Source organism: Nuphar pumila, chromosome 5 (genome assembly GCF_984573655.1).
Source record: "Nuphar pumila chromosome 5, dmNupPumi1.hap1.1, whole genome shotgun sequence".
Taxonomy (NCBI): domain Eukaryota; kingdom Viridiplantae; phylum Streptophyta; class Magnoliopsida; order Nymphaeales; family Nymphaeaceae; genus Nuphar; species Nuphar pumila.
The window spans coordinates 62,315,150-62,459,328 of NC_143253.1; the positions used below are offsets into that span (position 1 = coordinate 62,315,150).

General features: G+C 36.8%; 3 protein-coding genes across 5 annotated transcripts; 1 reads left to right on the forward strand and 2 right to left on the reverse strand.

Moving 5' to 3' along the window:
• The first annotated feature begins 6,133 nt into the window (after nt 1-6,133).
• On the forward strand, nt 6,134-33,289 carry LOC149837700 (PLASMODESMATA CALLOSE-BINDING PROTEIN 2-like). 2 transcript variants are annotated; one of them, XR_016431919.1, is made up of 5 exons: nt 6,134-6,428; nt 7,127-7,378; nt 7,472-7,505; nt 9,915-10,284; nt 33,030-33,289. XR_016431919.1 is itself a non-coding variant. In XM_090006182.1 (4 exons), exons 1-4 carry the CDS (start codon nt 6,383-6,385, stop codon nt 10,108-10,110), a joined length of 528 nt encoding a protein of 175 aa, XP_089862308.1. In that variant the 5' UTR covers nt 6,134-6,382; the 3' UTR covers nt 10,111-10,456. The 2 variants fall into 2 exon arrangements, 1 of the variants encoding a protein (XP_089862308.1); XM_090006182.1 differs by lacking the exon at nt 33,030-33,289 and having other exon boundaries at nt 9,915-10,456.
• Nucleotides 30,732-54,819, reverse strand: LOC149837701 (alpha/beta hydrolase domain-containing protein VTE7-like). 2 transcript variants are annotated; one of them, XM_090006181.1, is made up of 6 exons: nt 54,013-54,819; nt 44,111-44,203; nt 43,764-43,859; nt 32,141-32,206; nt 31,165-31,282; nt 30,732-30,993 (listed from the first exon to the last, which is right to left on the reverse strand). In XM_090006181.1, the coding sequence occupies exons 1-6, from the start codon at nt 54,151-54,153 to the stop codon at nt 30,911-30,913; spliced, it is 597 nt and encodes a 198-aa protein (XP_089862307.1). In that variant the 5' UTR covers nt 54,154-54,819; the 3' UTR covers nt 30,732-30,910. The 2 variants fall into 2 exon arrangements, with proteins under 2 accessions (XP_089862307.1, XP_089862306.1); XM_090006180.1 differs by lacking the exon at nt 30,732-30,993 and having other exon boundaries at nt 31,045-31,282.
• Nucleotides 54,820-55,059: 240 nt separating this feature from the next.
• On the reverse strand, nt 55,060-71,729 carry LOC149837702 (alpha/beta hydrolase domain-containing protein VTE7-like). The gene is made up of 3 exons (XM_090006184.1): nt 71,385-71,729; nt 55,894-55,988; nt 55,060-55,697 (listed from the first exon to the last, which is right to left on the reverse strand). Exons 1-3 carry the CDS (start codon nt 71,562-71,564, stop codon nt 55,517-55,519), a joined length of 456 nt encoding a protein of 151 aa, XP_089862310.1. The 5' UTR covers nt 71,565-71,729; the 3' UTR covers nt 55,060-55,516.
• Nucleotides 71,730-144,179: the final 72,450 nt, after the last annotated feature.

The window sequence follows — 144,179 nt, forward strand, 5'->3', positions numbered from 1 at the left end:
TTATCATAAGTGAGGTAGTTTTTTTATAGGAAAGTTAAATTTAAAAAAAAAATGCTATGAAACTTAACATGTCGATTTGATAGAAATGGATCACAAGATTTTCTAGTTAACCTTGTGTGTGTGCACGCACGTGCATGTACGTTCATGCTTTGCATGGGTGAAAGTATATGCTTCATATGTAGGGATGGCAGTGGACCGGGGCGGGGGGGGGGGTGTCTCATTTGAATAGGGGATGAAGGGCATGAAATGGGGATGGAGGCAGCGATGAAGGTTAAAATCTATCCCTGTGCAGGAATGGACTTACGCTTTCCCTCGTCCTGCCCTGTCCCCGTCTCAATCCATGCCTTACCCCGCCTTGCCCCATCCCGTCTACAATCCTTCAAGTGATGACTATAGACCAAGGGGAAACGGGGCTCACCCCGCCTCACCCTGTTTGGACCGAGAATGGAGAACATGAAATGGTGATGGAGGCGGGGGTAGAGGTTAAAATTCATCCCGGTACAGGGATGAAGGTTCGGATTTTAAAATGGGGGCGGGGGTGGAGACCTTGTCCCCTGCCCCGGTCCACTGCCATCCCTAGTCATATGGAATAAGATGGGGGCGTTATCATATGTCAATCCTGTCCTTTGATATCATATATCACACCCTTGTCCACCTAGCGAGTTGTGCCTTGTTAAAACTTCTGCAAAAGTGAGAGCCACGTGGCACAATCTAAACGTCGATAAGTAACAACAGGGTAATCTTCAATGTTCTACAAATCCTGTGCCTTTTTTGGGATTTGAGTAAAATTAAGGTCCCTAAATGAATGTTTTTCCTCCAAATATTTTTACTGCGGATCAGTGTTTATTTACTGTCGTCCTGCATGGACACATCCATGATGAATCCGAGACACAGATCTTGGATTTATTGAGAAGTACATAGTGGCATTAAAGTTTTTGTTGCGTTCCAAACGGTAACATGTCCCTACTTTGGCTTAACCTTAGCACAGCACAAGCCAACGTTCAACAGGATCTGCCAATCTGGGTCCGAATTAGATATCATTTTGGATCAGGTGCATCTCCTATATTTGAAACCAATGCTCTGGATTTCTGGTTATTGAATTAGTTTTTGAGCTAAATCGTGGGATTATGCATCCTAATATGTATAGAGAGCCCCATATCTGGATACAAGCATGTATTGCATATGATAAACCTGATCTGGTTCTTATGTGATACTTCTGATCCGGTGTCAAACTGTTTTCTTATTGGGCTTTCTTTATCTTAGTCACAATCCTTGAAAACCTGATCCAAAATCAAACTGGATAACAGACAGCCCAAGAACCAGGAACCTGAGAAAGAAATGTTAATGTGGAAACGGATACAAGTTTCTGATCCAACTTATTGGTCCACTTAGAAGGAGGCTGCTGAGTGGTCAGACAGATCATCACGCGTAAGGTCTACTGCAAGTGCAGGACAGGCAAGGTTGGTCCAAACCACGTGTGGCTTGTTCCAACTCTAAGTGAACCCTAGGTGGGTTTGGATCCAGATCCAAATCTAACTAGAACATGGTAAAGGTATGACTAGTGTTAGAAACAGATCAGATAAGGGTCCAAACATGGTTGGTTCAATTCTGAACCAAATTATAAGTAGTTGATTCAAACCTCAATCCAAGACAGATGCTATTGAAGTAGATCTAAATCCAAATCCAAATCTTATGTGACACAATCTGGTGTGATAAAAAAGGGTTAAAACATGTATTTTTACGTGTGACATTAGGGATGACAGTAGACTGGGGCAGGGTGGAGGACAAGGTCTTCACCCAGGCCCCGTCTCAAAATCCTACTCTCCATACTCACCTCCATCCTCGCACGGGTTTTGATTTTAACCTCCATCCCCGGTCCAAATGGGACGAGGTGGGGGCGGGGGCCCCTTTCTCCGCGGTCCACTGCCATTTCTAAAGAAGGATCGAGGATGGAGTGGGCCAGGGCAAGGCAGGGATGGGGCGGGTCGGGGGAAAGTGTAAGTCCATCCTCGCACAGGTTTTGATTTTAACCTCCATCTCAGCCTCCATCCTTGTTTCATGTCCTCCATCCCCGGTCCAAATAGGGTGAGGCGAGGTGGAGCCCCGTTTTCCCCCGGTCCACCACCATCCCTATGTGACAAGTCCAGACAGCCAGGATCTGATCCAGATCTATATAGATCTGACTAAAATGTCAGTGAATCAGAGCCTGAATTCAAAAAGAGACGGACCATACAAGTCCAAAACCCATCCAGAACGAATTCTGTTCTATTTTAACGGACATATCCAAAATAATGTATAGGATTTGGATTGAAGGTCCAAGCCACTCTGAACCATTTAAACCACTAGGTCTGACTCTGCAGGAAAAGTTCCAAATGTTCCAATTGAGACGTAAATTTGGGTCAAATTTATGTTGGTTCTGGACATAAATTGACAAACCCAAACCTGGATATGTTTCAAACAGAACCAGATCCGAAACATTTAATGCTTACTACTACGGCCTTCGCGATTTGGACACAATGGGTGGGTCCATGACTACCTATGTCTGATCAGGATCTGACCTATTGAAGCAAGGCCCGTACATTCACCTCATATTACTATACCGTCTTGTAGGGATGAAATTGAGTGTGGTACAGCTGGATCATGGTACATCCAAATGCAAATCAAAATATTTGGAAGCATGATTTATCCGGGTCTGGATGTTGAATGGTGATACTAAATCTGTTTTAAGAAATGATTGAAACCAATGGGTTTTCATAACAAAATGCAAACGGATTTGATTCAATCTTGATCCAAACGTAAATCCAATGGAAATCAAATCCGAAAGGATCTTATCATGTACATCCAAATCCAATCCTAATACACATTTAAACCATATTTTAAGATCCATATACTGGAATATTGTGTTGGACTTGGATATGATGTCCTGAAAATCCAAACCATTTTCCATTTACCTCACAGTAAAATGGCAAAATTTACCCATTGGATAATCATGCATTGAAGTTTTGGTAGCATGTAGCGTACCACTTGATTCCTCTTCTAGAGTAGTGCCTACATGGAACGCCTATCCATGTTCTTTGTATATGAGTCTTGAAGTTCTACCGCGATCTTGAAAATGGAGAGCTCAGATCCATTGTAGGAGTGAACTTCATGAAAGAAAATATTTCACCAAAACAATCGGATGATTGATGGTTCGCATCAAAAGCATCTTATTTGTGCATTTATAAGAGGCCTTGGATCAAGCACCATCCATTTTGGATTTGGGTTCAACCCAGTTCCCGTTTGATGGATCTGGATCCAAATCAATATAATGAAATACAGGTGTATGTGTTTGTGCAATCGGAGTTGGTGAGTGCCCTGCTCGGGATCTAGTCATCTAACTAGTGATGGTATGATCTATATATGGATTTGGACCTAGATAGGTCCGAGTTGATGACCCAAACATTGTAAAAGATGGACGGATTTATGGATAGTTCTATAAAAGGCTATGACTGGTGGAAGGGTTAGAAGTGGATCAAGTACTATTCACTATTCAGCATACCCATCCAATCCAAGTCTGGCTTAAAATGGTGCAAGACTTGACTGGATCCAATAAGCACACACTCTACCGGTTGTTCAATTGGATCAATTTTGATGTCACATTAATTTAATAGACATCTTATTTTACCTGAATAAAGCTTAAGCATGCAAAAAAACATATGGAACTCACTTTTGAACCTAAATTACTAGAGTTGACCAAATGCAAGAAAGTCGATAAAAAAATGACACAACCGTGTTGAGATGCTACAAAATAAATTTTTATAGGAATCTCCACAAAGTGAAGAGGCTAAAGGCTTAGAGTTCTAACGAAAAACAAACAAAAAAGAAACTGCAATGACTTTATATATGAATAAGAAAACATGCGAAGGTAAGAACATTCACAAAATGACATTGATAATGATTTGTGAAGGTCATACTATATTTACGGCGTATGTCGAAAGTATTTAGTTAAAGGAGATTCATACATTTAATGAACATTCATATGTTGAAAAATATAGTTAAAAGAGGTTCACGCATTTTGCAAAAATGATTTGTGAAGGTTATATCGTATTTACGGACGTACTTCAAGAGTATTTAGTTAAAGAAGGTTCACACATTTTTAGGACATTCCTAAAAATAATTTACAATGGTCATACGAACATACTTCGAGAAATATAGTTAAAGGAGGTTCACACATTTTGAAGACATTTACACATTATTTGTGAAGGTTGTACTATATTTGCAAACGACATTCAGAGAATTTAGTTAAAGGAGGTTCAAACATTTTGAAGACATTCGCAAAAATGATTTGTAAATGACAAAAATATTTTTAAAAAGTTGAGAATCAAACATTTTGAATATTGTGTGTTTTGGGCAAAATTATGATGCATTTAGAATAATGTGCTATTTTGCAAGGATAATACGATCATTTTTAGAAAAAAAAAGAAAGCTCCAAGAGCATATTTGAAAAGCAAACAGTGAAAATGCACAACAGAACCAGCACTTGCTTTCCATAGACAGAGCTCATTAACTTAGTAGTCAGTTTCTATCAATTAAGTTAGCTTCATCGTGCAAGAGTCATTTCTAGTTTGTTTTATACTGAATGTTTTGCATGTTAAGAATGAATATATAATTGCTAATGTATATTGAATGCATAATGCAATTAGAAAGTTTCAAGTGCAAGTTGTATCCCCTCAATCTGACCTCATACATGTTTTCAGTATGGTTTGTTTTCTGGGAATGGGATCACATTTCTTTTGATGTAAAAATAGGATGTTTTGAATCAAGAAGTTTTGGTACATTATTGGCTGTTGATATATTTTTGATAAACAAACTATATAAGTTACATCAGGAAGGTTAGGATAAAAAAAATCAACAAAAACGTGAAAGGAAATAACATTTTATGTAGAGGAATTTTCATTTTATTTAAATTTTAATATAATACAAAAAATGATTCCAATAAACAAAGAAAATATCCGATGAAAATTAACTTTGTTGAAGTTGAAAAATCTAAAGTTTTATAATGAAATTATCATGACACATCAAATTAACGTTGCAAATGGGAAGTCAAATTTGCAAAATTTGGCTGTTCCATATCCGAACCAATCCAACTTCCCCACGTGGTTATTCTCATTTATCAGTAAAAATAAAGATTATATTAATAACTCTTATTAAAAACTAAAAAGTTTACTTTTTATCTCCAGTTATAAACAAATGAAGACAACTATGATTTTATTTCCCCAAACTCAGCTCTACCAACTTAATCAAGTCACAATCATTTTTTCTGGGACGAACAAATATGATATCAATAGAGACAACTGAAAAGAAAGTCTGTGATGCCCTTTTGTTCCCCAGAAAAAAGTTATGCCATTTTTTTCATCCTTATGTGTAAAGTGTGACAATATGCATATGTGGTTGAACCACGCTCCACGAGCAACAAATAATTGGGTTGTTTCTTATCTGTAAATTGAAAAAAAAAAAATTTAATTCGTACGGTACGTTTGGTTATGTTTTTGAAAAAAAAAAAAAATTTATTGTTCAAAAGAGATATACTCTCAAAATCTCATTAGAAATAAAATTCACTTTGCCAATTTATTTTTTTATAAAGCTTGTTTTTGAGATTCTATACCAAAAAAGTTTTATGTTTGATTTTGTTTTTTAGGTAAAAGTTAAGTCATAAAAGTGTATTAGTTTTTTTTAATGAAGAATCTTCATAGGGTGGAAGACCACTGCCACCATACCTTACGGCGACCCACCTCTGAAAGCGATGGACACACCCGTACTCTACCGGGGTTTGATCCGAGTCATGAGCTCAACACCTTCGTAACCTCCCCGCTGGCCACTCGGGCAAACCCCGGGGTAGAAAGTAGCTATTTACGAGTTTTACCAACAAGAGTATACATATTGTGTAGTAGACGTTCAACTTCAGCCTCTAACCCAACTCTTTATGGGTAGCCTTGGAACCATCTAGATGGGTTTATGACCGTTGAGGGTAAAACCATGTCGGCAGAAATGGGTTGGTTCTTCTCCCAAGGAAACCCTAGAAATAAAAGCTTAAAATATTAGAAAAAAGACTATGCACTAACAGGCAATTTCCACATCACCATGCTGACCTTCATTATTTCACAAAGTAGAGAGCCGCACTCAGCTCATTTCACAGCCTCTCTGATCCCCACCCCCAACCCCTTTTAATTTCTCCCCTCTTCTTCTATTCCTTCCTCAAGATTAATTCCCAGCTCCACTACATACAAATATCTTTATCCCACAGTAACTGAGCTTCCCATCTTCTACTTTTTCTCTTTTTTCATCTTTTTTTTTTGCTGTTTGCCATTCCCTTTCTCTTTGCTTTGCTTTGCTTTTAGTGGAGATGGGTGTTGCTGTGCTGCTTGTTTTAGCCATGGCAACTTGTTCAGGTGAGGTTCAGACCCTCTGACTTATCCTGTTTGCAGTTTATTTTATTTTGGTCTTTCACTTTTCTTGGTGATGCTGATTTGCTGATTCATGACATGGGTGTACAATATGATTAGAGCCGAGTTTGCAGGCTGATTTCATGAGTCTTCTTTTCAGGGTTTTCTTTTTTTTTTCATAATTCAACCAGATGTGACTGATCTTCAGGGTTTTCATGTTCTATACGTTATTTTATCTTTTTTTCTTTTTTTCTTTCCCATGGATCTGCAATTCTACACAAGATTGTCAACTGCAGCTGTTTTTTTTTGGGTTTGGTGGCGCCTTTTTCTCCGTTTAATGTCAGAAAAACGGTGGGTTTTCTTGGTTGGTTGGGATTTGAAGGGGTATTGTTTATGTTGTTAAAAACCAAGGTTGTTTTTAGTGGTTTTTAGCTCACTCTGTAGCGTAAACCCACTCGTTTTCCTTCACATTCTTCAGCAAAAATGGGTATCTGGTTCCTTTGTGTGGGATTCTAGGTTCTTTGGTAGATTTTAGCTAAAACTAAATGTTCTCTTGATAACACTGATGAATTTTTTTTTCCAAAACAAAACATATACCAACATTTATTTTTTTCCTTTTTTGGTAATATCCTGCAAGATGGTTTTGATTCTCTCTCTGATGGTTTTGGTGCTGCATTCCTTTGGGGCGGTATTGGTATTGGCAGTGGTGGTGGAAGGTGGGACATGGTGTGTGGGGAAGAGCAACGTGGGTGATCAGGCCTTGCAGAAGTCTCTGGATTATGCATGTGGTGCGGGTGCAGACTGCCTCTCCCTTCAGCAGAATGGGGCGTGCTACAACCCAAACACCGTCCTTTCCCATGCCTCCTACGCCATGAACAGTTATTTCCAGAAGAAGGGCCAGGCCCAGGGTTCTTGTGACTTCTCTGGCACTGCTACGCTTACCACAACGGACCCAAGTAAGAGATAAGAGAACCCCCCCCCCCCCCCCCTCTCTCTCAGAGCTCTTTGAAAATCTGTTCATCACTTTTGGGTGTATGTTCTGATTGCAGGTTATGGCTCCTGTGTGTATCCTTCAACAACCAGGTCTCTCTCTCTCTCTGTCTCATTGTGCATTTTTACAAGCTTATCGTTATTTCTTTTTCTGTTTGCCGTGGGAGAATACGATGCGTGTGTGAGACGAAAAGTTTTGCAAGGAATTTCTGGTCCCGTCTTTTTATTCGTCTGATACAAAAGCTTATTTACATTTTTCTTTTTCTAAACTGGAGTAACGAAGCTTTCCTGCACCTTCCTATTAATGTACTTTCGGCACACACACCCGTCTGTCTCTTCTGCTTGTTTTTATGAACATTTATTTCCATTCTTCTTCTTCATAGTAGAGTTGGTGACTTTATTAAAGTCGCCCTTCTCCTCTTGATTACTGCACTAAAAGAAGAAAAAGGAAGATGCCTATTTGGTTCTTTGTCGATACCACTTCGCTCTCGCCGCTTCTATAAGTAGACAAAGGGAAATTTTAGTAGAATTTCGTTGCGTGTCCAATTTTATTTCGTCTTTCTCCTCCTTTTTCTTTTAAGAGTTTGGTCCCCCAATCCTTTGTACAACCCCCCTCTGTCTCTTCTTGCATATTTCTACTAAAACAATGTTCTCATGTCCCATTTTCTACTCTCTGATATTTAGGTGAGACCTGTGAAGGCATTAATTCCGAACCTCATGTTCATATTAGAAATGGGAAGTTTTATTAGATCTTTTATGGGTTATTATTGGGGTTGTCAATGGGTCTGGTTTCACCCGGACCAACCCCTACCCCAAACCCTATTAGTATATGGAGCCGGGTATGGTTTGTGAAATTTCATACCAGATCCGGCCTGACCAGAGTTTCAATTAAGATCCTTAATTTTTCAATGTAAAAAATGATAAAAAATATTATTTTACTGGGTATTGTTGGGGGCTGGTTTATGTGTAATCCTTATGGGATCTGGGTATTGTTCCTCTTATGGTGGGTCCAATTACACCGGGTCGAACCTGGTACCACATCTCAAGTCAGGTTTGGGTCTGGTTCCACATGAGTCCAAACCAAACCTGACCCGTTGACACCCCTAATTATTGGTGTTCACCCTTGTTTTTTTAACATGTATTTGTGTTGTGGAATATGGTTACATAGTTCGTTCTTCCACTTTTTCCTTCACATTAAAAATTGGAAGTTTCGTTACATCTTTTATGGATTATTATTGGTCTTCACTTGTTCTTTTTTTTACAATGTATTTGTGTTGTGGAATATGGTTTGCCATACAAAGGACATACTCCTTTCTTCCACTTTTTCCTTCATATTAAAAATTGGAAGTTTCATTAGATCCTTTATGGATTATTATTGGCCTTCACCCTTGTTTTTGTAACATGTATTTGTGTTGTTGGATATGGTTTGCCATATAAAGGCCATACTTCTTTCTTCCACTTTTTCCTTCATATTAAAAATTGGAAGTTTCATTAGATCTTTTATGGAATATTATTGGTCATCACTCTTATTTTTTAGTATGTATTTGTGTTGTGGAATATGGTTTGCATATAAAGGACGTTGCTCTTCATTGTTTTCACATGTATTTGTGTGCCAAATGTGGTTTGCTTGCCATATATGGGGCCATATTAAAAAATGGAAGTTTTCTTTTTTCTTTTGAAGGATAGACGAAGCCAGGCATGGTTGATTCACTTTTTCCTCTTTGAACATATTTTTTTATACACGCACATTCGCAATGTGGGCAATATTTTTGAAAATATCATGATTTTATTGTGCTATTTCCTTTTTCTTTTGTATGAAAGCCAAGCTTAGGGGATAGCACCTAGGCATTCTTACCGAGATCTCCTCTGTTATAATAGTGCAACATAATAGTCGAGCCCCTTCTCATTTGCTCCCTATTATTGTGATATTTTCAATAATAATCCCGATAATTTTGGTGATTTTTTTAACCAACAATTATAGTCTCGGATAATATTGGCCTTTTTCCAAGTGTGAAATGTGAATCTTCTTGCAGTAGTCGAAATGTTAACTTTTATATTTTATGCATTTGTTTTTATAATCTTTGAAATTTCAAAATTTTAATCATGTCAAGAAATTTATGGGGTTTTCCCCAAAAAAATTTTATAGTTTATGATAAGATTTTTTGGGAGAAACCCGATACTGTGATTTGTGACATTGTACACACTTTCTCTCTCTCTCTCTCTCATTTATGTTTGTTTGGTATATTTGTCAGTTGATTGCTGAATCTAATAACCATCTAAGTTTAATAAATGTTACCACACACATTTTAATTTAGTTTTAGTGGGTTTAATGTGTATGCCTCTTAGTTGAACACGCTTTTTATTTTTTTTTATTTTTTTTTGAGAGTAACACACACACACACACACATTATCTAGTGTCTGTTTGAAAATGCTACTAAATCTTCCAATGAACATGGTGGTTGCCTTTAATGTGATGTTGGCTCCTTCATTGGCTATATGCAGTGCTGCTGGGACCCCAACAACTACGACTACTACCTCACCAACCACATCAACAACCCCAAACTCCACCACCAGCACCACATTCCCTGGCTTGGGCCCCACCTCTTCTGTCATAAATGACTCCAGCGCCCCCTTCATTCACACCTTAAGCCTTGCTCTTCTCCTGGTCTCTCTCTTAATCTCAGCCTTATTTTTCTAATGGCTCTGTCAATGTAAGCTGAGAGACAGAGAGAGAGGCGGTGTGGGCTGTGGGGATTGTTGGTGGAAGAGGACTGTGGGACCCAACCATGGTGTGCTGCAAGAGGAGGAGAGTGCTGTTGAGCATGCGAGGAGGGGTGCGCGCACAAGGATCCGAAAAATCATTTAATTCAAGGTCTGTCTCTTTTTTTGGCTTTCTCTTCTCCTGCTTTCTCTCTCTTGGGGGGGGGGGAGGGAATGGGAGTGAAAAGGGTTTTGATTCCTTTCCGATGGTAGATGTTGTGGGTTGGGATATGAGATGATGTAGTACCTCTGTCTATCTATTTTTAATTTTTTGTATATTTAGGCAGGGTTAAACTTAGTTATTGTTATTATCATCATCGGTGACGAAAATGAGAATCTGGGTACATTTTCATTAGCTTGTAGATTGGTCTCTCTCTCTCTCTCTCTCTCTCTCTCTCTATATATATATATATATATATATATATATATATATATATATGGCTGGAAACACAGGGTGTTCGACTTGGTTTAGCTCGGATAAATAAAAGAACAGGTGACAACTTAGACCAGTGGCTGACCAAGGCCTTTAATTTTTTGGGCGACAAAAAGTAAACTGTCAAGAAAAAATCAAGTGGCCATGTTTGAAGTTTAATATATAAAAAGAAGAATGCATAAAATATATATATACAAAGAAAAAGATGCATGGAAAATATACATGAAATATGGACTATTAAGTATGAGAACTGAAAATATAAGAACTAATGTGTGAACCATGATTTTCATGAATTGTTTATTTTCTCTTGAATCCGTACAGGTGATCTTCATGCCTGGTTTTATAATAACCCGCACTTGAATCATCCAATTTTATAAATAATACTTTTTTAAGGCTCATAATCTTCATAAATATTCAATCTTTCAAGAATCACAATTTTTTTATCAAAAATACACTATTGAATGGTTGATTCCTAGCAAACTCACAATGCCAATGACATCCACATGGCTGGATTTGCAAAAAAGGTGTTGTAAATACTCATATTTCTAGTTCTCATATTCTAATGACTCGTGTGTATATATATATATATATATATATATATATATATATATATATATATATATATATATATATATATATATATATATATATATATATATATATATATATATATATATATATATATATATATATTTATTTATTTATTTAACATAGAATATTTTTACGTTATCTAGCTTGTGTTAGGTTCGTCTCATTTACGGACGTTCCAAGTTGGAACTCTACTGGACCAAAGACAAACAAATTGGCTGAGCCTGAACATGTTTATTTCTTTTCATTGTCAGTACTTTTTATGTATAATGTATTTTGATTAATATATAAAAAGAAGAACGCATAAAATATATATACAAAAAAAATAAATATACATGAAATATGAACTATTTAAGTGTAATATATAATATATATATATATATATATATATATATTTATTTCATGTATAAATAGCATAGAATATAACTCTACTCGACCAAAGACAAACAAACGAGCTGAGCCTGAACATGTTTAATGCGGTTGATTCGGCTCATTTATGAACCCTATATGTCTAAGAAGGTCGTAGTCCTGAACGTGTTAAGTTATAATTATAGGGCCAAGAAGTAACACAAAAAACAAGAGGGAATGATCAGTTGCAATGTGATTGCACACTTTTAGTGTGCCACTGCACCTGATCACCCTCCATCATTTCTGGGGCCCACAAGATGGAGGGTGATCAGGTGCAGGCACACTCAAAGTGTGCAATCACATTGCACATGTAGGCTATGGTCAAACATAACAACTTTGCTTGATCCAAACTAAGACTGAAGGAAAGAAACCCTTCTGAGGATACTCTTCTCTGCGTTCACAAAAAACCAAACACTAAACATGTTTTGTGTACCATTGGATATGGGTCTTGATCTAAAATGTATATGTAGCCATCCCAGGTAAAACAAGAGGGAAATCAAGGTTTTCACATGCTAAAAGTGCAAATGGACTACATTGGATCCAAAAGAGACTGATTTGAATCTGAAAATAATCCATGTAAATCCAACTCTGATAAAATTTTAGGTCATTTTCTGAGAATCTGTATCCAAAGATAGTGTGTTGGGTTTGGCTTAGATGTCCAACCAAAACCAATCCATTTGGACCCTAGATATGAGTAATCATGGGAATTTATTTTTTTTTTTGAAAGACAAGCTGGGGTTTAGGGATGGCAGTGGACCGGGGAAAGCGGGGCCCCACCCCGCCTCGCCCCGTTTGGATGGGGGATGAAGGGTATGAAACGGGGATGGAGGCGGGGATGGACGTACACTTTTTCCCGTCCCCACCATGATCCCCGCCCCATCTCCACCCCGACCCGTTGTGATCATCGCAAAATTTTTCCTCTCGTAATGTTCTCTCTCTTCCTTCTCTTTTCCTTTCTAACCTCTATTTTCCTCATTTTTGAAGGGAGAAAAATAAAAGAGAGAAAAGAAGATAGAAGAGAAAGGAAAGAAGAGAAAAGAAGAGAAATTCTTTTGCGGGTCTCACTTCACCTTAATTTTGAAAATATTTGAAATAACTCGCCTCCGTTTTTGAAATATTTGCGGGAAAACTGGGAGACGGGATCCGCTCGTCGGTACGAGGTTCGACCGTTCCTGACGCCTTTACTAGGGGTAATCGAATCAAGAGTCGAATCTATGCCTTTTGCTTTGCTAAGAAATTATCTAAGAATTTATTTTAACTCTAAATGCACAAAGAATCATGCTTGTGCGAATGCAAAGATGTATGCTATTTTTTAAAATGATTTGAAATTTTTCAAGTGTTTCTGAGATGAATCTTATGATAAAGTGAAGAAATGGTTTCTAACTTAGAACTTAAGATTTAAAGTTCTAAGTTTTTGGAATAATCAGAATTTGAGAATGAATCTTGACTTTGAAAGGAATGGTTCTGAAGTTGAGATAAAAGGAGAAGAAATGAAATTTCAAAGTCATAAATGGGCTTTGAATCAGAATAGAGATGAAATGGAATTGAATTCTAACTTTGAAATTTGAAATTAGAATGAAATGTGGGAAATTTAAGTAAAATTTTGAGAAATAGAAATGATTTGAAAGTTGGAATTCAAGATGGAATTTGAATCCAAGGTCTGGATTCTAAATAGGGTTGAGATTTCAAAATTGAATTATGGGTTTAGAATCCTAAATGGGAATTGGATTTAAAATCTGAGATGAAAAAAATGGAATTGGATTCAAGATGGAATTTGGATCTGAAATTTTGAATGGAATTGGAGCCAAGATTTGGGATCCAAGATAGAATTTGGATCTGAAGTCTGAGATCCAATGCAGAGTTGGACTCTGGACCCTAAGATGGAATTAGATCTGAAGTCTGAGACCCAAAGTGAAGTTTGGATTCTGGACCCTAAAATGGAATCGGATCTGAAGTCTGAGATCCAAGGTGAAGTTGGATTCTGGATCCTAATCATGGAGTTGGATTTGAAGTCTGAGATCCAATGTAGGATTGGGTTCTAGATCCTAGAATGGATTTGGATCTGAATCTGAGATCCAATGTAGAATGGGGATCTAGATCCTAAATGGAATTTGGATCTGTAATCTGAGATCCAAAGTATAAATGAGGATCTGGATCCTAGAGTGGATTTTGGATATGAAATCTGATATCCAAAAGGTGGATTTGAACTCTAGATCCTAGGATGGATTTTGGATCTGAAATCTGAGATCTGAAGTAGAATTGGGTTCTGGATCCTAGAATGAGTTTGGATCTGAAGTCTGAGATCCAAAGTAGAATGGGATTTTGGATCCTAGAATAGATTTTGGATCTGAATTCAGTCTGATATCCAAAAGGGAAATTGAGTTCTGGATCCTAGAATGAAATCTGAAATCTGAGATCTGGGATGAGATTGGATTCTGGATCCTAGAATAGATTTTGGATCTGAAGTCTGAGATCCAAAGGGGAATTGAGTTCTGGATCCTAGAATAGATTTTGGATCTGAAGTCTGAGATCCAAAGGGGAATTGAGTTCTGGATCCTAGAATGGAATTGAAATTTTGGAGTTTGAATAAAATGGTTTTCAAATTCCAAAGTCAATTGGACTTTTGAAAATGAGATAAAATTGGAATAGAAAGGATATTCAAAATCACTTGGGTTTTCGAAAAGAATTTTTGAAAATATGATGCAATTCTATCCTAAATGATGAAATGAATTTAAAGATTTTGAATTTTGGAATTTTGAAAAGCTATCCCATTCTTTAAATAAATTAAAATGAGGTTGAAGACATAATACATCCCTGACTATGGTCATTGAATGTATTATGTAATAACTACATTTAAATTCAAGTGAAGAATAAAATACATTTTTGGTGCTTTTATAGAATTTAAAATGAAATTAATTCTCAATATACCCTGACTATGGTCATTGGTATATATTTTGAGTTAAATTCTGATAAAAGGAAAAAATATTTAAGGAAAATATGATGAATTTTGAAAATGGATCCAGTGTGGATCCAGTGTTATTTTGTAAAAGATAAAAATGCTAAGTTTTGTCCAAACCCTGACTATGGCCATTGATGTGGATCATCAACTTAGTATCAATTATCTCTTACGAAATGGTGCACGTGCCATTCGTGTTTCACCATTGTGAGAATTTGAGAAATAAAGGCAAAAATGCATGAGAACAAGCAATTTATGATGTTCTACAATGCTCATTCATTCTAATCTAGAACAAGGAATGTAAATTCTTATTTAAAATCTAACTATTACAATACATGAAAATTTCACAACTCTAAGTAGGGATGTTTTTCACATATTGCCTGCAAAAGATGGAGCTAGCCACAAAGCCAAATTGCCTGAATATAAATAATGATGGGAGATACCAAGTAAAAATTCAAAATATCATGGTCATGCTATATGAGAGATGCACACATGAATCTAGCCATCTAAATGTATATGAAGATGTCATGGGAACACATGATGATGTTTAATGATACATAGATAAATGATAGGGTAGGGTTGTTATGATCGGTTAGATAAGCGAATAATGTGAGAGTATGCTATGTGATGTGAATGAAGGGAGGTAAAGGTTATATCACAGGGTGTTGCTGCAATCGACAGGTAGGTATATGCACATGGGAGGTTACGTTACTGTGGTAGGCACAGCAATGGAGGACTTGAATATAGATAATGAGTGAATGTGGTTGAAGAGGAGATTCACCGGAAGATGTGCAGGTGTGCTACTGGTCTATTGCGAACATACTAGCAAGCAAAATGTGATAAGGTCAACATGTTGAGTCAATACCAACTGAAAATCAATACAAATGGATGGAATAAATAAACAGAGTATACAGAGAAGCCTTGATTGGTCCATAGCAGCCTAAGAAATCCTGTCCCTTCAAGGACTTGCATCTGATTGTTGTTGAGTTTCTTCACTCCACTTGATTCGACCTTTGGGGGCTTTTACTGTGCAAAATTGTAGGTAGTTGTATCACTTCCAGATATCGCAGGATGGCCCTTGAATGGATGGAGGTCTTCCTTCCTGTGATTCACACCAACATGCTGCATACTTGGGGGTAAAAAGTATTCTTACCCCTTAACAGTGGTCGAAATCACTTGATATGTGAGCTTGGATGCGCGTAAGCACCAACTTCTTGCCATGCTGGAGTATGCAGATATTGCAAAAAAAAAAAAAAAATTTCCCAGCGGCATTATAAAAAATGGTTCAACTAATCAAGTGTTGCAGAGGTTCTTTCTTTTTTTTTTTATTGTAATGATACTTCTGCTATTGCTGACTCATATCAGCTCCTTCATGATTCATTACGTCTGGCAACTCAAACTATGTAAGACACTGTGGCATCCTCTTGCAAAGGTTTTCAAGTTGAAACACATGCATTCTCTCAGACATGACATGATCAACCTGAATGGAAGCAACAAAGGCACTACCATGATCATCAATGGAGGGTGCTGGAGATAATGCACATGAGGTGGGAGCATAGCAGATAATGGGGTGTGCTAAAAAAATGTACAGGAAACAATAGATGTACACAATGGATGGGTCAAAGGATGAGAGTGATGGGGAGGCATAAAATGCCAAGGTTATTGCCACTTGTGGAGAATATCTCCAAAAATTCAAGCCCCTGTTATCCTCCCTGAGGGTTTCATTATTTTCAAGAGAGGCTCTCACAAAATTGAGAGAGCCATCAAATTCAGGTACTGCTTCTCAACAGTTCTATCGGAATATTGGCAGCAACTGATCCAACAAGAAGCTGATTTCATCAATAGCTGAACTGGTGACGATCTTTTCTGCAGATGGAGATCACATGGCTAAACAGATGGAATCAAGTTATTGACTAGAGGTGAATAAGGGTTAGGGCTAAGTTATACAACTTCTCTGTCTTATTGACCCGTCTTTACCATGGGCTATCGAGGAGCAACCAGTTTGTCAATTGCTTTGTAAGACAAATCCTGTCGTACCTAATGAAGTATTAGACCAAGCTTTTGACATCTTGACTCAAGTAAATCTCCGCGGGATTCACATTTGTTGAATGGCAAAATAATTACTATGCTAACCACCCACGCTCTCAATTATAATAGTGATACAATCTTATTGAATTAAATCACACAGATGACCCCTACTGTGAGTTAACTACACAGGAAATTGACATCTCAAATTTATATTCAAACCATAAATCAATATTGGCAGGTTGATTTAACATTCATTGCTGAGTTTCAACAGGTCAATGCTCATGAGCCATTAGAGCATGAGTTTTTAGCAATTTCTCTGTAACCACGAGATTTTATAGTACACTTCATTGAGAATCTGTGTTGATTCCCAATGGAGCCCATGTAGGTTGATATGGTACACTATGGCTAATGACAACAGGATGTTGGCTGATGATAATGGTGGAGGTAGGATAGGTAGGTTTGATATGTATAGAGGAAGGGTGACGGAGGAGGTGGCAAGTTGCAATAGTGATTTCAGAAGCATCACATGGATGATTCTCCCTGACCGGGCATATGTATGAAAGTCATCAGCAAAACAGAATAATGATGCAAAAGTATCAACTGAAACATAGTAAAAGGATAATGTATGCTGCCAACGATAAAACAAAGTTTCAGTATATTGCTAACAAAATCAACGTAATGTTTATAAATGAAGCAGAAATAGTGAAACACAAAGCACACACAATATAGATAGTGACAATGAACACAAAAGGATGCAAAAAGAAGAGATGCAAAAGAAGATGTTAACGTATGCTGGATGCAAATCTACTGTAATATACAGGAAAATACACAGACGTGCATGATGAAGAGGATAGAAATTGAAAATAAAATAAAAATAAAGTGAGAGAGGCAGATCATATCAGCAAACAGAGAGAAGATGCAAACAGAAAATTAGAGATCAAAGGGGAAATCAAGGTATCTAGAATAAACTAAAATATTTACAGGAAATTCTTGATGAGATATCCAAAAGCATGGGAATTAATGCTACATGATAAGAGCAATGTATTGAAAATAAAACATCTGATGGTAATATCATGCAATATCAAATATACGAACTCCTGTAGATGTAATGGTGAGGGCTAACATTAGAATATAACAATTCTGACTTCATGTTTTAGTCAATTATTGATGCTGAATGAAGGATGAGATTAACAAGAGATGGATGTCGCTACTTAAACAGAAGAACAGAGACATTTTGTAAAATATGACCCCCAACCCTGATGCTACTTACCTTCAGGTCCAGACCACGACCAGTATCATCAGAGAGAATGAGGTATCCTTGAATGGCGTTCGCCTGATCTGCGACCAATATCCATGCCAGTTTTTGTCCCCTCCAGGAAGCCTTAGGACTCTTAGAGATGTCACGACACCGATAGCCTCATCGATCTGGTTATCATGTCGTTCTTAAACTACAACGACAGTCGTATGATTTAAGATGGATAGTTTCAGATCTTTGAGAACCTTCTGAAGGTCCTCAGCTAATAATCACATCTTCTTTTTTTTTTTTTTAGTTCGAATCAATAGAGAATCATAACCACTCGCGTGACCTGATCTCGGATTATCAAATATTGTATCTATTTGTGGAGCTCTCACGCTTTTCAAACAATGATAGATAGAAAACAATCGGGCGAAAGACCCATCGAACTCATCGTTAAAGAGAATATGCATAACAGATGATAGAATGTTGTGAGCAAAATGTGGAGTGAGAAATATCAACAAGAACCAGACACTAAATGCCGATGTAGATAAAAAAAAGAAAAACATGAGAACATCGTCGGATAACATCTAAACCAAAAAGTTAAGCATAAACAGGAAATGAGAATGAACAGGAAATCAAAAAAAAATGAGGAAAGGAAATGGCAAATTGATAATATCAACCGAAAAATCAAGATCACAAGATAACAGAGAAAAAGAAAAATGTCGAATCAATGAATGTTCAAAATCGCTTAATCATAAAAAAAAAAAATTGAAAAGGAAAGAATAAAACAAGTTTTGGAGTCTGATGGCTCCCTTGATGTGGCAGCAAGTGGGCCGATCCTGCTACAGGCAGGTCGATCCCACAATTTTGCTTTACGAAGAGAATGAAAATAAAAAGGAAAAAAAATAAAAGAACTAAAAACAACAGAAGAATAAGGCGATGCTAAGAAAGAGGAAGAAAAAAAATTATTTTAGAATAACCAGAGAAGAAAGAATCACTTACCTTTAGCTTCGTAATCGACCACTGGATTGCTTAGGATTCCTGGAGCAGAGTCGACTCCCTTCAATCAGTGGGGAAGGAAATCAAAGAAAGAAGGAGAAGCAGAGAAGGACTGAAGCAAAGAAAAAAAAAGAGAAGAATGCAGGTGGATGGGTGAAGAGCGGATGGCCGTAGGGTTTGCCTCTACCCATTCTTAAAGAAGAGGAAGAAACCTCTTGAAAGGGGGGTTTGTTGGAGATGGGCGGCCGGAGGTGAATCCGTTGGTGATGGAGGAAGTGCGATGGGTGAGAGAAAGAGAGAGGGGCGAGACTGAAGGTGATCGAGGCGGCTCCCCCTTTTTTTTTTTTTCTTTATGAAGAAAAACCCTAAAAAAGTTTTTTTGCAAAAGACCCCCTCCCTTTGATTTTCAAATTTTTACAAAAAGGGGGTTCCTGAGGTTTTTAGCAAAATTAGTTTTCAAAAATTCTCAAAATCATTTGCTTTTTCTCGTAGTTTTTCCAACTTTTTGGTTTCTTGTGTTATTTCTCAATTTTTTTGTATTTTTAGAATAAAATTCTAAAGTTTGTGAGAAAACAAAGATTAAAACTATTTTTTTTGTATTTTCGCAAAAATATTTACAAAAGGGAATTTTTCTGAGAATTTAAAAGCCATTTTGAGAAAATTTCTTCAGAAATGGGTTTGGATCCGGATTTTGAGAAAATATGGATTTAAAGTACTGGATTCAGATCCGAAATTTAATTTCGAATATAGCTTTATGGAATTTAATTCAGAAAATCTGAAGAAATGACTTGATTTTCTCAGAAAACGGGGTTAGGAGCAAAAGGGTCATTTTTACAAAATTTTGAAAAATTTGGGGTGTTCACACCCGTCCCCGTCACTTTTCCCCGCAATATCCCCACCCTGCCGTGCCTCATCCCCGTTTGAACCAGGGATGGAGGACATGAAACGGGGATGAAGGCGGGGGGTGGAGGTTAAAATCCATCCCCGCCGGGGATGGAGGCGGGGATGGAGGTTCTAATAATCTTGAGGCGGGGCGGGGGTGGAGACCTTGTCCCCCGCCCCGCCCCACTGCCATCCCTACTGCGGTTAGGCAGATCCCTACCATACATTGGGTTTTTAACCGGCAATGCCCAAACAACAAGGTGACGTGCACTAGCTGCTCATACCAGACAAATGAAGCCCCGATGGTGAGTAATCAAGGCCCACAATGAATCCAAACGCTACTTAACCATGGAATTGGACTTCTTTGGTTAATTAAAAAAGCATTATCCAACTTAGGGGTGGACATCAGCTCGGCCGGGAGATGGCCCAGCCCGTTTTCTAACGGGCCAGGCTTTGGCCCGGTTATTAACAGGCTTGGGTTTGAAGACCGGCCCAAAATTTGGCCTATTGTGCCATTGTGAAGCGGGTCAGGCCTGACCCGACCCAAATCCAACTAATTAAGTAAATAATAAATAATTAACTGGTTCTCATGTACCCAACTAATTTATCTTTCTAGTTTTCATAAAATTAATTCAACTAATTAGGTAAATAATAATAGTTACCAAGTTAATATGCAATTAATTAATTTTTAAAATTTTAATTAATAAATAGCGCAGGCTCGGTAGCCCACAGGCCAACCCGGACCTGGCTCACGTATATAACCGGCCGGTTTCGGCCCGGTAGTTTAATGGAGCTCAGGCCTAAAACCTTGTCCCAGGCCAGGCTCATGGCGGGCCGCGTTGGCTTGGCCCATTGGGCCCGGTTCCCACCCCTAATCCAACTAGAATATATGTCAGATTCAATCTGAAAATTTGTGTTTGACCATATGAGTTCAGACTCCTGGGTTAATAAAGTAAACTAGTTCAGGCTTGAATCTTGATGAATCCAACTCATTTTATGAAAATTGATGCTATTTTTTTCCACAGAGAAAGCATAGGGATTCGAACTTGCAACGTCCCAACACAAGGTGACGTGCACTAACTGCTCCTGCCACACAAGCAGAGCCCCGTTGGTGAAAAAAAACTGAACAGGTTTTTGTTGGACCCCTGGCTGGGTGTGATGAAGGCATCTGTAACTTCAATCCCCATGGGTTGGGTATTAGACCTAAATAGGGCTGCCAATGGATTGGGTATCCGACCCATCAGGGTGCACCCAAACGTGCACAAATAACAAGCACTCCGATTTGAATTATGTCAGGTCGAAGATAGAACCATAAACCAAACCAAAATAATTTAGAGGGCATCAGCATTGCCAAAATAGTAGGAACAACTCTGGGATCATAATTTTTTGACGTAAAAATATGTTTTTTTTTTTTGAGGTCTGAAATTTTATTACACTGCAGGCCATTGATTTTTCATCACTTGTATGTATGCATCAGAAAAACATGATGCAAAGGTCAGTTTCTACTAAACTTAATAAGCAGAACACATTTAGAGGGTCAGATGTAAAAAAAAAAAATTTAAAAAAAAACAAAAATATTATATTTTTTACTAGGGGTTCCTTACCCACAATGAGTAGCAAAACATTACCCCTTTAGAATATTTTTTTACATAAAAGATTTGTAACAAAACACTTGACTCGGCTGGTTCAGTTGAAATATTTGGAAAAAAAAAATCATGATCCAAAGTCCAAACCATTCCCACATGTTACTTGGGTCAGGTTCGGGCGAGTAGTAACATTCAGGTCAGTATTTTTTGTGCCCATATTATAAAAGGCTTTGTTCCTTTCCTCCCAACCAATTTGGATATTTTTTTTTAGAATAGGTGAAGGAAAAAACCTTCCATCACCAACCGTGCCCTATTTGGCTGGCCTCCAGTTGGTAAAACCTTGCCCAGTAACCAATTTGGATATATGTTATATTGTGATAGAATGGTAGGGTAATCAATCCACTCACAGGTCATTGCAGATTTTGTAGATGGAAACAATGATAGGATCCTGTCAGCAATCTCACCCAGCTATCATTTGCAACCACAAACCCCAACACAGTACAAGTGTACCCACAGAGGGGTGAGGTTTGTGATTGTAAACTCTCTCTGAGTCCAACCCAGTGTTTGACAGGTTTCGCTCTCTCGGGAAAAATGTTGTCAGTATCAGCCCTGAATCGTTGGGCCACCAATTCAGCTGTATCGGACTGAATCGTTCTGTATCAGCTCAAAAATAATGATAAATTATTATGTGTTAAAACTATTAAAATATATTAAAAAAGTATTTTGGTATCTTTTTACAATTATTAAAAAATAACCGTATCCGAATATCTGCCAATACCAATATGTATCGACCGATACTCACTGGAATTGGATGGAAGAACTAGCAAACCATGGTGCAATATACACCCATGACTTTTCTCAGGGTAAGTCCCCTTATAGCCTTTCAATTTAGGGTATAAAAAGGTCAGCGTTCTTTGGCATCTTTGGGGGAAAAGAAATCCCCCAAAAACGCAGATAAAAGGTCGAACCCCCTTGAGGCATTTGGCTTTTTAGCCACCAACTTTTTTATTCTCCCACAGATATAAAAACTTGGTGCTTTTTTTTTTATTCTCTATGACAGCATGCATGCCTAGCATCTTACTTTTGTGTGATAAGGGAGAGAAAACCACTGGTGTGAAACATGCAAATTAATATAAGATGACGGTGGCCCTAGATGCTGTGCAAAAAAAAGCATGGCTTGACACGTAGTTTAATTAGGTTTTGTAAATGAATCATATTGGTCCAAGGGGTCTATGGGGTATATGTCCTCCCAACAGCTCTGGCTTCACTTTTGTCAGCCTACTTATTGGAGGGCCTACTTTGGAATCGGGCTGGTAAACTATAGCTGCATGAGCAGATTCGTGCTAGTGACGAGCAAAGCAAAATTTCAAGTCGAGCCTAAGCTAAATGATTCAAGCTTGAGCTGCCTCGTTTACAAAAGAAATACATTGTTTCTAAGCTGGAAGCAATAGGATTTGATTCAACTCAATACATATTGAGCAAGCTTGCTCTTTAATTTTTTACAAAGAAAACATATAATATTGTTTCAAAGTCGAAAGCAATGAAATTGCTTGCAAGGCAAACACTTGAACCAACACTACCTGATGAAAATTTTATTTAAATATATGACCAGCCAACGTTACATGAGCCCGACATCTGTTGTCCGTGTTCAGCTTTCCGAGCCAATTGAGCTTAGTTTGGATTCACAAACCAAGCATGATCGAACCCACGAGCAGATCATCTCGTTTCCTAGACCTATTTTGGGATAGATGCTAACCTGGTTAGGCATGTTCTCTATAGGCAAGCTTTCTGATAAAGATCACGTAAACGTGATAGATCTCAAGAGTCCAGACGTGATAGACACAAAACTCAGAGAGTCAGGTTCCACGCCAACACTCTCCAATCATTCAGTTATCATAAAAAGCGATAATAAAAAAGGCAAGAGTGCAGACGTGATTGAGAATCTGGTTCCAGGTCAACACTCTCATACGGTTCATAATGATCAAAAACGTTATCCTCCAGAACCCTCTTTGTGTTACAACTCCTTTGTATCATCGTTTTATGATCATAAAACGGTAACCCACGTATTGTATAGCTGTATGCATTATAGGTTTCTACTTGTACTCTCATTTAGTCTATAAATATGATTGCTCAATCTCTCTGAAAACAGTGTGGAGAGAATATCGAGCTTTTCAATCTTTTGTTACAAAGCTATTCAATATCGTGTGACGCTCTTTCATGGTATCAGAGCAGCCAATCTCCAATGAGTTTTCAATGGCCGCTTCATCGTCCTTCTCGTCCTCCATGACCCAATGGAATGTCATTGCCAGCCTAGTCTCGATAAAATTAAATCGAGACAACTATCTACTGTGGAGATCACAACTCGAATCCGTTATGATAAGCCAAGATCTCCTCAAGTTTGTTGATGGATCTTGCTCTCATCCAGATCCTTTTATTACTGAAGAAGAAGGTAAGACCAAAAATCTGAATTATCCTATTTAGATTCGCTCTGACCAACTGGCCTTCAGTTGGATTAAAGCAACTATTTTTGAAGTTGTTCTCGAGTAAATCATAAGAACTAACTCTTGAAGAAGTCATACGGGTCTCAATCTCCTTTGAGACTCATGCTTCCAAAGAAAGATCTCACCTTCATAAAAAAGAACAATATGGATATGTTATCTTATTTGGATCGTATTAAGTTTTTAGCCAACTCCCTTGTTGTCGCCTGCCATCTTGTAGAGGACGAAGAGCTCATGCAAATAACTCTAAACGGCCTTCCACTCGAATATGAAAGTGATGCGTACTTGATAGGCATCGATCCACAATCCAAGATCCAAATGGATCTCAATACGCGTGGAAGCAGTTACTATGAAGATGAGTCCAAACAAGACTCTGGAAAATAGAATTTTCGGGACCTAAGCGCTCTATTTCGATAGAGGCAGTCCAAAGGAGAAGGTTACGCGACACACACACCTTCCCAACTAATCTGAAACCATAGGAATCAGACCTGAACTGTCTGATCTACGAAAGCATAACTGGACCAGTTAGACTGGTCTGCGACAGACTGTCCGAACGCAATAGGCAGTCAGATCGAGAGGGTTTTTGAACCCTCTAACGATGGAGTTTCAGAAAACTCTGAACAAAAGATTTCAAGGTCAAACTGAGATCTTTCTAACAAATTAAAGTTTGGATTTTTTGGGTATTCATACGAGTCTCTATGAATTTTTGAATTCGTGATACAGTATGTTCTAATTGTTGAAAAATGCAAACGAAGGTTCTAAACATGCAATCCGACTAACATGGATTTAAGGCATTCAGATGATTGAATCAGGTAAAACTCAGAATGGCAATAAGATTTAGCAGAATGTTAGCTAACTAAATCAAGTTTCAGATTTATAACTATCGCATGGAATATTAGGATATTTGAGAAACACAAAAGCCTAGTTTGGATTCTAGAACATGATTTTTGTTTCATGAATTTGTGACAGATACAGAAAGATCACGTTTTTTAAGTAACTTACGAGATGATTCAACAAAAATAGTAAACATAAAAGTTATAGACCCACGTTTTAAATTTTCACAGAAACAAACTTATCAAGATTTCATGTAGGGAATTGAAAAATAACCAAGAAATATGGGACACTGTCAGACGTGTTCTGTACTGGATCCGGTACAGAAGTGTTTTGTCTGTCTGGAACTTCACAATGATTTTTAAGGTCATAGATGACCAAATCATGCAAAGTCGTCAACAACAATATTGTAGGTCTATGTCTTAGCTTTCCAGCAAGCTAAAGAATACCCAAATTCAATTTGTATCCAGGATGATACGGTCAATTTACTGAGGTTGTGTCAAACAATCCGAGTAATGAGAGACGTGATTCGTAACATAAACCGAGCTTAAGCACACAAAGACTTACAGGAATTTAAAACCACTTCGAGATCAACCATTAACATAAAAAACCTCAGAAATTTCATTCATGAACTTTAAACAACAGTTCTTGCATGCAATTTAACCAGAAACGAAATAAAAGAAAGCATCAACACAATAAAGCTCAAGATTGAACGATGTTATCTGATTGCAGTCAAACGATGGGGGTACAACTGTGAAGCAACAACCACCACCACAAGTTCACAAACAACAGGAAGGTGTAGACTTCCCGAACATCCAGCAACTTCGAACAAGAACAAACGCAGCCCCAACCACACGTTCGATCTTCACCACCAAAGAGATGCTCAAATCCAAAATTCGAGTTGTCCTCACCAAAACTTGCAGACAAAAATTTCTTTAGATAGCCAACCTCTCCACCATTTTTCTGTTGGGATTTAAGGGGCTAAAAAAGGAGCAAGGCTCCCTTGAGGCCAATGAAAGAGCATATTACAAACAAATCTTAACTCTCATTACACCTTAAGTTGGCCCAATGAAAATGCATATGGACAAGAGACTCACCTCTCACTGAGCCAATGAGGTGCCACCTCTTCTTGGACCAATGAGTTTGCAACATTTGAAAAAGGTTATTATGACCTTCCAACAACCATTTGACTTTCTGAGTCAAATTGGGATTCAAATGAGGGTCAGGATTGTCCACTTGAAGTAATGCCAAATGGATCCAACGTGGTTTGGATCTTGGGTAAGATCCAAACTTCCTACAATCTGGATCCTGCTAAAAAATGCATTAAAATAAAATGCCGATAAAAAATAAAAACTATTCGAATACCCCATACCCCCTTTAGTGTCGCAAAATAATCCTATAGGGCACTAGAACTATCCAGATCCGTAGAATCTAGCACCTAAAAAAAGAAAAAAATAACAGAAATAAAATACATAAAAAGTCTAAATGATTGCGAATATATAAAATGGAATCAAACATATAAATAAAATTTCTGAGAAACAAATAAAATATCCCAAAAATTGGAACATGATATTCAAAGTGGATCTTGGTACACAGAGATCGAATTGGAACCAAATAGTCCTGTATGATTAGATTTGTCACGGATTGCATCCCGGATCAGATCTGATGAGTTGGAAATAGATCCAACTTGCCTTCAATGCACGGATCTTCAGGATGCTCTGCATTAGAAAGTTTTGTTACTTCAATTACCACCAATTTCACCACATACACATTTACAAATTTGTATGATCTGCTTCTTAATCAAGAACGTCACATTCTCCTCACTCACGCCAAGCCCTCTGAACCTCTAGAACAACAACAAACTGCTTTTACCATGTTCAAAGGCAGAGGATGCGGTCGAGATTCCTATCAAGGTCATGGTAGAGGACAAGGGAGAGGTACATCTCCAAATTTGTCCAACAATAATACCGTGTCCCAATCATAGGGCGATCGTGGAGCAGTTACTTATCAATATTGCAGCAAACATGGACATGTGGCCAAAACTTGCTGAGATATCCCTAAAGCCTTTTCAGCCATGTCTCTTCAGCAAAACACTGATAATTTTTGGTATCCTGACACCGGTGCTACAAATCATCTAACCATGGATGATCACCAATTCTCTCAGAAGTCCCAATATCACGGAGGTGAGAAAATCATGATTGGTAATGGTAAGATGATTCCTATCTTACACACTAGTAATCTTATTCTCAAGGCTCACAACTCTTCTTTTGACTTAAAGAATGTTCTTCATGTTTCTCAGTTTACTGAAGATAATAATTGCATTTTTGAACCCTTCTGAATTCTGTGTTAAGGACCGACAGACAGGCAAGATTCGCCTCAGGGTCCAAAATTAAGCACGAGACTCTACCCAATCAAGGTTGATGGTTAGTTGCAGGTGGCGGCATATGCAGGCAAAGCGGCTCCCTTTGACATATGGCACCACCGTCTTGGTCATGCAAATAAAAAGATTGTCTCTTTTTTAAACTCTAATTACTCTATTTTTGTTACTAAGATCCACAAAATAAAAGATTATGAGAGTTGTCTCATTGGCAAAGCACACAAGCTTCCTTTTAGTAAATCTAGTTCTTCTACAACGTCTCCTTTGGAACTTCTACATGCCGACGTCTAGGGGCCGACCTTAGTGTCTTCACGAGATGGTTTTCGTTTTTATCTTCTTATAGTGGATGACTTTTCTCGATTTACAAGGCTTTTTCCATTACACACTAAGTCTCAAGTATTCGAGTGTTTTTAGTCCTTCAAACATATTATTGAAAAGCAACTTCAGCTCTCCATTCGTACTTTCAATCTGATAATGGAGGAGAGTTTATTGGTCGTGAGTTTGAACAAATTTTTTGAGATAATGGTATTCTCAATCATTTTTTGTGCCCTCACACCCCAAAGAAAAATGATCTTGTTGAACGCAAACATCGACATGTGGTTGAAACCGGCCTCAGCTTGTTACACACCTCTTCTATGTCTGACTTCTTTTGGGTCGATGCATTTTGCACCGCAGTCTACATTATCAATTGTCTTTCGACTCTTGTTCTTCATCACAAGAGCCTGTTTGAAATTTTGTTTTGCAAACCGCCTGAGTATAGCCATCTTCGTGTCTTCGGGGCCCGTTGTTATCCTTTACTTATACCCTACTGCACCAGAAAACTTCAACCAAAGACTCTCCCATGTATTTTGCTTGGATATCCCTCTCGTCACAAAGGCTATCTTTGCTTCGACCCTTCTCACAATCACGTTTATATCTCTCGTCATGTTTAATTTGATAAGTCTCTTCTCAGAACCCCCATCTTCTTCCTCTTCTTCTCCCATCTAGGGTTTTCCCTCTCCTGTTATTTTGCATCCTCCCGACCCTCTTCCACCACCCCTCTCACCTTCGGTTGTCCCCCTTGACTCTTCCTTTCCCCCTCCTTCCGCACCTAATATGCCCCCTGTGAGTGAACCATCCTCCCCCATATCCTCTGCCTCTCCTCCTTCTCAACCTGCAATAACTTGCCCACCTAATCATACTCATCCCATGGTCACCCATTACATGACCAACTCTATTAAGCTTTGTGTCCTGACCGCTACCTGTTACCCTTGTCCCTTACATGTTTTAACTCAGTTCGTCTTACTCCCGAACCTACTACTTTCAAACAGGCCAATTGTGACCCTAAATGGTGTTCGGCTATGGAAGAGGAACTTCAAACCCTTTGTCTCAACCACACTTGACACCTTGTTCCTACTCGTCCCCATTATAATATTGTTGGTTCCAAATGGGTCTTTCGCATCAAATGATATGCTGATGGTTCTGTAGCTCGTTACAAGGCCCGTCTTATTGCTAAGGTTTTCATCAAGAGGAAGGTATTGACTTTTTTGAGATGTTCAGTCTCGTCATCAAGCCTACTATGATTCGTGTTGTTCTTTCTCTTGTGGTTTCGTCCGGGTGGCCCAATCATCAGTTAGACTTCAATAATGCAATTTTAAATGGCATTCTCTATGAAGCAATATATATGACCCAACCTCCTGGTTTTGAAGACCCTGCCTTTCCACAATATGTCTGCAAGCTTGATCATGCTCTGTATGGTCTCAAGCAAGCTCCTCGTGCCTAGTACCAGCGGCTCAGCTATCTTATCTTCAATCTTGTGGGTTTCATATCTCTCTTTCTGATGCCTTGTTGTTTATTCTTCAAGACCATGGTTTGGTTCTATACATCCTGGTATATGTTGATGATATTATAATCACTGGCAGCTCTCCTATTGCTATCCAGCAGCTCATTCAACAACTCAGTCTAGCCTTCTCCATTAAAGGCCTGGACCATCTCAATTACTTTTTTGGCATTGAAGTCCTTTATGGTTCGTCAGGTCTCATTCTCTCACAACGTGCTTATGCACTTACTTTGTCGTGCTGCCATGATAGATTCCAAGCCCATCTCTACTCCTTTAAGTGCCAGTGCTAGGCTAACCAAAGCTGGTGATCACCTTTTCCACGACTTCACTTTATACCGCAGTATTGTGGGTGGACTCCAGTACCTCACCATCAAACGGCTTGATGTTGCCTTCGTAGTTAATAAAGTCTGCCAATTCATGCATCAGCCCATAGTTGCCCATTGGTCTGCGGTCAAACGTATTTTGCGCTACATCAAAGCGACTATTCATCATGGCCTACACCTCTCGCACTCCTCCTCACGTCAGCTAAGTGTCTTCTCTGACGTAGACTGGGCTGACAGTCTAGATGATCGCAAATCCACAAGCGGTTTCGCTCTATTTTTTCGATCCAACCTAATCTCGTGGTCTTCTCGCAAACAACGAACGGTCGCCCGCTCCAACACTGAAGATGAATATAAGTCTCTTGCCTGTGCAGAATCAGAACTTAGAACTTTTATGGCTGAAGTCTCCTCCCATTCTTTGGTGCGACAATCTTGGTGCTTTATATCTCGCTGCAAATCTCATTTTTCATGCTCACACAAAACATGTTGAAATTGATTTTCATTTTGTCCGAAATCATGTACAAAAAAGACATTCAAGTTCAGTTTATCCACTCTTCTGACCAGCTTGCTGAAGGCTTGACTAAAACTCTCACATCCTCATGGTTCGATTTTCTTTGGGACAAGCTCAACATCGTGGACCCCACATTGAGCTTGCAGGGGCATGATAAAGATCACGTAAATTTGATAGATCCCAAGAGTCTAGACGTGATAGACACAAAACTCAGAGAGTCTGGTTCTACGCCAACACTCTCCAATCGTTCAGTTATCATAAAAAGCGATAATAAAAAAAGGCAAGAGTGCAGACATGATTGAGAATCAGTCAACACTCTCATACGGTTCATAATTATCAAAAACGTTATCCTCCAGAACTCTCTTTGTGGTACAACACTCTGGACAAATGTCTCTAGAGTCCTCATTTGTATCATGGTTTTATGATAGACATTATCATAAAACGGTAACCCACGTATTGTATTGTATAACTGTATGCAATATCGGTTACTCTCATTTAGTCTATAAATATGATTGCCCAATCTCTCTGAAAACAGTGTGGAGAGAACATCGAGCCTTTCAATCTTTTGTTACAAAGCTATTCAATATCGTGTGACGCTCTTTCACTTTCTTCCCAAAAAAGTGGGTGCCAGGCACATGCAACTTTTACCTGTTATGGCCCCAAGGCCTAGTCAGAGGGTGGAGATTTTGCACAAGTGGGAAATCAGATGTGAAATCTTGACACATCAAACAAATACCCCACCCCATGTGGATGAAACAAGTGGCAAATCGGCAGCAAATACAACGATCATCAATCTTTCATATACATTGACATGAGTTTCATATAAAAACATGCAGTCTGCATATGGATACGGGGAAGTTACCTATTAGCAACACTTTGATATGTTTATGACTGAGATGTAAACAACCATGTTGGTTCTACTGTTCAAATTCACAAATGATGTATGAAGTTGGAATTGAATGCATTAATCCAATCACTACCTTTCTGCTGTAAGAGTTCTTGTGAGACTCTAGGTTACATATATATATTGTCCTAATTCAAATCTGACAGTTGAGACGAACTTATGCAAGCACATGAGCAAAGTAATACCGAGTGTAAAGTGCATGTGACCTTTATTAATGCTGCATGATTTTGACAGCTAGTATGTCTTGACACATACTAGCAGGTAATATTGAATTGACAGCTATAAGCCTCAGTCATATTTACACACAGCAGGCACACCCTCTTGTGACACGATTCAGACCAAGTTTACCGTGAGGCTTCACTTACAACCTATACAGAGGGCTATCCAGTTCAGCTCTACAAGCTTTCTTGTTCGGTTGCGGTTGCCGTGTCCGCTTGACTGCATCTGTGGACAACATTTTCCCCAGTTAATTTATCATCCAGAGAAGCTCTTTATGAACGACATCACCTGATCATGCATAGTTTGATAAGGCCATTTCAATGCATCCGTCACAATCAATTAAGTACAACAAGGAGAAAGCTTGTGCAGAGAAGAAAAGGATGAATCTCCAGCTACCTTCACGTACAAAGTCCACTATCAACTTGGCCACGGTCTTTGGCTTCTCGACATGGGGAATGTGGCCACAATCTGGAATCATATGAAGAATAGAATTTGGTATGTCTTGACGCAACCTCTGACACACATGGTACAGTCTTAAAAGTCAGAACCGTCTTTCAATCTAGACATCTTAAATCAGCAGAGATAATGTCAACTTAAACCACTGAAGGTGGTCTCTCTCTCTCTCTCTCTCCTATATATTATATATATAGGAGAAATGTTGGCTACCAATGAAGGTAAGGAACTAATGAGTAGAAATTACTCTTTTCTTCAAAATGTTTCAATTTTTTCTAAATCAAATGTAACAGATGTGATCTACATGGTTTGTTTAGTAGGAAAGTTGTTTTGAATCATGTGATGATGACACATAATTAGTTTTTTAAAGGGTTTCAAAAATCAATGGCCTACAATGAGACAAAATTTCATAACTCAAAAGATCACGTTTTTACACCAGAAATGCAAGATCCAAGGCTTGATCCTTAGCAAACAATCCATGCTAAACACATCTATGTTAGATTGAGTTGATACAACTAGCTCATATGATTTCTAGCTCATTAGTTCCTTACCTTCATTAGTACCAAATATTTTCCACATATATATATATATATATATATATATATATATATATATATTACCTGTTATAGACTTTTTTTTCTTACTCAATCCAACAGTTGTAAAAATAACATGCATTCCCATCTCAACAAAACTATAGTTGTAACTATCCAGGACCATCAAAATGCACCCAGAGTTATGAGAGACTTTAAAAACTGTATTATTCAGTAATCTAATAAGTTTATCCTTGGGAAGCTTAGGTAGGATTCCGGTAGGCAACAACGGTGCCTGTGAATCCCTTGTTGAGTTCTCATATCATCAACCAGGCAAATGGACTTAACCTATAACATATCACAAAATAAGAATTCTTCACGTTACTCACATGTGCAAACTTCCTACTGATAATCCGGTCATCCTCTCCCCACATAATAAGTGTTTTCTGCTTTAACTGTGAAATCAGCATCAACAGCATTAGAATTGACAAGTGCAATAAAATTGAGAAACAGTTCTCTATCCAGTTACACAAGTTATTGGAACACAGCTTTCACTTGTTTAGCACAGGATTTTGAATACATGAGATCCTTTTAATTTTAGTATCAAGATTTACAAATATCGCATCGGTTCAAGGGAAGGATAAGATTCACGTGAGCAGATCCTATGTCAACCTAGAAAGCTCGGCCACAGAAGTCTAAAAAGTGTTCGAGAGGTTGTCAGCCCATGACTCAACAAGGACACCCAAACTTTTTAAAGTTTCATGGGTCCTGAATAAATTATTTCTATATCAAACCTTGGTGTTTGGCTTTAATTGTATCGTAAGGCAAAACCTTTTCAGTTCAAGGCACATAACAAGCTTTAAGCCCTAATGAGCAATCCAGGAGACATCAATTGTAACATCATTCAACCCAACTCTCCAGATCTCTGCACTCTACAGATGATACATAAAAAATGACATAAAATGCTTCAGCTCTTTGGATAAGAAACAATAAATTTCACTAATGAAGATGGAATTGGTGAGGTCAGAATTTGCTGCTGGCAGCGGATGCTACAGAAGCTACCAATATGCAATCCCTTCTTTACTTTTCCTGTGAAAATAAGTCAAGGACAAATATTTGGGAAATTCCTAAAAAGGAGAGGTCGATTTGGATTTGCTTAACCAAAGGGGTTGCACATCGTGTTGCCTCATTTTGATACAGTCAGGATACCCTTGATACTGCTGCCAGTCACTCAGCCCGATAAAAAATGTTCATGATTTCCATATGGACTTTATGTAGGTATGTAAAGGGTAGACACAAGGCAGGACCACGGTGAGGTTGATCTGGGAGGCAACCGCTTAAGACTCTCTGGGTTCAAGTTGGTCTGGTTAAGGCTAGTCAGCATTGGCCTGCTCCAGATAGGTATGAAGTTATGAAAGAAATTCAATCAAGTAAAAGCCCTCTTCTGGAAGATTTGTGTAAGTGGGTTGGAGATAATGTCTTCAGATTGAACTCCCTTATAGGTTAAAACAACCACACAAGGTTTGTATCCACCATGTAATGATTGTTAGAAATAAAGCAACAAACTAGAGAAGAAGATTGTTCTCTAGAATGAAAAACACACAGAAATAGTGCAAGAGAAGGAGAAGGCTACAAAAGGCTTCAATACATTCCAATGACTTGTCAAAATGAGGATACATGTCTGCTATATATATAGCATTCAAGCCCAACCAGAATTTAATTACATAATAAATTCCTACCATAGAAAAACTAAAAGACTATTACATTTTCAAGGAAAAGAAATAAATGGGAGAGGAACCCAAAGAGTTGCATAGAAAACTGCAAATAGCCTTAATGTAAAACGAGTTCCCAAAATGAGGGAGGAATACGAAGAGTCTAGCTTATAATTCCAACAAGCCTTAAAGTAAAATGAGTTTCCCAAAAATGAGGGAAGAATACGAAGAGTCTAGCTTATAATTCCAACAGCCCCTCTTAAGCTAGACTATAACGACACCTAATTTCTCTCTCAATTTATTGAAAGTTTCATTCTTCAATGCTTTTGTAAAGATATCAGCCACTTGGTCTTGGGTCTTGCAAAACTTGACATTGACATCTCCATCTTTGACCAAGTCTCTAATGAAATGATACTTGATTCGAATATGCTTGCTTTTGCCATGAAAAACTGGATTTTTGGTGAGTGCTATGGCTAAACTATTGTCACAAAACAAAGGAGTGCTTTCCCATTGAGGATGCTTCAGCTCATGAAGAATCCACCTTAGCCAAAGAGCTTGACAACTAGAAAGAGCCAATGAAATATACTCAGCTTCGGTTGTGGAGAGAGCAACAACAGCTTGCTTCTTCGATGCCCACAAGATTGCACCTGAGCCAATGTGAAAAACGAAACCTGAAGTGCTTTTACTATCATCTCTATTTCCACCCCAATCACTATCACAAAATCCCACCAATTTTGAATCTTTGACACATTTATAATGAATTCCATAATTGATAGTGCCACACACATATCTCAAAATTCTTTTGCCTATGTCCCAATAAGTATTAGAAGGAGATTCCATAAATCTGCTAATCATGCTGACAGCAAACATAAGATCAGGTCTTGTAGCAGTCAAGTACATAAGACTGAAATGAAATGGGGATCTTCGAAACACGAGCTTTGATTAACAAGAGCAAGTGTCAAGAATGACACTAAAGCATAACCCTTAAAAAGGGTATAACTGGAAACAAAATAAAAATAAAAAATGTATTCTTTATTGATATGAAAAACCAATTGCTTAAGAAGCATTGGAGTAAAATACAAGAGGGGCTGCACCCCTTTATATACACAGCTGAAAGAGGACTCAATAGAGCTGTTGGGCACAGTCCAACAGCTCTATTTAGAGCTGTTGGAATGTGTCAGTCCAACAGCTCTATTAAGAGCTGTTGGACTGTGTCAGTCCAACAGCTCTATTGCTAGTCAAGTCTGGACAGGACTTGACTAGCAACAGTCATTCTAGTTCAAACTGAACTAGATGACATAAAAACAAAAAATAAAAATAAAGGAAAAAAATACAGAAAAGAAAGAAATTAAAAATGTATTTATATATATATATATAATAATATAATATTATTATATATACATATATGTACAGTTTTACATTTTAACACTCCCCCTCAAACTTACGGTACAATGAGCGAAAGTTTGTCTAAGAGAAAGTGAAATCGGGGAGCAGCGAGAGGCTTTGTAAAGAAGTCTGCTAACTGATATTCTGAAGTGACATATGGCAGATCAATTATCCCGTGTAGATATTCCTCTCTGACGTAGTGACAATCCATTTCGATGTGTTTGGTGCGTTCGTGGAATGTTCTGTTACTGGCAATGTAGATCGCACTTTTGTTGTCACAACACATTTGTGAAGCCTTTGTTGCTTCAACTCCCATGTCAGCAAGCAGTCGTCGGAGCCAAACTACTTCCATGGTCGTGGTTGCCATGGCTCTGTATTCAGCTTCGGTGGATGAGAGAGATACCTTCTGCTGCTTTTTACACCTCCACGAGATTAATGATTCCCCTAAAAAGACACAAAAGCCAGTGGTTGAGTGTCTGTTATTGGGATCACCTCCCCAATCAGCATCAGTATATGCAATTAAATCAAGAGAAGAGGAGGAAGATAAGAAAAGTCCTCGTGAAAGAGAGGACTTGATGTATCTGATAATACGCATGACTGCTCCCATATGAACAGAAGTAGGAGCATGTTGAAATTGACTTGCTGTATGAACAGCATGTGCTATATCTGGTCTGGTAATGGATAGATAGGAAAGTGCCCCGACAAGCTGTCTGTAAGGAGTAGGGTCTGCAAGAAGTTCTCCATCATCAATCTTCATTTTAACATTAACAACTTCTGGAGTGTCAACTTTCTTATCATCAGTAATACCAGACCTGAAAACAATATCAAAAGCAAATTTAGTCTGAGATAATAAATATCCTCTAGGAGAATAAGCAACTTCAATGCCTAAAAAATATCTCAACAAGCCCAAATCAGTCATTTCAAAATGAGATTTAAGAAGTGTTTTGATTGTTGCAACTCCCTGTTTATCGCTTCCGGTGATGATCATATCATCCACATAGAGAAGAAGCACAATGATCCCTGCATCAGAATTCTTAATAAACAAAGCAGTGTCAGTTAAACAGAATTGAAAACCAATATCAATCATAACACGACTAAACCTATCATACCAAGCTTTTGGTGCTTGTTTAAGTCCATAAAGAGCTTTTTCTAAGCGAAGGACTTTACCCTTAGGAATACTTAGACCAGGAGGGGGTTCCATATATACTTCTTCAACTAGCTTTCCATTTAAAAAAGCATTTTTGACATCCATTTGAAAAATAGACCATTTTTTGATAGAAGCTAAGGCAATTAAGGTTCGGACAGTAGTCATACGAGCCACCGGAGCAAAGGTTTCTTCATAATCAATCCCATATTCTTGGGCATAACCTTTGGCTACTAAACGGGCTTTATATCTTTCAAGAGTACCATCACTCTTGGTTTTAATTTTATAAACCCATCGACATCCTATAGTTTTCTTCCCTGGAGGAAGATCTTGAATATTCCATGTAGAAGCCTTTTCAAGTGCATCTAATTCAGCTTTCATGGCTTCTATCCATTTGATATCATTTTTTGCTTGAAAATATGTGGATGGTTCTTCATATGAGTGAATTAATGCAATAACTGCCCTATATGTGGGTGAGAAAGACTCGTATGATACAAACTTTTCTGGAGGCCTCGAGATTCGGGATGATTGTCTAGTTGGAATGTTAGAATATTTCTCAAGTGCACATGGAGTATTAGACTCTTGTCGCCTGGAATATTGAATACTAGTATCTCTATGAACTTCTTCATTTTCAACATTAAGATCAATAATTCTGTGATCATCATCAAAGTTACAATCAAGGTCATATTCATCAGATGTTGATGTTAGATCTAGCAAAAAGGAGTACTCAGTGACGTCTTTTAATTTTCTAAAATCAAAGAAGCTCTCCTTTTCAAGAAAGGAAACATTTCTAGACACATATAGTTTATTATTTTTGAAGTCAAAACATCTATAACCTTTCTGGTTTTCAGCATATCCTAAAAAGGCACAGGGAATCGCACGAGGGGAAAGTTTATCATTTTTGTCAGTAAATATGAAACATTTGCACCCAAATATTCTTAATCTAGAGTAGTCTGGAGAAATGTTCATAAGTTTTTCAATGGGAGTGATATTTTGTAACGAAGAAGATGGCATCCTATTAATGAGATAGGTGGCAGTTAAGGCAGCTTCTGCCCAAAAGTCTTTAGGGACTTGATTTGCTATTAATAAAGTTCTAGTGGTTTCTATAATATGGCGATGTTTTCGTTCTGCCAGTCCATTTTGTTGAGGTGTATAAGGACAAGATCTTTGATGTGTGATGCCATGCAATTTAAGATAATTTTGAAAATCTGTGGATAAAAACTCTCCCCCTGAATCTGTGCGAAAAATAGTAATATCATTTTGAAACTTGTTTTTAACCATATTATGAAAAGTTTGAAAGTATGAAAATACTTCAGACTTATGTTTGAGAAAGTACATCCACGTATGTCGGGAGAAATCATCGACAAAAATAACATAGTAAACAAATCCTCCTTTAGAAATTACTGGTGCAGGACCCCAAACATCCGAGTGTATTAATTCAAGTGGTCTTGAAGAGAAAAAGGTTCTGTTCTGAAATGGTAATTTTTTCATTTTGCCGAGAATACAATCTTTACAATCAAATGATTCAGAGTTACAAAATTTCCCTAGATTTGGAAAATGTTGGATTTTGGCTATATGTGGGTGACCAAGTCTCTTATGCCACAGTTCCAACTCTATTTTTTGAATATTATAACAAAAAGCTTTCTTCGGCATTTCCAAAAAATCCATGTAATAGAGCCCTCCTTCTCTATGGCCTTCCCCAATCAGCTTGCCTGACTGGCGATCCTGTACCCAACAACCATGAGAAGAAAAAGAAATATTACACCCATAATCAGAAATTTGAGATACAGATAAAAGATTTAAATTTAATTTGGGAACATGTCTAATTTCTGGAATAAAAAATTTTTTTGTTTTATAAATTTTTTCAAAATTTCCTATTCCTTCTATTTCAAGAGAAGTCCCATCAGCAGTAAAGACCTTTGACACACTTGTTTTATTTTTAACACATTTGGATAGACTTTGATTATTTGGGGTCATATGAAAAGATGCACCAGAGTCAAGAAGCCAAGAAATTTTACCTAAATCAGAAAAAGATGAGGCTGCTGCGCCGGTTGAAGCTTCAGATGAGGAAGAGGCACCTTTGATGAGAGGCTGAAGAATCTCCATTAGTTGGGCCAGGGAAACTGGTGCATCCTGATCTTTAGGCTCCGATCCAGCAATTGCAGCTCTTTTTTCTCTCAGTTCCTTAAGTTTGGGACATTGTGGCCTGTAGTGTCCCGGTTCATGACAGTGATGACAAATAACTTTCTTCTTATCATAGTCACCATTTTGTCGGTTAAAGTGAGGAGGCCTATATGATCGAACATGATTCCCTGGTCTAGACACGGCTAAAACGGAATCATCTTCAATTTTTAAAGAACCTTTCCGGAGACGATTTTCTTCCATTGTTAACTCTTCAATAGTTTCAACAATAGAAGGAATTTTTCCCCTGTGAAGTAGGGCCGATTTAGTGGTTTCAAATTCCGGCCTTAATCCAGTGATAAACTGGTAAAAATGTTCAGCATCGAGTTGTTTCTGACGAAGCTCGATGTCTTCGGCACAATGCCACTTTGGTTCTAAAAGGGAAAGTTCTTCCCAAAGTTCGGACAACCCATTGTAATATTCACGAATAGTTTTGTCTCCTTGTGTCATCATTCGAACTTTTTCTTGGAGGTTGCACACGTGTGCAATATCTTTAAGGGAATACATATTCTTAAGGTATTCCCATGCCTTATCGGCATGATCAAATTTGGCAAGACTTGAGCATTTTTTAATGTCAACGCTATTGATAAGCCATGACATTATCTTCGCATGAGATATTCTCCATTCTTTCCATTTCTTCTCGTATGAGGCAATAGCCTTGATTTTCTCTTCTTCCGATAGAGGGACCTCTTTATCTCCCTCCTTTTTAGTAAGAGATAGCTTAGGTTCCGAATCGGAACCATCCACAATCCCCCATAAGCCTTTTCCCCATATATGGTGCTTCATGATTGAAGCCCATGTTACATAGTTCGTATCGCTTAGTTTCATAGGCATGATGGTGACTTTATCATTGTCATCCATCGATTACAAGGAGAGAAAGAATAGGGATAGAAGAGAAACAAGAAGAAAAATGAGAAAGAAAGAAAAAAAAAAAAAAACAATACAACAAGATGTGAAATCTTCTCCAATGAAGTGATAAAACACTTCTCTTCAAGTGGCGAACACTTTTGCAAACGGGCACGGAAACCGAGGCAGCTTTTCCTCAAGATTTAGTACTTCCGCGGCTCTGATACCATGAAATGAAATGGGGATCTTCGAAACACGAGCTTTGATTAACAAGAGCAAGTGTCAAGAATGACACTAAAGCATAACCCTTAAAAAGGGTATAACTGGAAACAAAATAAAAATAAAAAATGTATTCTTTATTGATATGAAAAACCAATTGCTTAAGAAGCATTGGAGTAAAATACAAGAGGGGCTGCACCCCTTTATATACACAGCTGAAAGAGGACTCAATAGAGCTGTTGGGCACAGTCCAACAGCTCTATTTAGAGCTGTTGGAATGTGTCAGTCCAACAGCTCTATTAAGAGCTGTTGGACTGTGTCAGTCCAACAGCTCTATTGCTAGTCAAGTCTGGACAGGACTTGACTAGCAACAGTCATTCTAGTTCAAACTGAACTAGATGACATAAAAACAAAAAATAAAAATAAAGGAAAAAAATACAGAAAAGAAAGAAATTAAAAATGTATTTATATATATATATATAATAATATAATATTATTATATATACATATATGTACAGTTTTACATTTTAACAAAGACTACCAACAAGGCTTCTATAGAGAGTTGCATCGATCTTTCTCTCACCATCATTTTTGCTATGTTTCAAGCCAACTTCCATGGGAGTATTAAGAGGTGTGACACCCTCCATTCTAAATTTCTTCAATATATTTTCAGCATACCTTTTTTGAGATATAAATATTCCATCTTCAGCTTGCTTTACTTCAATGCCCAGAAAAAAATGGAGAAGCCCCATGTCAGTCATTTCGAATTCGTGCATCATATCCTTCTTAAAATTTTCACACATGCTTGCACTAGTGCCGATAATTATTAAATCATCAACATATAAGCATATGACTAAGAACTCCCCTTGATTGCCTTCTTTGATGAACAAAGTATGCTCAAAAGGACACCGTTTGAAACCATTCCTCAAGAAGTATCCATCAATGCGACTATACCAAGCCCTTGGTGCTTGTTTCAGCCCATATAAAGCCTTCTTCAATCGACACACTTTGTTTTCTTCACCCTTCTTTACATAACCCGGAGGTTGATCAATATACACTTCTTCTTCAAGGAGACCATTCAAGAATGTTGATTTTACGTCCATTTGAAAGACCTTCCATTTTCTTTGAGCAGCCAAAGCTAACACCATGCGAATTATTTCAAGGCGAGCCACAGGAGCAAAGACTTCATTAAAATCAACGTCATACCTTTGCTTGTAACCTTTTACCACCAGCCGAGCTTTGCATTTTTCAACTTCTCCATTTGAGTTGAATTTTGTTTTATATACCCACTTGACGCCAATAGATTTGTGTCCATTTGGGAGCTCAGTCAACTCCCAAGTATGATTTCTTTCAATGGAGTCTATTTCTTGATTCATAGCAATTCTCCACTTCTCTTCTTGAGATGCTTCTTCATAAGTAATTGGATCGGCGTCCGCAAATAAAGCAAAATTCACCAAGTCTTCCCCAAGATTTCTTCTTGTTGTTTCATAAATTTCTTGAAGACTTCTTGTCTTCATAGGAGGAGATTCAGAACTCCTTGAAGATGAGGAAGATGGTGATAAATGTGTAGATGGAGAGGAGAGTGAAGTATCTTCATCACCACTTGGTTCATGACTCTCCTCCTTATTAATGAAATGTGAATTTTTATTTTCATTCTCGCCATCCCAATTCCAAGATTCTTCTTCACTGAATTTTACATCTCTGCTTATGATAATTTTCTTGGTGATTGGATTGTAAAGCTTATAAGCCTTTGAGCATTCACTGTACCCAACGAGGATACATTTTTCAGATTTATCTTCAAGCTTGTTCCTTCGTTCATCGGGAATATGAGAATAACATATGCTACCAAATACTTTCAAGTGAGCAACACATGGTTTTTGCCCACTCCAAGCTTCTTGAGGAGTTAGATCTTGAACACTTTTAGTGGGGGCACGATTAAGAAGATAGATAGCACATGTAACTGATTCAGCCCAGAATATGTTAGGCATACCTTTAAATTTCAACATACTTCTTGCCATCTCCATGATCGTGCGATTCTTCCTTTCCGCAACGCCGTTTTGTTGATGTGTGTACCGAGTAGTCAACTGATGACGGATGCCCTTTTTTTTCAAGAATTCCTCGAACTCATTGGACATATATTCAGCCCCACGATCAGTACGCAAGGTTTTAATAGAAAGATCACTTTGCTTTTCAACAAATGTCATAAATTGCTTAAAATATTTGAACACCTCAGATTTTTCTTTTAGAAAATAAACCCATGTCTTTCGACTGAAGTCATCAATGAATGTTAAAAAAAAACGATTACCTCTAATAGATGTGGTGCGCATAGGGCCGCATAGATCAGAATGAACCAACTCAAGTGGTTTTGATGCTCACCAAGATTTGCCACCAGGGAAAGAGTCTCTGTGATGTTTTCCAAGAACACAACCTTCACAAATTTTGTCTTGCTGATGAATGTTAGGCATGCCTCTGACCATATGTTTTTTGCATATAAGAGATAAAGAACTGAAGTTCAAATGTCCATATCGAAGATACCGCAACCATAATGGATCTTTAATAATAGTATTGAAGCAAGGAAGAGCAGCATTTTGAAATATAAATGGAAACATTTTGTTTTGAGTCATTTTCACCTCGGCTATGAGAGCATTCTTCTTGTCCTTAAATTCACATATTTCTCCTTTGAAATGAAGATCATATCCTTTTAGAATAAGTTGCCCAACACTCAAAAGATTGTGTTTGAGGCCTGGAACATAGAAAACATCGGTGACGTGCTTGCTGCCATGGTTAGTTTTAATAAGAATATCACCACGTCCCTTGACAGCAAGCCTATTATCATCACCTGTTATAACTTCAGTTTGAACCATTTCATTTAAGTCCACAAATAATTTTTTGTTTCCAGTCATGTGGTTACTACAACCACTATCAATATACCATACTTCATCATGTGTTTCTTCTTTGGTATCACAAGCAAGAAAGAGAATATCATCATCAAGAATTTTATTTTTCTCATACATGAAAGTTACCTCCTTTTGGTTTTCTTCTGCCAATCGCTTTCTACAAAACTTTATGGTGTGACCATACTTCTGACAATGAAAGCATTGAACTTGTGAGAGAGAGCGACCACGACCTCGACCTCTACCTTGACCTCTTCCTCGCACAGAATAAGATGAATCACAATCATCTTCTTTCGTTTCTTGATTTCTACCACCTCCATATCCTCTTCCTCTTCCTCTTCGTCCTCGAGCACCACCACGAATAGAGAGTTGTGTCTGAAAAGCTTGTTCGATTGGAGGAGAATCAAATTGCTTTATACGAAGTTCATGAGATTGAAGTGATCCCATTAAACTATCAATGGACAAGGTGGATAAGTCTTTCGATTCTTCTATAGCAACAACAATATGTTCAAACTTGCGAGTTAAGCTCCTCAATATTTTTTCAACAACTCTTTGATCTTCAAGTTTTTCACCATTTACTCGCATTTGATTAACAATGGAGAAGACTCGATTGAAAAAAGCTTCAATCGTTTCAGATTCCTTCATTCTTAAAGAATCAAATTCACTTCTTAGAGTTTGTAGTCTCACCATTTTTACCTTGTCTTCTCCTTTGTATGTTGTATAGAGAGTATCCCATGCTACCTTTGCCGACTCCGCCGAGGATATCCTTTCGAAAATGGCTTCATCAACAACTTGATAAATATAGAACAAAGTCTTATTGTTCTTCTTCCGGTTTTCCTTCAACTCAGTTTGTTGTCGTTGAGTGATGCCCTCCACATTGTCCATCTCATCGAAGCCACTTTCAACGATGTCCCATAGATCTTGAGAACCAAAGAATGCCTTCATTTGAATACTCCACTTATTATAATTTTTTCCAGCAAAGCAAGGAACTTGTGGTTGCACCATATTGTTGGAAGTCATCCTAGCTCTGATACCACTATGTTGAAAATAAAGCAACAAACTAGAGAAGAAGATTGTTCTCTAGAATGAAAAACACACAGAAATGGTGCAAGAGAAGGAGAAGGCTACAAAAGGCTTAAATACATTCCAATGACTTGTCAAAATGAGGATACATGGCTGCTATATATATAGCATTCAAGCCCAACCAGAATTTAATTACATAATAAATTCCTACATAGAAAAACTAAAAGACTATTACATTTTCAAGGAAAAGAAATAAATGGGAGAGGAACCCAAAGAGTTGCATAGAAAATTGCAAATAGCCTTAATGTAAAACAAGTTCCCAAAATGAGGGAGGAATACGAAGAGTCTAGCTTATAATTCCAACAAGCCTTAAAGTAAAATGAGTTTCCCAAAAATGAGGGAGGAATACGAAGAGTCTAGCTTATAATTCCAACAATGATAATCTTATCTGGTTAACGTGGTTGAGTCCAAGCCTGATCTTTACTGTGTTGGAATTTGGTCAAGCGGCTAAACCAAACCCATTAATAGTGTTACTTATGAAATATCATTTGATAATATCCACAAATACATCAGAAAATGATTCATCTAACAAAGATTTTAACTATACCTGATTAATATGAGCAGTAACATTATAGCCACCACTAAGCATGAAATCAACAGTTGCATCTTCCCACCAAGGAAGTAAGCAATGCAGGCGTCCCACCTGATGAAGGAAAAAATTACATAAACAAATGGAAATATTCATCATAATGCACTTTTAACATTAGACATGCAAAATGTTGCAAGTTCAAAACAGTATATGGGTCATGTCTTTCTGTTGAAAGCTTCTTGAGAAGTGCCTGGCAGAAGTGCTTATATGTCCACTAGTATGTATCTGACATATCTATTTGCTAATTATTGTTTACCTGTATGGATCTTAGCATAAATATATCACAAATGTAGATAAATGCTTACAGTTGTTCTATCAACAATAGTTGAGAGTGAACTGCTGTTGAAGGTTCCCAGACTAGCAATCAACCTCAATGTCATGCTCTTTAATAAGGAAACCTAAAGAAAAAATTTATCTCATAAGTAGCAAGGTTCAGAAACATTATACCGATACAGTAACATAACATAAAATAACATTGACAGGGGGAAGCACTCTGGAACTAAGTAGAAATTTCAAATGCTAGCCGTATTTGAAATAAATGATGTCCACATACAATTTGAATCAGCTCACCATGCATAATCTATGATTTATTTACCTTTGAGAAGAGCTGAACAATTTGGAAAGAAAAAATCAGGAACATAATTATAAGATATCCCAGGATACACACGACAGATGACTTGGCATGAACAGAAGATAATAAACCAAATTAATAATCAAGACATGCACCTACTAAGTACTAACAAAAGAATAACAAAAGTGCAAATATGGGAAGCCAAAATACATAGCAATGAGAACACTGGACACATGCCAAATTATACATTTCCTCCTCAGCAAAATATGAAACCCTAAGAACAATCACATCATTATATAAAATAATATTAGATCATTCCAACTAACATGAACAATGAGATTGACCTACTAGAGCATGGCAGCAAAGGCCACAATTAACAATACGTGCTAATTGATAAATTTGCTTATGAACTGACATGTTCTGCTGAAAGTATGAGAAAGAGCAAGGGGAAAGGAGAGAGCTTTCAGAAATCGGCAGCCACTGTTAACTTGATGGCTGCGGTAAGGTTTCATTAGTCTTAATAGGGTTACAATAATTTACACATGGACAAAAATGCCCTGTATTAGTAACACATATTACATTAAGATACAAAACCCGTGAATGGATATGGATCCTTTATTGGATGGATCCATATCCAGTCCATATTCTAATACCCTCTCTCAAGTTGTGCATGAGAGTGAACCATGTGCAACTTGTTCTTCAGATACCAGAAATGGTGACTTGTAAGACCTTTTGTAAACATATCGGCAATTTGGTCTTCTGAAGGCACATAAACTGGTTCAATCTCTTTGTCTGCTATCTTTTGTCTGATGAAATGTTGATCAATCTCAATATGCTTAGTCCGACTGTGATGAATATGATTGAATGCAATTTGTATAACACTTCTATTATCATACATAAGTGTCGAATTTGAGATATCCTCTCCCATCTCTGTAAGTAGATGCATGTCATAGATCTATATTATGCCTTTGTGCCAGATCTTGCTACAACCTTCTGTTTTTTACTACTCCATAAGACAAGATTTCTCCCAATGAAAACACAGTATCTTGTAACAGACCTCCTCTCATCTGGATCCCCTGCCCAGTTTGCATCTGTATAGGCCGGTATGTTATGTTTTGGTGACTTCCATGAAGATTGAACATATGTGAGTCCATCACCCACCGTTCCTTTTAGATAGCGAAGGATGCATTTGACAACATCCATGTGAACAGTCTTTGGTTCATGCATGAATATACTTGATTAACAGAATATACAACGTCTGGTCTAGTAAAAGTAAGATATTGTAACATACCCACTAAACTGTGATACTTGACTGCATCAGGATATAACTCACTATCGCAAATACTGAGCTTTTGGTTGCCAACACTGGGTGTGGGTAGAGGTTTACAATCTGTCATTCCTGCTTTAGCCAGAAGATCAAGAGTGTATTTGTGTTGAGTTAATGACATTTTTTCATCTTGTTTGTCCACCTCTACACCAAGAAAATATCTTAGTTCCCCAAGGTCTTTCATTTTGAACCACATACTCAATAAAACTTTAATTCGTTGAATGTGGTATGGAGCATTACCAGTGATCACAATATCATCAACATATATGAGTAAGAAAACCATAGTGGTACCATTCCTGTATATAAATAGAGAATGATCTATTTGGGAACGAAAGAAACCATGCTTCTGAATTTCTAAGGAGAAGCTTTCAAACCATGACCTGGAAGCTTGCTTCAAACCATACAAAGCTCTGGTTAATTTGCATACATATTCTTTTGGGTCTCCCTCTGCATAACCTTGAGGTTGCTCCATGTAGACCTCTTCCTTTAAATTCCCATGAAGGAATGCATTTTTAACATCAAGCTGACTAAGGATCCAGCCATGTTCAATTGTCAGGCCAAGTATAATGCGAATATTTTCCATTTTCACCACTGGGCTGAATGTCTTATCGTAATCCTGACCATATTCTTGAGTGAAACCCTTGGCTACAAGACGTGTCTTGTACCGTTCAATGCTACCATTTGGTTTATATTTAATTTTATATACCCATTTGGAACCAACAACATTCTTATCTGGAGGACAGCCAACTATCTCCCATGTTTGACACTCATGAAGTGCCTCGATCTCCTCATTCATCGCTTCAATCCATTTATTGGATTGGATAGCTTGATAAAAACCAAGTGGTTCATCGTGTTTTTCAATCTTGGATAGAAAAATTTGAAAGTTCATAGAAAAGTTGTCATAACTAACTCACTTTTCAATAGGATGCCTTATCCTGCCTGATCTTCTTGGTGCTTCTCTGTTATCAGACAATGCAACGTGTTCTTCAGCAGGTACATTTGTATGCTCTCTGGGTATCCTGGTATACATATTGCATTTGTATCTCAGACATTCTGTTTGTGATGCATCATCTGAAACCGTCTCACCATGTATGCTTTCAGGGTTCAAAATAGTATGTTCGGCAATATGTGAAATAAGTTCAACACTAAGCCATGGATCATACCAATTAGCAACTGCATCAATATGTTCACAATTGACGTCTGCTTCTTTTCCTAGAAAACTATTTTCATCAAAAACAACATTTCTGGAAATTCTAATTTTCTTATTGGCAGGATCATAGCACCTGTAACCCTTGTGTTCATCTGCATAACCTATAAATTGGCATATAGAAGCCTTGTCCTGAAATTTGGTTCTCATGGATTTATCAATGTGTACATAACATGTGCATCCAAAAACTCATAAATTATCATAATCAGGATGTAAACCAAATAGAACATAATAAGGAGACTGATCTTCAAGAATGGGCATAGTAAGACGATACATCACATAAGTAGCAGTATGAAAAGCTTCTGTCCAAAGACTAATAGGCAGGTTACAACCATGTATCATACTCATTGCACTCTCCATAATATGTCTATGTTTACGTTCGGCGATTCCATTTTGTTGTGGAGTGTTCGGGCAAGAAACTCTACGTTGTATCCCATTATCTTGGAGAAAGTCTAAAAGTTTTTTGGAGGAATACTCACCACCTCCATCACATTGGAGAATTTGAATATTTTGGGAGAATTGAGTTTTAACGTAGGCATGAAAATGACGGAAAATAAGAAAAACTTTTGATTTATGCTTCATAAGGAATATCCAGGTAAATCGAGAGAAACTGTCAATAAAGGATACATAATATTTTCTTCCAGAAGAGGAATGATTGGGGGCGGGGCCCCAAACATTAGCACATATTATTTCAAAAGACATGAAAGCTCTTTTATTTATTTGATGAAAGGGAAGTACATGACTCTTGCAGACCTCACAACTGGGACACACTTTGTCCTTCAGTAATGAAGGTGAGACAGACTCTGAAAGAAAACCATTGGACACTAATTTTTCAATAAAGACTCGACTACAATGACCAAGACGGGAATGCCAAAGATCTGGCTTATTGCATTTGGATATACTCAGAATACTTTTAGAGACATGATCGAACTTTGGCTTCAGGACACTGGAGGCTAGATCTTCATTGAAAATATACATGTTTTCACGCCGCTCTCCTTTAGTGAACGTCTCCTTCGTTTGAAGATCCTTAACAAAGACAAAGGTAGGAGTAAATTCCGTAGATGAATTTGTACAATCAACAAGCTTAGAAACAAAGACAATGTTTTTCTTTATATTTGGTGCATGAACAACATTAGATAGAGGAATGGATGAAGACTCAAATAAAGGAATAAGGACATTGCCTACGTTCGAAATAGGGTGGTGAGTCCCATCTTCAGTTATAATATTAGACTTACCAAAATATGGGGTCAAAGTAGAGAACTTACCTGCATTGCAGGTGACATGAGCTGCTGCCCAGAGTCCACATACCATATTCCATCATTATTCTGTTTCAAGTTCAAGTCGGCCATTGCAGACAAGAGAAGATCCTTAGCATCATCACTGACCCGGAAGGTACCTGCAGTTCCTGATGTGACAACATTTCTTTGGTTTTGCATTTTGTTCCGATTTTGAGGGTTGAACCAGCAGTTAGATTTGATATGACCATGTTTGTTTCACTGGTAACATGTAGGAACACTCATTGAAGGACCGACAGTGAAATTTGGCATAGGTAGCAACCCACGTCCACCTTAGATTTGTGCTCCTCTACCACCCCCCCTCTATAGGGGATATCTCCTTGTGTACGATCAACAGTCATGCCTGTGGCAAGAACATCATGCGTAGATGATTGCCCTGCTGAAGCATCCGACATGCCTTTCAAAGACATCTCGTATTGAAACAATTTAGCACGTAAATCCTCAAAACTGGGCAACGTGGGCAGACACGATAAAGAAGTTACAAGAACATGATACTCAGCCCCCAAAACACTCAGCGTCTGTTGCACTTTCTCTTTATCTGACATTGGATATCCGACAATTGCTAATTGATCTATGATGCTTTTGACTTGATTTAAAAATTCAATAATGCTCATTGACTCCTTTTTTTTAAAAGCTGGAATTCACGCTTGAGAAACAACACCTTAGCCTCTGATATCTGAGAGCAGGTCTGAGCTAGAATCTCCCACAATACTTTAACTGTGCAATCATCAGGAATGGAAACCAATACCTCTTGTGATAATGTGGAAGTGATATACGCGACGAGAGCCTGATCGCGCTTCATCCAGACAACAAATGCAGGGTTGCAAATAATGTTCGACAATCCTCCTTCCTCTTTTGCTTTTTGAGTGATGAACTCTGAAGGTGCTGAAATTGAGCCGTCCAAATGACCTGAAAGATCTTGACTTCAAATGAAAGGGGTAATCTGCCTTTTCCAAGTCAAATAGTTATTTGTATTTAGTTTTTCTTAGACTAGCTATCCCAAGAAAATTAGAAGAAAGACCAGAGTTGATAGAAATATCCATTTGCAGACTTAGGAAATTAATACTTGAAATTAAGAGGAATCAAAGACAAGAACAATGACTCTGAAAATAAATCTGAAATTGAATCAGTGAAGGAAGCTCAACGTGACTGATTTCAGATTGAGTATATGGCCAAAAGGAAGAAAATGTGAAATAAGGGGAGTAGAGGCAGTCAGTCGGCTGTGATAGAAAGAATGAAGACAGACGGTGGATGAAGGAGAAAAAACTTACACGATAGATTTTATAGTAAATCTAGTTGCTGATTTTAGACCAGTACGAAGAAGGAGAATAGAGATGTTCACGGCAGATTTTTAACGACGGCAGATCTGAATTTTATTTCAGACCTATCGAAAATACATAGCAGATCTGAATGCGTTTCAGATCTGCGATAAGAGTATATCTGAAGGTAAGGGAACGACAAAAGATCTGAATTTTATTTCAGATCTATTAAAAACAGACAGCAGATCTGAAAATATTTCAGATCTGCGACAGGAATCCACAGTAGACAAAGATAAAAGAATAAGTAGAAGGCAACAGGAGATGATGGCGACAGAAAGAAATAGGCTAAAGAAGAAGGGAGAAGAACGTGACTTGTTGACGGCAAGGAGAAGTTGACTTTCACGTCGACTGAGCAAGCCTGTCACACCCAGAAGTTCCGCTGCTTGTTGACGGCAAGGAGAAGTCGATTTTCACGTCGATTGAGCAAAGCCTTTCACGCCCAGAAGATCCGCTGCTCTAATACCATGATAAATTTGCTTATGAAGTGACGTGTTCTACTGAAAGTATGAGAAAGAGCAAGGGGAAAGGAGAGAGCTTTCAGAAATCGGCAGCCACTGTTAACTTGATGGGTTGACAGGGGAGGGGCCGAGCCCCTCCCCCATCTGGCTCTTTTTTTGGGTCGACAGGGGAGGGGTCGAGCCCCTCCCCCATCTGGCTCTTTTTTTGGGTCGACAAGGGAGGGGTCGAGCCCCTCCCCCATCTGGGTTTTTTTTTGGGTCAACAGGGGAGGGGTCGAGCCCCTCCCCCTCTAGCTCTTTTTTTGGCTCGACAGGGGAGGGGTCGAGCCCCTCCCCCCTCTGGCTCTCTTTTTGGGTCGGCAGGGTAGGGGCTGAGCCCCCCCCCCCTGCTTCCTTTGTTTTCAGCAAAGGAGGGGCCGAGGCCCCCTCGCTCTCGCTCTCTTGTTGGGTTGGCAGGGGAGGGGCTGAGCCCCCCCTTCTCCCTGTGTTTTCGAATTGATTTGAAAATTTTAATATATTTTTTTTTTGTGTTTTCAAGATAAAAATAACGGATAAAGGGAAAGGACTTGCGTCATCCTCATCCCAACATGTGAGTTTTGCTGCTAGTTTTGCTGATAGTTGCAGTGGGATTGATGATATGGGGCCACTATGGGTACATGTAGATAAACTTGCAAAAACTGGAGAAGGAGGTGGTGGAAACAAGATATTTCGATGCAAGCTCTGCGAAAGAGATTTTGTTGGGTCTTACACAAGTGTGAAGGCTCATTTGTTGAAGATACCAGGACATGGCATTTCAGCTTGCAGAAAAGTTGATGAGGCAATGCGAAGACAATACAAGAAAATACAAGAAGAATATGAGAAGAGAAAGGCAATGGCCGATTCTTCTGCAGTCAGTGTGCCATTTGCAAGCCACCAAGAAGATGCTGAAAAAAAAAGAAAAGTCAATGTAGGAGGTAGAGGAACGATACAAGCAACATTCAATACATATGGAAGAGAAGAATTGGATAGAAAAGTTGGGAGGTATTTTTATTCTGGTTCACTCCCATTTAATACGGCTAGAAATCCTTATTGAAAGGATTTAGTAACATCCTTGGCAAATTGTAATTTGAGTGGTTATGTGCCTCCAAGTTCAGAAAAAATACAAATCATACTTCTTGCAGAAGAGAGGGCAAATGTGGAGAGGTTACTAGAGATTAAAAAATATTCATGGGAGCAAAATAGAGTTTCTATTGTGTCTGATGGATGGACAGATATTCAAAGGCGTCCATTAATCAATTTCATTGCTTGTTCGCTCAGTGACCCAATATTCTTGAAAGCAGTTAATGCATCTAGGGAATATAAAAATACAGAGTATTCGAAAGGATTGTTTATAGAAGTGATAAAAGAAGTGAGTGATCAGAAAGTGGTACAAATCATTACAGACAACGCTCCAGTTTGTAGAAGTGCAGCGTTGAGTTTAGAGAGTGAGTACCCTCATATTTTTTGAACTCCCTGTGTAGCACACAACTTAAATCTAGCCCTAAAGAGCATCTACAACCCCAAAAAAGAAGAAAATTCACAAGCATATGCTATATGTTCATGGATTGAAGATTTAGAAAGAAATGTCAAAAGCATTAGGAATTTTGTTATTAACCACCATCGTGATAATGCTATATTTAATAGGCATTCTGATTTGAAATTGTTGAAGGTCGCTGAAACACGTTTTGCGTCCATCATTGTGATGATGAGGATGATTAAAAGAGTGAAGAATGCTTTGATTAACATGGTGAATGATGAAAATTGGACATTCTATCATGCTGATGATGATATCAAGGCTCAAGAAATTAAGAAATTCATTATTGATGATGAGTTTTGGGACAGAGTGATATACTTCCATCAATTTACGCAACCTATTTGAGAAATGTTAAGAGAAGTTGATAAGGACGAGCCCATGCTTCACAGAGTTTATGAAATGTGGGATAATATGATTGAAAAAATACAAGCTATAGTTTTCATGCATGAAGAAAAAAATCCTGCATTGGATGATTCAGATTTTTTTAATCATATTCATTCAATTTTAGTCAGAAGATGGGATAAGAGCAACACTCCTTTGCATTGCATGACACATTCTCTTAATCCAAAATATTATGCAAATAAGTGGCGGGCTGGTGGTATTGGTCATGTCCCTCCAAATTTAGACCCAGAGTTATCAAGACATAGAAATATGTGTATGACAAGACTTTTTCTAGAAGCATATCTTCTACATCAAGTCACACAAGAGTTTGGAAAATTTTCATCTTTGAGATTATATGGACCGGCATTATTCGCGAGAGAAGAAGATAATATAGATCCTATCACATGGTGGTCAACATTTGGATCAGAAACACCTCTTCTACAACGTCTTGCATTAAGATTGCTATCGCAGTCTGCTAGTTCATCTTGTTGTGAAAGAAATTGAAGCACATATTCTCAAATCCACAACATAAAGAAAAACAAACTCACCAGCAAGCGTGCAGAGGATTTAGTATATGTTCATTCAAATCTTCGATTACTTTCGCGAAGCAATGATGAATACAGGTACTAATTTGCTCTCTTAGTTATTTGATTATTTCTTAGTTTTCATTTAAATATACTTGTATTGTATTTATCATTTTCAAATTAGGTTTATAACGCAGACAAGGAACATCCAAATTTTGGGATGTAAACCCAAAAGAGTGTGACTTCGAGGGAGAACATGGATTTAGCTGAGCCCAGTATTTCTTTTAATGATGCATTTGATAATGAAGAAGAAAATTATTAACATCGATTACTTCATCAGGATATACTTTGGTATGTAATTTAGTTCTTTTATACAATACTTATTTGATTGATATTTAGGTCGATTTATGTAATTGCTTTACTTATTTGATTGATAATTTGATATTTAGGTTGATATACTGCATGCATGATGAATCATATTATGACAATGTTTACTATTAAATGTTAAACTGTTAAAACTTCAAAATTATATATATATATATATAATTTTTTTTTACATTTTTGCCCCTGCCGCACCCCCGCACCCGGGTTTTTTGGAAGTGCCACATCCACGCACCCGCACCCGCACCCGCACCCGCACCCGCACCCGCACCCATGTGACATAGGTTACAATAATTTACACATGGACAAAAGTGTCCAGTATTAGTAACACAAATTACATTAAAATACAAAACCCGTGAATGGATATGGATCCTTTATTGGATGGATCCATATCCAGTCCATATTATAATAATGTATCAACTGATAGAAGCTCCAAAAGGTTAACAGTGGATGAGCCTCCCTTGACCAGTGTGTCTATTCCCAGGAGGAACTTTCACAGAATATTTTCTTTTCATTTTTCTTTTCTTTTTCTATTCTATTATTAACATGAGTTTTGCTAAAAAAGTAACAGACTGTTGCAATTTTCTAAACTGGGTTTATCTGAGTTAACAATAAAATCATGGCCAAGAATTTTTTTTGTCTTTGGGCTGGTGAAGAGAGTCCTCACTGCCCACACCTAATGGCCTTGCCTAACCCTATTGTAACTCATTGTTTCCTCTTCAGCAAGACTCTGTCTCTCAAAAATGGCAAAGAAAAGGCAGCATGACTGCTTCAAATAAATGACTAAGTAAATATTTTATGGTTTTACAAAATGAAAGTAGGAATCAAAACACATAGCTAGAACTTAGCCCAGTAACAGTATAGAACAAAGTTTGCATCTAAGTACCTGCAACATGTGTAGACTGAATAGAATAGCAAATTACGTTAAAAAGACCTGCAAATGTGGTTCTTAAAAATGGATGTAGAAATAAAAGGAAAGTGTATTACACAGTTCATGGAAGTAAAATAATTGAAAAAAGAAACTGTGATAGAAACAAAATCATCATTGGTTTCTTTATCTATCCTGCAATAGAAGAACATCATAAAAATTATGTGCAGAAATTATCAGGGAAAACAGCCATGAAATTACAGTTGGATATCGGACATTTAGTATAAAGGATATAAGGAAATTATAATGCTTAACATGTCTCACCCCAGCATATGCCATAGATCTTGGTAGTCTGGAAAGATGTCCTGTACCTTCTGCATATACACTTGCATCAATTAAGACCAACTCGGACACCTGTGTAAAACAACAAGACACCATAAGTTCATTTTGAACATTGGACGCCATGTAACAAGAAAATCAAACTTATGATTATGTGCAAGAACATTATTCACCTAAATACTTGAGCCCTCCTAGAAAATCATACACTTAAACTAAACTTCTTTCGCAGAAGCTCATGTTTTCTGTGTGGGTTTGCTCAAGGGATAAAGATTAATAAAGTACTATATGCTAAAATCCTGTACACACACATTTTTTGCTAGCTACAGGTAAAGATCTTTGTAGTTAATGACCTCAGTAAACACATCATCGGACAGGTTTTGGGAACAAAAGATGAAGGATAAGAATATGATTGATCACAAAGAAACAGATCTATATAATGGATTCCTTACAACTTCAGGATAGGCGACTGCAAAATCAATTGCAACAGCAGCACCAAGACTTGCACCGACTAGCAGCATCGGCCTTTTTACGTATGATCTCCAAAACTGCAATTATAATACATTGAGTAATATTTCAGGCACATTGTTACATTTGGGAAGTTCAGTCATAAGCAATTGTAATTTTTTTCATGTGTTAAAATGAAATTGAGGGCCTTAGAAGTTAGATTTTTATGATAAATAATAATGTCACATGATTTTGGTTTTGTTGTTTTCATTGCTGCTTGTGCTGCTGCTGTTGATTTTATTTTTACTATGATGGTGTGAATCAAATATTAACAAAATTCAAGAAAAGAACAAACACTGAAAGCTGGCATAAGGGATTACCTGCCAAAAATAACACAAACAATAAAAAGAAGCTCTTATTTGTTATCCAGCCCAATATGCATTACAGTTTCCATTAGATATGTTGTTGTTTAGGTCATGCCATATAGCCTCCTATTCGTGTTATGTTTATATATATATATATACATATATATATATATGGTCACTCCAAATTCAATTCTCTATAAAAGAACCATTAGGGGTCTCTTTAGCTTAATAGATATACATAATAGCGTGTTGCGTTCATTAACATGCACATCTAGTGATTTCACCTCCATTTTTACATATCCATGAATTCCACATAATAAGCTACATGTTGGAAACAAATATATCAATCAAATTAATGAAAGCACACAATGAGTGCCCTTGAAATGTAGAATGAAGCTTCTGTGAACTTTGCATTCCATGCAGGTATGTAAAGAACTGTTAACCCCCTAGTGCCATCAAAACCAATATCTCTAGCTGAAAGAATAAGGTTATATACCTGATAAAAGTGCTCACGCTTGGAAGCCACATCACATGGTGGAAGTTGTTCTATTTCAAGCACAAGCAAAAACAGTAGACAATAACAACTTTCGATTTAGTGCAACAAGAAAAATATGAGTAGCAGGTAACACTCTTCAAATTAGTCCATCTATTAACAGAACACAAACTGCAAAGGCTTCTAATCACTTAGACTTCCCTAGATTGTAAATGATGTAAGGATAGAGCTTAAACAACAGGAAGCTCGATCTAGAGGCAGACATTGAACCTAGATCAGAGAATCCCCATCCAAGGACATCTACTGCCCACGTCTCCAGTCCAGCATCCTCTAGCAAAGGTAAGGTGTATCTCCATTCTAAGCAAGAGCTGAAGAACCAAACAAAGAAACTTCTCTGACTCAGAAACTCAGCTCATTTAAGCAAGCCCCACAAGCAGAAAGTACAAGAGCAACAAAGGGACATGCTTTCTTAGTAAATGCAGTTCAAAAGAGAAGCAAGTTTTCTTGTTCTACGTCAAAATATAATGATGGATTGGTACCCAGAACAATATCAGTTACACGTACCTATCAAAACCATGGAGAAGCACAACTGGTTTGCCTTCAGTTCTTTGCAATGGCTTAACACAACTACTCATGAAACATTTTTCCGAGATGCTAGTCTGCAACCACCAATTCATTAGTGCACTGATGCGGGGAACATGCAAAAGAGGCATGAATATAAACCTACACAATGCAATAAACTTGAAGCCAATTTCCAATTAGAGTTACACAATTCTGTACTCTGGCGTGTGACCCTGATCCAAGACCCAGCATATGGGGGTCTTACACGGTGATCCAAGACCTGTAACCCATGACCATGATGATTACAGACTACCTTAAGGATGCAAAATGAGCAATATACAGAATTACATAGCCAGATTATTATCCATTTTCAATATATATATATATATATATATATATATATATATAGAGAGAGAGAGAGAGAGAGAGAGAGAGACCCATGCAAACTGGGTACAATCTGAGTATTTTTGGGACTTTTTTCTGCATAAATACCCTGCAGATGTGTTTGGCATGTTCATATAGTCAAATTTTGAAAAAAAAAACCCTCAAAAATCTCAGTTTGAGCATTAGTTTATAAAATTTCAGTCTATAGGGATTTAAGTTTTATGTCTTGCCTTGCCTAAAAGTAAGTAAAAAAGCTACCTAAAAGTTAGGGAGCAAAGCGACCGATTGAAACTGGCTCGTTTTGAACAGGGGTTGGTACAACTGACAGGCTCATGACCCTTTCTCCTGCTTCTATCAAAGCAACTCTCTTCAAATCTCCTGCTCAAAGCAAAGGGAGTTGATCCCACTCCCTCCTCCTTCCTTGAAACATCCAAAAATTTCCAACTTTTAATAGATTTTGAAAATCAAGTTTTGATGAATTCTGAACTAGTTTGGATGTTATTTGAAGTTTAAAAATCTTGATTTGGATGATTATTGAATCCAAAACACTGATCTGAACTCATATTTGGACTTTAGACAAATCCAGAATGTAATACATAGAAATTTTAATAATTAATAAATTATAAAAAAGATTTAAGTTTTTTATTCTGATCTATTCTGGATATAAGTTATAATCTAAAAACCTAGATTTTTGAGGTAATTATTGATCGAAATGAAGACCTGAACCTATATTCAAAATCTTGATAAAATCAAGTAGAATTGCTCAAAATCTGAAATTCAGGGACATTTTTGTAATTAATAAAGTTGTCTGGGCAAAATAGTAATTTATCAATCTAGTGGCATCCTTCGATAAAATCCCCAATTATATAAGGGTAAAAAGATAATTTTTTTTGGGAACATTTTCAAGAAATTAATAAATTTATTAGGGAAAAAACGGTAATTTGCCACCCCCAATGGCAAGCCCAGTAATTTCCTAAACTGTAGAAGGGTAATAGAGTAACTTCCAAATTCTCATATGGCATTTCTGAAAAATGAGATTTGATTAGGGGTAGAATAGGTATAAAAAAATAGAAAATAAAATATAATATAAATTTAATATTTTATATTATTTTATTCAGAGACCATGGTTTTGGGAAAACCACGGGCCCAAAAACATGGACAGCCATGGTTTTCCAAAACCATGGGTGACATGTGTCACCTCACAATGAGGAGGTGACACTCAACCTCTTTGCTTTTCTAACAAGTGTCATAAGAAAATAATATTTTATTTAAGTGGGGCCCACACCTCCTCTCTCCCCTATAAATAGCCCGACACCCCCTCTCTCTCTCCCCAGTTCAATCCAAGTCCTTCTCTCTCTAAGCACTCTCTCTCTCCTATTTCTCTCCCTAGCCCTAAGCTCTCTCTCTAAAATTCAAACCCAAACCTCCGTCTAAAACAATTTTTTTTCTGACAAACCCCTTCTAGACTCTTCCCTCTCTTACTAAGCGAGATTTGTTTCTTCATAGAAGTTTCAACAAGTTAGAATCAACCTCGGAAGTGCTGCCTGTAGGAGTTCTGCTAAATTTAGCAAAAATATCAAAGTAGTACTAACCTGATTTGTTTTCTAAATCAGGTTAGTACCCAAATCCTTCTTCTAGATTCAAAATTTATAATTATAGGACCTCCTACTCTCTTACTGAACCCTAGGACTTCTCTCTTTATATTTAAATTTTGATAATTATGCCAAAATTTAATTCAGCCCTGCCTCTACGTAGAGGAGGTTCTTTTAAAATTTCTTTAAATATTTTTTAGTACTTAGAACTACTATAGCAGTAGTTCTGGCAAAATTTTTTCTAAAAGATTTTTGAAAAATAGAACTACTATAGCAGAAGTTCTGGCAAAATCTTTTTAAAAGATTTCTGAAAAATAGCATTAGTATGATAATTTTTCAAAAAGGATTTTAAAATTTTGAATTATTTTAATAAGAATTCCGACAAAAACTTTTCTGATATTTTAGAAATTTTGAATTAATTTAGTAGGAATTATGTCAAAAAAATTCTAAATATTTCAAGAAAATTCGATTTCAATAAAGGTGACTTTTAAAAAAAAAATTAAAATCTTTTTTAGATATTCGAGTCAAATTTTTTGAAAAACCTTTATAAAAATATTTGTAACGCAAAGTCATGTTCAAATTTTTACAACTGAAATTCAAGTCCAAACAATTTTTTTAATGTTTGAGTTATTACAGAGGAAACTCTTGTGAAAATCTCTATAAAATTTTTAAGATCATTTTTAAATAAATTTTTTTAGATTTTTAGTAATTCTTTAAAAAGCACTTCTTTTATTTTTATAGGGCAGATACTACCCAAAATTCAATAGAAAAACATATTCTAATATAATAAATTTTACCAAAATAAATCAAATCATGAGTGCTTTATCTTGTTCTACTTCGTTCGATCAGAAATCAAGGTAAGTCATTCTATTAAAATCTTATAATTTTTATATTAGACATGTTTCTGATGCATGTATGAGTATTTAAAATTTTATTTATGATCATATGCATATTTTAGCATCTACATGAGCAGATACTTGTTTTGAATGATACGATTTTGAATTTTTATAAGTATTATGGTCAAGGCTTAGATGATTTTAGATTTTGATAAAAAGAGTAATTATGTATAGCATGCTGATTTTTGAAAGATTTTATTGTGCGGGTTCTCTAAACCCAAGAGTTGCAAATAAGGCACTCATTTGTTTCTGAGTCATGTCTACACACAAACATAAATAGTTTTGCCTTCACAGACGAAGACGAATGCTCGCTTTGCAGAGCAATGTTGAATGGGCTGAGTACATATGACCCTAGTATTTATTTTAAAAGAGTGATTGAGCTATTGAGCCTAGTTTAAAAAACGTTAAGTCCTATAAAAGAACCCTTTGTGCCCATTCAAGTCTAGCTTACCTTGGAAGGGGTAGTGGTACATCAAGGAGTGACACTGTTGTGATGATGATTTTGAGAGCGATAGATTCCCCGGGGCCTCCTATCACTCGGGTTGAAGTGGCTGAGGCTATCGACATGTCCTAGGTGATAGGCTTCAAACTGTCGCAATCAGTGGATGCATTCGCTTCTCCTTTTTCTCGCCATTGCAAGACTCTTTTCGATCATTGACTGTTTGCTTTGGGAGTATGTTTCAGTCAGGTACCTGGGTAATTTACATTATAATAATATACCCCCAAAATGCTTTGTCTGAAATATGAGTGGTCCCCTACCGTATCAGGGGGATGATAAATATTGAAACAAAGACCTTCTCTTTCACAAAAATTGTTATGAAAATATGCCCTAATAATACTACATATAATTATATTTTTAATTGCATAATTGTTCTTTGATGCATGTATTTTTTATTTAAATTACTGAAATCATGCTTAATATTTGAATTGTCTGATTTTGATTAATAGCTTACCTGGTTGTCATAAGTCTCTCCCCGTTTCATGGGGATTACAGGTTCAGATATGGAGTAGATTTTAAAGCAGTGGATGTTGGACAAGAGTGACATCGAAGAACCCAGATTCCCAAGATCCTAGAATTAATTTAGGATTTATTTTAAATTTAATCCAAAATATTTTATTTTTTAAATCTTTTGTAAAAGACTATGTATATAATGCTTGTATAAATTTAATTTAATTTAATTTATATTGTGGTTTGTGAAATATAACATGCCCGAGGTTTAAAACCAAAAGCCAAAAATCGTTCCGGCTGTTTATTTGAAAAGAAAAATAAAATAAAATTTTACACATTTTTAAAGGTTTTTAAATCCCGGGGCATTACACTCCTTCCCTCCTCTTTATCTTCCCTCTGGAAAAGCCTTGCCGAATGGGAAGCATGAGGCCTCCCTCAAGAGGCAGAATGCAGTATCAAGGATAACAAATTGTTCTGCTTGTCGAAAAGTTAGATAAACTAGTTCTGTTGGTGAAATGGTTGTTGCACAAACTGCACACTGGACTAGCTAATCCCCATGCAGATATACTATCTGCTACATTGGAATTCATAAACAAATGTGTCTTTGTTCCAACCGCTGCCCCCCCTGCGGAGCAAGAGGATAGGTTGGTTCCCTCTGCCGAGATGTTGGGCAACAAGTGCTTGTTCCTGTTACTCTGACTTGCGAGATAGAGCGTTGCACTATAGCACAAATGTCTCAAGCAAAGCGTGTGGTGCACGCACAAGATTGTTCTGTTCTCGCAGCACTGGGCAAGTAGAAAGCCAAGCAAGCAAGTTCTCGCTAGCCTAGCATCCTGAGTGAGCCCCCTTTGGGGGTGGCAGGCAAGCATCTTTCGAGAGAAAGACCCTAATTGCCCAACTCAATAGCGAGCTAGTTAGATCGTCGAGATTGATGATTAACCCCTGGAAGATGGCATCATTTCTAGCATACCTTAAAAAACCATTTGATTGGAAGATGGCATCTTTATTGATGACTTCACTCGATTTACATGGATTTACTTCTTAAGCCGCAAATCCGAAGTTTTCTTCTTCTTTAAAGAATTTCATGCGATGGTTAAAAATCATTTTTTGGGAAATTTGTCAATTCTTAGGTCTGATTCGGGAGACGAATACATGTCAAATGAATTTCAAAGCTATTTAAAAGAAAATGGAATTTGTCATCAACGTTCTTGTCCCAACACTCCGCAACAAAATGGTCTTGTGGAAAGAAAGCATAGACACATAATAGAAACCACAAGAATGTTATTAATTTCAAAAAATATTCCAAAATCCTTTTGGGCCGAAGCGGTTCTAACCTCAACATACCTTATCAATAGAATCCCCTCATCTTCTTTGAAAAATCTTTCTCCATTTGAGAAACTTTACAATATGTCTCCCGATTATAAAAGACTAAGAATTTTTTGATGTAAATGCTTTGTTCTAACTCACAAAAATGATAAACTTTCCCCTAGGGCTATTGAATGTATTTTCTTAGGATATGGCGAAAAACAAAAAGGTTATCGATGTTTTGACATACTAAAAAACAAACTTTATATCTCAAAAGATGTTACATTCCTAGAAGAAGAAAATGGTCTTTTGCACAAACCAAATGAAAATATTGATTATTCCTTTTTATTTGACTTGTTACCTCAAGAAAACATCATAGATGATCATATTGATCTTAGTGAACCTCTTATAGAAGATCATTTTGAACATCCAAATGATGATCAAAATTTAGAAGAAAATGTATCAAGACAAACACAAGTCTACTCTAGAAGGAATGAAAGAAATCCACCTTGTGCCCTTGAAAAATTCTCTCAAAGTGAGTCGATTGAAGAAACCTCTCAAAGAAGATCAAATCGTATTTCTAAAGTACCAAATAGATTTATATCTTATGATTCTTTTTCTCCAAACTTTCGAGCATGTCTACTAGCTCTTCACTCCTTTCATGAACCATCTCATTACAATGATGCTAAACAATATGCTCATTGGAATGAAGCAATGAAACTGGAACTTAATGCTCTTAAAAAGGCACAAACTTGGGAAATCATTGATCCACCCAATGGCAAGAAACTCATTGGATGTAGATGGGTCTTTAAAGTAAAAACTAAGAGTGATGGTTCATTAGAAAGATATATAAGGCTAAGTTAGTAGCCAAAGGATATGCCCAAGAGTATGGGGTAGATTATGATGAAACTTTTGCCCCAGTTGCTCGAATGACTAGTGTTCGAGCCCTTATTGCAATAGTCTCTATTAAAAAATGGTCAATTTTTCAACTTGATGTCAAAAATGCCTTTTTAAATGGAAATTTAAATGAAGAAGTTTATATGGAACCTCCTCCAGGTATGAATTTAAATGAAAAAAAATTAAAATTAAAAAAGGCCTTATATGGACTTAAGCAAGCTCCTAAAGCTTGGTATGACAAGTTTAGTAATATATTAATCAATTTAGGATTTACTTTTTGCTATACTGACACTGCTCTTTTTGTTAAGAAAACGGGTGACTCCATTGTTATGCTTCTGTTATATGTTGATGATATGATCATCACTGGGAGTGACAAAAAGGGGGTAAATAATGTAAAGGCTATGTTAAAAGAAACTTTTGATATGTCTGACCTTGGATACTTGAGATATTTTTTAGGAATTAAAGTAGCTTATTCTGCGCGAGGATACATCCTATCTCAAATGAAATTAGCTGCAGACATTTATACCAAGTCAAGAATATCTGATGAAAAGAAAGTTGAGACTCCTGAAGTTATCAATGCAAAACTGAGACTTGAGGATGGTGTTCTTCTTGAGGATCCAACCCCCTTCTGTCAATTAATTGGATCCCTCACTTATCTATCCATCACACGTCCGGATATAGCTCATGCGGTTCATGCAGCAAGCCAGTTTCAGCATGCACCCACTTCGGTTCATATGGCCGCCGTAATGAGAATTGTGCGATACGTCAAAATACCATCTCCAAGGGACTCTTGTTATCCTCTTCCTCATCTCTTGAGTTAACTGTTTTTACTGATGCTGACTGGGGAGGATATCCCAATGATTGTATCTCAACTACTGGTCTTTGCATTTTTTTAGGTGAATCCCTCATTTCGTGGAAATGCAAGAAACAGCAGAAGGTCTCACTATCATCCACTGAAGCTGAGTATCAGGCCATGGCAATGACAACTATGGAAATCGTATGGCTCAGAAGTCTCCTTGGTGACATGGGTGTCCTCATTTCCTCTCCCACCAAGCTCTACTGTGATAACAAAAGCGCGATATATATTGCAAGCAATCATACTTTTCACGAGCGGACCAAGCATATTGAAATGGATTGTCATTATGTTCGAGACGAATATCTCAGAGGAACTATCACATTGCCATATGTTACTTCAGAATATCAACTGGCTTACTTCTTCACCAAAGCGCTCCCAACTCCACGATTTATGTTTCTTCTTAGCAAACTTTCAGTCTTCTCCCCGTAAAGTTTGAGGGGCATGTTAAATTATGTATATATAAATATATATATATATATATATATATACATATACTTATATATATATATATGTATATATACATAATATATTTCTTTTTCTTTTTCTGTACAACCAAAAACCCGATAGGGGTGTTTTGGTAAATCACCATGTACTTTTTCCTTTTTGCATTTTTCCTTTTTTCTTTCTTTTTCCCCTTTTTCTTTTTCTTTTTTTATTTCTTAGTTTTACTTTTGAAGGACCATAAGGGGCCCCATCTATCTAGTCGTTGGGGCCCCAACGATCATATTTATGACTGTTGGGGCTCCCAACGACTAGAAGGGAGCCCCCTTTATGGTCCTCCTTTAGCTCTCCTCCTCTATAAATAGAGGAGGCTCTCACTTGTAAAGGTATTGGGTTTTCACCCTCCTCTTTCTTTCTTCAATAATATTCAACTTATGACTTTAAGTCATTTTCTACTTTTGTGAGTTTTGTGCATACACTTTTAGTGTTTGTGTTCTTGACTTTTGTGATCACTCTTAAAGAGTGCTTTTGCTCTATTGGTGCTTCCGCCCCTCTTCATTACAGCCAAATAGGTTGAACAACATGCTTGTCGATAATAGTAGGGGTCTCGAAGTGAAATGAGTAAGTTGTGCTCACCAGGAGAGTTTTTCAATCAACTACTTGCACTTCATTGAGGACTTCTTTAACTTACTTCACTTACCGCTACTCGCCCAAGCACCTAGAACAAGACATTCTCGTTGTGTCGCACCCTAACTTCCTTCACTTTCACTACCGCTTCTCAGAAAATAAGTTATTTTATCTAAAGCTACTGCGCTAGGTCTCACACCCAAACGAGTATTTCATTTTGCCACTGGACTATCACTGCTAATAGAAAAAAAAATACTGACCCTACGTCTTTGTTCCACTTGTTAAGGTGACTCAAATTCTAACCAGCCTTTGAAAGACTGACTAAGCTAGTTGCATTTCTTTTGAGTCGACCCGTGCACGGGCAAGCAATGGAGGTAAGATTGATGCAAGGGCCAGTATATCAGCCGCGTGTGTATTGTGTTGTTAGTAGGTGAGAGGCAGCATAGTTGTTCCTAGTCTCTGTTAGCAACGAGCCCACAGAGTTCCTAAAAGGGTGGGAACTCATAGGAGCCGGTCACTGAGGTTGGTGAACTCAGGGTGCCTACCGTACTTGTTCCTCTATCCATCCACGGACGAAATTCCGTCTTTCGAGAGGAAGGGGGCACCTGACATTGACCAGGGGGGCGGACCAACCAACAAAAAAAGAGTTGGCTTACGGAGCTTAGTCATCTTTCCAAGGGCGAAGGGGGGTTCCTAACATCACGTAGGATTTCCTTCAACAAGAAAGGACTGTTGTTGTGAGTGATCACGCATGATAGAGAATGATGGATCAACGAACCAATTGATTAACCGAGATGTGATGCTCACTAATCGACCATGGGCAGATGTGGATTGGTAGTTGAAGTTGCCACTGTGAATGGACAATGACATTATTATGTAACCGCTCGTTGTCCCCTATTAAGAAGAAAGGGGCAGAGAAGGTCAATCAATTATTTGCCATTTATGATTGCCAATCATGTACTTTTGTTGTATGATCAATAGGGAAGGGGGCGAGTCCATTCTAGTTCGAGCCTCTCTGTCCACAAGGGCAACACACAACGAAGACAAATGCTCCTTTATATATAGGGGTATTGTTTGCAAGCCTCACGGATAAGGAACCTTGTAGCAAAAAGTGTAATATTTTTACTTTTTTTTTCAGTTTTTTTGCACATCTGACCCTCCAGCTGTGATTTACATATAAAGATCATGTTTTTATGATGTGTATATCAGATTTTACAAGGGTTGAAAAATCAACAGCCTATAATGTACCAAAATTTTAAACCTCAAAAACACATATTTTTACATCAAAAAACTATTATCCAATGGTCGATTCCAACTATTTTGACCATGTTGAACACATCCATGAAGTCAGATTTAGTCAAAACAACCAACTCCTATGAGTTCCAACTTTTCCAATTAGGGGGTTTCTTACCCAACCTAAGGAAGGTCGATCGAATGACTCCCCTTCTCCAATGCTTGAGCATCTCATCGATCAAACCTTATATATTTGTTCTTTATAATTTATTTAGTAAGAAATATGCTTTACACAAAGACTTTATGATGTATAGGCATGTTTTTCGAAATGTGAAAATTTGATGGCTGACAATTAGGGATGTCAACAAGTTAGGTTTACCCGGACTTGACCCGAACCAAACCCTATAGGGTTCGGGTATGGTGATAAATAATAAGACCTAAAGGTCTGATTAATATATGGATCCAGGTATAAGTTTATGAAATTTTATACCAGACCCGGACACGAGTTTCAATTAAGACCTGCAAATTTTCAATGTAAAAATAATAAAAAATATGGTTTTACCGGGTATGGTCTGGGTCTGGTTCATATAGTTCTTATCGGGTCTGAGTATGGTTTGTCTTATAGTGGACCTGATTAGACCCAGGTCTGGACCAGATCCCAACCCGAAAATCAAGTCCAAGTTTGGTTCTACCTGGGTCTGAACTAAACCTGACCTATTGACACCCCTACTTATAATGCATTTAAAACTTTACAATACCAAGTTTCGTGGGCCGTTGATTTTTAGCGCTTTAAAAAACACATCTAACCATAAAAAATTGTTAGAACCCGACCTTAGGCAGGGGCAGTTCTGACAGATCCAGTCGTGGGAGAGGCCTGGGTGTGGATCCCAGAAGAGAGCGTCAGCAAGGAGGAGGGACAAAATAGTTCCCTCCTACCCGACGTCCTGCGCTGGGAAAGTGGTAGGGGCATATGGAGGGATAATATTGATCCCTCGAGATTGAAAATCATAAACAAGAACGAAAAATATAGATTGACTCAATAAACTTCATTCATAATTAATCAAGAATAAGAAACACATATTTAAAGAGTCTAACCAAGAGTCCTAAAAAAAAATAAGACTCCAACAAAACAAGAATCTAAATAGAAAAGGGCATCCCCCAAATGCCAGTTAGACAAGGACTCTTTGGCAGATCTGTATTTAGATCTGGATCTTGTAAATAGGATCCTCCTTGGAGGGATTTGGGGTAGTCCATAACAATCCACTCTTCTCAAACTCGCCTTGTCCTCAAGGCAAGAACTATCTGAAAACTACTGCAACATTGGCTCGATTGGAGGGTCAAGCTCATAGGACATGAATCTCTGGCTAATTGTCCCACTGGTACAAGACCAATACCAGTCCATCCTAAATAGTTTCTCTTTGGCCACACATGCCAATTCAAAACACTGGATCAAGGTGATGGGTCTCATCGCTTGGATCTCGATCCGCAAGTCTGCTTCGAGACCTGCTATGAACGCCCTCATCAATGATTCCTGTGACCACCCCGTCACTAAAATGCTAGAACTCAGCCTAGTACTCAATGACGTTGTCCTGTTGGTGGATCTTGGATAATGTAACATGGTGGTTGGCGTAAGCAGACTGACCAAACCGTATCACCAAAGCCACGAGAAGGCCTTCCAAAAGGATGTTCCCAACCTAACCAGTGGTATCAACGGATTGCCTCTTCCTCCATGTGAATCGAGGCAAAGGCAACCCAATCTTCATCTGGCATTTTGGTGATTTTAAAATATTGCTTGTCACATACTAACGAATTGGTGGGGTCCACACTGGTGAACTTTGGGAAGTCCAATCAGGGCTGACAGACAGAATAAGCCCTATTAGTGGATCCCGACTCCGGACCATTCATAGTGGATCCCTCGGGATGTCCTGAGGAGCTACCCTAGGCTCCACGGTTTTGCATGGAGTCAAGGATCGTAAGAACCTACTGGAATCGCTCATCCAGCTTCCCATTTGGATCGTCTATACATTCGTTCATCCTATTGATTCCTCAAAGTGACTGTCGCAAGCTTGAATCTCTGTGGGGAGCTTGCCAGAGTTTGATGTTGAACCCGTGTCATCCTTAGAGTTTCTCAAGCATATACAGATTCAAGAAACCAATCGGGAACTTGCAACCAAACAAAAACACCTCACGCGTGTGACCCACTAGGCGCAGGGCTTGTGCACTTAAGATTGATCTTCAAAGCCGCAAGCTGATACATTGGCTGTATCCTCTTAAAAGCGGAGACTAATCCACTAGCGAGCCTAAGAATCTGATCTTTGTGCAGACGGTAAAAGATCAGCCTCACGCCTAGCGAATCGCCTAAAAAAAAAGATTGTCCAGTACCCAAAAAGAATCCCAAGTGACGCCTAAAGACTAAACCCAACAAGAATCACAAAAAAGGGGTTAGATTGCACCTGATTGAAACCGAGAAGGGCGTGAGCCCTTGTTAACGCGAAAAAAAAAATCAGATCTAACTCCAAGAATGCAGATCTGGTCATTCTTGATTCCGAAATGTTAGAACCTGAACTCAGGGAGGGGCAGTTCTGACAAATCCAACCATGGGAGAGGCATCCCAGAAGGGAGGATGGAGAAAATTGTTCTCTCCTAGTTGGTGTACTGCACTCGGAAAGTGGTAGGGGGCGTGTGGAGGGAGATGAAAATCACGAACATAAACGAATTCACTCAATAAACTTTATTAATAATTAATCAAAAATAAAAAACACATATTTAAAAAGTAAGCAAGAGTCCTAAAGAAAATAAGAGTCCAAGAAACCAAAAAACAAGAATCCTAACAGAAATGGGCATCCCTTGGTGCCAAGACTCTTGGGCAGATCTGGATCTGAATCTTGCAAATCAGATCCTTCTTGAATGGATCTGGGGCTGTAAAAAAACACGTCACTCACTAAATAATCCAATATATAAAGTTGATCGATGAAAAACTCAATCCTTAGACGTTTCTATAAGCATGCAGTCAAAAATAGAATATATATATATATATATATATATATATATATATATATTCTATTTTTGGTAACCTGCATGGTTCAAAATCTGCACTATTTTAAGAGGTCTCCAGAAGCATGCAGTCATGTTAGGTCATTTTGGGATGGAGAGTCTCACTGCAGCGCGTTGCAGATGTACTTCTTAACTTCATATCCAAACTAATCAGATGTAGTGTAACCATGTTCCTATATAGTTTTGGGTTCAGCCAAGGACATCCCTTTGTGTCCAATTATGGGGGCGTTGATGTCCATGTAAGTTTAAACAGATCTGCATATTCATTGGATAGAGAGACACCTCTGACAGTGTTACCGTCGGAGGCTTTTTGGATGTCGTTCATCTTAAAGATGAGCTAACACCCATCAAAACAATAATGAACCAGCTCATTTTAAATCATTCCCAGTTCAACGGGGGCTCTGCGTGGTTGGTAGGAGCTGTCAGTGCACGTCTCCTTGTGGTGGGACGTTGCAAGTTACAGTTGAATAATAACTGGTGGGGTCAGTCAGCCTAACCCCTAGCTTGCCTTAAAAAAAAAAGTTCATTTAAAATCATTCCCATGCCATCCATCCAAAATACAAACAGAGTGGGCCCATCCAAATGATGGGCATCACATTTGTACAGGTTTTGGATGCCGTTCATCTTAAGATCAATGGCATCAAGAGGTGCTTTGTCGTAATAACGTCAGAGCACACTCTGACCTGATCCCATCTCCATTGGATATATAACCATCTGGATCGGAAAACTTCAAACAACGACGCAATGACGGTGATGCATAAAAAAGCCAATCCGTGCTAAGATGGTGAGTGTTAATGACATGCTGGGTCATAGCACAAGCCAAGAGTGAAAGTTTTCATTGATGCCGTCCAGCTAGTTTATAGAAGTCATATTTGGAGTTTTTTTTTTTTTTGAAAGGCACGCTGGGGTTAGGCAGACTCACCAGTGGTACAACATACCATTGGGTTTTGAACTTGTAACGCCCCAACACAACACATGGTGGAGTTAACTGAGACAAGGTGAATAACGTTTTGAAGAGAATGGTAAATTTGAGAATTTATTTATTTATTTTTTTATGATGAGGAACCCTCGCCTAAGCAAGAAAAAATTCAGGGTAGGACCTTGCCTTATGTGACCCACCTCTGAAAGCTAAGGATACACCAGTGTGTCAGCAGGGTTTGATTTGATCCGGTGTCTTCGTCACGCACAACCACCCCCGCTGGCCACAGCCAACTTCGTGGAAATTCACAATCCAAAAGCTACCGCATCAGCTATACAGCCAAACAGCACAAAGTCGACGGTCGTAGTCAGAGAAAATTAAATCTCATAAAAGAGCGTAATGACCCCGATTTTCCTAATAAAGTGAGTCAAATGACTAAAATACCCATCCTTTTTTTTATGAGGATAATTAAGTAATTTTCAACTGCAAAGAAGCAGGTCATATCAGAAAATTTAGAAAAGTTAAACCCCTTTTTTAAATTATGGGCAAAAAAGTATGACGGTGAGGAGTTAGGAGGTTGGGGGCGTTGGTGAACTTTGCAAAATTGGGGCTTAACCTATCTCAAGTTTGGCGTCGTTGCCTTAAAGGATGGGGGCTGGACGCGACTCCCTAAGAGGGAAGCGCGCTTGGTGCGTGCTTCTAAAGCTAGAAGCGCAATGCTTTTCTCAAAAGGAAAAAGCATGAGAGAAACTCGGTTTTCATTTGGGAGAAGAGCGCTTTCATTTTGTTTTCCACACATTTCTTTTTCACTTCACACTCGCTTTTCTCCCTCACTTTTTTCTTTGTTTTTGGCATTTTTCATGTTATTATTTATTTTTTTCACTTTTTCCCTTGCTTCCCACTCGTTTTCCCTTTGTTTCCCCTCGCCTCTTTTTTTTTTTGCTTCTCATACGCTTCCCCGCTCCAGCTTCACGCATCACTTCCTGTATCTGATGAAAGGACCCGTGACGCGTCAGGGCAGCCCCACATTCACTTCTTAGCAAACAACAAGGAGGAAACGAGCGAAGAAAGAAGAAATAATAAGAATAAAAACAAGACGTGTTGCAGTCACCAAGTTCACTTCACCTCTTGTTAGGTCAGCTTTTGGAGCAGCTCTAACCTTCGAGAAGGAGGAGGTGTCACGGGCTTAAAAGCGAAGACCCCCACAACGTCATGGCGGTCCAAAACAAAAGTACTACTTAATTTTTTATAGGCAAGCTAGGGTTAGAAAGGCCTCTACCAGTTATACAATTATACCATTGGGTTTCCGAACACCAGGTGACGTGCACTAACTGCTCCTCCTGCCAGACAAGCGGAGCCCTCATTGTTCAAAAGTACTAGTTGAATGAGACAAAAGAGAGAGAGAGAGTCAGCTGACCTGTTTATAACGTCCGTAGTAAAAAAAAGTCCAGGTCCCTTTCGCCCATCGGGAAGCAGACCCAGTTTTGGCCTTGCGGCCGGGGTACACTCTTGGTTCGAGCCATCCCCTCGTGAGATGAATGGAGCCCTCACCAGCTCAACCCATACCCACAGTTAAAATTACGCAAAAACGGCAACAATTAGTTAAATGATGCAAGTTAGGGTTGCAAAACGACCCCAGCAGCTAGTGGCTCAGCTCGTTCCAAGCTCGTATGTGTTCGACTCGCAGATTCAAAAATTCTTTTGAAAAAAAAAAAGACGCGAGGACATGGAATTTAAAAAAAAAAAACAATTAATAAAAAACTATTTTTTTAATATTTTAATGCTAAAAAGATGCACTTTTATTCAAATAATACTTTTAAAACATTAAAAATATTAAATATTAGTGTCCATGTCCACCTGTCTGCACGTATCACCCAAGGCACGCCTGTGACAGACATAGTTATTGGCCTACTAGAAAGCACCTCTGACGGAATACACAAGAACAAAATAAATGCAATGCAGTCACTTTGATAAAAAGATGGAGTGACATCGCATGTTCTCTAGTTCAAACCGAGGAATTAGTTAGAGATATGGGTACATGATTAAAACTGATTGGAATCTGCAAATATCGATCAAAGAAATGTTTAAGAAAAATGGCAAACAAGAGGCAGGTTAAATTCGACTTCAATTTGATAACGGAAATATAGGGAAAAACATTGGCTACCCCTAAAAATAGGATCAAGCATAACAAAAAAATGAGAGAGAGAGAGAGAGAAAGAGAGCCGCAAGCAGAAAAAGGGGTACAAATCAGCAAAATTTCTCCAATTTCACCCCTAAAAATAGGGGAAGACTAATCAAATCACGGAAAATGCGTGAGAGAGAGAGAGGAAGGGTGGCTGACCTTGACGGGGAGCCTCTCGATCCTTAGGGCCATCCTTCGCGTGGCTCGATCCCGTACCCTCTCGATCTCCATCGGAAGGAAGGAAGGGAAGCACCGCTCCGCAATGCCGCCGTCCCCCTCCACCGCGCTGCATCGCAGAACCCCTGGCCGCGTGGAACACGCCAACGTCATCATAATCATCCCGATCTCTATCTCGATTTCCCCTGAAGGCAAGCTTCCAAGGGGAGCGAAAATTTCTCCGGCGAGAAGCAGCCCGAGTTGCAGAGACTACCGAGCGATCTCGGAAACCGACGGCTGGATTCTCCCACCGAAAATGGAGACGAGATCCCTGCCGTCCAGATCTCTGTCTCTCTCGTGACAGCTTATAACGTGGGAAGACATCCAAATTGCCACATGAACTTAATAAAATTACAAAATCGTTAGCTTTCATAGTCTTACAGTGAACCTATCCTTTTAATAAATGCCAGGTTCACTGTAAGAAAGTTGAAGAAAGCGAACAATTTTGTAATTTAAAGAGCTTTACTTTCACTAAAAATACGTAGAAAAACTCGGGTCAAACTGAAAAACCATAAGCAAACCCCAACCGGGTATTACTCAGGTGGGACTCGGATCGACCCGAACAATATGCAGGTCAGCCTTTTTAATGTTCATATCAGGGAATTCGGGTTGAAGTTGGGTCAGTTACCCAATACAAACCCTACCTATTGACAGCCCTACATATAATGTGGATTGGGCTACTTATTCTGGAGAGATTTGGAGCCCATTTTAGGATACTCTTTGATGAAGCAAATCCATTTGATTCCACAGGCTGAAAATTCAGATTAGGGCTGAAAGGAAGATCCGTTTCGGTTTTTTTTTTAGGTCCTCCAAATCGTTAAGCTCACTGCCACTTTGATAGGCATTGCCAAAGAGTTGATGCTTCACTTCAAGGATAAAATCACATTATAAAGTTGGTATTAATGATTTGTTCCTCATGCATTGTTATGTAATTTGACTGTACGAATTGATGCATCTTGATTCATTTACTCTGGAGCATGTTTGAATTAAACATTTAAATACGTAGGTATACATTAAATATAAAAAAAGGACAATGGCTTTGAATATATTAAATGTAATTATGAAAAAAAAAAAATTTACATCCAAAGTGTTTGTTTGAAAGCATGATTTACGCTAAATAAATGATCCACATATGTGATTCAATCGATTAGAAATAAGACAAGGCCCACTAAACGGTTGGCTTCCATTTGGGTTGTAGATATATCCAACTCGATGCAAAAAGAAATAATAGAAAAAGAGCTTCAATAGATAGATTGGTTGGTGCGCAAGCTGATTGTATACCACTACTAAGAAAAAGCCATGTATTGGATCCCTCATTAACCAAAATGAGGGATCCAATACATGGTTTTCAAATTTCCTTGCCAAGCTACTGAAAGTCCACAAAAAGATTATTGCTAACTGCCCAAAGTGAAAAGAATGGTAACACATGGTTGTCAAGCCTGGAACGTCTTTTACTGTAAATTTTACTGATTTACAAACTTATCTTACGCCCTATAGGAAAGTGAAATAGCAAAAGAGAATGATTTCATTTTTAAGATGGAAGGGAACAGAGGAGAGAACGCTAACAACCTGCTCAGTTAATTTTAACTATATATGCCCTTTGGACTAACCAACGCCGGCCATGTTTTCCACCTTAATGAATAAGATCTCCACCAAGATTGCCGAATTGCATTCTTTTCTTGGCTTGACTAATTATTATCGATGTTTTCTCAAGGATACTCCATTGACGGATTTGCTCAAGAAAGACCGCAAGTGAAAATGGTCACCTATCTTTCTAACCTTTGAGGCTTGTAGGTGTCTAAGCAGAAGTGGTAGGCTCCATAGAAGAATAGTTGTCATTGACACCTCGCATAGCAGTTGTAGGCTCCATAGAAGAAGAGCCATCACTTCATGCCTTACGCTAGCTCGTTAGAGTGTATGGCATGTGAGAGGGAGGTCTGAGGTTCAAATCCCATTGTTGACAACTATAAATTTCACACAACATTTTTTTCTTTAAAAAAAAAAAGAAAAAGAAATATTCATGAGATGACAAGATTCAACTTTCACTAGTGGGACTATCTGGAGGTTGAAAAAGGAAGACTCAATACTACTAAGTTTAAACTCCAAGTTGAGGACACCACCACCCAATCTTAAGTGCCACAATCGTGATAAAGCTACGACAGCCCTCTCATGTGCATGGGTAACCAACGCTTTGATTTTTACTAATGTGGCCTAGATGTTTGGTTTAGTATAAACCAGTCTTTGGATCATATATTATGACGTGTTTTTTGAATTTTTTGGGAGTTGAAAAATCAGCAGTGTGCAATGTATGGAGTATGTTCGTAGGGTCAGATTTGTTTAAAGCAATCTCCCCCAATAGGTTCTAACTAGGGGGTTCCTTATCCATTATGGTAGCAAGTATTTTCCTTAGTATCTCCATTGCTCTACTAGTGTTCCTTTTTAACTGTTAAAGGGCCAATAAAAGACATAAATTACAATTTGCCCATGATGTTGACTGAGATTTGTTTTTGCTCCTCTAAGTTGTTTTCGAATGACAAGCAAAGCAAAGCAAAGCAAAGCAAGGCTTTGTTTTTTCAATGGGTTTTACTTTTTTGAAACAAATAAATCAAGCAAGGATGACTTAAAGATGCGTGAGAAAGTAAGTTCAACTTATTTTATTGACGATAAAGCAACTTAAACATTTTGGGGGATATTTGAAAACCCAACAGAATTTGGCAGATATATTAATTTTGACAAAAACTTTGGTGGTCATTTAAAAATTTTACTAAGAAAAGAAAAACATGACCGTATGACAAACAAAAATAATGTGTTTTTCCATAAACCTTTTAATTTTCAAAAATCCACCCCATATCCAAAATAGTAACTTTTAAGCTATAAAAAGATCTTTTTACCATTCACATGAAAATTTCTTTCAAATATGCAAACTTCCCTCTCAAATATTTTCTCCTGCACATTTGAGAATTACCTCTCAAAACATGAGGATATGTGAATGTCCTCTCAAATATGCAAATGTCTACTATATTTTACGATTTTCCCTCCAAATATGCTTTTTTGAAGCATCATTAAAGGCTTTAGTGTTGCTTTTAAAGTGTCGCTAAAGGCCCTTCATGCTTTTGGTGTGTTATTTTTTTTTCAACAAACTTTTTTTTTATTAAAAATCGCATAAGGGATACAGAGTACATTCAAAAATGTGAAAGCAAGCAGGAGGACATTAACAAATGTATGAAAGAAAATTCACATAATTAAGAGAAAATTCACAAATATGAGAGAAAATTCCCATATTTATATACTTATAGGAAAGTTTGCATATTAGTAGAAATTCACACCTGCTAAGAGTGAAAAGGTTCAAAAAGTTGTGATTTTGGATTTCAGGCAGGTTTTTAAAAATTAGAGTTTTTTTTCAGAAAACACATCAATTTTGTCATACAAAACAGTCATTTTTCGTATTCTTAATTCGACCAATCAACTATTTTCTAAAAAGACAAATACTTTTGGAGAAGTAGAGGTGAGGTAAGACATTGTTTTACATGGTCATTGTAAAAAGCCAATAAAAGACTTGACATTTGTCTTGTTTTGCAAGCTGCTCTTTCAAGGCGACATAACATAATAGTGGTACTCAGTCTTCAACATTAGAGATCCACGATGGAAGTGCACGTAGTGTAAAGGGAATAAATATGAGACACTAAAACCCCCTGATTATTTGGTTCTTCAAATAAGAAGGCTTTTCTTTTAAAGATTGACTTGAGCAAGGCATTTGATTATAAAATAGTCATTCTTATTTAGATGTTTGGAACAATTTAGCTTTGGAGAAAAAATGGACAGCTTGGCTAAAGCTCTACTTTATTTGGCTTCCTAATGACAACCATGAAGGAGTCTTAGGCAAGGGACCCATGGTCAGCTCTTCTTTTCATTTTTGTCTTATGAATTCAGCATGTGAGAATGAATTGTTCAAAAGTATTAATTTCTCAGGTTTCTCAAACTTTTTGTACCTTCTATTTGTAGATATCTTAATATTTGGGGAAGCTGAGATGTTTCTTGGAGCTAGCAGGTTTGCAAATAAATTGGGAGAAAGCAAAATAATTAATAACTTTCAATGATGATAATGGGGCTTTGGGGGAGCTCGCTTCTTGTGTGTTTGAATATGGTAAAAAAAACTTACCTTTAAAGTATTCAGGTATTTCTACGCATAAAAGTGTGCCTATAGACCGCAATTAGGCATGTATGAAGGATGGTGACTGGATATGTAGTCGTCTAAACCTTTTTTGTTAGAGGGTAGGATCACTTTGGTGAAGCACGTTTTGACTACAATTGCTCAACATCTTATGATTGTATTTGTAATTCCAAAAAAACTGGTTAAAAGATTGAAGAAACCTTTTCAAAAGTTTCTTTGGGTTGGTAGAAAGGAAACTCATAGAGTTTAGTCAATTGGCAAACAGTCTCGGTACCCATGGAAATTGGGGTTTTGGGCATTAGGATCTTCATCGTGCTAACACGACTTTTATTGTTAAATGGTAGTGGGTGGTATGAACAGAGGATAGTATGGTGGCTAAGTGCCCCAAGGAAAAATATGGTTTATTGGTTGGCCATGGCAATGGATTCAAGACACTAGATGAAAAATTGATTTGGGGTTTTGAAAGGGTTATCTTGTCAGTTTTGCCGATTTTTATGGAGTAAACCAATGTGAACTCGAGAGATTGTTGTTCTACGAGCTTTTGGTGGGATGTTTGGGTGGAGGACCAAGCTTTGAGTGCCTACTTTTTGAACTTATTTCATGTCATGACTGGAACTAACCGTTCAGTTACTACTTTGTGGTCGGATAATGGATGTTAGTGATTGATTTTCATAGATCTCCCTCTATCAGTGGCTACTTGTGAGTATCAAGCTTTTTTCTCACTTTCTTTCCATATGATTCTTTAAGAGTGGGATGATAGAATCACTTGGAGACTCTCTTCAGATGGATAATTTTTTTTTGAAAGGCAAGCTGGGGTTCGGCAGACTCCTACGATATCTCTTAAGCCCTATATAGCAGATGTTAGAAAATCATGTGGGCCTATATACGTTGAACCACACATCGTAAAACTGTCTTAGGCTCAGACCCGACTTATGTGATCTAATCCGGTTGGGCCCTGTGATATCTCATATGGTATGGTACACCATGTAGAGAGACTTGTCCTGTTCACAATTCTGTAATGGGCAGAATTTGAGACAAACTCCTAAACGCATTAGGTTATGGTTCCCAAGCCTTATATAATGGCCCCTCTTCAGACTCCCCATAATCAGAAAGAGAATTCAGTCCCTCTCTCATCAAGTTCAGAGAAAAGAAAATGGCTACATATACAGATTCTGAAAGATCATACCCGTCAACGATCTACCGAAGTGCTTATGGATTCAGGTACACTTCCGTATTAAGTTATGTTTCAGTTTTGATTTCAACAGTTTAGCGAGAACATGTAAATCAGTCCTTTTAGTTATTTCGGTGGATTCTAAATCCAACAATTGGTATCAGAGCTTCATGTTTTCATTGAATCGCTGAAAATATGATTTTATTGCATATTTTTATATTATTGACGATGTCGGTCCTTTGTGATCGGTGGTTGGGCGTTTCAACAACACTTGGTTGAGCGAAAGGGGTCATTCAACCCTTTTCTTTTGGAATACTAGATTGCATAGGTGGGAGGGCCATTTGGTTCTCTCCTTATATTTTATTAAACGTCGGACAGTGAGCAACCGTCATTCAATTTCTTGATCACCCGGATGGAAGGGGCCGTTGGGCCCTTTTCTTTTGTTGACCACCGGATGGGAAGGGCCATCGGGCCGCCCTTTATTTCTTTTTGTCGACCGTCAAATGGGAAGGGATATCAGACCTTTCTCTCATTTCAGATCACTAGAACAGGAAGGGTTAGAAGACCTTTTTTTTTTTGCTTGCCGGATGGAAAGGGCCGAAAGGCCCCTTTCCTCTTCAGCGGATTAGACCTCCTTATCAAATGGGAGGGTCGTTTGGCACCTCCTATTTCTTCCCTAATTACCAGATGATGGAACTGTCATCGCCGCCCAAAAATCGGGTGGCAGACCATTTTCGATCATTAGGTTATCTGATAATGTAAGGGTGTTCTTATAGGTCTAATCATCGAACGACGAGAGAGCGGTTACTATACCGACCCATCGGTTTTGTTTTGGGGTTCAACCGCAATTTAGGGTGATTTTCATCGTTGCTAGTACCGACGACGATCGTCCTTCAGTTTGAGCTTCTGCTGGTGGCAGACAGCGTCAGGTTTAGCCATTGACCGATGGGAACCAGGATCATCGTCTTGATCCATCCTTTGTAAAAAAAAATTGCAGAGCCAACACGTGCATCAATTGACCCGAATCAGTTTTTTGAAATGGTACATCATTTCACTGGACCGATCCGGTCCTTAGTCGATCCTTGATCTGGGTGATACATTTAAGCTGAGCTGATCGACTGACCCGATTTGGTTATGTTTTTGTGTGACTCGATCGGAGTAACCGAATTGGCCATAAGGCTTGGTTTTGGTTCGACTTTCAGTCGACCGAATCAGGAGCCGGTTCGACCTCCTTCTGACTGAGTCTAGGACTGGTTCAGTGCCCATTGCTATATTCACTGCTCAGGTCGGTTTGGATGTCGGTTATGATCCGGCTCGACCATTTGGCATAGGCAGTTTAAGACATTTGGAATTATTCAGTTCAGAATTTTTTTGGGTATTTTTTGTGTAGGGACAACTCAGCTCTGTGTGTTCTAGGTTATGGTCTCGCTGGCAACTCGAGATGTTTCAGTGCCCTGTAAGGGGCCGAATCGGTTGAGGTTGCATAAGGGGGTGAGAGGCCTAATGACTCGGTTCAGCCCCATTCGGTTAAGGGGTTGAACCGAGTCTATGTGCAGGTTGGGCCTGGTTAGACCCAACCCATAGCACAGTCTAGTACATGGGCAAGGTTTGCAGAGTCTGACCCGATTCGGGTGAAACCTACCTCGATACGTGCAGGTGGGTCCGGTCAGGGCTCGATTGGCCGAACCCGTGCACTATGCCCTTTAAAAAATAATAATATTAATAATTATGGATTTTATAGGTTTATTTGGCATGCATTATGGGTCACTTTAGTGGGTCGATATTCGGTTACTTTTCGGCTCATGCATATTATTGTGCTTGCTTTATTTTTCATATGCACTTATTGACATATTTGAACATAGATATTATTTTTATTTTCAGGATCAATATTCTGAATTGAATTAATTGAATCAATATGTTGCCAAAGTAACCTCTATTGTGTAGGTTACTTCATTTTGGAATATTGTCATGTTTATATGTTTACGGTTCATGCGAATAGTGATCGACCCAAAGAAAGATTACTATTTGGCCAAACCCAAATATATACTTTCTATAATAAATATGAGATAGTTATTTGATTTTTTATGTGAATAATTAGTCGGTCCAAAGAAAGACTCGTTGTTTGATAGGACTAATTATCTATATTTGATTACTGTATTGAGAGTACCAATTACAAGTTGACATTTCTGTCTAAAGACTAAATGTCAATGTTATGCTGGGTGGTATCTTGTAATGGGGTTCACCATTGTTTAAATGTGAAATTGTATGTTAATCGTGTGCTTGTTCGTTCTCTATTCAGTTAATACCTCTACTTCTTCGATATCTGCAAATATTAATTTTGTCCCTATTTTGAGTGGTTCCAATTTTAAGAACTGAAAAGAGAATATCATGATTGTTCTTAGATGTATGGATTTGGATCTTGCACTAAGAGAAGATCAACCCCATGCTCTTACGGATATGAGTTCCACTGAGGATAAAAAGAACTCTGAGCGGTGGGATCAATCTAATCACAATCATGAAATATGCAATTTCGGAATCCTTCAAGGGCAACATGTCCGAAGAGGTAAATGCCAAATGTTTCCTTGAAGAAATTGAAAAGCGTTTTGCAAAAAACGAAAAGGCTGAGACAAGTACTCTTCTTTCAAGTCTTGTCTCAATGAAGTATAAAGGCAAATGAAACATTCGAGAGTACATCATGGAGATGTCTCATCTTGCTTCAAAAGTCAAGGCACTAAGGTTAGAGTTGTCTAAGGACTTACTCATGCACTTGGTTTTGATATCTCTTCCTGTACAATACAGTCAGTTTAAGGTCAGTTACAACTGCCAAAAGAAAAAATGGACTTTTAATAAGCTCATTATACACTGTATGCAAGAAGAGGATAAGATGAAGCAAGAGAAAACTGAGAGTTTTCATTTGACAGTAACCTCTAAGGATAGGAAAAACAAATGACTAAAGAAGCCGCAGTTGACCCTCAATCGTAAAAAAAAATAGAAAAAATATCAGGACCCAAAGTTTAGTTGTTTCTTTTTCAAAAGAGAGAGTCACATAAAGAATGACTATACCAAGTATCATGTCTGGCGTGAGAAAAATGGAATGCTCTTTACTTTGGTTTGTTCTGAAGTTAATTTGACTTATGTGCCCAAACACACTTGGTGGATGGATTCTGGTGCTACCACTCATATAAGTGTGTCTATGCAGGGTTGCCTAAGTTGTCGACCGCCAATTGATGCTGAAAGATTCATCTATGTGGGCGATGGCAAAACAGTTGAAATTGAGGCAATAGGGACATTTAGGCTACTTTTAAAGAGTGAAAATTATTTAGATTTGAAAAAAACATTTATTAAGCCGTCTTTTTGGCAGAATTTGGTTTCTATTTCCATTTTGGACAAATACAGTTATTCTTGTTTATTTGAAAATAATGAATTTAAATTGTTTCTTAATTCAAATCTTATTGAGACCGATTTTTTTTATCTACGGTTGATAAGCTTTATTTTCTTAATATTGTTGCCTCATTTAATGAAACCTTGCATTTAAGTTCTGAGGTACAAAACAAAAATTAGGAAAAGTGAATTCTACTCTATTATGGCATAAGCACTTGGGTCATATTTCTAAACAAAAAATTGAAAGGCTTGTGTTGAGTGAGATTTTTGATTTCCTTGATTTCACTAACTTTCAAGTTTTTGTTGAGTATATAAAAGAAAAACGAATAAGCATAAAGAAATTAGGTGTCGAAAGGAGAACATACGTCTTAAAACTAATCCATACATATATTTGTGGACCCTTGTTAGAATGGTAAACAATATTTTATTACGTTCATAGACAACTATTCTTGTTATGGGTACCTATATTTAATTCATAAAAAATCTCAATCCTTAGATGTGTTCAAATTATTTAAGATCGAAGTTGAAAACCAACTTGGCAAAAGAATTAAGGTCATTAGATCTGACCATGGTGGTGAGTACTATGGTAGATATGATGAATCAGGTTAACAACATCGAGGGCCCTTTGCTAAATTCCTAGAGGAATGTGGGATCGTCCTTCAGTATACCATGTTCGACACTCCTAGCATGAATGATGTTGTTGAAAGACGAAACATGACTTAAATATATGGTAAAGAGTATGATTTCTCATTCTACCCTACCAGAATCCCTCTGAGGAGAAGCATTAAAGACTGCAATTTATGTTTTGAACAGGGTACCCTGTAAAGCAGTAACTAAGACCCTATATGAATTATGGACATACCAAAAGCCTAGTATGAAATATTTTCATATTTGGGGATGTACATGAAAAAAACTGGATTCAAGAACAGTTAGCTGTTATTTCATTAGGTATTATGAAAGGTCCAGAGCTATAGGCATTATGAAAGGTCCAGGGCTATAGGTTTTATGATCCTGTGAATAAGTTTTTTTAGGAAATAGAAAATGCTTGTTTCTTTGAGGGTGTTGAGTTTGGGGAGAGTGATAAAGTAAAAAACATTACTTTTAAATAAGTCTCTTTCTCTTTCTATAGTTGTGGATCACAATGATAAGAATAAGTCTCTTTCTTTTTCTATAATTGTGGATCACAATGATCAGATTTTCATTCCTGACATTATTCTCATAAATTTAGAACAAGTTAATGCTTTAAATCTCTTTATCCAAAATCAAGCTTTTACTTCTGAAATTCAAACTCAACAACCTCAAGAACCAGTGTCATTAAGAAAATTCACTATAGAGAAAAGAAAGGCAATTTCAGATGATTATATTATTTTTCTATAAGAACATGAGGGTGATACTGACCTAATGAAAGCTGATCCAATCAACTTCCATCAAGTCACACAAAGTTCTAACTTTTAAAAATAGATTGAAGCAATGAATGAAGAGATTAAATCTATAAGGGACAATGACATGTGAGATCTTGTCCCATTACCTGAAGGTATAAAACCCATTGGTTGTAAATGAATATTTAAAACAAAAAAGGATTTAAAGGCTAATATGAAAAGATATAAGGTTCATCTTGTTGCGAAAGGGTTCACTCAAAGAAAATGCATTGACTACACAGAGACTTTCTCTTCGATTTTTACTAAAGACTCTTTTAGGATTATAATGGCACTTGTGGCTCATTATGACTTAGAGCTGCATCAGATAGATGTTAAAACTACATTCCTTAATGAGGACATCGATGAGACAATATATATAGTCTAACCAGAAAATTTTGTCTCAGGCAATGCCAAGAAAGTGGTTTGCAAACTAAAAAAATCTATCTATGGACTTAAGCAAGCTTCTCGTCAGTGGTATCATAAGTTTCATCAAGTTGTCCTCTCATTTGGTTTTGAGATGAATGCATACACCATAAATTCAGTGGGAGTAAATTTATTTTTTTGGTTTTGTATGTGGATGACATATTGCTTGCCAGTAATGATATATGCATACTGCACGAAACCAAGAGATTTCTGACAAAGAAATTTGAAATAAAAGATCTTAGAGATGCCTTTTTTGTATTAGGAATCCAAATACATCGAGATCATTCTTGGGGTATTCTTAAATTATCACAAAAGAGCTATATCTAAATGATCGTGAAAAGATATGACATGAAGGATTGGAAACCAGAGGATACTCCTGTTGTTAAATGAGACAAGTTTAGTCTCGTCCAGTGCCCCAAACACTAGTCTGAAATTAAGGTTATGGAGTAGATTTCTTATGCATCTGCTGTGCAAAATCTTATGTATGCTCAAGTATGTACACATTCGGATTTAGCGTACATCTTTGGGATGTTAGGTAGATGTCTTAGTAACCTAGGTATGGATCATTGGAAAGTAGCCAAACGGGTTATGTGGCATTTGCAAAGAACGAAAGGTTACATGATCACAAACAGAAAGTCAGATCAGTTGGAGATCATTGGGTATTCTGATTTTGACTTTGCGTGATGTCAACACAGTCGCAGATCTACGTTAGGCTATATTTTTTCTGTTGGTCGGGGGAGTTATTTCCTGAAGAAGTGCCAAGCATATACTCATTTCTTCTTCCACCATGACAACAAAATTTGTAGCTTGTTATGAGGCATTTAACCATGGGATATGGATACATAATTTTGTCACAGAGCTACAGATTTTGGATAATGTTGAGAGACCACTAAGGATACTATGTGACAAAAATTCAACAGTGCTATATTCCAAGAACAACAAAAGCTCATCGAAGTCAAAGCATATTGACATTAAGTTCCTTGTTGTTAAAGAAAGAGTGCAGAATGGTCAGATATTGATAGAACATATTAGGACAAACTCCATAATTGTGGATCCGCTTACTAAAGGTTTGCCACCTAAGGTCTTTCATGAGCATACTGCTCGCACAAGTGTTTTATCATTTTATGATATGCTGGTTTAGTGAGAGTTTGTATTTGGACGTTCTATGATATAATAAAGTTTTTTTTGCTACTTTGGTATAAAGTTAAAGTTTCAGTTTCATTCTATACTCATTATGTTGTGATTTCACTAAAGTTTTCAGGAAGGACCAGTTAGAAATAGGCATATTTGATCATATTGTATGTAATTTTCATGCTTCACATACATACTTGATCCATGTCATTTGATTATGTCGATATAGGTGATTATTGATGGGTCCAATTATGTTATTTGTAATAAAGACCGCTTTTGTTCTATGTTGACATGATTAATGAACTAGATTGATAGAGATATCAATTGATAAGATAATATTTTTGAGCTCATAAGGTTACAATGTGTGATTATAAGGTTACGTATGTGGCCCATGTGGGAGATTGTTAGAAAATTGTGTGGGCCTACATACATTGAACCATACATCGTAAAACTGTCATAGGTTCAGGTCTGACTTATGTGATCTAATCCGGTTGGACCCTATGATATCTCATATGGTATGGTACACCATGTGGAGAGACCTGCCCTGTCTATAATTTTATAATGGGATGAATTGGAGACAAACTCTTAAACACATTAGGTTATGGCCTCCAAGCCTTATATAATGACCCTCTCTTTAAACTCTCCATAATCAGAAAGAGAATTCAGTCCCTCTCTCATTTGGTTTATAGAAAGGAAAATGACCATATATATAGGTTATGAAACATCATACCCGTCAATGATCTACCGAAGCGCTTATGAATTTAGGTACGCTTCTGCTAAGTTATGTTTCAGTTTTGATTTCAACGGTTTAGTGAGAACATGTAAATCGATCCTTTTAGTTATTTCAGTAAATTCTAAATCCAACAGTAGAAGGATTCGAACCTGGGCCTTTAACTTGGCACAGGACCCCGCTTACCACACTTGGTGATGTTAACAGTTTCTTTGCTTTTGTCTAGGAGGATACTAGAAAGGTATCCATGAGAAAAGGGTCAGAACCATTTTTGTTCTCCTTTGAAGGTATGCAAATGGGTCGTATTCAGCTTGGATGCGAGTATTACCAGATCCTACGATCAAATGTGTTCAAATATATCCAGTGTCATTCTTTATTAAAAAATGCTTTGTAAAGCGTTCAACAAGTTCAAGTGGAGGGCGATTGACATGCCTAAAGATATTTACCTCAGGTCTGAATTTCTAATAATAACATGGGATGCAATTCTTTTACCAAACTTGAGTAAATGAGATCAGGTGCAATGTGATTGCATACTTTTAGTGTGCTGCTGCATCTGATCACTCACCATCTTTGAAAGGCTGTAGGACCCATCAACTGATCACACTTTTACAAAGGCGTTCTCAAAATAAAGGCTCCACAAAACACACATCAACACAAACACCATTCCAATTCCTTCTCATGATCATTATAAGATGTTTCAAGTTGTTAGGACGATCTTGTAACATGTTGGTTAGGTGCTTAGGTTAGTGTCTGACTTGGATTTCTTGAAAGAGGGGCTAACCAAATGTGTTGCCACTCACACCATTTTTTTGTCTGGTAACCACTGGACGTATGTATGGCAGGCATTCTGAGGGTGGTTTCTCGTTCTTCATGGAAAAAACAAGAGGGTCATCGCTTGGTGCAATGGTAAGAAAATAAAATATGGTTTGATTATAACATTGGAAATATATATAAAGTAGTAGCTGTGCAACCCTTAGATGTGCAGCTACCAGCACAATCATATTGGCCGTCCATCATGGCCTTGATGGATGGCCAATGCAAAAAATACAGAAAACTCTCTAAAAATGCATTTTTAGGCTTCAGTGGTGCTCTGAAAGCATTGTTAAAATGTTTTTTCAATAAGAACATCCATGTCCTTTAAGTGTTTTACCAACACTTTTGAGCGCCACTAAAGGTTCTAGCAGAACTAAGACCTTTAGCGGTGCTCTATAAAAGCAACAAAAGCCTAAAAAAGCAAAAAAAAAACTATTTCATTATTTTTTTTTGTGTTGGTCATCCATCAAGGCCACAATGGATGGCCAATATGATTGCACTGATAGTTGAGCACCAAAGGGTTTTACAACTACCACTATATATATAGTCACTAGAATATGAGAACTAGAAATATGTGCATTTCCAACACTGTTTTTGCAAATTCCCACGTGGATGTGCTTGGCATGGTAAATTTGCTAGGATTCAACCATTGGATCCTATATTTTCGATGAAAAAATAAGATTTTTGAATGCTTGAATATTTATGAAGATTATGAGCCATTGATTTTAAAGCCTTAAAAACATCTGGCTTATGCATCAAAATCAGATGATTCAAAAGAGGGTTCTTATAAAACCAAACATGTAGATCACATCAGTATGGTTAGATTCAAGAGAAAAGAAGAAAAAATCCACAAAAATCATGATTCACATTATTAGGTTCAGTTTGAAATTTGTAGCTGAGATGGGTGTTTAAGGAGTTTATGCATTTGAAGAAGTGGCAGCTGCTAAATCATGTATTTGGAACCCATGATTTAGTGTAAATAAAAAGGAGAAAGGGCCTCACTTTGCACCCTAAATGCATAAACGCCAGAGATTCTAAACAAGACCACCAAGGTAGTTTGACAAAGATTTTGCCTGGGGACCACCAAATGCATAAACGCCTATCCCAGTGCCAAGATTCCAAACAGGCTCTTAGTTCTCATATTTTCAGTTTTGATATTTTAGTGTCACTAGAATATGAGAACTGAAATATAAGAACTAAAAATATGGGCATTTCCAACACTTTTTTTGCAAATCCAACCATGTGGATGTGGTTGGCATGGTGAATTTGCTAGGAATCAACCATTGGATTGTGTATTTTGGATGAAAAAATGCAATTTTTGAATGCTTGAATATTTATGAAGATTATCAACCATTGATTTTTAAAGCCTTAAAAAAATCTCGTTTATGCATCAAAACTGAATGATTCAAGAGCGGGTTCTTATAAAACCAAGCAAGTAGATCACATTTGTATGGCTAGATTCAAGATAAAAGAATAAAAAAATCTGTGAAAATAGCGGTTCACACATTAGTTCTCATGTTCTAGTCTCTCTCTCTCTCTCTCTCTCTATATATATATATATATATATGTTTAGGAAATATGAAAACTACAGTGTGAACTGCAGTTTTCATATATTTTTCTTTTCTCTTACCATACAAATGTGATCTTCTAGTGACTATGGGCACATTTGTTTGGATCACAAGAGAGTGATTCTCACATGGCCCCAAATTTAATGCTCAACTAAACAAAAAAAGATTGATGGTGTGAGAAACCGAATCAAATATGATTTGGTTTCTCTCCAATGGTGAGAATTAAAATCTCATATTAAATGTGTGATTTCAAATCAATTCACACCATCACAGCAAAAATGTGAACATTGTGTGTGTGTGTCTCTCTCTCTCTCTTTCTGTTTGAGAATTAGAATCACATGAGATTCCAAATCAAAATCTAATGTGATTTATTCACTTTTGAAAAACACAACCAAACATACCATATATATATATATATATATATATATATATATATATATATATATATATATATATATATATATATATATATCTCGCTAGAATATGAAAACTGGCAAACATGAAAATTGCTAAGAACCAGGCATAGTTGTTCTACAGCTCAGATCAGATGGCTGTTAGGGGTTGCCAGGGTGGCAGACTCTTTTTTAGTTTTTCTTTTCCATTTGTCACCCTGCTACTCCCCGAGCCCATTCGACCCGATATGCTTGTTCTTGCTTGTGTGATTCTTCTCAACTGTTGTTTGACCTCTTGGACTATGCACGAAGACCTACCATGCTTCGCCTCTCTTTCTCTCTCCTCTAAAGGTATGCCCTCCTCCAACGAAACACTAGCCCTAGTTTCAGATTGATTGATTGATTTGGATTTTTTTTTGGGGCTTTAGGGTTTCTAGCTAGCATTAAGATTTGTTAGATGAGAATCATGTGTTAGTGTTAGATAGGAAATGGGTGACACATGTTCTATTACTCTAACCATATTGAAAAATGACATTGAAGAAAAAAATGCAAAGGAGAATAAGGATTCTGATTTTTCTATTGATCTTTTACAAATTACAAAATATATACAATGCAAAATAAAAGATAACGATAACGAGTCACCAACCTCTATCATATCCTTAACTTAAGGGATTCACAATGATCCCTCTTCTATCTCCTCCTTAAATTAAGCAATTCGAAAATTGAAACTTACCTAAGTTAAAAAAGGAGAAATTATATTTTTTATATTTACCATACCGTAGATAAGAAACATAGTCAATGAAATAAATTTAATAAAGCTAACACTCCCCCTAAAGTTGGAGCATGTAGATTTATCACGCCCAACTTGCCTTTTAGTCAAATGAACTGATCTCAACTCAGAGCCTTGGTGAAAATATCAGCACATTAATTTTTGGTGTGGACATACTACATCTGAATCACCCTTATGGAGAACAATCCACGTCTATGTGTCTTGTACATTCATGGTAAATAGGGTTTCTAACTATATGAATTGCCACTTGATTATCACAATATAGAACCATTGGTTCTAGATGATTGATGCTGAAATCATGAAGGAGATGTCTTATCCAAGTCATCTCGCATGTAGTTACTACCATGGATCTACACTTTGCTTCTATTGAAGAGCAGGAGACGATACTTTGTTTCTTTTTTTTTCATGATATTGGGTTGTCTCCCATTATAATGCAGTAATTCGATGTGGATCTTCTGGTCATGAGACAAGCTGCCTAGTTTGAATCGCAATAGTCTCTTACTTGGATCTCACTTGATATTGACATAAAAATGCTTCGTCTGGGAGTTGCTTTGATGCGCCTCAATAAACGTAAAGCAACTTTTAGATGTGCCATTGTAGTTGGCTTATAAACTAGCTCAGGATATTGACCGGATAAACAATATCTAGATGAGTGATGATACGGTATATCAGGCACCCAACAAGTCTTTTATATAATATCCCATCATTTAGAATTTCATCATCCTCATTATTTAATTTTAACTATTGCCCCATTGAAAAATTGCATGGGCTTGCTCCTAGATATCACATGTCATTCAAGATATCAAAAGCATACTTTTTTTGGAATAAAAATATTCTTTGTTTGGATCTAGCTACCTCTATCCCAAGAAGCATTTGCACTGGCCTAAGTCCTTTAGTTTGAATTTTGCGTTGAGCTTTTCCTTCAACTTTTCAATGTTGTCAATGTTGTTTCCTGCAGTGATAATGTCATCAACATAAACTAACAAAAATACACAAGATGCTCTTGATATCTTTGAAACTAGAGAATAATCTACCTTTGATTGCACATACCAATATGAGGTTAATTTAAAAAACCAAATTCACGAAGATTGTTTTAGTCTATAAATAGACTTATTTAGCCAACAAATGGTACACTCTCCCTGATTATCAAGGCCTGGTGACAAATGCATGTATACTTCCTTATCTAGATCATTATAGAAGAAGGCATTGTTCACATCAACTTGGTAAAGATGCCAAATTTCAATAGCTGTAATGGCCAAAAGACATCTAATCGTGTCGAGTTTGATGATAGGAAAAAATGTTTCATTGTAGTCAAGTTCCTCAACTTATGTATATTCTTTTGTAACAAGATGAGCTTTGTGCCTTTCAATAGATTCATCTGATTTGTACTTGGTCTTGTAGACCCATTTACACCTGATAACCTTTTTTCCTTCGAGGAGATCCGTAATCGTCTAGGTATTATTCTCTTCTAGTGCTCAAATTTTCTATGGTCATGGTATCTTGCCAATGTTTGTGTTTCATGGTTTGGTTGAAAGACTCATGTTCAGGGACTTGGGTAATGGCAATGAGAAAAACCCCATGTGTTACTGAAAAGGACTTATAGCTCAATTATTGAGACAAATGATTGTGATCTCTTAACTGCATCACTCGAATCATCCAATTAGAGAATGGGGATGCAACATGGCATGATACTCTCAAAGATAGAATGGTTGAGTGGGAATTCTTTGGGATTTTCTTTTGGGTCTCATGGAGTGATTTTGGGATTCTTAGCTTGGTTGGATTTGATTGTCTTGTTCTTGATTTTTAGAATTTGGGATTTTTGGGATGTGTTTATTATCAAGTTATGGACAAAATTTTAGACTAATTCCATATTTAGATCTGTTTCAACTTATTCACAGGTGACCATGAGAATGACACTATACTTATCATTGCCCTTGTCACATTGACCTTGAAAAGGAAATTGATTTTTATAAAACCGCACATCTTTACTAAAAAATATTTCATGTTTTGCAATGTCAAAAATTTTATAGGTGGCTTGACCATAGGAGTAGCCAACAAAAATATATTTTTGAGCCTCGCTATCAAACTTATGCAAACGATGCATTTATGAGCATAACAAAGACACCCAAATACCTTAATATGATCGTACCCAATTTTTTTTGTTGTAGAGAACATTACAGAGAGTTTTTTTGAATAACGGTTTGGATAGAAGGTGATTTATGTGATAGGCAGACATAAGAACATATTTTCCTAAAAAATGTATGGGCAAGTTGGCTTGAAATCTAAGTGCACAAGCAATATTGAGGAGGTCTCTGTGTTTGCATTCAATAATGCCATTTTATTATGGCATTCTAATGCAACTATGTTGGTGATTTATCCCCTTTTTACTAAGACATGATTCCATTTCATTCGAAAAAAAATTAGATCCATTATCAAATCTGATGCTTAAAACATGAGTGTTAAATTGGTTACTAACTAGGGCAATACAATTTTGAAGAACATTTTGCATTTCAGATTTGTATCGCATTAAATACACCTATGTGCAATGACTAAAATCGTCAACATTGGTGAGAAAACAATTAACCCCGGATAATGATGGGCTTTTATATCCGCCTCATATATCACAGTGAATTAATTAAAACAAAGCGGATGTGGATATAGAACTATTTAGAAATGGGAATTGGCTTTAGTGATATGACAAATGGAACACTCATCAAGAAATAAATATCAGTCAAACATCTTGGAGTTTATCAATGTTTCAAGTCTAGCATTGAATAAATGTCCCAACCGAGAATGTCGTAAAGAAGAAAAGGATTTTGAAGATGCACTAAGTGTGAAAATACCATCTATCTCAAAAAACTTAGCCCGTTATGCAGTCGTCCCAGTCCAATCATCGTCTTTGAGTATGGGTCCTGAAACCAACAATAATTATTGTTAAAAACAACTTCACAATTTAAATCTTGAACAACTTCATTTACTGATATGAGATTGAATCTGAAATCAATAACATATAAGACATTCTTGAAGACAAAATTGGGAGAAATATTGACATTTTCTATATGGGTCACACGAGTGGAAGCTCCATTTGGTAGACCAATGGATGAATAAGAAATCATAGAGGGATTATTTAGATTCGATAAATCATTGGTCATATGATCGGTAGCACCCATATCTATAATCCAACATTAAGAAAAAGATAAAAAAAAGTGGAATGGGAGAAGAGATTACCTGCCTGGTTAACTTATGGGTTACCTTGGTGAATGAATGACCTTAGCTTTTCATAGTTATCACAAGTGAATTGGGGTAACATATTCGTGGAGTTGGGAGTACTAGGGACAACAGAAGCATAAGAACTAGTTTGGGCATCAATAACATTGGCATAGCTTGATCGCTTGTTGGAGCACCAGAGGATGCCCCTTAATGACTTGAAAAAAATATCGAAGTAGACACATTTTGAGGGCTGCAAGACCCGCAGATCTCAATGCTTCTCTTCTTGTGTAGCATTTTCATCGAACGACATGATTGGTGAAAACAAAATCACCATGAAAAGATGCTGCAACTTTGGTCACATTGGGACACACCTTTGGTCACATTGGGACAAAAAATGTGTTCACACAATGATGGCAACTAAAGAAGAATGAATGCAGCTACGTTGGGTGGTCGTTTCTTCGCAACGCTCCCTGTAGATTATGCAACTCTGATACCATGTAGAAAAATGATATTAAAGAAAAAAATATAATGGAGCAGAATAATTCTAATTTTTTTATTGATCTTTTTACAAATTACATAATATATATAATGCAAAATAAAATATAATGATAGCAAGTCTCTGACCTCTATCATATCCCCAACTTAAGGGATTCACGATAATCCCTCTTCTATCTCCTCCATGAATTAAGTAATTTGAAAACTAAGACTTACCTAAGTTAATAAAGAAGAAATTATATTTTTCATATTTTACCATACCATAAATAAAAAATATAGTAAATAAAATAAATTTAATAAATCTAACAAACCAATATCAGGAAAATCTTGACAAGGAAAAAAAATCTCACAATACTATTAAAAAATCTAAAGTAGAATTGTTGATTGGCATAAGACTGACTATTCTTGGTGGTATTACTTTATGGACATTGTTGAATGACTTAACATGTGATTGTGGTAGGATGAAGAGTCATAACAGATTGAACTATGGATGGAATCCTTTCTAGGCCATTGTGAGAGCATGTATGGGTAGATTAACTACAATGATAACATTTTCTTTTCTTTACGAATTTTAAGCTACTTTTGAAATGTTGTTGAAAATATGAAAAATTTTAGGCTATATGTGCATAAACAAATCAATATTTCACCAGTTTGACAAAATTCTAAACTAAGTCTAGTCAACCACGATCGTCAACAATGGCAAACTGGCCTTTCCAGGCATCCATGTGTGGGATGGTGCTTCTTTCTTTCTGTCTTTATTTGGTTTTTCCATTTTACTATGGCTAAACATTATTTAAATCTCATGAAACCTTTGACCTTATTCATACCCAAAGCAAAATGAAGTAGCATCCTGTAGTATTTTCCCTTTGTTTTCTTGAATTCATGAATAAAGAAAAAAGAAGAAAATCCTTGCCTTCCATTTCTTATACATGACTTAACCCTTGTATGATTTCTTAATTTGTGTTAAAAGTATACAAATATTTTTACACGAGCTAGCTCGTGGCTTGGGTCGGCTCAACAAGGATTAACTCAATCTTGAGCTCGGCTTGTCTAAATGTGAACATGAGCCAAACTTGAGCTGGGTTGAATGGTAAATGAGCTAAACCCTAACAAGATGGGCTCTGATCATTCATCTCGTTTGCCAACCCTAGCTAGGTGTAGGTCTAGATTTTAGGAACAAAATTTAGTTGAAAGCTAATAAGTATGTAATCAAATCATGCAATTACATTTTATAATTGAATGATCAATGAGGTTGCCCATGGTTGTATAATATCTGCTTAGAGAGCACAAGACTGCAGGTAGGAGAAGAAGCGGGAACAATAATGAGGACAAAGACCAAAGCAATAGCCTATAGTCTCAGAGATTACAAAAGAGCAAGATGGGATAATACCGTTAAGTACAAAACCACACTCGTCATATAATTCATGCATTAATTACCACTACCATAGGCCCTTTAGTAATTTTTTGCAAAAAAATACATAGAATACTTTGAATGCCAAAGTTGAGATAATATCGATATGCATTAAGGAACATACTAAAAAACATCTTTGCATGCATGCGTGTGTGAAATACAAAGAAAAAACAAAACAAAATAAAAGCCTATGCAAACATATAAATCCATCCAATAGTTTGTGTACTACCTTGAAAGAGTAATATTAACAAAAAATTGTAAGGGCTGCCTAAAGGAAGAACAAAAGATCACCAAAGTTGCATGAATAAGGTGCAATTCGAGTTGCTTTCTAGAGTACAGGACACTTCCATGAATGATCACAATTTAGAAAAGATTAGATAAATACTATGAGAAACATCATTAATATGAAATTCAGTCAACTACATACTAATTACACAATAGAAAATTCATAATGCAAGTACTAATATGGAATGATGAAAGTTGAGAAGTGAAATCCTCTAAAGCAATATAAGAAACACCACAAGGGAGCATCAATATTATCAAAATTAGTTCACCATAAAATGTTTAATTAATCTCAAATTAAGGTGGGGGATGAAGTGAGGTTGCAAAGAGAGTAGGTGAGGGCTTCGAGGAGTGTGTAAGCAAGAAGTAAGGATGCAAATGGGTCGGGTTTTAGATTCCAAAGTGCATTGGGGAGTCAGATCAATTTGAGTTTGGAACAAACAAAATTTACAATAGTCCCTTCCCAGATCCCATCCGTTTGCTTCCCTAACTGGGAGTCCATTGATGAAATTCAAGAAACCCACCTCTCTAAGTGGATGTCCAATCCTTGTATTGGAGAGGGTTTTGGAGTTCCCATCACCCATGTTTTGCCAAAACGATGTTCCCAAACACAGTGTTGCATTGGTGACTCCCCAAAGCAATGTCAATGCATCTAAATTTGTGATCCCATACACAACATACGTCATCCTAAATGAAAGAGATAGGGAGGCACATAATCATTGAATGGGAGACCAATTTATTTTAGGATCATGAAGTTGACATCAAACAGGTCACCACCGACAACATTCAATGATTCCCTTTATGAATTTTTTTTCTCAAATTTATAAGTAGGGTGTGTTGAATGTCGAACACCCTCAAAAAGCCCTCCACTGCCTCCCCTCTCTTCTTGGAATTCATGCATCCAAATGGGAAAGTACCTCAACAACTTCATATTGTTCCTTGTGCATGCACTTTCATTCATCCTATCGTCAACCTACATCGTCCAGATAAAAAATCGGTGATGTTGATTGCATTTACCAAATCTCATATGTAGCACACTATCACACTCTATAAGACCCACAAATTTTTTGAGAAAAAATTCAATACATGATGAGATTTTTAGAAAATAAAAATTGTACACCAATGTGGATCTATGCATGTTTATATACAGACATACATACATATATATATATATATATATATATATATATATATATATATATATATATATATATATATATATATATGTGTGTGTGTGTGTGTGTGTGTGTGTGTGTGTGTGTACATATTAGTATATGTATATAGATATATGGGAAAACCCTATAAAGAATGTATACACATATATATTTGTATAAATACATCGTAAGGATATTACATTGAGTCCCTACATTTTATTCAAAATGCATAAAATTAATTGAATTGCACATCAAAGATTTTAAATGATTAAACCCTGTCATTTTTTCACAATTTGACAAAGAATTGAGGTTTGAGAAATTCTTATATTTTATCAGAGTTTAGAAAGATCATTTTAAAAAAAATATATAACAATAACTCTAAGTGTAATATTTAATAAAATGAAAACCAGATTTATGGTTTGTTTGGGCTCAACTCAGAAAGCTCGAACCTAGACCCTAGCTGGGCGTGTTTGACCAGTTGGGCGGTGGCCCAGTTGTAAATACCTCAAGGTTTTAAAGAGAGCAAGATATTTATTGGTTACAAGCGGCGGCAACCCTATGACATTTTTAAAAAAACTTTTAATCATAGAGGGCATAAAAGGCTTTGGTGAGTGGCATTTTTGAAAAGCTTTTAAAAGATTTCAAATGCAAGAAGCCCATAGGGGGCGTGGGAGGCATGCTTAAAGAATCACATTTTTGTCCTTGCCTAGATGGGTGTGAAACAGCCCCTAACCGTCCCTTTTTTGAGATTTAATCTCAGCCACACAAGTTGAAAACCCTACCTACTTAAACCTAAGGAAGAGAGAGAGAGAGAGAGCCCATTTTTTCTCTCTCTCCCTCCCAACCGAAAATCTCGTGAGGCCATTGTGAGAACTAACCCCGCCCTCTTTGCCTTTGTGTAGGTGTGGGTGCCAGATTTTTGGAACTTCCCCCTACACTCCAAGCAAGGGAGTTGGTGTCTTCTCCTCTCCTAGTTGCCGAAAATTCGATAAAGGTGAGATTACCCTCTACTTCTACCATTTGTTTTTGAAAAAAAAATCTTGCAAAGTATGTCATTTGGTGCCATGAAGCCTTTCGCCCTACATGCATTTGATAAAATGCGTAGGGAAGGTGGATTAGTTGTTATTTTAGCATTTTGTAATATTATTCTACTTCATTTTTCCACTTCTATGCTCACACATGCACCATGTACCTCTTGCATGCTTCGATCCTCCCCGTTTTACCTCGTTGTGGTTGGGTTTCCCATGGTTTTTTTGTGTCCATGGAGGGCTCACATCCGAGGTCTTGAGGCCTCCGGTTGACTTGAAATGACTCCCTTGCTTTAAGTAGCAAGGCTGCCATTTCTTCCTTTTCGCAACCCCATCAAAAAAATTGTGAGCCTTTAAGCTATCCGGTTCCTTGTTTTAAACCAGTCCGCACTTGTTTCTGTCAGTTTTTTTTATGTCAGCTGGGAGACTCAAACCAGGGTCTGGACCACGTGGTTCAAACCTGGTCAACCTATCCATATCAGCATGCTCTTGGTCCGAATTCCATTCAGTTCAGACTAGTGCGCATTTTGTTGTTTCGCTTGGGCGGCTGCCGCATGGTAGGTGCACCACTTGGCTGGGCCAAGTTGGGTGCATCCCAGGCTGACCCTAGAGCAACCAAGCACCCTGAGGATTGCTCAGATTCGGGTCTGCCTGGGTACAAAAAAATTTATTAATAAAAAAATAAATTAAAAGAGAAGAACGAGCATGCTTAAGTCAAATCGATTTTTTATGAGCATATTGATTAAGGTTACTATATATCCTTTATTGCATTGGCTAAGCGAGTGAGCCCAGACCAGCTGGTCAACGAGCTAACCAGGCTGGGTGTCTGCCCCACTGTCACAACAACCTGAGGCTGGCTGATTTTTGCTGCTAGGCATTCCAGCCGCAAGAGCCCAGACGGTTTACATACGTAGTGCATATGGCTCCCTTTTAGCACTCTGGTCAGCGAGTCTGGGCCTGAATGTCAGGCCAAAACAGGCCGTGTGTTGGCCCATCCATGGGCTGAGTGCTTACCTCTCCAACCCTGCCCAGCAGGGGTAGCAGCCCGTGCACTTGCACAGCAAGTCTCCGAACCCCGCTCATGCAAACCGACAAAGTGTCGGTGTGTTCTTTGGCTTTGGAAAACCAGCCCCTTTGTCTGCCTTTGTCCCGTATTTAGGGCACCTCGGTGACAACACCTATAGTGCTGGGAATTTCTGTTGTATGTTCATGGCATCAACACTTATTGTGCTGCATTTTATGCCATATTGTTGGGAGGTATAGCAGCATACCTCTCGCTGCGATCTCCGGCACATCAGATGTACTTTTGGGCAGCACTAACCTGTTGTGTTCATTTCTAGCATATTGGTGCTTGTGGTAGCACCTCAGATGCTGCCACTCCATTGCGTAGATACGCATGCATGGCAGCAAATAGGTTGTTGCAATTTTCTTTGCACTTGGCACACGTATGGCAGTACATAGCTGTTGTAGTTTTCTGCACGTGTGGTGCCTTTGGAAAGCACCTTGCTTATGGCTTGGCCCTATGGTTTTAGGCATGCTTGATGATGACCCGCTGGCTGCAATGTTGACACTCCTTGTGCTGCATGATTGCACAATTGGTGGCTCGTATGCATTGATCAAAATGCACATATTCACACTTTAGAAATATATTATAGCATGCCAAGGAAATTACCTCGTGGCACGTACACTTGTCGCACATCTTGACATAGATACAAATTTATTATGAGAAGCATTTATAGAACTGTTCACAGTTGGGTTGAATGATACACTTCAATGCATTAGAATTTCTGAAAATTCTTGCAACATGCTAAATGAAATGACATGCGATACATACACTTGTCGCACATCTTGACACAGTTGCAAATGTATGTTATGAGTATGATATGACATGAAAACATCAATGTTATAGCATGAATGAAAACTTGCCACTTGCATATCATGTCACTGAACTCAAATGGGTTTATTGAATCATGCTTATAGTCAAGCGTCTTATGATTATAGTTGAACTATGAATGTGCAATGTTACTGCTTGCATAAATGTCTCGAATGGACTCTTGTATGTTTCACATCACATGAATGTATCTGCACATTTGACACTTGACTCGTTCTGAATGACAAGGGGACATGAACATCACAATAGGGTTATGACACATGTTTGCAAATCTGGGTGTACTTTGAAACTCCATGGCGAGTTGTGTTGGGCGTTGGCCCCATTTTGTGAGTAGAGCTCACTTGTACTTGTTGTGTCATAAACCCCTAAATAATAAATATATGATGGTCGCCTTCACAGGTGAAGTGTTCTTTGTGATCATGTGAGGCTTGAGCACGTGAATGGATGGGCTAGACCTTCGTGTGTTGTTCGTGTTGCTCTGCAGAGAACACAAGACCAGATGGGCCTAAGTACCTCGAAATGAGAGAATGTTTAATAACTGAAGCCCTAAAAAGATAATTTGTCTGGTTGTCCATTCATAAAATGATTCACCTTTGAGAGGGTGGATGGTACAACCCTGAGTGACCGGTCAATTTTACGACATGTTTTAAGGAGCAAAGACATCCTTTGATCTCCAGTCACTCAGAGTTAGGGAGGTCAAGGTTACCTATTGAGGTGCCTCAGCTACTGCAGTAGTATGGGTTGCAATCCGTCACCTATGCGAGTTTTTCTCTTGACCACGGGCCGCTCACATGAGGTTTACTGGGTCTGTAGGTACCCCAGTTATCACATAACATCGAATAACAAATGCCGATGATATTTTTCACAGAATGCAAGGTTTCTTCGTATACCCGAAGGAGTAATAAAGACATAACAATTAAACTAACTGCTAACTACTAACTTACGAATTAATGCTTATGTCGTAGTTCATTTCTTAGTTGTTTAATTGCTTACTTGCCTAAATGCTCAATGCCACTGTCTGAAGCATGCTAGTTAATTCATGATGATTGCTTCTTGCTTAATACACATCCTGCTTACAGTTTCTTTTCTTGCTCATAGTTGCACTTGTTAATTATTGCAAATGTTTCTAACTGTTCCATCATGATAGTTTTACCGTGATTAGCCATATTGATAGTTGCATACCATGCTATTACTGCTTATAATTTTCATAAATGGATAGTTGTGGATGTTATGTCACCAGGTCATAAGAGTACTGACCTCATTTTATGGGGATGCAGGTGATGATTGCTAGTGGTGCGATGGCATCAGATGTGCGACGAAGAATTGAACCCACACTTTGGACTTCTACGATCTTGGCAAATGGTTTTGGGAAAATCTTCAGTTTTTTTTAGAGACATTTTGTAAATAAATTGATGTATAATTTCTTCTGTCTCATTTTGTAAAACCATAGTAATGAAATGTTTCTTCTTCTTGTTCATTCTATAACCACTCAGAATTTTCAACTAATTTTCCTTATGTTTTTTTCGCTTGTGTAATATTTCAAAAAAAAAATCTTTAAAAATCTAAGGATTTTCCAAGTTGGGATTTTGGGGCATTACACGCTCTCCTCCTTGCACGACCACACCGTCTCCATGACCTCCAACCCTATTCACCTCTCTACTTGTATGAGAATGCCATCCATGGTTCATGAAATCAGAACTGTCAAATCCCCCACATTGGTGCCACATACTTCATAGGTTCATAGGCTTCCCAAGAAAAAAACAAATATTGTCCTTCAAAGTGCCATTCAAATTTCCATGTCAATCCATTTGTTTATAAAACATCCATTTTTTCAGAGCATTTTTTTAGGTTAAAGAACTTTATTTTGGGAAAAAATATTTTTTTAGGAAAAACAAATTTTTTGAGGACAAAATGTCATATTTTTTATAGAAGCATCTCTTGTTGAGACATACATTAAATCTCTCCATGGAGTAGACAAGTGTGTGAAAGTTTATTTGAATCACTTTTAACTACGTTGCAGAATTCACACGTCATTCCATATTGCAAAAGTGAATCAATTCAACAACTCCAAAAAGTCCTTTAGTATTTTTCCTTCATTTTCTTGAATTCATGAACAAAGAAGAAAGAAAAAAAAATTATAACTTCCATTTCTTATACATGACTTAATGCTTGTGTGATTTCCTAATTTGTATTAAAAGTATGCAAATATTTTTACACGAGCCAACTTGTGGCTTGGCTCGGCTCACCTAGGTTTGAATCGAGCTCGACTTGTCTAAATGTGAACATAAGCCAAGCTTGAGCTGGGTCAAATGATAAATGAGCTAAACCCAAACAAGTTGGTCTCTGTAACATCCTTAAAAATTCCAACCTTTTAAAACTTTTTCTAAAACCTAAATTTTTGAAAAAATTTAAATATTTTTATTTGTTATAAAGTTTTACATGACTCCCAAAAATAATATGTCAACAAGTTCATCTAGGGCCATGTTTCAACCATTCTAAATACTGGATGACCCGCCTGAGTGCAAGCGCGAGCATATATTAGCCTCCCAGTATTAGATACAATACAAAACCATCCGTAGACACAACCCGATTGAGTTTATTAATCTAGGAAAATCACATATAAAAATTGCAATTTATTTAAGGGTTAAGACAGTTGAGGAGTTACGTAAAAATTGAGATTTTGCAATCATATCATAATCTTTGCATAAATTAAAGGACAACATCCATGAGTCTCTCTCATTCAAAAATATTTATAAGTTATTGAAATGGAAATAATCCAGAACAAAAGTTAATGTTTACAAGTTTGAAAAAAATCAAGCTTGGATCCCCCAGGGATCGTAATGTGTAAGAGAGCCTCTCCAAATGTGCAACAATTCGTCATTCGCTCTAATTTTTCAGGATGATATCTGTAATGTGGTAGGGCATTAACAACATACCCATAGAAAACCCAAAACCAAACTTGAAGAATATAAATCAAGTTTATAATAGCACAACGGATGTGTGGTTTCCATCATTTATAATATGAGGTTTAAGGGAATCCATAACAACACTCATTCACATTCATTCATTCATGTCCATGGCATTCATTTATTCATTCACATCCATGACATATATTCACATAAATGAATAATAATCAAGCAATACAAATATAATTACATAAAATAATAAGTCAAATCCCATTGACCATGTCCAGCATGAAATACACACATGCTTTTCAAACAAGTCAGGACATAGTGTTCTTTACGATCACAACAATACATTTACACGATAATGCATATGATAAGTAGGTCAAGATCCTATTCGACCATTCCAGCATACTTTATATGCACATGCTCTTCAAGTAAATAAGATATACAAGTTTATGAAAAATGAAGGCGTTTACATTCTTTTTTCAAACGAGTATAAACATGTTCATCTTATGACTATGATACACATTATTGTATTTATATAATCATTAGGTCTGTTCTTAGGACCATTTATGCACTTTTGCATTTTCATCATATGAGAAGTAGGTTCTTTCTCTCGACCTTTCTCGTGTGTCTCACACAGGTGCACTTTATCAAGTCTGTGACTTAAATCTTTAGATTTATACATGATCCTATATATGTCTTTTTTATTTACGTATATGCTCATATGAAATGAGATATGTAAACATTAGAAATTCTACATGTCTACTTTAATATATTTATATACATGATAATTGTGATTCTATAAATCTAATGCATTATTTCTCTTGATTATTCAAAACTCATTTGGTACAATAGAGGGTATATCCACCCATAAACAACCATATAAGTATTTATTATTCTATATATTTTATTTTTTCCTCCTATGGTTTAATTGGGTCTATTCCAAGTGGTCAATCTTGTATTGCAGCGATTGAGAAATGAATATGAAATTCTTGTACTGGCTTATGCTCGCGTACACTGCATGAGCTAAAAACAAAGAAAACATCTTTTTCTCACTCTACAGAGTTTTTGACCCTACCCTTTGAATAATACCTCATAACCTTCATGGGGTGGGGATGAGGCACATGTAGTTCTCCAACATCATAATATCCCACGAGGTTTGTACCACCTCTCTAAGGAAAACATGAGATCGGGATGGACCTAGACATCTCATTGAGATTGGGACAGACCCAACCATCTCCGAGAGTCCAGTTTCATCGATGCCTTAATTGGACTTGTAGTCCTTAAGTTATCTTTTTATTAAAGTAATAGGTCATATTTCAGTGCCACTATCTCACATGATAGCCCTCTCATGCCCTTATGCATGATTTATGTCATATTTAATTCATATCCTCATGCATGATACATGAAATTCAAAAATGTTGTGATGCATGATCCATTCATGCCCATATGCATGCTTTATATCATATTTAACTTATTCCTTCATGCATGATACATGAAACAATAAAATATACTTTGATGCATGATACATGTCATGATTCATTCATGCTCATATGCATGACTCATTAAATTCGAATTCGTATGCATGATACATTCATTGCGTACATGGCATGCTTCACATGCAAACATTTGGCAAATATTTAATTTAGTCATATAATCATATCATTCATGCAACATTTTGTTCAATCATACATACGCATACATGTACCTACAAATGCACTTCATATTCTACTATCTAAAATCATGTCAAGCATGATCTCCTGAATCACGACAAAAAAATACTTTTATGCCCATACATTCAAATCATGCTCTGCATGATCTCCACACTATATTTTAAGGTTTACACAATGCTTTTGCATCGCATATACTCACCATGGGTAGTTTACTCAATTTTCATAAATATTGCATTCGTTTTTTTTATGCACATTTGACTCAAAGGCTGCTTTGCGATACTTAACATTAAGTATCATTTTATTTATGGTACCTGCATGACAATCATATACTTGCAAGGTACACACATTTAAGCATTCATACAATTCTAAACTGAATTGATATGTGCCTCTATGCACTTTTAATTGCAAACATAAATAATGCATGAGAACATACAAAAACTGCAGTTGCGATGTATATGTTAACATGGTTAATTAAGTACATTCATGTTTGGTCACATGCATTTTTATGATGCATTTCATACATAATCATAACCATGATGCAATTATGTATAAAACCTCTTCAAAACTGAATTTTAGGTACACATGATTCATATTTGAAAATTGGTTTCAAATCCCGTTTAAAACTGCTTTAAAATTTAAAAATTATGCTCTCTTAAACATTTTACTGAACACTTAGCGAACGACACAATTCTCAAAGCATAAACTAAATTTTCATAATTATAAACATGTGTTAGAGAATTAACTAAACTAATTTAATCATGTTAATTATATGCTTATTATATTAAATAATTAAATAATAGCATAATCATCTAATCAGGCATCTCAAAACCTAATTCGCTAAACATGATACTACATTACACGTATCATTCAACATAATGCTATAAATACACTAGATTGCTACCAAACAACTTAATTATGCATCCATTGACTTTGGTTTAGGGATCCTACCCTCGTAGATCCAGAATATATGTGTGGTAAAACCCAAAAATCCAAGGGGTTTCGCAAATTCCGCAATGGATCACCTCTTTAGCGATTCACTGAATACTTGATGTGTGCATGCAACACCATGTAGAAACAGCGAGTGGGGCTCTACTGGAGCACTCTTCTGTTGACGGAGAGTGAGCTACAGTGCTGCACAAACAAAAAGGAGGTGTCAAAAGGTCTCTATCCACACAAAATGGTACAAATCGATAATTATGTAAGCCAATTTCTCAAGATTCGATTCAGACAACACCCAAAACAATAAAGGCTAAGATGGTTGACTATGTTGGGCATCCTCTACAGTCTGCATGCATTCCTGGGCACCTTCAACATTGCTGCATTATTTTCGAGGTGCTCAATTCGCAATAAGAGCCCAATTTTCTTAGGAAAATTGAAGAAACAAAAGAGAAAGGGGATGTCATGGATGGAGATGGTATTGTTGAACATAGAACAAAGCATAAATTAGTTGAGCATGGTTCCCAATGCTAGTAATATACACATAAATCAAGAAAATCTCTTTTAGAGCAATCAATTGGAGGAAAATACTCAAAAATGAAAGAATCAATGAAGAAGATGATAGAGGAGAGAAATTGCATACCTCCACACGTGAATGAGGTTGTGGGATGACTCAATTCTTTTGAAGCATGTTTCCCAAAGCTAGAAAAAACATGAATCCCAAGAAATTTTTGTTATAGGGAAATTGGCTAAGGAAAATCCCCAAAAAGGAAGGGGAAAGAGAGAAAGAAGAAGGAGATGGAGAAGATGATACTCACCTCCACGTTGTTGCAGCTGACATAAATCTTGAGGAAAACAATCACAGGAGGAAGAAGATAGGCTTTTCTCAAAAAAATAAAAGAGTGCATGAGAAAAAAGAGGGTGTCAACCTTGAGGTTTGGGAATGAGAGTAGATAAGAGGTTGGGGTGCCCTAGTGGGCCCCACCTGACCACGTTTAAGCCCCCCCTTGCGCACCTATTCCAAACTGGGTCTAATTCGGATCCGGTTGGGTTCCAATTCGACTCAAAACCCTAAATTAGATTATGAGTTTAATTAAATATTAAAAATAAAAAATAAAAATCTTATATCTTACGTAATTTATTTATAGATTAAGAATAGAATAATATAATTCTCTTTATTTATTAAAATCCCATAAAAACCTAATTTTGGATCGACCCAACTAGGTCTAGACCCATATGGACTTCGGGTCCATATTAAAAGTCTATTTCTTTTCCAAATTTAATTCTTGCATTTTTACTAAAACAAAATAACTTTTTTAACTCTAAATAGTCCATTGTTTTAGTATTAATAAATAATATTTAATTCAAATATTCTACTTAAATTATTTTTTACCACAATACCCTTTTGATAGAATTCCTTTCGCAAACTTCCAACATACATCTAGTTAAGTTTAAAACACTATGAAAACACCTTGACAAATCATTAACTCACTAAAATATCTAGTTTTTATTATAAATTAAATACTTTAAATAGTTATTTATCAAAAATAAATCTAAAAATACAGTCAAGCCCTTATTGGCCATAAATAAGCAATTGAACATGTAAAATACCAGTAAATTAAATTTAAAATCTAGAAACACATTTATAACTTCAGGATAAGGATGATTTGTTTATTTTTTATAATCCTAAAAAAGTACAAGTTTTACAGTCTTTGATTATTTGCCTCATTTACCAGCTAGGTGTAGGTCCAGATTTTAGGAACAAAATTTAGTTGGAAGCTAATAAGTATGTAATCAAATCCTGCAATTACATTTTATAATGGAACGATCAATGAGGTTGCCCTTGGTTGTATAATATCTTCTTAGAGGGTGCAGGGTTGTAGGTAGGAGAGGAAGCGAGAATGATGATGAGGACGAAGACCAGAGCAATAGCCTATAATCCCAGAGATTACAAAATTGCAAGATGGAGTAATACCCTTAAGTTCAAAACTACTCGTCATATAATTCATGCATTAATTATCACTACCATAGGCACTTCAATAATTTTCTGCAAAAAAAATACGTAGAATACTTTGAATGCCAAAGTTGAGATAATATAGATATGTATTAAGGAACACACTGAAAAGCACCTTTGCATGCATGCGTGTGTGAAATACAAAGAAAAAACAAAACAAAACAAAATCTATGCAAACATATAAATCCATCCAATAGTTTGTGTACTACCTTGAAACAGTAATATTAACAAAGATTGTAAGGGTACCTAAAGGAAGAACAACATATCACTAAAGTTGCATGAATAAGGTGCAGTTTGAGTTGCTTTCTAGAGTATAGGACACTTTCATGAATGATCAAAATTTAGTAAATATTAGATAAATACTATAAGAAACATCATTAATATGGAACTCAGTCAACTGCATACTAATTACGCAATAGAAAATTCATAATGCAAGTACCAATATGGAATGATGAAAGTTGAGAAGTGAAATCCTTTAAAACAAGATACTTGCATGGAAGAAACACCATAAGGGAGCATCAATGTTATCAAAATTTGTTTACCATAAAATGTTTAGTCAATCTCAAATTGAGGTGAGGGATGGAGTGAGGTTATAAAGATAGTAGGTGAGTGCTTCAAGGAGCGTGTCAGCAAGGAGTAAGGATGAAAACAGGCCGGGTTTTGGATTTTAAAGTGCATTGAAGAGTCAGATTAGTTCAGGTTTGGAACAGACAAAATTTACAATAGTCCATTCATAGACCCTGCTCGTTTGCTTCCTGTTGATGAATAAATTTTAAATATGAGAGAATGGGACTTACCTAGATTTGTGTAATCCTTTTGTTAAAAATGTAGGGGATGCCATCGCAAGATCAGACCGTCCTTCGCCTTGTAGAATGGTAAAGATGGGGCAAGTTTTCTTAATCTCCGCAACACAAATCACTCCAACGTAGATTGTAATACGCAAAACAAAAGATGAAATCATGTATAAGCACCTAATCTGAAAAATAAATAGGATTTAATAAACAAATTAGGGATATGGGAAAAATACCTTTTTTGAACATGGGAGTTCTTTTATCATTTAAGCTTGTTCCTTTCTGTTCGTAGATGTAAGCGTGTTCATTAATGGTTTGGATAGCGTGTTGGCAGGATTGAATAGGCTTGATCTTGCAGATCTAGCACGTAGGTAGGATTTCCTAATTTCCAGATCTTCAGGGTATAGGGGTAGGTCCTTATTTATAGATTTAAATACACCCATCTAGAAGAGTTCTTTCCGTGCAAAGATTCATCCAAGAAGAGTCCTCTCATCTTGGAAAAGATACTAGAACAGTTGGAATCAGATAGAGATAAGCTCGAGCTTATCCGCATCCATTCTATACAACTGACGACGGTCTTGCTATGTCATCCCCTAGCGGACGACACTCATGTTCTGCCATCTACAACGAACAACCAAATTATTCCCCCACCCATCACTAGATGGCTAAATTGGTTCTACCATCCAGTGATGGGGTGTCTGATCTTTGTACCTCCACACTTGGGAAAAATATTAGAGATTGGGTATCTACAGATGGCCCTCTTTGTCATTAATCGATGTGAATCAGTTTATGAAAAAAGAAGTAGACACTCAAAGCTCATAACACTGAGTCATCAAAAGTGGATATGGTCTTCCCGAATGATGTAAGGCTAGTATCCAGAGGAAAACTGGATTGTCGAGACTATGATAGGTCTCCTCGAATGAGGTCGATGCTAGCATTTGAGAAAATGGAAGGGTTGGACTATTGGGACCGTTATGGGTGTCACTGAGCGAGATCAGATTTTTTCAGAGACAGCTGGGTTGCCAAGATCATTTAGTGGTCTTGCCAAGCAAGGTTAGTGCCAGTGTCAGAAATTAAACCAGGTTTTCAAGACCATCAGTGGTCTCACTAAGCGAGGCCGGGCTGGTTTGAGAAACATTTTGCTTAGAGAAACAATGTTGGGCGTTAGGCAAGGATGTGACTCCCTTTTATGCCTTTTTGGCCCATTTTGATTTTTGATGCATTTGTAAATGATTTTCTTTTGAAAATTTGTGAGGGCGAATGTTAGGAGTCCTCTCTTATGGGTTCATAGATTGGGTAGAGTTGCCCCAGTAAAATGGCCAATCTAAATGTGAGAATTCCTGCCCCCAGTGAAGGGATTTCTTTGTATTTTTCAGACTCAGGATCCCTATGGCTATGATGCATTGTAATACATGCAATGATATGTAGTGAAATTCATGCATTTGTGATAGAGTGGGTATCCTAATGCAGCTATGAATGATTGATCATATAAGGTCACAAATTTTTGCTCTTCAAAAATTAAAACCTTCCTAACAAGTTGATTCTTGCACTTTAGATTCTTACACCTTAGAATTTTCTCCTCTTAGATTGGTATAAGAGAGCGATACTCATCTTCATTTTTAATTTTCTTTTTTAATTCTATCTTGGTTTTTAAGTGACTAGTTATAGAAACACGAGATTACATCCCAAGATATTCTTGCTAGGTCCAAAGGTTCTCACTAAGGGTTGAACTCTGAAAGACTAAAGTTCGGGTGAGAATATGCTCAAGTATGGATTCTGCCCCTAGACAGGTTCCTTTTTAGCCTCAACTTTTATTTTGCAAAGGGTTTATTCCTTATTCTTGCCATCCCTTGAACTAAGACCTGACAATCATTGGTTTCATGACTACCCAATCCAGGTTGGATGCCCTTATCTATCCAACCTTTGTATCCAAGAACACCTGACCAGAGCCTGCCTCCTCGTCATAAGTTCTAGAGATAAGTATTGGCTTTCTCCTAGCACACACTTTTTGTTTTCAGTCCTTACCCTGAAGGTCATTTCATGACCAAAACCTGCCACCACGCCATGGTTCCAAGGGTAAGTATAACTTAAATACATTGCTTTTTATGGTACATATTTTTTCAATGTTTTTCTATTGAGATGAAATGAAAGACCTTTTCAGAAAACCAACCTATGAAGCTGATCAACATTGAAGATGTTTAACACCATACTCATTTCCTGAAGAGTCAGTGACTAGGTGGATTTTCATTGGATCTATATTCCTCCATTAATAATAATCTCATACCCCCATAATTCATTCTTGTATACTCATGGGTTGGAATTATTGGATTAAAGTTCCTTGACTTTATCGTGTCACCACCTTGTCTTCCCCTAAGAATTAGATGTCTTATATGCTAGACTCTCGGGTGCAAGAACCTACTTGAGAGAAGAACCGTTGTGAAGAAAGCTGGATCTGTCTTGGGAGAAGGTCCCTAACCTTTAATGATCAATGTAATGATATGCTTAGCATCATGATGGAGTTCTCTCTTTCTATGACTATGAGAGTCAAGGTGAACTGGACTGCCAAGACCATTGTAGGTCTTGCTGAACGGGGTCGGATTTGTTCAAGGACTGGGGTGTAAAGACCTTTTATGGTCTCACCAAACGAGGTTGATCTAGTGTTTGAGACAACTGGGGCATAAAGATCGTAATGGGTCCCTCTGAACGAGGTTAGGCCAGTATCAAGAGGTATATTGAGCTTTCAAGACTATTTGGGTCTCATCGAACAAGGTCGAGCCAGTTTAGGATTTGATGTTTGTATGCTTGGCAACTAGACATTTCTTCTTGTCTAAGAGGTTTGAGCTTTGAAATGACTTTGTGATGCCCTATCTCTGGGGTCTGGATAGGTTTAGATTCCTTTGACTTGCCCCCACATGATTTTGATAGAAAGGCATTATTAGAAATAGTCTGAAAAGAAACAAGAACTTGACAAACACTTCTTTAGTCTCATCGACAGGAACAATATGCTCCTGCAACGAAGAGATAGCTTGAAAGAAGGAAATTGCTTTGAATTTTTGAAATATTTTAATTTTTTGGATTTTGAGATTTTTCTATTTTTTGGGGGGATTTTTGGTTTTTTTATTTTTTTTGGATTTTGCAAAAAACTATTTATAAAGTCCAAGTCTTAGAGATTCACCTGGGGCCGGGGGATGGTGATTCATGCTAGATATCTTTCCTTCGTCAGACCATGGTGGCTCTGCCTTGACATGTGGTTGCCCTTTTATAGTGACCCTTTTCTAAAGGAGAGACAACGGAGTCAAGGTAGTCTTGGCGCTTCTTCTATTTTAAACTGAGTCCTTGTGGAGCGGGGGAGTCCATCCCATATTTTTTGATGTGACATTTTTCTTGAAGTGGTCCTTTAGGACCCAGGAGAGTTTTTCTTTTTAGACCCTTTGTGGCTGAAACCTTGGGTTCTCCTTCTTGGTACAGTGGGAATGACCTTAGACCTTTTGGGAAGGTTTTTGACTGACACTTGGCCTGAATTGGATGATGCCCCATTTATAGCTAAGCTCGTGCCAGCTTGCCCCTCGAGTTTAGACAATTGAGATCGTACAAGGAAGTCATCCTTTTCTGTGATGGACTTCGAGAGAGGAACCTTTGTGTGATTGTTGACTGGTGGGTTCAGATCAACTACATTTATTCGACTAGCTTTCTGGTTCTCCCACAAAATTCCTCTGCCTTGGACCCTTTGCCCTCCTTGATAGCAAACTTGGGATATTAGAGGCATCGAATATGAGCAGTTGTTGTAGACGAGGGCTTGTAGAATGCAGATTGTTATGCTGGCAGAGGACCCTTGCTCCATACTGTTTTTTAAGAACTAGTTCTCATTCGCTTCACATGCCCGAACCATTGTGCCATGATCGTTGTTGTTGGTCTTTGGATGTTTCACGTTAAAAAGTAGTTTCCCACTATCAATGTGGTCATGGACAATGTATTTTAGGATGAAACAATCCTCGGAGTTGTATCCCACAACTCTATGGTATCGACAATACTTAGCCAGGTCATTCCCTTTTATCTGAGGAGGGTTAGACACTTCAGATAGCTTGAGTAGTCTGTCCTATAGCAGAAATCCATGACTTGTGACTAAGACTTTTTAAACTTGGCAAATGTTCAATCCCTTGTTCACTTGCATTCTCGTTTTGCTTCTTAGAAGCCTTCTGGTTACCTGTCTTTTGTCTCTTTTTGTTAGAGTTTTGTCTTGAGTTCCTTACGACATTGACCTGACTCTTAGACGAATTTGATTTCCTATATATGTTATTCTCTTTAATGTTCTTCAGAAACTCGTCATACACTCTTCTCTTTATGCTTACCTTGAAGGCAGTGGCATTCTTTACGAGTTCATTATATGTGTCAACCTGAGCCATGTTGATGAGGCAACTTAGAGGTTGAGAGAAGTTATGTATCAAGATAACCAATGTATGGGAATCCGTGATAGGCACTTTCATCCTACTAGCCGTAGACCGCCACCGGTTGATAAATTTGTGGGTACCTTCCTCTCTTTTCTGTTTGAGATCATAAAGCTGACTTATGGTAGGAAGGGCATCCACATTAAACCTGAACCTTTTCATGAAGAAATTGATCATCTGCTTGAATTCTCTGATGTTTTAGAGGTTCTGGGTGGCAAACCATTATAGTGCCTCTCCCTTCAAGCTTCAGAGGAATCAATTGATCAACCTTCTATCGTTATGTTGATATTTGTCCATGCTTCCCATAAACAAGAACAGGTGAGTCCTTGAGTTCTCTTTCCTCTTGAACTTCAAAAACTTGAGAGGCGTGACATCATCATCGTCATATCCCTTGGGAAAGAAGTCATCCATTGAGTATTATCTCATGTTCATGTCGATATATTTCATTCTAGATGTTAAGTTCTGGATCATGTCTTCAAGAGTTTGATATTTCTGTCTGATTCAGATTGAACTGGTTGGCCTTGACCTATGGACTCTCCTCTCTAGGTTGGACACTTGGAACTCTCCCCTCTGACTGTACTCCTTTCGTGGATCTGGAGTTTGCCTGGTCCTCCTTCTGGCCTCTCTATCATATTGTGCTTGTTCTCGTTTTGATTCACTCTTCAGACTCTTCTCTCAGCTCTTACTTGTTCCTGTCCCAACTGTTCTTGGATCTCTCTCATTTTAGCTTACATCCTCTCCATATTCTGTTTGGCTTTGGCTAACACATCATTTTTCTTGAACTGAGTTTTAAAATACAAGGTCCTAGGAGTTTGTCTTTTAGTGGACTCACTTGTGCTAGAACTATCTGTCTCGTAACCCGCATGAAGACTTTACGACATCTGTGGGAGTGTCGTTCTTCAGACCTAGCTTTGAAATGCGAGGTTTTGGGGACTTGTCTTTTTGTAGACTCATTCATGCCAGGATTACTTATTTTGTAACCTACGTGAGGGACTCGAAAATCATTGAGGCATTTTCCCTTTTCTGGTTGTCCATAGACTCATCAAGAATATCTGTGTGGGTCCTTTCATCTCGATCCTCATTGAATATCATATTTTGCATCATATGAGGTGGCATCCCGTAGGTGGGATTCTCTACAAGTGGTTTCTTTGGGATGTATTGGATTTTGGTTTTACGGGCTTTGGATCGGGTATATATTATATCCCAGACAATTGATTCAAACAGGCTCAAACAAGTAATCGAGATATTTTTGAAATAATTGGTTACCCTAAAAAGGTTTTATCCATGAGGTCTCTTCAGGTTCTAGAGTTTTTGGGCTCCCTTTTGAGTTTACACTGATATACCCCAGCTAACAACTGAAGGGTACTAATGTGGAGAATTAGACTTCAATGGTACTACCACCAATATACCTCAGCTAACAATTAAAAGGTACTAGTGGGTGAATTCGAATATCCAAATAATAGGACAAGAGATTTTTAAAAATTCATAATAAATCAAAGGGTCTCTTTTTCTAGAAGAGGAGGAGATGAAAATAAAGGGCACACAATAAAATCAAATAGTGTCCCACACAAAGCTCTAACTTGCTAGTGGTTGTATTTTATTAATCTTCTATGTCAGCATAGACTTTCTTCAGTAAGGTTTCTAAAACTATGATAAAAAAACTAAAACCTATTGTTGATGCATGCAACTAATGCAGAGCAATCTATTCGAAGGAAAAGGCAAATCTAACAGAACAAAAAGAAGCAAAAGAAGGTTGCAGGCACAATAGTCTATGAATGGCTATGTCTGTTAGTGGATGACAGAACTTGCATATGAGAGGATCTGCACATGACCCTGTCTGTCAGTGGATGATAGAGTCTATAAATACGAGAATCTGCATATAGGCAAACATAACCAAATGACGTTGTTAGAGGATGGCACTATTTGGCAAACCTATCAACAAGCATTGTAGGACGGCGAAATGTGACCGACTAAAGGTAGCAGATGACCAAATATAGTGGATGGCCAACCCGGCAGACGGTCAAACATGGCGAACATCCAAATAGGAATTTTGCAAAAATCATCGAATGACCAAACGTGGTTGGATGACAAAACATGGACATTGTAGACAACGAGTCTGTGAACAACTGATCAACAGACGACGCTGACACTGGACAACCAAAGTCTGGCGGATGTCTAAAGTTGCTGGCTTTGCAGTCAGCGGACAACCAAACATATATTCTGAGATACATGGGTCGGCAAGCAGAGACCAGTGGACGATGCAGTCTGCGAACAACTAAACGCAACCAAACAACAAAACAAGGATTCTGCAGACATGTGGGTCTACGAGAAGAGACCAGTGGACGACGGTGTCAGAGGATGGCGCGGTCTGCGGATGGCTAAATGTAGATGAACTGCAAAACATAGATTGTCGTTCGATTGAGACAAAATACCCAAAAAATGAAAATTTTAAGGTTTCCTTGTAATGCAATTCTAGCTATAAATAAATTAAAAAAAATTACAGTGTCCTATCGCGATCTTTAAAAACTATTAATGAATAAATTTTGAATGTGGGAGGATGGGACTTACCTAGATTCACGTAATCCTTTCATTAAAAATATAGGGGACACCATTGCAAGCTCCGACCATCCTTCGCCTTGCAGGAAGGTAAAGACGGGGCATGTTTTCTTAATCTCCGTCGTGGATTGCAATATGCAAAACAAAAGATGAATTTGTGTATAAGCACCTAATTCAAAAAATAAATAGGATTAAAATAAATAGATTAGGAATCTGAGGAAAAATACCTTTTTGAACATTGGGGATCATTTATTGTTTAAGCTCATTCCTTTCTGTTCATAGATGTACGTGTGTTCTTCAATGGCATGGACTTGGCATGATTGAATAGACTTGATCTTGCAGAGCCAACACGTAAGTAGGATTTCTTGATTTTTAGATCCACAAGGTATAGGGGTAAGTCCCTATTTATAGATTTGCATGCACTCATCTAGAAGAGTTCTTCCCATTAAAAAGTTAATCCAAGAAGAGTCCTTCCATCATGGGAAATGTACCAGGATGGTGGGAATCAGATAGAGATAAGTTTGAGCTTATTCGCACCTGTTCGGTATAGCTTACAACGATCTTGCTATGTCATCCCCTAGCGGACGACACTCGTGTTATGCCATCTACAGCAAACAACCGAATTGTTTTGCCACCCATCACTAGATGGCAAAATTGGTTCTACCATCCAGTGGTGGGGTGTCTGATCTTTGTACCTGCATACTTGGGAAAAGCATTAAAGATTAGGCATCATAAAAATTTTGGTGTCTACACTTTCCTAACCGGTAGTCCATTAACGAAATTCAAGAAATCCACCTCTCTAACTGGGTGTCTAATCCCTGCATTGGGGAGGGTTTTGGAGTTCTGAAAACCCTCCCCATCACCCATGTTTTCCAAAATGATGTTTCCAAACACTGTGTTGCATTGGCGATTCTCCAAACAAATACTGATGCACTCCAAAACTATGATCTCATTCATAACCTACATCAACCAAGATGAAACAAGGAAACACATAATAATAGAATGGGAGACCAATTTTACTTTAAGATCATGAAGTTGACGTCACCACCACCAAACATTCAATGATTCTCTTCATAAAGAAAGATTTTTCCAATTTATAAGTAGGGCATGCTCAAAGCCGAACACCTTCAGAAAACCCTCCATTGCCTTTTCTCACTTCTTGGAATCCATGCATCCAAATGCTAAAGTACCTCAATGGCTTCCTCCTGCACCTTGTGCAAGCATTTTCGTTTATCCTATCATCAACCTACATCATCCATATGAAAAAATCAGCAATGTTGACTGCATTAACTCTCATACACCATCTCGTCCTTATGTAACCACACCATCTCCACGACCTCCAATCCTATTTAACTCTCTACTTGTAGGAGAATTCCATCCACGATTCATGAAACTAGAATTGTCAATTCTTCCACATTGGTGCCATATTACAATAATGCTTCTTCTTCATAGGCTTCCCAAGAAAAACCAAATATTGTCCTTCAAAGTGCCATTCAAATTTCCATGTCAATCCATATATTTTTAAAACATCCATTTTTTAGGACAATTTTTTTAGGTTGAGGAACTTTGTTTTAAGAAAAAATATATTTTTTTTAGGAAAAACATTTTTTTGAGGAAAAAAAATCCCATTTTGGATAGAAGAATCTCTTGTTCAAACATACATTAATTCTCTCTATGGAGTAGAGAAGTGTGTGAATTTGATTTGAATTACTTTTAACTACATTGCAAAATTCACACGTCATACCACATTGCAAAAGTGAATCAGTTCAACAACCCCAAAAAGTCCTTTAGTATTTTCTCTTTGTTTTCTTGAATTCACAAACAAAGAAGAAAGAAAAAAAATCCATAAATTTCATTTCTTATACATGACTTAATCCTTGTGTGATTTCCTAATTTGTGTTAAAAGTATACAAATATTTTTACACGAGCCTGCTCGTGGCTTGGCATGGCTCACCTAGGTTTGAATCACGCTCGAGCTCGGCTTGTCTAAATGTGAACAAGAGCCAAGCTCAAGCTGGGATAAATGGTAAATGAGCTAAACTCAAACAAGATGGTCTCTCATTGTTCAACACATTTACCAGCCTTAGCTAGGTGTAGGTCTAGATTTTAGGAATAAAATCTAGTTAGAAGCTAATAAATATATAATAAAATTATGCAATTACATTTTAAAATAGAATGATCAATGAGATTTCCCATGGTTGTATAATATCTACTTAGAGAGCGCAAGGCTGCAAGCAGGAACAATGATGAGGATGGAGATCAGAGCAATAATCTCCAGTCCTAGAGTTTACAAAAGATCAAGATGGCACAATACCCTTTAGTTTAAAACCTCATTCAGCATATAATTCATGCATTAATTATCACTGCCATAGGCACAATTGTAATTTTCTGCAGAAAAATACATAGAATACTTTGAACACCAAAATTGAGATAATATAAACATGTATTAAGGAACATACTCAAAAAACACCTTTACATGCATGCATGTGTGAAATACAAAGAAAAAAAAAACAAAACAAAATCCTATGCAAACATATAAATCCGTCTAATAGTTTATGTTCTACCCTGAAAGAGTAATACTAACAAAATTTGTAAAGGCTACCTAAACGAAGAATAGTAGATCACCAAAGTATGAATAAGGTGCAGCATGAGTTGCTTTCTAGAGTACAAGACACTTCCATGAATTATCAAAATTTAGTAAAGACTAGATAAATACTATGAGAATCATCATTAATATGAAATTCAGTCAACTATATACTACACAATAGAAAATTCATAATGCAAGTACCAATATGGAATGATGAAAGTTGACAAGTGAAATCCTCTAAAGCTAGATACTTTCATGGAAGAAACACCACAAGGGAGCATCAATAGATGGTTGCATGAATATTTCAGGTATTAATTATCACTATCGAAATTTAGTAAATACCAGATAAATACTATGAAAAAGATTATTAATATGCAATTCAGTCAACTATATACTAAATTACATAATAGCAAAAACATAATGCAAGTACCAATATGCAATAATGAAAGTTCAAAAGTGAAATCCTCCATAACAAGATATTGCATAGAAGAAACACCATAAAATATTTAGTTAATTGCAACATGAGGTGGAGGATGGGGGTAAGGTTGCAAAGAGAGCATATGAGAGCATCGAGGAGGCTGTCGGCAAGGAGTAGGGATACAAACGGCTCAGTTTTGGATTACAAAGTGCATTAAGGAGTCAGATTGGTTCAGATTCAGAACAACTAAAATTTGCAATAGTTCCTTCCCAAACCCTTCCCTTTTGCTACCCTAACAGGGAGTCCATTCATGAAATTCTTAAAACCCACCTCTCTAGGTGGGTATCCAATCCTTGGCATTGGGGAGGGTTTTGGAGCTGCAAAAACCCTCATCATCACCCATCTTTTTCCAAAGCGATGTTCCCAAACACCATGCTGCATTAGTGCTTCCCCAAAACAATGTTCATGCACTCCAAAACCGTGTTCCAAACACAGTCTACGTCATCCTAGATGAAAGAGACAAGGAGACACATAATCATAGAATAAGAGACCAAATTTATTTTAAGATCATGAAGTTGATGTCTAACGGGTCACCACTGGCAACGCTCGATGATTCCCTGCATGAAGAGAAATTTTTGAAATTTATAAGTAGGGTGTGTTGAAAGTCGAATGCCTTTAGAAATCTCTCCATCGTCTCCTCTTGCTTCTTGGAATTCATGCATCCAAATGGGGAAGTGCCTCAATGGCTTTCCCTTGCTCCTTGTGCATACACTTCCATTTTTTCCTATCGTCAACCTACATCATCCACATAGAAAAATTAGTGATGATGACCACATTTGGCAACTCTCATATGTGGCACACTATCACTCTATCGTCCTTGAGAAATTGTATCATTCCACGACCTCCAACCCCATTCTGCTCTCTACTCGTATGAGAATAGCATCCACGACTCATGAAACCGGAATTGTCAATTCCCCCACATTGGTGCCACATAACAACCATGTTTACTTTACTGATTCATTTGTTTCTAAAACATTCCTTGTTTTCCATAAGATTTTTTTAGGTTGTGGATTTTTTTTTAAAAAGAATTTTTTGAGAAAAAACAATTTTTTTTTAGGAAAAAACATCACATTTTGGATAGAAGAATATATTGTTTAGACAAGTGGGTGAAAGTTGATCCGAATCACTTTTAACTATGTTGCAAAATTTGCATGTTATCCAACATTGCAAAAGTTAATTAGTTCAGCAACCCAAGATGTCTTTTAGTATTTTTTTATTTTTTTTCTTAAATTCATGAACAAAGAAGATAGTAAGAGAAAATATATAACTTTCATTTCTTATACTTCACTTAACCCTTGCATGATTTCTTAATTTGTGTTAATATTATACAAACCTATTTACACGAGCCAACTCATGGCTTGGTTTGGCTGACTCGGGCTAGGCTCGATCTTCAACTCGGCTTGTCTAATTGTGAGCTTGTACGAATGTCAAGCTGAGTTAAATGGTAAATGAGACAAATCCAAAGAAGATGGGCTCTGGTCATTTGACTCATTTACCATAGCTAAGCATAGGTCTGGATTTTAGGAACAATTAGTTCGAAGCCAATATATAATAAAAGCTTGCAATAACATGATACAATAAAATGATTAATGAGGTTCCCATGGTTCTATAATATCTGCTTAGAGAGCGCAATGCTCCAAGTAGGATAGGAAACATGAATGACGATGAGGACAAAGATCGAGGCAATACCCTTTAGTTCTAGAGTTTACAAAAGAGCAAGATGGGGAAATACCCTTCGGTTCAAAACTGCATTCGGCATATTTTTCATGCATTAACTATCAATACCATAGGCACTTTAGTAATTTTCTGCAAAAAAATACATAGAATACATAAAATGGAAAAATTGAGATAATATAGACATGCATTAATGAACATACTCAAAAACACCTCTTCATGCATGCATGTGTGAAACATAAAGAAACAAAACAAAAGTCTATGCAAAGATTTAAATTCGTCCAATAGCTTGTGTATTACCATGAAAGAGTAATAATAACAAAGAATGTAAAGGCTACCTGAACGAAGAACAACATATCACCAAAGTTGCATGAATAAGGTGCAGTTTGAGTTGTTGTCTAGAGTACAAGACACTACCACGAATGATCAGAATTTAGTAAAGACTAGATAAATACTATGAAAAACATCAATATTATGGAATTCAATAACCTGTATAGTAAATTATGCAATAACAAAAACATAATGCATGTACCAATATGCAATGATGAAACTTGAAAAGTAAAATTCTCTAAAGCAAGATACTTGCAAGGAAGAAACACCATAAGGGAGCATCAATGTTATCAAAATTAGTTCACCATAAAATGTTCTTTTAATCACAACTTGAGGTGGGAGGAAGGGGTGAGGTTTCAAAGAGAGCAGATGAGGGCATTGAGGAGGGTGTCAGCAAGGAGAAGGGATGCAAATGGGTGGGGTTTTGGATTCCAAACTGCATTGGGAAGTCAGATCGGTTTGGTTCAAAACTGCCAAAATTTGGAATAGTCCCTTCACAAACCCCGCTTGTTTGCTTCCCCAACAAAGAGTCCATTCACGAAATTCACAAAACCCTCCCCATCACCCATGTTTTGCCAAAACAATGTTCGCAAACACCGTGTTGCATTGACGATTCCCCAAAACAATGTCCATGCACTCCAAAACTGTGCTTTGAAACACAGTCTATGTCATCCTATATGAAAGAGCCAGAATGACACATAATCAAAGATGGAAAACCAATTTTATTTTAGGATCATGAAGTTGACGTCTTACATGTCACCACCACTAGCACTGTTCAACGATTCCCTACATGAAGAGATCTAAGTAGATATTTTATAACCACGGGCAACTTTATTGATCATTCCATTGCAAAATGTTATTATAAGATTTGATTGCATACTTATTAGCTTCCAACTAAATTTTGTTCCTAAAATCTAGACCTATACCTAGCTAGGGCTGGTAAACGAGTCAAATGATTAGAGCCTATCTTGTTCGGGTTTAGCTTGTTTACCATTTAACCTAGCTCCAGCTTGGCTCATGCTCAGATTTTGACAAGCCAAGCTCGAGCTCAAGCTCAAGCCAAGTCTAGGTGAGTTGAGCCAAGCCACAAGTTGGCTCGTGTAAAAATATTTGTATACTTTTAACAAAAATTAAGAAATCACACAAGGGTTAAGTCATGTATAAGAAATGAAAGTTATGGATTTTCTTTTTCTTTCTAATTTGTTCATGAATTCAAGAAAATAAAGGGAAAATACTAAAGGACTTTTTGGGGTTACTGAACTAATTCACTTTTGCAATGTGGGATGATATGTGAATTATGCAACATAGTTAAAGGTGATAAAATTCAACTTTCACACACTTGTCTACTCCACGGAGAGAATTAATGTATGTCTGAACAAGAAATTCTTCTATCCAAAATGGGATGTTTTTCCATTAAAAATTTGTTTTTGCTAAAAAGAATCTCAACCTAAAAAAAAGGGATGTTTTAGAAACGGGTGGATTAACTTAGAAAATTGAATGACACTTCGAAGGACAATATTTGTTTGATCTTGGCGAGCCTATGAATCGGTGAAGTAAACATGACTGTGATGTGGCACCAATGTGTGGGAAATGTCAATTCTGGTTTCATGAGCTGTGGATGGCATTCTGATATGAGTAGAAAGGAGAATGGTTATGATAACGATGTGTCACCTAAGGACAAGAAGGTGACTGTGTGCCATAATTAAGAGTTAGCAAATGTAGTCAACATTACTGTTTTTTTATATGGATGATGTAGGTTGACGATAGGACAAATGAAAGTGTAGGTACAAGGAGCAAGAGGAAGCCAATGATGTACTTCCCTATTTGAATGCACGGATTCCAAGAAGTGAGGGGAGGCTATAGGGGGCTTTCTAACAACATTCAATTTTCATCACACCCTACTTATAAATTTGTAAAATCTATCTTTATGCACAAAATCATCCAATGTTGCTGGTGGTGACCTATTAGATGTCAACTTCATGATCCTAAAATAAAATGTCTCTCATTCTATGATTATGTGTTTCTCCGTCTCTTTTATCTAGGATGACGTAAGTTGTATTTGGGAACTCTTTTGTAGGGCATGGACATTGTTTTGGGGAATCACCAATGCAACATGGTGTTTGAAAACATTGTTTTGGCAAAACATGGGTGATGGGGAGGGTTTTAGCAGTTCCAAAACCCTCCCCAATGCAAGGATACAGCACCCACCTAGAGAGGTGGGTTTTGTGAATTCCATGAATGGACTCCCTGTTAGGGAAGCAAACTGGTAGGGTTTGGGAAGAAACTATTGGAAATTTTGGTTGTTTCAAACCTGAACCGATGCGACTCCCTAATGTACTTTAAAATACAAAACCCGGCCTCTTTGCATCCCTACTCCTTTCCAACATCCACCTTGATACCCTCACTTGCTCTCTTTGCAACCTCATCCCTTCTCCTGCCTCAAGTTGTGATTAATTGAACATTTTATGGTGAACTGAATTTGATAACATTAATGCTCTCTTATGGTGTTTCTTCCATGAAAATATCTTGCTTTGGAGGATTTCACTTTTGAACTTTCATTATTGCATATTGGTACTTGCATTATATTTTTGCTATTGTGTAATTTAGTCTATAGAATTCCATATTAATGATGTTTCTCATTGTATGTATCTAGTCTTTACTAAATTTTGATCATTCATGGTAGTGTTCTGTACTCTAGACAACAACTCAGACTGCACCTTATTTATGCAACTTTGGTGATATGGTGTTCTTCGTTTTGGTAGCCCTTACAATCTTTGTTAATATTACTCTTTCAAGGAAGTGCAAAAACTATTGGATGGATTTATATGTTTGCATAGGCTTTTTCTTTTTTCTTTTCTTTTTTTTCTTTGTGTTTCATATATGCCTGCATTCAAAGGTGTTTTTTAGTATGTTTTTTAATGCGTGTCTATTGTATCTCAATTTTGGCATTCAATGTGTTCTATGTATTTGTCTGCAAAAAATTACTAAAGTGTCAATGGTACTGGTAATTAATGCATGAAATATATGCCAAATGTAGTTTTGAATTGAAGGGTTACAAACAGGTTGCCTATGGTAGTGATAATTCAATGGCATCATCAACGGTGCACACAACCCCCTAGGGTTCTCTCTCTCTTTTAACTTTGTCAAATTGGGTGTGGATGTCCATCGTTTGGCAAAGTTTTTGGTGCACGACCCTAGCCTTGGTGGCTGAGATACAAAGTCTTGTACTCCTTCTTTTCAAACTCTTTTTTTTTTCAGAAGGCTTGATAAGGTTCTAATTTCATGTTTTCATTTTTTTTCAATTAGCATAATGTCTTGTTAGGGTTTAAGTTTTTGATGTAGTTTTTTATTAGAAATATTATGAATGTTTAGTTAGGGTTTTAGGATTTTTTCTTTCAATTAGCATTAGTAATGAACAATTAATGCTTTATTTTGATTAGGATATTAGGGCTTTTTTAATTAGATTAGGTTTATGATTTTTTAGGACTTTGGGTGTGGATTTGGGTTTTCTCAAATGACATGAATATGTATGTAATTAGGATTTTGGATTTTTTTTGTACTATTTTATTTTTAATTATATTAAATATGATTTTATTAATGAATGCTTAGTTTTGGTTATTAAACCCCTAAATCTTTGTTTTTTCTTATAATTTAAGTTTTTTATTTTGGTTTGTCAAATGACTTAAATATTTAATTTAGAGTTTTGTTTTTTCTTTAATTAACATATTTATGAATGATATTTGTTAAGATTTAGGGTTTTCATATGGTGTTTATAGAATGACATAAATGGTTAATATATTTATTTTAGAGTTTTTCTTTTTTTTTTAAATTAACATATTTATGAATGATGTTTGTTAGGATTTAGGGTTTTAGTGTGGTGTTTGTAGAATGACATAAATGGTTTCAAATTTTTTTTTTTGTATTTTCTAATTACCATTAAGCATGAATTGATGAATATTGTACAATTTTATTTTGGTTAGAATATTAAAGTGTTTTTATTAATTAACAAAAACAAATATTTTTTACGTTGTTGTATCTAGGGTTTTTCTATGTTTTTTTTTTTAATTATCGTTAGGCATGAATCCATGAATATTGTGTGATTTTATTTTGGTTAGAACATTAAGAATTTTTTTTATCAATTATCATAAATGCATAATTATGATGTTTATAGAAATTAGGGTTTTGATTTAATTTTTTAAGAATAACATAAATGTTTAATTATGGTTTTAGGGTTTTTTTGTGTTTTTTAATTTACTATTAGGCATGAATTAGTGAATATTCCGTTATTTGATTTTGATGAGAACATTATGTTTTTTTATCAATTAACATAAATATACAATCTATAATGTTTAGGATTCTGATTTGGTGTTTTTAGAATAACATAAATGTTTAGTTGTGGTTTATGGGTCTTTTTTGTATTTTTTTCTAATTACCATTAGGCATGAATCGATAAATATTGCTTAATTTGATTTTGGTTAGAATATTAGTTTTTTTATCAGTTAGCATAAATATATAATTTATGAAGCTTGTAGGATTAGAGATTTTATTTTATTTTTTTAATGTTATAAATTAGTATAATTTGTTAGTAATCATTTTTTGTTTACTTTGCATTTATGCCCACCTTAGTTTAGGATCCTGACTCTGCCCTAGGTTAAGTCATGTATAAGAAATGGAAGTTATGAATTTTCTTTTTCTTTCTTCTTTGTTCATGAATTCAATAAAACAAAGGGAAAAGACTTTTTGATGTTGCTAAACTGATTCACTTTTGCAATGTGGAATGACTTAAGAATTCTCCAATATAGTTAAAAGTGATTCCAATCAACTTTCACCCACTTGTCTACTCTTAATATAATTAATGTATGTCTGAATAAGAGATTCTTTTATCCATGATGGGATATTTTTCATAAAAAAAAAATTGATTTCTTAAAAGAAATTGTTTTTTTTCTCAAAAAAAAAAATCCACAACCTCAAAAAGAAAAATCTCCCAAAAAAGAGATGTTTTAGAAAAAGAAGGATTGAGATGGAAAATTGAATGTTACTTTGAAGAACAGTATTTGTTTATGTTTGAGAGCCTATAAATCAGTGAAGTAAACATGGCTATGATGTGGCACCAATGTGGGGAAATTGATAATTCTGGTTGCATGAGCCATGGATTGTATTATCATACGAGTAGAGAGGAGAATGGGGATAGAGGTTATGAAGACGGTGTAGTCACTCAAGGATGAGAGAATATCAGTGTGTCACATATAAGAGTTGGCAAATGCAATCGGTGTTGCTGATTTTTTTATGTGGGTGATGTAATTTGACGATATAACGAATGAAAGTGTTTGCACAAAGAGCAAGAAGAATTCATTGAGGTACTTCTCCATTTGAATGCATGAATTCCAAGAGAAGGTGAAAGGCTTTTTGAAGAGGTTCAGCTTTTAGTATGCCCTACTTATAAATTTGAATAATCTCTCTTCATGCAGAGAATAATCTATTGTTGCGGGTGGTGACGTCAACTTCATGATTCTAAGATAAAATTGGCCTGTGATGCTTATGTGTCTCCCTCTCTTTCATCTAAGATGACGTAGGTTGTATCTAGGAATGCACTTTTGGAGTGCATGGACATTGTTTTGGAGAATCACAAGGTGTTTGGGAACATGGTTTTGGCAAAACATGGTGATGGGGTGAGTTTTGGCAGTTCCAAAACCCTCCCCAATGCAGCGATTGGACACCCATCTAGAGAGGTGGGTTTTGTGAATTCTGTGAATGGGCTCGCTGTTAGGGAAGAAAATGGGCGGGGTTTGGGAAGGTACTATTGCAAAATTTGGTTGTTCCGAACCCTAACCTATCCGAGTCCTCAATGCACTTTGGAATCCAAAACCCCACCCGTTTGCATCCCACTCCTTGCTGACACCCTCTTCGATGCCCTAACCTGCTCTCTTTGCAATCTCACCCCTTCCCCCACCTCACGTTGCCCGGCGAGGAAATGGCCTGAAACTTTTTTTGTCACAATGTAGGGCACAGCCAACCATTTCTTGGCCTCCCACCATCTGGGAAAAGACCGGGATGGTGTTGCACGGTGCAGAAGACACCATCCTGGCCATTTCATGGCCGATGGGTGGCCGGAAAATGGCCCTCCGAGGGCCGCTTTTTCTTTATCATTTTTTTGGGTGGTCGGCCATTTCACGGCCGATCGGTAGCCGAAAAATGGTTGTCTTGGGGCCACTTTTTCTTTTTCATTTTTTCTATTTTTTTGACTCGATAGAAGTCCCACTCGTTTGAAATGCTAAAAACCCCTGAAAACAAACAAAGGAGAGCTCCCAAAAAAGGTATGAAGTTTTAATGCACGGTTTTGACAAAACACGGAAGCCATATTTGCATTCCAAACGCATGGCTCCCAAACATGGCCTTGATTAAGGAAAAGGAGCATCCTCCATCACTTTTAACTAATGAAAAAGATATATGAATGTGTCCACGATGGTCGGCTCGAATTGGGCAAATATGGGTCTCTGTTTCCCTTGAAAACTGCCAAATAAAAAGTGTTATTTATTATTGTACAATAACTCAGTTTTTTCTTTTTAGAGGGAACGAGCAACATGTCATTTCAGTAAAACCGAAGTCACAAAAGCCTTCAAGTCGTTGAGAAATCGACCACAAGGGCGTCAAAGAATAATAACCTTTATTATTGTCCTTTAATTCAGGTTAATCACAAGCCAATTACGATAGTAACCTCTATCATTAAGAGTTCAAACCGTTTAGTTTTTCTTTTTTTGAGAGAACGAATTATTGTTCAATTTTAAAAGGACAATGCAGGAAACCCAAAAATTAAGAATCACGTTTTCCAATTGTGAAATTTTAACCCAACAAAGAAGTAAAGAAAGAAGCCCCCAAGCCTAAAGTGGTAAAAGATGCAGATAAAGAAGAGGAAGCCCTCAAATTGAAGCCTAATAATCCTCTTGATCTGCTACCCCCAAGCAAGATGATCCTAGAAGACTGGAAGAGGCTATATTCTAACACCATGACAAACTTCCATTAGGTTGCCATCAAAGGTATTTCTGACGCTTTAATTCTTCTATGGGCTTTTCATATTCTTGTAGTTTGAACTTCGGGTGCACTATTTTGTACAAGCATAGATGGGGAAAGCTGACTAGTCATTGAATTAAAAATCTGTCTAGCATCATCATGTAGCAATTTTAGGTAACCTGATTTGTGTGCAGCAGAATAACAATTTAAGTGATGGATTTGGAAATATATTGACTTTAACTTTCATTTCTTTGTGCTGGATTTTCTTTCAAGTTCCACCTGGAAATTAAATATCTGAACGAGGAGCACATGCTTTGATTATAACTTTGTACCTAGTAATCTTTGGGAGGAAGCATAGTATTCGAGAAATTGTGGAATTTATGAAAATCCATCTATCACTCCACACTGCTCATGACATCAGTTTAACAGGTGTGTGCTGAAATCAGTGTTATTAAAAACGCGCCTCAAGGCGCAAAAAACGCACCTCGCCTTGAGGCGCACTCAAAAAGCGTAAAACCCTCAAGGCATACGCCTCATGCGCCTTGAGGCGAGGCGCGCCTCACCGTGAGGCGCACATTAGAAAATCGGATGGACCCGGACCCGTATGCTTGAAGGTTCGAGAGAACCTATGTCTTTAAAAAAGACACAGGCGCCTCTCTCGAACCTTCTCTCTCCACTCCGTCCCCTCTCGTCCCCCGCCACCGCTGTCGCCGGCCACCACCCGCCGACGGTCATCGCCTCTTTCACCTTCTTCTTTCCTCTGCTGAGAAGGCGTCGACGACCTGCCGGCCACCACCGTCTTCTTTTCTCGGTTGTGAGGGCGTCAGCGACTCACCGCCACCGCCATCCATTCTGGCAACCTCGGCCGCCGCCGCCTTTTCTCTGCGTTTTCCGGTGATGTCGAAGTCTCTGCCGCCAGGTAAACCCTCTTCTTTACTTCTTCTTCTTCTTCTTCTCAGTGAGGGGTCAACCGACAGGGGGCCAGAGCCCCCTGTCGTCGCCTCTCGTCGGCAGGGGGTTACCCCCAATGTCGGGGGTAGGAGCGTCATTTGAGTCATCTGTGATGTGTTGTCCTTGTTGAGAAATTCGGTTTTGATGTCACATAATATGATACACTGTCTTATTTGATTTTGTATGATATGATAATATGTTCTCTTGAAATAATGTTATATTATGACTGAATATGTTTTGCCTTAAATCTAACGAGTATTTGATGCAAGGATATCTCACCCAATAAGGATGGAGACTTCCTGTTCAAGTACAACTATGGTGCAATCATACTCCTTGAAGAAAAAGCTTGATGAGCCATGCTTTCCTAAAGCTCAAATGAAGAAATCGGCTACCTCAAGATGAAGATTTTTTTCTCTTTAAAGTCATATGTAACAGAACCTTCAGGAACTTGCATTTTGCATATTACATACTCATTCATACATACTATATCATAAAAGTATACGATAGTTTCAAAAAGCTTCTTTTTTGAAAACCAATAAGTGTACCTTCTTACAACCTTTTATGAAAAAGATATTTTGTCATATAATAATTGTACCTTCTTACAACCTTTTATGAAAAAGATATTTTGTCATATAATAATTGTACCTTCTTACAACCTTTTATGAAAAAGACATTTTGTCATTGTACCTTACAAGACAACATGAAAAAGGAATGTAGGAAAAAGACAAAAACATAAAATCGGCTACATAAGAAAAATAAATTAAAATTTTTAAGGACTCTAGTTACCTTTTTCTCATAACCATAGAATGTCGACTTACTTGAAGTCATCATTCTCTCTACAAAGCATTAAATGCCTTCTGTAACAAATCCCTTCTAAATATCATTCCCAAAGAATGTCGACCGTCTTTTTTTTATCCTCATTCTCTCTGGAGACTTTAAAATACACTACATAAAGAATACACTTGACATGACTATGTACAAATAAATATCTCAAAGCACTCATAGTACTTACTTAAAGTAAAGAAGTACTAATGTACCTCAAATCATTAATTAGAATAAAGACAAAACTACAACCCAACGTTCAAATGTACTATTGTAAGAAATAGACTTTCTTACATAAAATATGTATTACCTAAAACACTACAACGACTAGTGTACCCTCTATCTTACTCTTCTGGAAAAAGGCATTCTCGATCTTCTCTAAAAGATATTTTTGAAAAGACATAACATTTCATATTTCAAAAAGTTACAATTCCAAAATGCAACGACTACTTTTTATAAGCTATATAAACACACACACATAAACTATTCAAACAAAAAAGAGGAATGAAATAGACGTGTGAGCTTACAAAGAGAAAAATATTCTATTCGTGATTTGAAAAGAGAGCCTTGAAAAAGAAAGAGAAAAAGAAAAAGAAAGAAAAGAGAAAAAGTCAAGTCCAGCTCTTTGACAAAGAGTATCCTCTGAGTGACAAACAGAACATTCTTAGAATCCTTCATTTGTGCATTCATATCATTCTGAAGGTTCTATAGGAAGTATTGTAACTCTGTTGATTCACTGTACTCCTTCTTTGTTTAAAGAAGTAGACCTCTGTGGAAGAGGGTGTTGCCCTTCTCTGTTGAGAGAAGAAGACCTCTTGGGAAGAGGGTGTTGCCCTTCTCTGTTGAGAGAAGAAGACCTCTTGGGAAGAGGGTGTGCCCCTTCTCTGTTGAGAGAAGAAGACCTCTTGGGAAGAGGGTGTTGTACTATTTATCCGGTAACTCGGATGTTATAGTGGAATCTCAAGTGGTTTGCTTGGGGACTGGATGAAGGTCTGGATATTGACCGAACCAGTATAACTTCTGTGTTTTATGTGTTGTTCCTTATTGCTTAATTATTTTATTTTATCGATCATTATCATATTTCACTATTCACCCCCCCCTCTAGTGGAATTTCATTTGGTATCAAAGCAGGTTTGCTGGTTTCGACGTAACAAGTCTTCCAGCACAAATGGCATCTACCTCTTATACTCGTGATATTGAAGGTCAACACGCATCTCGTCCTCCCTTCTTCAATGGCTCCAACTATGGATATTGGAAGTGCAGAATGGATATCTTTCTCAAATCCATAGACTTTGCTGTATGGAAAATTGTTGAGCATCCATACACATCTCCATCCGCAGACTATAACTTATGGTCTGATGAAGAAAAGAAAATGGCAAACTTAAATGCAAAGGCTATGAATGCCTTATATTGTGCCATTGATCAAAATGAATTCAACAGAATATCTATATGTGAATCTGCATATGACATTTGGCATTCCTTGGAGGTGATTCATGAAGGAACCAACAAAGTTAAAGAAGCCAAAATATCATCTCTTGTTAGAAAATATGAGTTGTTCAAAATGAACAAAGATGAACTCATCACAGAGATGTTTACCAGATTCACCAACATCACCAACGATCTGAAATCTCTGGGTGTAACATATTCCCAGACTGAAAAGGTGAAGAAAATCTTGAGATCTCTCACAACTGATTGGGAGAGAAAGACCACTGCTATTGAAGAAGCTCAAGATTTATCTAAGCTTACATTGGACGACTTAATAGGCAATCTTATGGCCTATGAAGTCCACATGAAAGAAAGAAGGGAAGAAGAGCAACCAGTAAAGAAAACTCTAGCTTTCCCAGCCCTATCTGAGAATGAAGACTCAGATAAAGAATCAGAAATTGCGCTACTTACCAGAAAATTCCAGCGCTTCATGAGAAGGAACCGGCTTCCAAACAAGCATAAGGAAAGAAAAGATCTTAAAGAAGATCCCATGTGCTTTCAGTGTAATAAGCCAGGGCACTTAAAACGTGACTGTCCCCTTCTCAAAAGAAAGTCCAAGACTGAGGAACCAAAGAAGAGGTTCTTCAAGAAAAAGGCTCTGCATGCTCAATGGGATGATTCAGAACCATCCACTAGTGAAGAGTCAAGTGATGATGAAGCCGAAACTGCAAATATGTGCTTCATGGCAAACGAAAGTTTGGTAAGTGAAATCTCTGATTTTTCCTTTGAAGAACTTCTAGATGCTTTTCAAGAACTATTTGAAGAATCTAGAAAATTGAGTTTCAAAAATAAAGCTTTAAAATCTGAAAATTTAGAGCTTTCTCAAGAGAATGAAAAACTCAGCAGTGAAAATTCTGAGTTGAAAAAGAAAAATCTTTTGCTTATATCTGAAATTTCTTCTACTAGCTCCAAAACTAAAGATATGCAAGTAGAAATTTCAGAGCTAAAAAATAAAACTGAGAACCTCATGAAAACGGTTTTCAAGTTTACTAAAGGTAAAGAGAACTTGGATAAACTCTTATCCTCTCAGAAGGTCTCCTTTTACAAGAATGGGATTGGCTATTCTCATTTAAAAAAACCTTCTTGTATAAATCAAAAGACCACATTTGTGAAAAGTTCATCTGAACCAAATAAGGAGTATTATATTGATAATCCTTTTAACTCCTCTAAAGAGATAGACAAACCCAAATCCAAATGGATATGGGTTCCAAAGTCTAACAAAAAAGGACCCGATTGGGTACCAAAAAGAAGATTTACTTAATGTTTTGCAGGCTCCAAAGAAGAACAGATGGATACTAGATAGTGGATGTTCAAAGCACATGACAGGACATCCAGACCTTTTTGCTGTTCTTCATCATAAAGAAGGAGGAACCGTCACCTTTGGAGATAACAACAAAGGTTTGATAATTGGTATTGGAAATATTGGTAACATAGACAAACCTCTTATCAAAGACGTTCTCCTTGTTAAAGGATTAAAACATAACCTACTAAGTATCAGTCAAATGTGTGACACAGGTTATAATGTTAGCTTTAATCATGATGCATGCCTCATAGCTGACACAAATGAAAACATCATCTTAAAAGGTATAAGAAAGAATAATATATACGAACTATACCTAGAAAACATCACATAACATTGTCTTATAGCTAATAATGACACTCAACATCTATGGCACATGAGAATGGGCCATGTCAATTCAAAATACATGTCCAAACTAGCTAAAAATAAATTAGTACGTGGGTTACCCAACATATCTTTTAAAAAGGATTATTTTTGTGATGCATGTCAATTTGGAAAATTGTCAAAATCTCCTTTCAAATCAAAAAATGTCATCTCAAGTAAAAGACCTTTAGAGCTTCTCCACCTGGACCTTTTTGGTCCTTCTAGGGTAGCTAGCCTTAATCATAATAGATATGCTTTTGTCATTGTAGATGATTACTCAAGATTTACTTGGGTAATATTTTTGAAAAACAAAAGTGACACGTTTTGTCAGTTTGAAATCTTATGTAAAAAATTACAAAACGAAAAATCATGTCCTATTGTTAAAATCCGTAGTGACCATAGAGGAGAATTTGAAAATGAACTTTTTGAAAAATTTTGTAACTTGCATGGTATTTCTCATAACTTTGCCTTCCCTAGAGCTGCACCTCAAAATGGTGTAGTAGAAAGAAAGAATAGAACCCTTCAGGAATCTGCCAGGACTATGCTCCAACACAATAATCTTGTAAAATCTTTTTGGGCAGAAGCTGTTAATACTGCATGCTACATAACAAATAGAGTTCTCATTAGACCCTTATTAAATAAAACTCCCTATGAACTATTCTATGACAGAACTCCAAGAATAGACTACTTCAAAGTCTTTGGATGTAAATGCTTTATCCTAAACACAAAAGATAGCCTGGATAAGTTTGATGCTAAATCTGTTGAAGGCATATTCTTAGGATATTCAAGTCATAGTAAAGCATACAGAGTTTTCAATAAGTGTCATAATACTATTGAAGAATCTATGCATGTTAGTTTTTGTGAATCTATTGACCAATCTGTTCATATACAAACTAATGATGATGTTGAAAGTACAGATTTATTTTTAGATAACACAGCTAAGTCTAATGAAGATGATCACCAAAGAACCTTTGTCGATATCAAAGATCATCCTCAAAAGCAGATTTTGGGAGAACTAACAAAGGGGGTTCAAACTAGAGCTCAGCTAGAACGGATTGCAAACATGGCATTCATTTCTCAACTTGAACCAAAGAAGATTGATGAAGCCATCATTGATGAGTTCTGGATGCTAGCCATGACTGAAGAACTGAATCAATTCCAAAGAAATGACGTTTGGGATCTTGTGCCGAGACCAAAGGATCATCCAATCATTGGGACAAGATGGATCTTCAGAAACAAGCTAGACGAAACAGGTAATGTTATAAGAAACAAGGCCAGACTAGTAGCTCAAGGATACAGCCAGGAGGAAGGTATTGACTTTGATGAAACATTTGCTCCTGTTGCTAGACTTGAATCTATTAGAATGCTCTTAGCATATGCAAGCTATATGGATTTCAAATTATTTCAAATGGATGTTAAAAGTGCTTTCTTAAATGGTTTTATAAATGAAGAAGTCTATGTAAAACAACCTCCAGGATTTGAAAATGAACAATACCCAGATCATGTTTTTAAACTCAAACGTGCTTTGTATGGTTTAAAACAAGCACCTCGTGCTTGGTACGAAAGACTTAAAACCTTTTTATTAAAAACTGGTTTTTCTGTTGGCAAAGCAGATTCTACACTATTTGTCAAAGTAGTGGATAATCATACCCTAATTGTTCAAATCTATGTCGACGACATCATCTTTGGATCCTCTAACAGCACTCTCTGTGAAGATTTTTCTAAGTCCATGCAGAAGGAATTCGAAATGAGTATGATGGGAGAACTCACCTACTTTCTTGGACTGCATATTAAGCAAACCAAGGATGGAGTTTTCATCAACCAATCTAAGTATGCTCATGAACTTCTGAAGAGGTTCAACATGAACTCAACTGCTTCAAAATCCACTCCTATGAGCACTACTACTGTGTTGGACAAAGATGAAGATGGTAAGACTGTTGATACAAAGGTATACCGAGGTATGATAGGATCACTTCTTTATTTAACTGCTAGCCGTCCAGATATAATGTTTAGTGTTTGCTTGTGTGCTAGATTCCAGTCAAACCCAAAAGAATCACATCTTAAAGCTGTAAAAAGAATAATGAGATATTTAAAAGACACAGTTGATTTTGGATTATTCTATTCAAAATCCTCTACATTTGATCTAATCTCATACAGTGATGCTGACTTTGCTGGAAGTAAATCTGACAGAAAAAGCACAAGTGGAACATGTCACATGCTAGGGCACTCACTGGTATCATGGTTCAGTAAGAAACAGAATTGTGTATCATTATCAACTACTGAAGCCGAATACATTGCTGCTAGCCTAGCTTGTACTCAAGTTATCTGGATGAAACAAACATTAAAAGATCTTGGTTTAAATTTTGAAAATACAACTATTTTTTGTGATAATACAAGTGCTATAAACCTATCTAAGAATCCTATTTTACACTCACGAACTAAGCACATTCAAATAAGACACCACTTCTTAAGAGAACAAGTCTTAAACAACATAATTAAACTAGAATTCATACCCACTAATCAACAGTTAGCAGACATATTCACTAAACCATTAAGACATGAAGACTTCACACGAATTAGAAGAGAACTAGGAATATGTAAACTAAGTGACTTATAAATTAATCACACTTAATATAATACTTCTTATAAGTTTTGTTAAAATCTTATTTTAAAAGTCTTTTTCTTCTTATCGATTTTTGTTAGTCAAACTAGGTTTCCATATTCACGTATACTCTAAACTCTTATAAGACACATTCTTTATGTCTTTCAACTTGTCATCTTTCAAGTACACATCCATAATGACTCATTGTCCTATCTCCTTTCACTCATATCCATAAGAACTAATTATATTAAAAGCTATCATGACATTGTTCACATCACTCATCTCATATCTCCTTTATTATTTGTTGTCCTTTTGTGAAAACTTCTCTTACGATAAGTTGATTCACCTTCAACATGATAACATATTATTTTATGAGAAATCTTACTTTTCAAATTTTAGTCAAAATCGAATGATGTTTTTTTTTTGTTCTTTTTACCCTCTTCTTCTAAAGATCTAGTTTCTATGTTTTTACGTATAAATTTTACTATATCATTTGTTATATCATATAGTATGTACACTCTATTTTTATCATGTCTTCCTTTCCTCCTATCGACACTTCACTAAGACATAAATGCCCTTCATGAAAAATTTAAATGATTATCCTCTCGTACCACCTTTTAAGTTATTATATTTCACATAAAATTTTCACTATATCATCTATTATATCATAGCCTAAGAAAATCTATTATCATCTCTTCATGGTTTACATCTTTTACGAAAAAGTACTGTAAAATTCTCTTTTCAAAAACTTGTACTCCACTCATTAGTACGTTTTGTATCACCATTTTATCTCTCTCTCTACATTATACGAAGTTGCTTTTCATCCGTGACCATGACTCTCTCATATATTTTATATCTCTCTCCAATCGAGATTCATTAAAACCTTGTCCTTCACTCCACTTTATGTCATACAATTTCTATCCAACTTCAAGTGATTGGTGTCCTTTATGACCACTCTCATTTCTTTTACATATCCGTATCACCCTCCTTTATATCTATTCACACTCCTTTCACGTATATCAAAATATACACTTCTTAAATAAGAAATTATTGCATTTCCTCATACTCTCATGTTTGTCCTATTCCAAACTCCCTCTTCACGATTTTGGAATGCTTTCACATAAAGTAAATTCTTGAAAAAAGTTGTTTGTTCTTATTAGGCCATTATTCACTCTCTATTTTTCATGATCTTCACGAAAAACTTTAAAAACTCTTGAATCATTCTTTCTCTTACGTTTAATATGACACTCCATACTCAATTCATGACTCTTCTCACTATCCAACAAGATTGCCCATAGTAAATTTGTTACATATATAGAAAAATTATTTCGAAACTATGTCCTTAATATCTATGATAATATAATACACTTTCTTCCAAAATTGATTTGATTTGTCATTCACAAGTCTCTTATTTTACAACTCACGCATTTCCTCATTTCATATCAACAATTATTTTCTTCCTTCTATTTAATCAATTGGTTCATCTCTTACCATTCCATTCGATCTTTTCTATCCTTATACAAATTTTCTCTCGGTTCTAGCTCCTTTCTCTCCTAGTGCTTTATTTTCAAGACACTCGAAAATGGCTTCCTCTTCTACCAATGTGATCACCTCCGCCGATCTAAGGTATCCTAATTTGTTTCACACCTACACCTCACTCTGCTCTCGCCCCATTCATGAAGGAAAATTGATCAACTTTGACGACTTCATGTTCTTCGACTTAGACACCTATCTCCCCGAACTCAAACCTCTCATAGGATCTTCATCCCCAGCCGCCTATTATCCTGAACTAGTTCGACTGTTTTATACCAACTTCTCTTCTGATCATGAACAAACCTCAATCACCAGCAAAGTCCGAGGACAGCTGATGATTTTCAATGCTTCCGACCTAGGTAGAATTCTAAATCTACCTTCCACCGGTACCGACCTTAACGCCATAGTACCAATCGACCGATCGGTACTTCGAAAAATACTTCTCTGCACCAACTGCTACCAACTTCCGTGGCACATGAGGAATCTCCAACCTCAAGCTCAGCTACTTGCCCAGATTCTTTTCCACAACCTCTATCCCAAGCATCCCCGCCAGGGATTAGTTCCTCGAAAAATCTCTCTTCTTATCTACGCCATCCTTTCTTCTCTTCCGATAAATTGGTCATCCATTATTTTCAACCTCTTTATTCGTTATCAAAAATTTGAGCCTCTTCTTTTTGGGTGTTTTATAACTCCCATTTTCAACTACTTCCATGTACCACTTCACAACGAAGTCATCCTCCGACCCTCTCACGTCCTCGATGCTACCACCTTCAATCTAAGGTCCCTGCACATGCCCGGCTCTGATGAAGCAGATCCAATATCCTCCTTCAATTACTTTTCTGCTATGATGGATATCGAGCAAACTCAAGATCGAATCCTTCGTAATCAAGCCCTGTTGCAGCAGACTCGCAAGTAGAATCGTGCCACCCGGACACCTTCACCTTCTCCACCTTCGAGATAGACGCATTTTTTTTCGTCTGTAATAACTTTTAAATTATTTTTTGGTCTGTAATAACTTTTTTACTCTGATCCCTCCTTTTTGTCCATGACAAAGGGGGAGAAAACCTGTCTCCATTATTGGAGAAACATTCTCTCTTTAAACATTATTTCACATTTTTATCATATTATTATTTCTATGCATAATGTCTTTTTGACAGGGGGAGCATATTTTGTCATCATCAAAAAGGGGGAGAATGTTGAGAAATTCGGTTTTGATGTCACATAATATGATACACTGTCTTATTTGATTTTGTATGATATGATAATATGTTCTCTTGAAATAATGTTATATTATGACTGAATATGTTTTGCCTTAAATCTAACGAGTATTTGATGCAAGGATATCTCACCCAATAAGGATGGAGACTTCCTGTTCAAGTACAACTATGGTGCAATCATACTCCTTGAAGAAAAAGCTTGATGAGCCATGCTTTCCTAAAGCTCAAATGAAAAAATCGGCTACCTCAAGATGAAGATTTTTTTCTCTTTAAAGTCATATGTAACAGAACCTTCAGGAACTTGCATTTTGCATATTACATACTCATTCATACATACTATATCATAAAAGTATACGATAGTTTCAAAAAGCTTCTTTTTTGAAAACCAATAAGTGTACCTTCTTACAACCTTTTATGAAAAAGATATTTTGTCATATAATAATTGTACCTTCTTACAACCTTTTATGAAAAAGATATTTTGTCATATAATAATTGTACCTTCTTACAACCTTTTATGAAAAAGACATTTTGTCATTGTACCTTACAAGACAAAATGAAAAAGGAATGTAGGAAAAAGACAAAAACATAAAATCGGCTACATAAGAAAAATAAATTAAAATTTTTAAGGACTCTAGTTACCTTTTTCTCATAACCATAGAATGTCGACTTACTTGAAGTCATCATTCTCTCTACAAAGCATTAAATGCCTTCTGTAACAAATCCCTTCTAAATATCCTTCCCAAAGAATGTCGACCGTCTTTTTTTGATCCTCATTCTCTTTGGAGACTTTAAAATACACTACATAAAGAATACACTTGACATGACTATGTACAAATAAATATCTCAAAGCACTCATAGTACTTACTTAAAGTAAAGAAGTACTAATGTACCTCAAATCATTAATTAGAATAAAGACAAAACTACAACCCAATGTTCAAATGTACTATTGTAAGAAATAGACTTTCTTACATAAAATATGTATTACCTAAAACACTACAACGACTAGTGTACCCTCTATCTTACTCTTCTGGAAAAAGGCATTCTCGATCTTCTCTAAAAGATATTTTTGAAAAGACATAACATTTCATATTTCAAAAAGTTACAATTCCAAAATGTAACGACTACTTTTTATAAGCTATATAAACACACACACATAAACTATTCAAACAAAAAAGAGGAATGAAATAGACGTGTGAGCTTACAAAGAGAAAAATATTCTATTCGTGATTTGAAAAGAGAGCCTTGAAAAAGAAAGAGAAAAAGAAAAAGAAAGAAAAGAGAAAAAGTCAAGTCCAGTTCTTTGACAAAGAGTATCCTCTGAGTGACAAACAGAACATTCTTAGAATCCTTCATTTGTGCATTCATATCATTCTGAAGGTTCTATAGGAAGTATTGTAACTCTGTTGATTCACTGTACTCCTTCTTTGTTTAAAGAAGTAGACCTCTGTGGAAGAGGGTGTTGCCCTTCTCTGTTGAGAGAAGAAGACCTCTTGGGAAGAGGGTGTTGCCCTTCTCTGTTGAGAGAAGAAGACCTCTTGGGAAGAGGGTGTGCCCCTTCTCTGTTGAGAGAAGAAGACCTCTTGGGAAGAGGGTGTTGTACTATTTATCCGGTAACTCGGATGTTATAGTGGAATCTCAAGTGGTTTGCTTGGGGACTGGATGTAGGTCTGGATATTGACCGAACCAGTATAACTTCTGTGTTTTATGTGTTGTGCCTTATTGCTTAATTATTTTATTTTATCGATCATTATCATATTTCACTATTCACCCCCCCTCTAGTGGAATTTCAGTCCTGGTCTGCCGTCTCTCCTTGTGTGCGACTATTGGAAGCTCCCTCTCTGCGTAGCCTTGATGACCCGCTCTCGCTCTCTTGAGTTGGTAAGGAGATGAAGCCTGCTGCTTCACGTAGGAGACAAGCTTTTCTAATCTATGAATGTTGGGAATATGCCAATCGATTATATATGATCCTAGTTAGGGATTGTTTAATCTTGGTTGGCGCTTTTCCTTTTTCCCCGAAATCAGCAGCAAAATACTTATAGTGTTTCTCCTCTTCTACTTTGGTTGCTTCTTTGTTCACGATTTCTTTCTTTTTTTTATCCTCGTAAATGGATCTGTGGACTCCCTATCTCTCCCTCCATGGATCACTCGACCTATGTCTTTTGTACGCTGAAATGGGATCTTCTCCTCTGACTTTTTCAGTTTTCTTTTCTACACAAATGTTTTTGTGTGTTTGTTTCTTTCTTTTTTGTGCCATGGCTAGTGTCCAACTTTTTAAAGCAGAGGTCTTGACCGATTTTTCAGATAATTTTTATAGTTTTTTTTAAGTTAAATTTTTTTCTTTTGAGGCTTACGCCTCGCCTCAGATTTTGGTGGATCGCCTAGCTATGCCTCAACGCTTTTCACAACACTGGCTGAAATAATAGGTTCAAGACTTTTTTTTTTAATAAAAAAGTAAAAGTACTCATGTTATTTATGATATATTTTCTAATTTTGAAACTAGCATGTTGTGTGGTATTCATTGCTACTTCTCAATGGATCTTGGAGGCATAAGCAGTTCACTTAACTCTAAGGCCTTCTCACGATCTGCTAATGTAGAGTGGAGGTGAACATCAAGGCCATGAATGGAGTACTGTTGGAAATAGATGAGCCATTGTAGATGAAATCTATTATGTACACATCATTTTTTATTGCATGTCATTAAATTACTCAGCATAATCTATGTGTTGGTGCAACAAAAGACCTCAATGATTAAAAGTTGGCCCTTTAAATGCAGCAGGTATTTAATTTTTTTTCTTCTTGAATGGGTACTGGCGACGGTCTTAGCCATTTATTTTTTTTAATATTCCCAATTTTACTAGTGATAATCATAACCGTCATAGCTTATGTGAACAGGGTCACACGTGACTTATAGTGACCTGTCACTAAAACCTATGCAAACGTCACACATATGCATATATAGTGACAGTCACATAAGGAACTAGTGACCGCTCAAGCCGTCACTGTAAGTAATAGTGACGGAAATTACACTGTTGGAGACTAGGCTTTCACTATTACTTTTAGTGACGGCTCCAGCCTTTTAGCCATTTCATATTCATGAAGAAATTAATTATATCACAGAGAGGAAAGATCCTCGTAAACATATTTGATTCTTGGTCTCTGGAACACCAGGCAGGCATCTCCAGCATCTCTTGCAAACTTTCCTAGCAGCTGAATTCACATTTTCAATCGCAACTGCTACATCAAAGCACTCTGAACCACGTTCATTTGTTGATTCTACATGAACCTGAACTCAACTGGTGAGATCCACTCAACCATTCTCATTGCACTCCTGCACAGCTTCCTGTGAAAATCAAACTTAGATATAGGTCAGTCAGAGGAAGACAGTCACTCTACCATAAAATCGTCTCAACTGAAAAATCCAACACCCACATCCTAACATGATAATTTTGTATAGCATTATCCAAGATAAAAATGTATCCCTGATCTGTGTGCCTTGGTTTTCATAGCTCACAATAATCACTAATAAGAGACACTTTTTCACACCTAATTTTGGTGAAGAGCAATACCCTAGGAACAGGAAAATGGTGCTAATATTATTACACCGAGAGGTTGATGAATACGATTTAGTGTAATGAATATTTTAACTAGATCAACAAGAACTACCCTAAGAAGGATGGTAGGTGGCGGTACTGTTTATCAAGCACGAAAAACAAGCCACGCAAGTAATTGGAAGGAAAAGATCAGTTCAGCTTTGCAAGATTATGGTTCCTATTTCCATAACCTACAACATGTCTCTTGGACGGCTAGGTGTTTTAGCTTCAGTTTCATATCAACAATTATGTCCTTACCACTGCGAAAACGAATACACCTAGAAATTATAGTTTGTCATTGTCGTCCACTCAGTGAAGATATGATCAACAGGAAACGGTCCATGGAGTCGAGCACTTTCAATTGGTTAAGTACTGGATTATGCCTGAGGAATAATTGCATTAACTTCTTGCATATCGCAGGATCACACCATTATGATTTTTTTACCAAAACAGACTTAAAGGTGTGTGTCGTATGGTTGGACCTTTTGAGGTAATGATGATTTTAAAAAGATATTTTCAATACATATTTTGAAAAATAGACAACCAAATATATAAAAACCGAACTTCCACCGTCGTGGTGAGTACAGGTCGAATCCACAGAGAACTGGATAATATCCAAATTCAAATCTAAATACATCAATTTATTAATATTTCAAAATGCCTACGGGGAAAAGTACAAGTTAATTCAAACACTAGTCATAAATAAAAATTAACTAAAAAAAAATTATAAGAATCTAAGCTCGAGCACTCCTTCAAGTCCAAAAGAGTATTTTCATCCTTTCGCAAGTATGACATTCACTCCCTCGACATAAAAATGCCTTTCGACCTGCACTATGCTTGTAAATCTACAAAAAGAGAAATAACAAGTTAGAAAATGAAGTTACTAAAACTAATTTAAAAATATCACTAAAATTAATCCTAAAAATAATTCTGATAATTAATTTATAATTGAAATAAAAACAATACTACTGTGCTAATTCTATAAAAAACACTAATTTATTCTAATACTAACTATATTAAATTATGTAATTAAACTATGTAAGTTGTACAAAAATAAGAAAAACTATAGAAATCTAATTAACTACTGAAATACCTATTTTGCCCTCGCTATAGTGTAGAATCAACTTTCTAACAAACTTCAAAAAATAGATGATTTAAAGAATCAAATGGAATCCAAATTTGATGAAATTTGTTTTTTTGGATTCCTGACACGTGTAGGAATCAAACCCTTTTTACAGAATTTAGAAATTCATCCAGAATCTTCATATATTAGCGTTTCAAGAGCATATTAATTCTGGAATTTGGTCTGTCCCGAAATACGATTATCTGATAAACTAGTTTTTAAAAATGCTTAAAAACCTGACCAAATCAACTCTGAATGAATTAAAATTTGGTATGCATTCAGAGGACATGTGGATAAAGAGAATAGAACCAGTTTGAGTTCAAAACTTTGAAAATGTTTACATAAAATGATGAGTGCAAATGACTGAAATTTTTGGTTTGAAAGTCAATTTAGCATAACTTAAAAAAAAATCAATTCATACGCTAATGGCAGTACGCAATTCAATAAACAGACACAACAGTCCTACAACTAAGTTGAACTACAGAAAACAAAATTTTAAATATGCTAAAAAAAATTAAATCTAAAAAGAAAACATAAGTTAATTTGAAAGAATTAAATTACTCTAACACACAAGTACATAACGACTAGGCTAAATGAACAAACCTAAGCTAATATGAATATTAACTAACGTGAATGCACACTAAAGTTAGCCATCCCCTATGTGGGACCTACTCAAACTATACTCAAAATGAAAAGATTAATAACCAATGTAAGTAAAGAAAATGAGAAAATAACTATTGTGTTATTTTAATTCTTAATTAACATGAAATTATAAGAAAATGCAAATGCAAGACTTACCTAATTCACAAGCTTCAACTAATATCAATATTAATCACTATAAATCCTACTTAAGCACTACAAAAATTAAAAGGTATGAAATGTAAAACATGCATATAAAAAAAAAACACTTACCTAAATAACACACTAGAAGGAAGTTAAATGCTACCTACTATGAACCGCCCCCTATGTAGGATCTACTTAACATTTAAGTAAATAATAAAAGTTAATTACAAATATCCAATTAACCGAACTAATATGCAAGATTAATTAGTAAATGACATGCAATTAGTAAAAATGTCTAAGTCAAGCTTCCTAAATCGATGAAATATGAAATCATGCATATTATACTAACCTAACTAAGAGAAAGGGTCATTAATGACTAATTAGGCTGGCTTGGATTGAGGTGGGTCCCATACATTCTTTCCTTAGGAGAATACTTGACTTTGCTGAACCAAAAACGTCAGCCCCAAGTGGGCCCACATGTTTTTGGATTAGCTTCTTAATTAAGGAGGGTCTCCTTAATTAAGATGTTATCTCCTTTTAAATCAAATCAATGTGAATTTAGGTAAGGGATTTGAATTTCAAGTCCTCTTACCTAAATTACAAAGAGGAGGAGATCATATAGATTGGTGTCTTCAATGAGACTAATACTTTCCCCAAATATATTCACGAATTTTAGAAACCACCAAAGTCGCCTATTGATTGGAATTTCCCAACTTGCCCTTTATAAAAATTTGAAATTTTAAAATGTTACTAAGCTAAACTAATGCAGTCTATTCTATATGCTAACTAGACTAACTATAATGCATGGGTAAAAATTGAATTAACACAAAAAAAATGTGAATACTAAGTGACTAAATAAGAACTGCCTATAATAATTTACTTAATTAATAGTTAATTAAAACTCTATGCCCTAAATGCATTAAGGACAAAATTAAGAACTTGATAAACCTAATTAAGACTTACTAAAAGTCACTAAAACCTTGTTAAACCAACAATGGATATCATCCTCTTGGCGAAGATGATAGCCTTTGAAACCCGATTTTACAAAAGACTCAAAAACTGATGTTTAACAAAAAAACAAAGCAAATCAAAAACAAATTTTTATGTACACTAAACCACTAACTAGAATCGATCTTAGGAGATTGAAAACATGGTTTTAACATACTGCAACTTTTGTAAAAAAAATAAGAATAAAAAAAGATGTTTGGAAGATAAAAAACGACTAGACATAGTTTAGCCGATTTTCGCAAAAATAACAAATAAAATAAAGAAAACAAAGAACGAGGATCTTACAAGACAATTCGTGCTTGGTCCAAGATTTGAGGCCTCCCACAGCTTCTTCTAATCCTCTAAGAAGGTTTTCAACTTTCAGCAACTCATGAAAGGAATGGTGGTCGGTGGTTTGAAGGACGGTAGGTGGGAAAGAAGGATGAGCCCAGAAAACTCCTCGATCGGATATCACTCAGAAAACCCTTTGGTGCGAATATAAAACTCCTTCAATGGCTACTATAGTGCTGCAAACAAAAATCAAAAGTTTGTAGAAACTAGACACAAAAATAAAACATACAAAAAGACATAGAAAGAAGGAAATGGAAGACGCCTGGAAAACTTCTTGGCGGCGCAACACCCAGAAAGCTCCTCGGTGAGACGAAACAATGATGGAGGATGGGAAATGGAGGTGGCTGATGCTGTGGAGGATTTCTCAATGTTCTAGATAAGGGTTCAGCCTAAGGGGCGTCCCTTTTTGTTTCTTTCTTTTGCTTCTTTTTTCAACATTTCAAAAATACTCTTCTGAAAAGTATATTTTCAAAAAATACTCAAAAACTCTCAGAAACTGTTGGGCACTACTTTTAGAAAAAATGATAATGGATGTTATGGTTTGGGTCATTGTGATCCAATCTGATCCAAGATAAAAAATGTGTCATGTCTATATGGGTCTGGATCTCGACAGGTTTTGCTCTATTACACGAAAACGCTCATAACTTTGCCAATTTAACTCAGAATTGGATGAAAATTGAAACGTAGCTCCCTATCACTTGGGCTAACATAAACATGGGTTTTAACTATAAAAATGTGGATAATTATATCCATATAATGTTTAATTTATAATACATTTCATGCATTATCACCGTACAAAGATATTCTAGTTAAATCTAATTATCTCAATCCAAAATCTACTAACGAAAAAAACCCATAAGTGCCCAAAATCATGATTAAAACAGTAAAAGAATCCCCCCAAAAGAGTTTGGTGTAGTGGACGAGACTTAGGTAGTTAGGCAAGTGACCATGGTTCAAATACCATGGGTGTCACCCCTTGCTCAAGTCAAAGCGTGGCGACCCCATGGGACAAGGGGAAAGCCCATTGAGTTTTATGGTATTAGGACAGCAATCGTAAGTCTTTGATCTTGGCGGAGGTTTCTCTATGTAAATATAAAAAAAAATAGTCAAAGGATCAAAGTACCACAATTCAAACCATTATAAAAGGGTTTAAATTTTTAAAAAAATAAACATCTATAAAAAAAAATTTATTATTGTTGGCCTAATATGGCAACCAAGGTGGTCATGTGCCTCCTCATACATGGATTCATGCCTTAAGGAGAGAGAAGGGCCCTCTCTCTCATTAACCCATGGATTGCCCATATCCAAAACGTTTCAAAATAAAACAAATTCAAATATTTGAGAAACATTTTTTTGGGAAAAAATGTTTTGTTTTAATACATGGATATCATGTTGCATGAAAATTGATTTTGGGGAATTCATGAATAGGGAAACAGTTACCCAAGGGAGGAGTATAACCCCCCCTACCTGCCCTGCATAAAGAAGGGATCATCGAAAAGACCAACTGTTATCATCGCAAAAAATTTTCCTCCCTCTACGAAAGAGAGAAATGATTCTGCGAGTCAAACTCGACCAAAGTTTTGAAAATTGGTTTTTGAAAATTACTCACCTCCATTTTTGAAATTTGTGAATAAATTCTGTAGAATGGGACTCGCCTGTCGGTACGAGGTTCAACCGTTCCTGGCGCCTATATCAGAGGTAATTGAACCAATGATAAAAAATGTGCTTAGCTAGGCTCAAATATCTAAATTATGCTCTATTTCCTAAATGCATGGAGAATTAGGCATGTGGTGTGAACTTCTAGAAAAATGCACATTTTGAAAAGATGATGTTTGCTTCTGGTACTTTGAAAATATTTGGAAAAGTGATGTTTCTGGGAAAATTATGAATTACATTGGAAAATAACTTTTGAATGGAAAATGGATTCTCAGGACAATTAGAACCCTGAGAAAATCAATTTTGAGATTTGGATTGCTTATTGAAATGGAAATCGATTTCTAAAGAGGATTTGAGAATTCTGGGAAAACTGGTTTCAGAGATAATTCAAAGATTTTAAGAAAATCATTTTCTGAAAACTTGGGATTTTGAAATTTGAGGAATGTTAGAAACATTGGAAAATCATGTTTTGAACTGAGAAAATGCTTGAAATATCATTTGAAAACTCAAAGTTTTTGAGAAAATCAATTTTTGAGAAGGACTTAGAAAATTTTGAGAAAATAAATTTCTCTGAATTGAAATAAAAGCATATGATTGTTTAAAATAACTTCATGATGCAAATTGAATGAAATGAATATGGATTTGAAAGATATTTTCTGAGGAATTTGAGAAAATCCTTTTGGGAAATGTAGTTCATTTTGAAGTTAGCCTAAGAGTGTAGGCTGAATGTGGCTAATACGAAGATCACAAATCTGAGTTTCATTCGTATTCTGACTATGGCCATAAATACGAATTCCACCAAATTTGTCAAGTCCCTAAAAACTTGTGCACATAACATTCATGTCAACCATAGTGGATTTTAGAAAAACGTGCATGAATCATAGATCAAATATTAAATTTACGAAAGCAAACTATATGCAATGCATCCTATTTTATGCTGAAATGTAACTCTTATTCCAAATTTATATTTGCTTTTTATATTGAATTGAATAAAAGAAAAATAAATAAAATCTTCTTCTTGAATATCCCTTCAAAACTAGAAAATGGGGTTAGCACAGAAATGTAGGTTTATCTGGATTTATCCAACAATATTGGAAAATTATCAGATTTTACCC

Excerpts from the sequence above, each read along its gene's own strand:
- LOC149837702 (XM_090006184.1), bottom strand. The coding sequence starts at position 71,564 with ATGATTATGATGACGTTGGCGTGTTCCACGCGGCCAGGGGTTCTGCGA. Across the intron at positions 55,989-71,384 it reads TCGAGAGGCTCCCCGTCAAG|ACTAGCATCTCGGAAAAATG; the intron begins GTCAGCCACCCT and ends TGGTGGTTGCAG. Across the intron at positions 55,698-55,893 it reads CTTCTCCATGGTTTTGATAG|CTCTTGCTTAGAATGGAGAT; the intron begins GTACGTGTAACT and ends TTGGTTCTTCAG.
- LOC149837701 (XM_090006180.1), bottom strand. The coding sequence starts at position 54,153 with ATGGCGTCCAATGTTCAAAATGAACTTATGGTGTCTTGTTGTTTTACA. Across the intron at positions 32,207-43,763 it reads TTACTGCTCATATTAATCAG|TTAAAGCAGAAAACACTTAT; the intron begins GTATAGTTAAAA and ends CTGATTTCACAG. Across the intron at positions 31,283-32,140 it reads TCAGTAGGAAGTTTGCACAT|AGGTTGCGTCAAGACATACC; the intron begins GTGAGTAACGTG and ends CATGTGTGTCAG.
- LOC149837700 (XM_090006182.1), top strand. The coding sequence starts at position 6,383 with ATGGGTGTTGCTGTGCTGCTTGTTTTAGCCATGGCAACTTGTTCAG. Across the intron at positions 6,429-7,126 it reads AGCCATGGCAACTTGTTCAG|TGGTGGTGGAAGGTGGGACA; the intron begins GTGAGGTTCAGA and ends TGGTATTGGCAG. Across the intron at positions 7,379-7,471 it reads GCTTACCACAACGGACCCAA|GTTATGGCTCCTGTGTGTAT; the intron begins GTAAGAGATAAG and ends TTCTGATTGCAG.